At 40.5% G+C, this 144179-nt stretch overlaps 1 protein-coding gene across 2 annotated transcripts; it reads left to right on the top strand.

Moving 5' to 3' along the window:
- Positions 1 to 23759: 23759 nt before the first annotated feature.
- Positions 23760 to 108681, top strand: mpped2a (metallophosphoesterase domain containing 2a). Of its 2 annotated transcripts, XM_085146883.1 has the most exons (7): positions 23760 to 24193; positions 25536 to 26690; positions 47078 to 47259; positions 55172 to 55397; positions 103782 to 103897; positions 105305 to 105418; positions 106734 to 108681. In XM_085146883.1, the coding sequence occupies exons 2-7, from the start codon at positions 26578 to 26580 to the stop codon at positions 106850 to 106852; spliced, it is 870 nt and encodes a 289-aa protein (XP_085003009.1). In that variant the 5' UTR covers positions 23760 to 24193; positions 25536 to 26577; the 3' UTR covers positions 106853 to 108681. The 2 variants fall into 2 exon arrangements, with proteins under 2 accessions (XP_085003009.1, XP_085002921.1); XM_085146795.1 differs by having other exon boundaries at positions 23760 to 26690.
- Positions 108682 to 144179: the final 35498 nt, after the last annotated feature.

The raw sequence follows: 144179 nt of genomic DNA on the forward strand, positions 1-144179 counted from the left end.
AATGTCAAATTGATGCTGGATATAATATCTAATGCTGCGTAGGCTTCCGTTAAAATCATGTGAACTCTGAACTTAAACTATTTCCACAAATTGTTAAACAGAAAACATCACAAATTTTCTTTGTAGACTGTCTCCAGTATTAATCAAGAAAAAACAGGGGGGAAAGTACAAATTTTATAAAAAAGGAAAAATCTCAAAAGGGAATAGAGGATAAAAGTTATTTCTTCTCTTAGTCATGCAATTGCCTGGCAAATGGACCTTCTTTGATTCTCTGTAACATAGAAAACAATAGTTTTACTCTGGGAGTTGCAACGGTCATGGTCTTGAATCTTGAGGTTAATTGAATTTTTCATGTGTCCAATTTTTTAGTTTATATGTTTTCAGGTTTTAAAACAAATATATAACAAATTTCCTGTAACAGGTGTGGACTCAGAAAAGATTAAAGCAAATTTTAGACATGGAAAAATATAAGAACCTGATAGGAAGTTCTAAAAAAAATGTGGGGAAGGCAAGATAAGAAGATTTCATTGAAATTTAATTCATTGTTGAAAGGGAATCCAATGATGGTAAGAAGATGAAATAATGATAATAATAATAACTTTAAAATAACAGTTTTACTTATTAACCACAGTCTTTAGCCTAAATTAAAACCTGCAAGAAAACATATGTTTAAAGATTTTAGATATGAAGTATTCGAGAAATCATTGTGTTCATCCTGAGAGTGAACCTGATAAGGTGTTGGTCTGAGAGATTACGAACAGTATGTAAGTAAACAGAAATTTAAAATTATATTTCTCAAACAGTTAATTCAGTCTAGAAATTCTTTGCTATGTATTTAAATCGTGTATGAAAACACATATATGTATGTTCATTTATCATGTAATTATTTTGAGCTTCATTATATCGCTGTTTAAAGTGATATGGCAAAAACGGCTGTTCATAAACACCAAACAAACGAATGAGAAAAACATATATTTATTCTTCAACTTCTTTGCAGGTTACATATCCATATCCATATTCATTGTATGAGACAAAGTAATCAGTTACAGTCACTATTAACTATTAGCATCACTGTTTGATGAACACTTCTTTACAGAAATGGCAACACATTCCAGTGACCCCCAAAGTGCTACTGTGTGTGTACCCATAAATGTACATATAACTTGTATTGTGAAGTACACAGAATGTTCATAATGTTGTCAATTGTTTAGTGATCAACTACTACACATAATTTAATTAAGTTGTAAGGATTTCTTGTAAAAAGTTAGATAGATGTTGACCATCCTTGTACCCTAGTTAGTTTACATAGTAAGTATCAACCAGACTGACTGACACATCTTGGAGGAGTTAGGGAGTAGACATACACAAGAACATAAGCTGCTATCATTATAGTGAGAACCTGCAATTTTGCCTAACCAGGTTGTGCCCCACCTTTCAGCCAACTACCAAACCACCAACATCATAAATTGTAGAGAACCTTCTAGATCCTGAGTCAGCTTCAACAGTTTCTTGGAGCCACAGGAGAGTTGGGTAAGCGCTACATCTGCTATATGTGGCTGAAACAAAATTGCTATCCCAGCTGTTACACACCAGCACCTTGTTAGCAAATTAATTTGAAAAAAAAAAAAAAATACAAAATCTGAAACAAGGAAAATTCTGAGTAATTTCAGGTTTCTGAGGCCAACTCCTGCATGGTCAAACAAGTATGAGTTTGCATCGTGATTGTTCAAAAACGACAACGTTTTAATAAATACTGACATTTTTTTTCTTACCGGAGTCCCCAGACTCCTTGAAAATGGCCACCATGTTCTATTTTCAAAGGTTAATGGGATTAATAACCTAATAACCATATAAAAGAGTATAAGTGCTGAGTTGGGTACTTGGAGCCTTTTATGAAAGGTTCACCTGCAATGTTATCTGCACTGTTGATATAAGAGAGACAGAAAGAGACAGAGAATGCTGGTTCAGGATCTGTTGGAGTGCCTTAATAGAACAAGTGAAAAGTTAGAAACTGGATGAAAATTTGTATTGCAGTGTTTTCTGTTAGGAAGCAAATCTTAAACTCTATAGGGCCTTGAATTAGACCAAGAGTAATCAAAGTTTTTGATACTTCCTTGCCACCTGAGAGACAATGGGTGCCAGAACCAGTGAATAGGTGACTAATGTGGACATAACTTATACATCATAAAAGCTCACAGCTGAAAACCATTTCTAAGAGCCAAATGCTTTCTTCTAGCATCTCAGCACAGGAAGTGGGTTTAAACTACCCCAACCCCCAGCAAAACAGCAAAATAAACTGACAAAGGGGAGTCTGTTTCCATGTCGTACTCCATCAGACAGACAGAAGGAGACAGACTGACAGAGAATACTGTGTGTATGTAAGATGATAGCCTGGTATTCAGTCAGGGGAGATGGGCAGATGGGTCATCTATCTACACCCTAGCATTACAGACGGAGATACCAACAGAGGGGAAATGTTGGATTAGACAGCCAAACTCCATTTCATGAAATAAAAGTTTTTATCTGCAGGAATTTTTAGGAACAAGGTTGTCGGGGAGGATAATAATATCTCCCGAAAAAGGTGGATAAACTAATTTAACATGAAATTCACTGCACTTATACATGATCTAAAGCATCAAAATGGTCTAAGCTGAAGCATATCAGAGCAAGCCTTATCTCAATGGCCCTGAAACCCTATTTTCTCAGTCAGCACCTTACGATGAGCGATGAGTCCTGTTAGATCACAAATGTTTCTGCATAAGCAAAAACACTTATGTGTATTTTATGTGACAGATTCTGTATTTGTGGTTGGGCCTCGGTATCTCTAAGTGAGGGGAAAAATCTAGGGGAAAAAAAAGTGGCCACATATTTCTGTACACAAGTACAATTGTATCACCATTTGAATCATCACAATCAGCTGGAATTTAGGCTGAAACTGCAAATATTTATAAGTATGACAAATTTAATGTTTAATAAACCTCTTTTACCTTTAAGAAGGGGCTGTTCCTAATTAGCCAATAAACATTTAGTTTGAAAGAGAGCTATTTAAAAATTCAGACTCAGATTTCAGGGCTTGTAATATCTGATTTACTCACCTTACATATTTTAGCCTGCAGAGAAAATAACTCAAGGTTTCTCTAATCTGGACAAGGCCACTCTTAATTCAAACCACTTAACCGGTCTCTTTAAAATGAGCAGGATAAGGGGGGCTATTATTCTGTTTTTCTGCTCACATTCAACTGACAGAAGTCCCGGGGATAGGGCAACACCTTCTGGGGTTGTGCTACAATGACTGTGAATGCCCGAGGATCCCCCAGGAAAAGTTAGAGGAAGTACCTGAAGAGACAAACAGGGTTTTCTCTATAACCATTCAAGATTATTTGAATAGAATTCATGCTGATACAGACCCTCCACAGTTCACAGATGGAGAAGGAGTATTAAACTGGAAATATGAGCAACACTGGTGGCACAAGGAATGAGCTTTGTGTATGAAAAGAAAAGTAGGCAGCTTTTTGATGATTTATTGGAAAAGTTTAACCTGTTTTCTCATACTGTAAAAAAAAAAAAACTTTTGAATTGTGTGTAACATGCTATGTAAATGGTCCAGTGTGAACAGTACTCCTAAGAAATGTCTGTTCTGTTCATCAGTATGATTAATGCTGTGTTCAATTTACCTCGGAAGTTGGATGTCTGTTTACAGTTTTACTGATGATAAGTTAAATGCCACCATCTTGGATTGTTAAGTTGGGGTTGGTGGGGCTACTCTGATATTCCGAGTTGGAAATCTGCCCTGAGGCGGCATTCTTCTTGAACATTCTCATTGAGAACTTTCAACTTCAGCTGGAACACAGTATTAGGTAGAGAATGAAACTAGTTCTTGTGAGATTTAGCTCTTCTTAGTTTTTCAACTTTACAGTTTCTCCATGAAATTGAAGTCTGCATAGACAAGTGAAAGACGTTTGTCAATGGGATGCAGCACAGATTATCTCTGTGTGACTTGTATTTTAGTTTGAATCACATTAACTGTTCCCACAAAATCTTTTCATTTTCAAGTGTTGACAGACTGGGAGAGAACACAAGTTTGGCTGACGCTGCATGTCAGCATTTTCAAAATATTCTCTCCAGAGAGCATTTTTAAGATGCTTCCTTGCAGTTCACTTATAATTTAGTGAAAAAACATTCAGTAAAAGAAGTTTGGCTCTGTATTTCTGCCTTTACAGAAAGTGCGAACACAAGGTTGTGACTTGAAAACACATAGACAGTGCTACAGCACGGACATGCTGTTCTCCACTTTGGATATCCCCTGTGACCTGAAACCCTAATGGACAAGTGAACTTTGGGAAGTATATGTGAGCGTGTGCATGTGTCTGTGTATGTGTATGTGGGGTGAGGGTTAAGGGGCGTGCTGAGTTACACTGTCAGGGTCACCTCTGCACCCCCTGGTGAACACCCTCCACAATAGGCCACCTTGAGGTAACAATGACTCCATTGTTTGTCCAGACAATGCTGTCTGAAGGACAGGGTTAAAGGGGTGGATGGGAGAGGAGGGCTGACTGGGCCAAGGGGACAGTACGGGGGCTCAGCACCTGGTAAAGCTGTGTGGATGGGAGTTGGAATTGAAGGGGGGAGGCAGGGTGGTCACACTCCGTCAGTCAGCAATGGCAGTGTTCAGGAGCCTTGGGGGGAAATGTGGCACCGACAAGATTGCTGGATAGGAAATCATGAGGATAAACCCTCTCAGAGCTTCTGTAGGCTTAATACTGTGGGTCAGCTGTGGTTGGTTGTGAAGAAGATGCTACATTGATATTTTGAACAGCAAATTTTGCTTTCAAGAGTGAATGAAATTAGCTACAAGTATTAGAAACTGTAAAGGGTTTGTGCCAAAAGTATATTGAATTAACTTACCAACTTTTAAAGGGCACAGCATGGTCTCACAGGTGAACTCAGAAAATGGGAAAAGGAAAATTCTAGCTTTCTTTTACAACAGGTGTTGTGAATGAATCTGAGTTTACCACATGTCTTCATTCTTACAGTTGTTCCATGCTTTCATGGCTCTGAACAAAGCCCAAGTGAGTCTCTGATGCAATGTGGGGATCTTGCTAGGGATTTGTATTTAGAGTTAAATTACATTTATGTAAGATTCTGTAATCATTCCATCTATCCATCCATTTTCTTAAGCACTTATCAGTTGGCCAGTGGTGCCGGAGCCTGTCCCAGCTGACAATGGGCAAGACATTGGGCAGGTCCCCAATCTGTCACATAGCTAAAGCAGATAGCAGTGACTTTTACAGAAAGGCAAGCATGAACAATGATTGAAGCTTAGCTCAGTTTAAATACTTTAGATTCAGTTAAATTTCCCATAATAGTTTATATTTTGTAAAATGATGTTTGCCTTTGATGTCCTATGAGAATATAGCTTAAAAAATACATTTTTAATTACCTCAGAAAAACAGGCTTACACCTTGATTTAAAAAAATGTATTGAATATATAAATAACAAAAAGAAAATTTAGCTGAATTAAAGGGCCTAACCACTGTGTGATATGGTTAAGTGTCAACGTTGGTGACAGGATTAAAATTATTATATTTTATTTATTTATTTTACTACCCCATACAAACACTTTTCAGTGTATAATTAAGCCCAGGTGAGGTGAGTCAAACACACATTCAGCATAGCCTTCAGCTGACTGCATGATATATAGGAAGGTCTGAGGATGTTATGTACTGTATGTGACTCACACATACACATGTATACAAACTCACTAAAATCCCACACTCAGGGCTGGAAAATAAATATATCCCATTATTGTTTGGAAATAATAGGCCTATTTTTCTCCCACACCGTGGTCTTTATGAATAGTGTATAAACCCGGCCACGCGTTGGATCCTTGGGGGGGTTGACATTGCCACGGGAGGAGAAAAAACATTTCTGCTTTTTATCCCCACCCACCCCCTGATGAAGAACTCCCACTTATACAAACATATAGTAAGACACACAGGCGCAATCAACAAATACACTCAAACACACACATGCTGTTTGATTTCTCTTTTTTTCTTCTTCTTTTTGAAGTCAACACAAGACATCAGAGTGCTTAAAAGCTCTGTCTAAACATAGACCCAAGGCCAACAGTGAGTGCTGTGGTCCTGAATGGGGCTCCACCATTGGAGCACTCTGCTGCCTGCATGGCAGTAGAATTAGCCACAATAGCTTTCCCGTGTGCTGGGAGAAAAAGCACTTTCTTCCATTTCCTTTGAAATAACACTAATGGCTGAATATGCCTTGAAAGCAGACTCTTAGTTTTATGATATAAAAAAATGCCGAAATTCCATCACGTTTTATTGCTCCACTCCTGTTGGCAGTGGCATAGGAAGAGCATGTGGTGGTGAGTGTAAGGATTACTGAAGGTCTCGGTGTCTCTTGCTTTTTCTCTCCTCATCTTGTCCACTGTGTGTAAAAGAAAAAAGAAGAAAAAAAGCCCCTTGTTGTGCTCTGCACTATAAATCATTTACAGGCTTTGCATAAATTTGTGTAATCTCCTTCGTGGGGGCTGGGTAGCCTATCTGATTCACTTAAAACCAGGGAGGAAGAGTTCATGTTGTGTGCATCACAAATATGCTTTTGGTGTGGAAACTGAAACCTGAGTACAGTTAGTTACAGTTACACCATCATCCTGTTTCTGCGCAACATGTGTGAAGAGATGGTCAAATACCATTCCAGCAAATTAAAATACAATCATGAAATACATAAAGCATGTGAAGTGTTTGCTTCAGTGTTATATGCCACACTAAATATACCATATATCACAATGGTTTTTATAGATCATAGGCTGTATATGAATGTGAGTACATGCTGTGAAAAGTAAAGCCAGCATGGCTCAAAATTACATACTTTCTAATAGCCAGTAGGGGGAGATTTATGTGTTCACATTGCGTAGAAGTTCATGGGCAAAAATACCTCCTACAGCTTGCTTGATCTATGACCTCAATAAATTATTTCCTGACATCATTATTGTCTCAGTCACTTGTTTCAAGTCATACTGAATGAAACCTAATGTTTGTATTGTAAATTATGGTTATGTCATGTGAAGGCTGTGTGCAGGCAGGAAAAGGACCCAAAATGCAGACTCACAGAAACCAAAGGTGAACTTAAATACAGCTTTAACGCTGAACTGAAAAAGGAGCAAACATCCAAATAAACTTACGCAGACAGACAGAACACACAACATGAATGAGAGCAGATTGTGACATGGACACAGAGAAACACAGGGCCTAAATACACAGAGGGAAACTTAGCTGGGGCAAATCAGGGCTGATGAGACAAAGGAAGCAAAACCAGACACATTAACATGAGACACAGACTTTCAAAGTAAAACAGGAAACACAGACTCACAAGCAGGCACAAAAACAGAGATGTAGAAACAGGGCAGACACAGACACTGACTGGACACAGAACAGAGGGAGTATGGAAACCAAAACTTGAGAACTACATAATCAAACACCAAGAGGAATTGGGGAAAAAATAGAAATGCAAAACAGAAACCAAAACCTTCACAAAAATAAATTAAGAAGAGAACACAAATAAAGGGTACAAAACAGAAACCACTGGGTCAATGACCCAGGAACTCTAACAGGTACCCACTGGAATCAAACAGTGGGGCACAGTCGCTACTGTGTGAGTGTGCAATGTCCTTTGGTTTTTTCAGACTGACACCTTCTTGACCAACACGTTCTCATCCCAACGCTTAACGTACCAACAAATGTGACACATCGTCAGTATGTTATGCGTTTGGAGGCATAAGTGCTGGTTGGAATGAATCTATACATATAAATGTGTTTTACGTTCTGATCCTGAATCACTTTGGAAAACACAATGTGTTAGAGTTAAGGTTAGGGTTGGAGCTGGAATGGAGGGCTGGAGCCTCTGCTTGAAGCGTGCCTTACCACCAAGCAGCATTCTATTGAATTCAATTGGGAAGTCAGAGCATAAGGATGCGGGAGGGTACCTTTCACATTACTATGTGATGCCCAGGGGCGTGACAAATTGTCGGTATGTTATGTGTTCAAGACACCAAGGTGGTGATCACTAAAATGGTCAAGATGAAACTTCATGAAACAATTTGTGGTTAGTGTTTGGTTTAAAACTTGCTAGCCTTTGTCAGTGCAAATGTTACACTCGGTTTTTAAATTAATAAATGACAAATTCATAAATAAAAAAAGTAAACAGAGATATGCTTCGCTGAAAAGCACATTTCATGGCTAAATTTACAAAGTGCTCATCTGTTGAGCAGGATAGAAACCGATAAAAAAAAGACAAATGTTTTACATCCAGTAGATCACAGAGCAAAACAGCAAATACTTCAGCTTAAATAAGTATGAGAAAGTCATCTGTCTTCTCTAAAAAGGTTGACTTTTGTTTTATAATTGAAGGAGTTGTGTGTTTCTGAAATTATGCTGCCAGTGTAAGACTTGTGTATAGGCTTCATCCATGATGAGGTTCATTACCTGTACCTTTCAGTTCTGCAGGCATTTAGAAGGTAGTGGTGTTGTGGACATAAGAGGACAGTAATACCTAATCCTCCAGTAGCTGGATCACCGGGAACATTTCAAACATTGTAATATTTAAACTCTCAGTGAATAGGTTGTGAGGTATTCGCGGTCTGTTCACGAATTTATGTTTCTTAATGCAATTATATTATTGACCGGTTGCCAGTTACATTAATTCATTCATTCATTGTAAAATCATCCTTCTGCTGTTTCTTTTAGTACCATTTACCGTTCCATCCTTTTGTTGTCCCTTGCATTGTTTGTTGTTTTTTTTCATTTTACATAGAAAGCAAATACAAATATTTTATATTTTTAGTGATATGTAAGTAAATAGCTATTTTATATGAAACTGGTAAAAGAAGTGCTATGTAAGGTACATTCACATACATAAAAAAGACGTTAAAAGCAAATGCAGACAAAAAGTGGTGGGGCATTTATGTGATTTGTTGTGAAACGTTGGCAGTAGATCATATACCCTTTAATTTTCCATTTGCTTATTTTTAATTATGGATTGTGTGACATATAATTTTATACTGTAGCTTGTGTAAACCTTTTGAGGGGGGAAAAAAACTAATAATGAATGAATGAATTGAAGAGTGTTTGAGCTGTGAAAAAGTATTACTGTCTCTGGAAAAATTAAAGTGGGCCTTTACTCTCTGAACCCTGGCTGGTTGATACAGCTCTGCCCTTCCCTCTTTTCCCTTAGCCAATTTTATTTTATTTGAATGGAGGGGATATTCCAGTAGAACCACTATGGCTGCAGTCACAGTGTCCTTGTAATTGTTCCATTATTCACTGTCCACAGAGGAGCTCCTGGATTTTTGTCTCTGGGTGACATCATTGCTACAGCCTGTCCCTCCGTCCTTCAGTCTAATTTCAAATCCATTAATTATACAGTAACGTACAAGTTGTACTATATTATGGAAATGAGATGAGAATTTTTTGTTGGGGGCTGGGGGGATGCTTTTAATAGCATGAAATCAAATTAAATTCTAGGGCTGTATGAAGACCAGTTTACTTAATTTAGCGAAATAATGCTGTCAACATATAGATAGTTAATATCAAAAGATTTCAATTAAATTACATTTTTGAGACACTTTTTTTATTATGTTCTCACGTATGTGTTCTCGTACCGTCAGTTTCTTTTGGTGCTGGGAAATACACACTCAAAGAAATGCACACACTCCGTCAGTGCAGTGCCAGGGCTGCTGTACGACAGTAAATCACTGAAAGGCGGAGCGCAGCGCAGCGCAGCGCTGAAAGCTCAGTGACAGAAGATAAACCACGCACTCTCAGACTCTCCACAGTGAACTGTGAGCACCTCGACCAGCTCCCTCCCTCTCTCCTCCGGGAAACTCTGATGATATTTAACCAAGTAAAAACACCGCCATACTGTGTGACAATTTGAGTCACACATTATTTCCATCATATGTTAAAACAGAAAAGTGTTGACAAACGAATGCAGAATTATAAAATGTGTCCAATTAAGAGAGCCCTGTATTCAGATTAACCAACTCTCTTTAATACCATGAAAGTTCAGTGCATCCTCATCACTGTAAGAGAGAAAAAGGGAAGTTTTTCAAGTCGAGACAGAGAGTATAAGCATCAAAGTACTTACACAAGTGGCATAGCCTCCTGCTACTCTTTTTGACTGCTGTTGCTCTTGCTAATTGGCAGCTCATCACCCTGTTGCCAGTTCTGGTGCTCTCTCTATATTTGGGTCATTTGATATTGGGGGTAATTATCCTGTTGGTCTGTTTCAAGCTAGCTCTGTCCTCAGGTCACTTTCAGATGATGTTTGCATTGCTTTGCCCATTTTAATTAATTTATGCAGTTTGGGCAGGTTTTTCACAAGCCTGTTTTAAGAGCTTGCCCAAAAGTATGGAATAAAGACCTCAAGCCCAGATCAAATGAGATCACTACTGCAGGGTGGCTGAGGGAGCTAACTCAATTGTTTCTGCCTCTTCATGTAATCCCAGACTCCACAATGTAGAGAACTGGGCTCTGTGTCGTGCTAATACTGGGATCGTTCCTGTTGATGAAGACAGTTCTTGGAAACTCTGACTGTTTGCTGGACTTTATTTCATGATGACTTACGAATTCAGGACCAGTCAGATGCCTCTCTGGTGGTATCATGTGATAATTGGGAATCTGAACAAATAAAATGCCCTGAAGTTTTGCACAATACCTTATAACGCTGATAGAAAAACATGTACATGATGATAATATAAGCCAATAATATTTAATAAATTGACTTATTAACAAACTAACCACAGTCTAATCTCTCATCACTCACCCAGACTGACCTCACTTCGCTACTCCCTGTCTCTACTACCTGTACACCCACAACTGTACACCATTCCACGACACCAACATCGGCCAGTGCCTACAGCAGGGGTGTCAAACTCAAATACACAGTAGGCCAAAATTCAAAACTGGAACAAAGTCGCGGGCTAACATTAATATTTATTGAAATATATTTATTCCTCCAGATATAAGAATGAATCTTTTCTTATGGACTCAAACACATTTTGCTGAAAAACTGAATATGAAACAAGCAAAGCTTAATATTAGCTGTATAATACCACTAGGCCAGCTCTAATAGTAATTTGGTATGGCTTCGCGGGCCAAATGTAATTAGGCTGCGGGCCAAATTTGGCCCGCGGGCCAGAGTTTGACACCTATGCTGTAGGTGAAAGAGGGAGCTGTGCTGATCTCCAAAAGTTGATTCTCTTCATCTGGACGTAACGTTTACAGTGGGAGAAACGTTTCGTCACTCACCCAAGTGACTTCTTCAGTCTCAGCTGACTGCAGGTCAGAGCTGATTGTCACCTTCAGAGCTGATCGTCACCTTCAGGAGAAAATAAGAGCTGGCACAATATGCATACAGTAAGTGGAAACATTGCAGAGAGAGTAGCTAGCTTTAAATTCTGTGACACACACACATCTCCCAGGACCTGACCTGAACTCTGGTGAAGAAGACACAGAAGCAGTTCTGCTTCTTAACAGCAGCACACAGAGTCTACCTGTCCAAACAGCTGCTTGTGTCCTTCTACTGTTGGAGAGTGGAGAGTATACTTACCCATGGCATCTTGATGTTATATACCAGATGAACTGAGTGGGCAAAAAAGCTCTTCAGAGAGTTGTCAGAGGACCAAAAACACTCAGCTCTACAGGTCTACAGAACCTGTCCTCACACTGAGTCGCAAACATTGTCAAGAGCTGTTGTCATCCTGGCTGCCGTCTTTACACCCTGCTGCCCTCTGGAAGGTGCTACAGATCAGTAAGGCTCACACCTCCCAAAAAGTTCCTATCCAAACATCATCAGTGTTGGGGAGTAACGGAATACATGTACCACCGTTACGTATTTAAAATACAAAATATGAGTAACTGTATTCCGTTACAGTTACCGTTTAAAAAGGTGGTATTTAGAATACAGTTACTTTGTTGAAATAAATGGATTACACGGCGGTACTTCCCTGTTTCATATTGTGGCGGGTCAGGACTGTTTGGGTTTTGTTTGACAGCTACGTTCTGTTGTTCCAGGCGGCAGCATTACGGTTGCCATGGTTACAGGGTGACGCTCTCTCTGCGTGTTTCCTGGGTGAGAGAGGCCTTTTTGTTGTTGTTGTGCTAAGCTAATAAGCAGAATGCTACCGGTATAGCTCTGAAGAATGTAGCATCATAGCCAGTGTAGTCCGTGCTGCAGGGAGAATGGACTGCCATACACGTTATGTGTCTGTGAGCGAGGGAGGGAGAAAAAGGAAAAGTACGAGCTGTCATCGAGCAAAAACGGGAGCTGGAAGCATGTAAATATAATAATAACCACTGCAGCCAAGAAGAGTGCCTGACGAGCCCAGTTGTAAGTAAGCTATTAAGACTCGACTGTACACCGTGTTCGTGTTTTCCTCCAAAAACAATAAGTTCCGTTGGAGCAGCCTTTCAACGCCTCTCTCTGTCTCTCGCTAGCAAAGTTGACCCAGACAACAAGGTAAAGCTAGTTTTCGGCTACGAGCCCGACACAGAACCCACCGTATTAGCCAGATGTCCCTTTACTACGATTTGGCGCCGCGGACCTTCAGTAACAGTAATAAATCACAGCAATAGTACATTCACGTAGTTGTAAACAGCATGATAATATATTAAGTAATCCAAAGTATTCAAAATACATTACTCTCATTGAGTAACGTAACGGAATACGTTACAGAATACATTTTGGGGCATGTATTCTGTATTCTGTAATGGAATACAGAATACAGAACACACATATACACATACATATTTACATGTATGTGTATATTGAATGTATACACTGCTCAGAGAGATGCTGTAAATTTTGGTACATACATCAGTACAATGACAAATAAAGGCCTTCTATTCTATTATATTCTATTATATTCAATATATTCACAAAATCATAGAAATGGAACATTTAAACTGAAATAAATAAAGCACAAAGAACATTTTTCTTTCATTTGACTGGAATTTGCCCTTTTGCATCTTAGGTTGACGTGGCTGAGCTCTCTCAACCACCACATATAGCAGTCAGAGGAAGCACGTCTGACCAGAGGAAAAAGAGTTTAGAAAATTGACAGCCACTGAAACGAGTCACACAGCAACAATCAAATAGGTTTCCAAGCGGTTGTGAGGTAAAATGAGAGCTACAGCATGACACCTCATCGCCTGGGTTTTCAATCAGACTCACTTCCTATCTTACCTGTTCGCACATAATTGTAACACAGGCACACACACACACACACACACACACACGCAACACACAATGACTATCAGATGACACCATCAACCCTACCTGTCTTTCTCCCTTCCTTTCTCACACACACGGGCACAATTACACAGAAGCATGCGCAAATCACTTGCCGGGATCATTTTGCACGTCCTCAGTGGGAAACCCCATCAACTTTCACAGCAGGGAACAGCACAATGAAACACATCCCAGGCTGTCATGACTAGCTCTCTCTCACACACACACACGCGCGCACACGCACTGCAGATGCAGTTACTCAGAGAACTACTGGGAGCCCAACACTGTGGCCGCACTCATGCACATGCACACCACATAGAGATGTAGCATGCTGTGGGAGGCTCTTGTGAGGTCTGAAACAAGGAATGCCAAATGGCTCCCTCAGGTAACACTCATTCAGTCTGCCTCCAATAGAAATTACTGAACGCACATATGGCTTCAGTGTGCTGTAAAATAAAAATCAGACCTCAAAAATGTGCATGCACTGAGGAAACTTCTCATATGTGGTGTTGAGTTGATGCTGTTAAATACCGCTTTCTTTATAAGTAAGCATCTACTGATCAGATTATGACAGAGCCTAATCCCCTTCTAGTATCTTCCTAAAGTCTGAAATCATTATGTGGTGTTAACTGGAACTACACTTTTACCATAAAATGCTGCTTCTGTGCGCAGTTTTCCTACACTGTCAGACAAACTGGAAGCATATGTTCCCTTGATCTAGTGTGTAGTTCAGCATCCTCCAGGAACACATGGCTGTATTATAGAATAAATCAGTCTTGCGTCCACTCTGACACAGAAATGAACCTCAGTAATGCAAATGTAATATCTTCTACCATGTAGCACCATAACAACAACATCTATAACTCTGTACACTTTAAATGATATAAATGATTTCATCATTTATTTTGTTAAAGTTAACACATCATATGGCCCAAAATGCTCTTAGCAGCTGACACCCTAGTTGGACTCCTGGTCTGCTTGACCTGGATGTTTACTTGTGGCACATCGTTCTGACATAAAGAGCAATGAATGAACCATTCAGAGACAGCCATTTAAACAAAGTCTGCTTACAAAAATATGTTTACATACTTCTAAATTGGTTTATCTTATATATTTTGGATGAGATGGATTTGCTATAAGGATTGTATTCAATGTAAACAATATTTCTGCTCTGTATTCTTGTGGCACATTAAAGAGATCGGTGCCCAGCCTCAGAGAGAGGTTTGAACAACAGGTGCAACAACATGTTGGTTATTCCTACCCCATAAATTCAAGAGCACCATCTCTGACTTATCGCCTAAAACTGAAGCAGTAAATATAGCACATGCATTTTTCAAAGGTTTGGTTAAAAACTCAGACCTCATCTCTCCTTACATTCTGCTTACAAAGTATAGGGAATGTAACATTTAACCATAACGTGTGTGTGTGTGTGTGTGTGTGTGTGTGTGTGTGTGTGTGTGTGTGTGTGTGTGTGTGTGTGTGCGTGCATTGTATAATCTATGGTTAAAACACAGATATATTTAAAATCCAGGTATCAAGTCCCCAAAGACCTCATGTATGTGTGGCACTCAACTGTTACCTCTTAAATACCCCAAAAAGATGCTCAACTTTTTGGGGTATTTAAGAGGTATTTTTTACTGACATGTTCAATATTCAAAATTCTGACAACCTCATACAAGTTAATTAACAACATTTCCTCATTACATTAGTAGAAATCATGATCCAGGTGGTGTCCTTCAGCATCTATTCACTGCAGCAAATTAGTTCTATATAAACATAATTTTCAGGAAACGAAGCCGACTGTTGTGTCCATCATCCCCACATGCACATGTGTTTTTTGCCAAACTGCACAGAATAAAAGATGCATTTGCATGTGGATAAATAAATAATAAAATAAATAAATAAAAACCAGCCCTTCTTTCAGTACTATGGACCATATTATCTTAAGGAGATGCAGCTGGAGCTTTCAGGTGTGAGTGTATGACTGTGCAAGAGAGAACCGATTTCTTTAAATATGACTTTCCTGAAAAAAGGTTTGTTGCAGTTGATGAAATCCCTCTTCATTGGCGTGATCCACCTTAAATCCAGCTATTTTAGTTGAGTTCTTTGTGTGACACCTGTGACCCTCAGAAAAAGTTGACTCTGGAACATACATATTAGTTATTGCTCAAAATCCCACTAAATACTCCTTAACCCTTGTTAGAGTCATAGATACTGTCAGTTTGAAAATAGTTATGCGGTGCTACATCTGTTATTGATGATTCATAAGTGCCAGAAATCCTATTTTATTTACACACTGTAGAACAAACTGTTTTTAAATAAAAAATGAGTAACTAAGCATTGCTTTCAGACACAATGCACTTTTAATGATGCAGCCACAACAGAAACACAACTTGATGATCTCAAGACTCCATTACATTCTGCTCCATTCAACATGACCTATTATGCTTTTCCTTACTTGCAATGAATGGTGAGTGTTCATAATAAACATGGCCACAGATTCAAATAATTGAGGTATGTGCAAGAAAGCCCCGTGAGCCAAACTCTAAGGCTTCTGGCTGCTCTAAACACTCCGTTTCCTCCTCTTGGATGACATCAAAGTCATACAGCTCCAACTGTAAGCACAGAACATGAATAAGGATTATTGTCTTTGAATTGTGAATCATACAAAGCTACACCAGTGGAGTCCAAGAAAAGAAAAAACATGGAGCTGGAAACAGGCCTACAGGCATACCCTTAGGACTAGAGTCTCTGGAAAAGAAAGAAAAGTGGCAGCTGTAGAGAGAAGTCCTGTCTAATTGTGCTAATGTCAAAGTCTGCAGTGGCTCTAGAAAAATTTAATATACAGCCAACTGATTTTGACCAAGAAAACAACAAAGTAGACTGCAAGATATGCAGGGAAGACAAACTATTTGACTTAAAGCCCACTTGGGTGCCATGTGTGCGGAGTGATGAAATTTGTATTCCCTGGTTGTGTGTGGTTTCTGGAGGGTGCTGGCCGTTGATACTGTAGGTAAAAGAGGGAGCTGTGCTGAAAACTTCCCTGTGATTGCTTTGGCAATTAGCAGATTGCCACAGTTGCTGCACTTTGCATGGAAGACGCCAACTGGTCTGCAAACACTCACTATCTACTCATGAGCGGTAGTAAAACTTGAGGAAGTATGACGCACACCCAAAGCATCACATTCGTTTTCACAGCAAAACGCAGAAAGGTACCGTCAGATATTAGAATTGTCCAAAAAATTTTCTTGCCTCCTAGCTGCACACCAGCAGTCAATATGAATAAGCATTTCAACTCAGCAACATGTACCTCTTTGGCAACCATTTTAACCCAAACCTGTGCATCAGCACTGGTATGGCAATAGAAGAAGCTGAAACTAGAAGCAAAGAAAAGAAATGTGAGCATCTGGGTTTTTTTCTCCAGAAAGTTTAATTTTTTTAAGTTGATGCATCATTGAAACGAAGGCAGATGGAACACTGGAGTCTGCAACTCAGCCGTGCCCTCTGCATCAAGAGGTTAGCAAAGCTGAGAGGTGCAAAGCCAGCTGAAACAAAGCATGGTATGCTTCCAGGGGTAATTTTAACATTGTTTAAGTGTGCATATTTCCTTTAATCTTATGTTCACAGGAATCATCCTCCTCTCTCTGCTTCTCTCTCTCCCTCTCTCTGCTGTTTTTGAGTTCATTGGCTTTCATCTGCGGTCTCTGCCCTCTTTCTGTCGCTCTGTTTTCTGGGTGAGTCTCTGCATTTGGAAGATCAGCCCTCACTGTCTGACCAGCTGACCTGCTGACATGCTTTTATCCCGTTGTTATTTGCTCCTTTCCCTCTCACTCGTCTGATCCTTAGAAGCAAGTGTAATGGTGAACCTTTGCACCCACAAATACACACAAGCACACAGGGAAGTGCTGTGTTTTCAACCCTTTTACATACAGCAGGCAGAACACTGAAAACAGCATTTCAATATTAGCATTTTATTGTACAACAAGAGCAAAAACAAGTTAAAAGTCTAACCCCTTCCTGCCATTTATCTGCCCAACAAGAGGCTTAAAGTGAATTTCAAAAGAAGGAAGGATAAGTGGCTCTCATGCCAAATGACTGCTGAAAGACATCATAAATATTACTGGAATTTTTTTTTAAATCAGTTTGTTCAGGCCATTGAATACGTAATGCACTGTCTGGTTTCCACAATACTAAGTGCGCCACATGCATATACAGTACCACACACTGGAATACATCATGTGGACTTACAGGCTTTGACTCGTAAAACTGTGCATGGAGTTCTTGGAAAATGCAGTCAGAGGACGGAAAGAAAGTTATCACCGTGATAGAATAAATACTGGATTAATTGTGAATGTGCCTGCTCAGGTCATCACCTGAGGAGAACAGGAGCCACTTCAGCAGAGCAGCTGAGGACTGTGTGCAGCCCAGTGTTGTCCTCCTCTGAACTTCATCCAGTCAATTAACGTAATTTAATACACGCTCACTCCACGTGGATCACAACGTGCCTCAGAGTTCTCCTAATTTATACAGTATTGACCATTTTCACACACATGTGGGGAGAGATGGAGAGATGGAGCAGAGGCACGCTGATTGTGTTGAATGGTTGCGAGTAAAGCTGGATCTCAGGGGTGGTGGTGCGGGAAATGAAGTGATTGTTTTATTTTTGCAGTTTACCACTGCTAAAGTTGAAAGGGGCTTGGGAAGAAAGAGACGGAGAGGAGGCAAAAAGAGAGAGACTGACTCACAGAGTCCTCTTGAGTGAGCCTCCGTCTAGCCTTTGGCACAGAAAGTGAGCCTGCATATTACTCAGTCTATCACAACACAGCAGGAGAATGGGAGGGGAATTAATACACTTGGCTTTCATGCCAGTATGCTCTCTCTTTGCCTTTCTTCTGTCCTACACTTCTGCTCCTCGCTTTCTCTTCAAGCTCCACTGGACAAAAGCACTTTATGTGCTAATAAAATTAGCTGGTATGTAGATTTCAGTTCCTCTCCCCTACTTTTTTTTTTTATCAGTCCTATAACACCAGGCTGAGGAAAAGTGAGAAAAAGAAAACTTGAATCTTGAGATAGTATTCATTTTTGTGTGTTCATTTCTAAACACAAGGCTGGTGCCAGAAGAGTGCTGCTGCTGCTGCTGTGGCTCAGGGGCAAACATTTTTTTTGTCTGTGTGCATTTCAATGACATAAACAGTATCTAGCCTGCCATACCCTCAGCAACCATCTATCTGCCTCCCATAAATCTGAATGACATTAACATTTGAAAAACCCCAACTCCTGCCTATGTGTGAATGGGCCTCTCAGACAGACAGGCCTTTCGTTTTATTTATCTGCAAGGCGGGCAGTGAAGACAGACAGTGCCACAGACAGGCATAAATCTATGCAGGTTAGAGCTGGTGAACCGCCGCGGCCGGTAGGTTAAGTGAATATCACCCTGTGCCTCCCGCAAGAAGCTTGCACTCCTATTTCCTTCTCCCATTAAATATGTGTTCCATTTCTTTTTGCCTTATTTGGATGGAAAGTCATTTTACCCTCTTTTATAGAAGGTCATAAAATATATAGTGTGGGTTTTTTTTAGCACTCTGCATAACATTTACATTTTCTATTGTATAAATGTGATTGGCGCGGCACGGGGCTGAATAAAACATTCACAGCAAAAGCCATTTCTTTCTCTGACATTTGGTCCCGTATCTATCATCAGTTTTCTATATGCAGTCAGGAGAACAAACGCTGGTCAAATGTTTAAATGTGGCCTCTCCACATAAAATTTAAACCCTGCTTTCACATTAACACCCCCCGGCTAGTAGATGGAAATGCTTTTTTTTTCTTCTTTTTTTGCGCAGATAAGAGAAAAGTCAAATGGAAATGACTTGCAGGGCTGTTGTGGCAGTGGGGGGATGCGCTGATGGTCCTGGGAAATTGAAGCATGTCAGTAAAATTAGAAAAAAGCCAGCCCTGCCTCAACTGGCAGACATGTAAATGTGGTGGAGCCTCTCAGATGGGCCCATTATGGATAGTCCCACGCAGCCTTTTTTCATCAAAAATCCCATCGGTATATTAAAAGGTATAGCCTTGGCACTGACAAATTAATGCTTTATTATTATATATATATTTTTAGTCTTGAATGCTTTAAATTGCTGTTGAACTCAGTGATAGACAGCAATTGCAAAATAATAATTTCCCTTCATTTTGATTTGCTCTACCTTACGTATAATGATTTTCACCTCAAGATCCTCTGTGGTCACTGAGGTGAGGTGGAGACTGATTCAAAGATTCAGAGAAGGCTGCAAACATGGAGGTCAACCATAATATTTCAAAGAAAGGCTTTATGGGATCAAAGAATAAGCTGCAATAAGCAGTGAAGGAAAGAGGTGGCAGCATTTAAATTATCATCAATTATTTAAAGTTTGTCTGTAGGCAGTTTAACTCATGACCCACAACACACACTCTAATCTAATAAGGACCAAAGAAAAAATATATAGTGATTTATTGTTTCATCTTTTTAATGTTGCCTAAAGCTGAGACTTTTAATAGCCTTCAATTTGCTATGAAAATGTTCACTTTATCCTCAATACTCTCTTCTGCAGTTTTCTTACAGGCTGTGCAGGTAACTTTTCTGAGTAGATTACATAGTTTGCTGCAAGAGGTTTCCCTTCACAGACACATGATAACTCCGCACTAACAGTAGTTTAATGAGACTATAGCTGAATGACTATGAGTAACACCGAAGGTCTACAATAACAGCGAATTAAGTCAAGGTGAACGGCCAGAAAACGAGACGCGAAGAGAACGTGAACATCGCGTGGCAGCAGCACCCTTACAAACAACAGCTTTAACAATATAATTCAGAACTTTGGGGGGGGGGGGTTCATTCTGTGCATATGTGGTGCACATGTGGTACCGAGCTGTGAATATCCTGTAGATGTGATGCATCATTAACTATGATGGAAGTAGTTGGGCACCTCCATTTTTCAGAAGTGGACAATAACTTACAGCTGGCATGTTTACATTATTTGAAATTAGATTGATTGCAAGACAGAAAATGATTAATGCAGTTATCAGTTCACACTGAGTTACCAGTCAAAGCTACAGTCAAACTCAACAGCACAAACCCTTCGTCCACAAAGCTCTGTGCTGCTGCGCCCTGGAGACAGGGCCTCACCTGGAGGAGAAACTTGTAGTAAGGATTGCAAATGAACAATGAACACTTAGCAAACAGTGCAAAACACAGCACGCATTTCATTGTGCTTGAGCAGTGGATGTTTGTTGTAAACATACTATCAGTATGTGAAAGCTTGGATTCAACACCACGAATTGCAAAAGACTAAAGGTGCTTTAAGACACTGATGGATTACCACTGTAGAGCGTTCACTGTTTTCTGATTGGGGTGGTTTCAATTGGCAAAATCAGTTTTTCAAAGTTAGTATGGCTCATTATCTGGGGACAAAAAAATGCATTACCTTTCAAACCACTAAGGAAAGATTACAGAGTGATTATAAAATGTGGACCTCACATTGATTGATGTATTAAGCACTGTTTTTTTTTTGTTGTTTGTTTTGTTTTAAAGCAGGATATGACTAAAGGATACCCTGCAGTGTTGAACATTTTATCACTAAATGATGTCATGATTTAGAAACTTTACAGAATATTGTATGAAATAAGATTGATAATACAACTAAATAAGAGAAAAGATCAAATTACACAAGAACCCAACAAAAAATCGAAGCAACAGGTCTTCAGGAGAGATTAATCTAAATCGAGAGTACAATGCGTTTTTACAAAGAGTCATCTGTAACAACACGGTGGTGGCGCTGTCATGGTTTGGGACTACATTTTAGAGAGTGGTGTATGGGATTTTGTTAAATCTGACAGAATTAGAAAAATAGAAATGTACCATCAGATTTTAGAATTGTACAAAATCTGTTCTTGCCCTATCTACTGTATTTCCAAAAATACAATAGATAAAAATATAAAAAATGAGAGGTGGCTGAAGATTTTTGCACAGTATTATATGTTAGTTATATGATACAAGAGCAGGGGTGGACATAAGTGGTCCGCAGGTGCGCATGCGCTGTCAAAATAAAAAACACGCACCAGATAAGAAGTTGTCCGCTAGAGTGGGATTTTCACGGCATATTCTGTACCACATCTCCGTGCGTTCATCATTTGTTTGAAGCCAGCTCACCTCCTGCAACCACTTTTCCGAGAATACACGCTTGTTTTGCGGTTCGGACTCCTTCTGACATTTCTTTAGAGGTGGAGGAACACCAATTGCTTAAAGGAGCTTGCTTCTTCGACATCTTTAAGAGTTCTAAACAAATGTCTGTCTTCCTCCAGAAAATCTTATGTATGCAAACGCGCGTTGCAACTTCTTATCTGGTGCGGGTCTTTTATTTTGACAGCGCATGCGCACCTGCGGACCACTTATATGCACCCCTGTACAAGAGTATAGTTTGAATAATTGTGTTAAATCCCACTGAGCCAAACTTGATTTTTTAAAGATGGCAGATACCCTACTTTGCTCAGGTGATGACAATAGAGCCTGTACCATGCACTGAAAAAGAGTATAATTCAAAGCTGATGGCACCCAGACCTTGAGATTAGATTATTTCTCTACACGAATGTGGTATCTGATGCTTTATACCTTGAATACTGAAAATGTGACATCAGTTTCATGTGGAAATACATTTTAAACAAACAGATCATAGTAAAGGCTGCACACCATGAGAGAGAAACACAAAAAAATCAAGATCAATTAAAAAATTATGTGTTTGAAGAAAATCAAGACAAGCCTTTTTCCTAGACTTCACTTATACTTCAGAGAAGTGATAGTCGGTGAGTTAAACCCTGGTGATCAGGATGCTGCTTTTACAACCAGTCGGCCAAGTTTCAGGATTTTCCCAGTTTGGAAACTGTGCTGCCCCATTTCAGGTTGTGTGATGGACTCCCACAGGTACTCATTAGTATTGTTTACTTGTGTACCCAAAGGGGCCATGCTGTCTTCTAATCATTGATTTTACAACACCTTCTACACTCTGGCACCATTTCCCACACATCTGTGATCTTATGAAAAAAATATTCCAGGTCAACATTTCCACTGATCTATGTTTCAGTGTGAGAATGTGCATGCTAGCTGATGCTCAAATACAAGGAAAGAGTGAGGCATACAGGTATCCAGTTTACCCATAAAAGATAAAGTGCATTCCTATCAGTACTTTCCTGTCTGTCACTGCCAGGACAATCAGTTAGCTTCAGTATATATGCTTGTTACAAACAAGTTCAAGGTACAGCTACCAAAGTATTGATTACTGCATATTTCAAGGAATAAAATCAACAACCTTCTTATTAGACCATGGCGTAAAGCCTGATATCCAAAAGCAAACCTTCCAGTCCACAGCTTTTTTCATGGCCAACTGAAGACACAGAGGGAGAACAGTAAATTTCGGAACCTGGATGGATGCTTCTTAGTATTTCAAGGTTTAGGTTTTCATGTTATGAAATATTTCTGAGATGAGTGTTTGTCATGGTGTTACTCTGTAACTAAAGGCTGTTTGGTAATCTGCCAAGTCTATTGTTAATGTTCTCAAAAGACACTGAATGAACTATTATAGATATTTGGATTTGTCCTCTAGATAAAAAAAGACAAGGCATGATAATAGTGTAAGCTATATGTTAAGACAAGTACTTTGATCCAGCTTAATAATGCATTGCATTCTATGACTTATAAATCATTAATTAAGCCATTAGGTATACTTACAGACTCTTTGTAATGTTCTTTAAAAAACAAAAAAAGTTCTGTTGAATAATTTAGAATTTAGCTTTTTTCCAGGCAACAATCTTCTGTGCCACAAAAATGCAGTAATTTAGATTTTAAATATTAATACTATCAGTCAATACTTGGAAATATTTATTAAAAGCTAACTCACTTGACAACTCTTTATAAATAACGTATTTGCTACTACTTGTAATCCCTTTTAGAAAGATCACATCATTAGTAAGTTGTAGCATTTATACCAGACGTACTTGTTTTCTTCCCCACAGACATGTATTCCCAGCATCTTAGTGTTGCCACATAAACGACTGATCAGTCTTCAATAAATCAATTGAATATTACAACATATCACATTTTTGCAGTATAGGCTCTATATACTTATATATTTTGTAAATTAGCTGGCATTTTAGAAACATGGGCTTAAAATAATAATTATGTAAATGTGCATTGTGGTTTAATAAAGTATTATTTATTCCAAAGCAACGCTGTTGTTGTTACCACACACAAAAAATACTCATCCTGGCTAATCATCTTTACTCATTTCATTCATTTGACAAGACTTGCCATTTCCGAAAGTAAGTGAATGCAGCATAGAGCGGGACTGCGCGAACACCCTCCTCCTTCCCCGCCCTCCCCTCCACTTCTCCTGCCTCTTGCGTGTGCCCGCCGGTAAGGGCACGCGCACGGGAGGTGGCGGGGGGTTGTGCTTGCTCCTGCTCTCTGACCCCAGTGGCAGCTTCGACTCACTGCACTCCGGCTCCCCCTCCGTCAGACCGAAGCTGTTCTCGCGCTCTCTCTATCTCTCTCTCTCTCTTGTCTGTCAGTGTCTCTCGTCCTTCTCTCTGGCTTTTACCCCCTCCGCTCTCTTCTTGTCTGGTTTCTTTCCACAGGAGCCAGCAGAGGTCCCGCCGGGTCGAAGGTTCTGCCCTATCTGCCGCAACCCCGGACGGTCGCGTACGAACCTGCCCGCTCTACTGCTGCTGCTGCCGCATGGACCCGCGTCCCTCCGCCGCCGCCGCCGCCTCCTCCGCCGCCGCTGCGTAGAGGGCGACCCCGACCCGACACTATTTTCTCCGGCCACAAAAAACACGCACAAAAAAACCCCACACGACGAAGGTAGAACAACCTTTCCGCTTTTCTTTGAGAACCGAAAAGGGAAGGGAATGAGGGGGGAAAGAGAGGAGACTAGGAGGGGGAAAAAGAAACCCCTGACACAAAGCTGTCGGTTATAAGGTGGCTTGTCATTTACGAGGAAGAGCCAGAGGTTAGCGCGACGGTGTTGTGACACTGACCACCTTTGGGTGCTTTTAGTATCTCAGAAGCAGAGTTCAGGATTGCACGGACCTTTCTTTTTGTGTACGTTCCTGCAAGCGGCGGTGTTAATAGCGAGCGGCGCATAGAACGCATCGTTGTGTGTGCGTGTTATCAGAAAGGGTCAATTTATTCGCCTTCAACCCCTCCTCTGCTTACCGGAGTGATTTCTACTCGTGAAGTTAGCTATATGCTGGCGTACGAGCGCGCTACATATCCGAGGACTGCACCGACCATGTGTGCGCGCACCGACGTTACAGAAAAAAGCAGCTCAACGCGAAGCTACAGCGTGCATAATAATAATAAAAAAATCTATTGCCAGGGCAGGTTTAGCAGGCTAAGCTAGAGTGCTAGTTGCTACTACTGTAGCCATAAGGTAGAGACAGACAGGCGAGTTTCGGCAGCCCGACACACACATAGAAACACACACACAAAATCAGAAGACTGTGGAGCATGCTGCACACAGATTTTCGGCCTACATTTGCAGAGAAAAAGCAAATTTTCCGAGTAACTGCAGCAGTAGCACTAGTAGGTTGAGATTTTGCACTGATTGCAGAGGAGGTGAAGTGCAGGACATCCGATGGGGCAGTTTTGTACAGAAGTGAATTTTCTTTTCTTTTTTTTAAATTTAAGGCCCAGGAAGATCAATACACTTGTTTCATGTGTAACAAGGATTTTAATGTGACTCATTTTTTTCCACACTTTGAAATGTAAAGAGTTGGGTGTGCAGTGGAGCTGCTTAGATTTTGCTCATGCATTTTTAATTTTTATTTATTTGTTTTATTTTAAAAGTCTAGTTTAACCACCTTTTTCTCGGCTGGCATATATCTTTTTGACTTAAATTTATAGCGTGCATAATAGGAAGCAGGATGCAGCCGACCCAGAAAACATAAATCAATGCTTTAGTGAAAATAGGACATTTTCTTTTAAAAAAAAAACAAACAAAAAACAAAGTTTAAATTGGGGTCTTGTTTATCCAGCAGCTGCTTTTTTTTTGTTTTTATCTCACTTCTCCATCCAAGGATTTAACCATCATGTGAACTCTCGAGCTTTGTTGATTTCCCTCCAAAAGATATGACAGACTTGTTAAATTGAGGGCATTTTTTTCTCCCTCTTTCTTTTCTTCTCTTGCTCATGGCTGCATCAGGAGGTCTGGTATAAAACGGCTGTCAAAGCCCACAGTGGCCACTTTACTATCAGTTAGGGAGGTCAGACAGGAGGGAGGCTCAGGGTGCAAGGAGACTCACAGCGGATCTGGTGAGTGAGCTCCAGGGATGCATCATAGCAGCATTTTCTTTTTTAAGTCTTTGTTGTACAGTGGAGCAGAGATGCCATAGCATGTCATTAATTGCTAGTGGATCCTTTCAAAATTGGAGCATGGATATGTTTTTGTGCTTGGCTTACAGTCAGTGGGGAAGGAGACCTCTTTGATGCATGCATTGTGAAGAATTTCTCATTTTATAGAAGCAATTGCAGCAATTCCTCACCAGCAGAGATTCTGCCTGCAGCCTTTCTGTTTGTTTTTTGTTTTAATTTGCTTGTAGTGATTGAAATTTTAATTTAATCTTTTTACATTTAAATATGTTTTCATTGAAGCTTATAAAGTGCTTTCCAGAGTAGAAATTGTTGCTTAAAAAGTCAGAGAAGAGTTTTTTGTAAACTTCACTGTAAAGAAATTCCCTTGCTGCTTTTAAAGGTAGAGTACATCTGCTAATTGTGTTTAAATTGCCTCATTGTGTTTTTCTATTGAGGCTTTTATGAGGATGTGTTTGATGAGCTGTTTGAGGATTTTTTTTTTCTAGCAAATTTCAGGTGTTTTCTGTTCTCTGAAGCTGAATAAGACTGTACATGCCGTCACTGCATGCATGTGTGCTTTATCTTTAGTCTTTGCATTTGCATTCACTTTAAAATGTATAAGTTTAACCTGCGATATATTTTTATTTTCTTATGCGAAGCCCTTGCTCGTGAGTGTATTCAGAAAAAAGTGCACGCCTTGTTAAAGCAGCTGGTGTGTGTGTGTGTCTCCTGTCGGTGCAGTGTGTCGTGGTCGAGTCAGTCGGCTGGGTTGCTGCTGCTGCTGCAGGGAGGCTTCCTGGGCTTCTGGAGAGCAGCTCTGAAGGATGACCGCCGCACGGCTCGCTGCTGAATCTCGGTGAACGAACAGCATCTCATGTCCAAACTGTGGAAGGATGGCTCATGGCAAAGTGACCATCACTGTGGACGAGTACAGCTCCAACCCCACACAGGCCTTCACACACTACAACATCAACCAGAGCCGCTTCCAGCCCCCACACGTCCACATGTAAGTTCACGCTCACACACGCACACAAACACACACAGTTGTTATGAGCTGGCAAAGTTAAATCAGAAAGAAATATTTTCTCTCTCTCCAAATGAATTTTATTTGTGATCTTTATTCCAAACTGAGTTGGTCACGAGGAACATTTAAATGACACATTGCAGCAGTGTCATTTATAAACCTGCACTTTCTGTGACATTTTAAACTAATTTCAGAATCATGCATACGCTTTAAGAACAATACAGGAAGCCAGCAGGTTTAATGCAGTCTCTGTTTACACTCCTGATATCACTGGCCCTTGTTCACTGAGTGTATGGTGGTGCGTGATGTAACGCAGTACAAACCATTCTTTGTGAATAAAAGTTTTAGCGGCAGTGAAGCACTGAACAAAAGCGCAGCATCTGCAGACTAACACTGATTCTGTGCATCACACATACTTGCGCTGGTTTTTCTAACTTGTGGTGTTGTTTTATTTATTTATTTTTGTAATCTTTCTTGCGTGTGCTGTTGGTGCGTACTGTTCACCGGTGTGTGCTGCGGTCTCGCTGTGAGACGGTTATCATTTGTGCCATGTTGTCATTGCGGTATGTGGATGCTTTGTCTGCATTAAGGCGCTCTCCTTAGTTATTTATTAGACCAGTTACTTAGTGTTGCTCTTGTCTGATGTGGTTATGCTGCTCCTCTCATTAGTGGGTCAGAGCGCTGTGACCCATCAACCCTCGACACACACCCTCACACACAAACACACTTTACAACGCTGTGTTTTAGCTGTGACCAGATATTAACAGAGCTGCAGCTCACTTTGTGTCTTCTTCCAATTAGAGCAGTTGTGAGATTTTTCCAAAAGGTTGGTGACTGCTGGTTTTGTGTACACTGCGTGCTCATGACATTTATTCTCTGTGTATGTTGTGAAGTTAACCTGCAGCAGAGGAAGAGATTGAAGAGCCTGTTTGTAGTTTCCATCATCGCTGTAATGGAGTTGTTTGTCATTTCTTTCTTTTCTCCTGTTTTCTTTTTCATTTTTTTGCCTTTACGTGTGCATTTATTTATGGGGAAAAGCACAGCCCATCAATTTATTTTCTTTTTTCTACATCATGAGCGGAACACACAGGGATAAATGCAATTTATGGCCGAAATAAACATTGTAGAGCAGTGCCGATGGTGACGCTGCTTTGAATTTTTGAAAGTCAAAACACCAAAATGTACAATAATGTGAGAAAATCCAGCCCACGCCAAAACACAGAGCGCTAACCAAAGCATTCTAATCTTTGTTGTAGACAGCTTTCACAGTGAGGTCTGTACAAATGTGCTGTTCCCAAGTCCTCACATATAATTACGTTGTTGGGGGTAAAATCACAGCAAAGCTCAAGGCTTTTTTCCCCCTCACAGTTTTCCTTGTTAGCACAGAATATAGTAATTATAAAATTGTCAGTTTAGGCAATGTTATGGTAAAAAAAACAAAAAAAAAAACAACAACATATGATTGACTTGTGAGAATCCTTTCATTGCAGCACCTTCAAAATCACATCTTAGAGATCGCTGAGACGCTGTTCCAGAGAGCTGCAGAGCCACGATTAAAGATTTGTGCACACATGTTCGATCTTGTTGCGCAGTTACAGCGTTCTTAGATCACTCTGAAATCAAAGGTGAAGCTGAAAAATCGGCAAATCAACGTATTAAGTGGAGTAACCACGTCACCTTGGTGTGTATGAAGCCAAATAAGAGGCCGGGAGAAGTCTTTGCTTTGGGCTGCAGATGCGGTGGTGGCAGGGTGTTTGCACCGGGCTGAACCGAGATGGCAGCTGTTGGGATTGTCGTGTAGAACTGGAGTATTTTTTAAATTAATTTAATTATTTTGTATGTGAAGTGTGAGAGGCTGAGATAATGCAGATATGTAAACAATCATAAAGGAGATGTTTTTAGTCAGTCCAAGATCTTCAACAAACAGCTGCACTGTTTCACTTTAGGGAGCAGCAACATCTGGCAGACAAGTTTTTTTTATTTTTTAAAATATTGTTTGCCTGAAACACTCAGAGCCCCACAATCTTGTGTGTGTGTGTGTGTGTGCATAATAATCACATTCATGTAAGCAGGATTATTTATGGGAGATGGAGTATTGTAAACAGCTCAGTGGAGTTTTGCCTTCCTCTTGGTGTTGGCAGTGTTCTCACGATTGTGCCACTGTGTTGATTTGGGATTCCTCAGCTGCAACTGGGGCTGCCAAGTACAGCAAGTGCCCGTGCCTCCGAGTGTGGTGAAAAGGGAGGCGACCTCACCTATCAGCTTGCGTTACATCAGTCCTGTTTTAATGGATCGCAAAGACAACATTAAAAATCAGAACAAATGCGCTGTCGTGAGTCTGGGTTAACACATGTCAAGCAGCACAGGATTCACCAGAACAGAGTCTGGTTTGATGTTTGGTGAGGCTTCCGCAGTCTTTGAAAAGGCAAATAATAGAACATACACACAATATTTTTTCTGTCTTTATAAAAATTAAAAAAAAAAAAAAAACCCCAAGAAAAACAAGCACATCCTCTCTGAGGTAACATTTTTTCTGAAATACCATGGTTTATTTTTGGATTTATTATTTTTATGCTTCTTGAATTGACAGGGTTTGTTTTTGGTTCCCTGGGAAGCCTTACTATGGTTTCTCCCTGCCTTTTTATTTGCAGTGCTGCAGCAGTTGTGCATAAGTTGAGTTGTGAAAGCCCTACATAAAACATTTTTGGAAGAAAATGGAAAGAGGAGGAGGGGGAGAAAGCAAAGTAGGAAAAGGATGGATCTTCCTGATGTTTACAAGGAAACTCTTAAAAACATTTTCTAAAAGTGGATCATCATCTTCATTCGTCATCTGGAGACTGTTTTACTTTTATTCCAGACGATGACAAACGAGAACAGATGCGGCTGTAAGAAAGTCGTTATAAGGTGTATTTTTGGTGTTATTTTGTGAAAGAGGGTCTACGGCAGGAGTTTCAGTTCAGTGCAAGAGGAACACAGTGGTAAAAATGTAATAATACAGTGGTTGAAAACTTTGAGAATGTAATCTCAGTATTAATTCCTATAATCACTGTATTCAGGTTTTTTTTTTGTTGTTGTTGTATTTTTTGCTCATTGTGGGGTTGTTTTCTTTTGGGGGGGGAAGTCCAGTTTTCAGTGTGATTCTTTTTGGAGGTGAGCCCGTGTAGAAGGGGATGTGTTAAAGCCATGGGGCCTCTCAGCAGATATGTGTTTGGATAAATACATTAGGCTGTTTCCTGGCTTCCACAGAGCCTGCAGTGTTTTACCCTGTCATTCTTAAACTCGGTCTGGGAACCCTGAGATTACACGCGCTCACGCACACACACACAATCCTCCGAGCCCATCCCCCCCACCCCCACCCCTGCTATGTTTAAGTGCTTATAGAATACGAGCTCTGTTCGAGGAAAGTAAAGGCTTGTTTAGATTTGGGAGATAATAATCCGACTTGCTCGCCGTTCTCTCACTGCATCCGCAGTATTTGGACATAAATAAAGTTGTTGCTTCTCTGCAAGCAAAGAGAGGGGTGGAGGCTGGGGGTGGGGGGTTGCCCGCCTTTTGAAATATAATCCTCGCTCTAATGTTTTTTTCCCCTCCCGTCCTAGACAGAATATTTAGATTTCTCAGATGGAGTACAGCAGTGCCTTTTGTGTGGCGTGGAAGGTATCATTCCCTGACCCGCATATGAAAACATGAATGTAGAGAGTCACGCACGCACACAGTGGAGCTCATAAGCTGATGCTGTGGAACGTGACCCCCGAAGTCAAAGTGGACTTTCTTCGGAGCATGGGACGCCCCTGCCTCTGTGTGTGAGTGAGCGACAGGCTCAGTCTGGCCCAGTTTGCGTCTGGTTTATTTTTCTGTGCCGACTGTGTTTCTTTTTTTTTCTCCTTTTAACTCCCTCTCCTCAGCCCCCTCGTCATCGTCTTGTGAAATGAAATGCTCAGCAACTTGGAACATATGCTTCGAGTTGGGACACTAATGACTTCGTATCCAATTTGGGCAGGATCTGGGCAAGACTGTGGGAAGGCCTGACACACAGGCACACACAGACAGACAGGCAGAGCTGAAACTAAAAGGACTCCTGAAAAGCTCTTGAAAAACATTTACATTTCAGGATTTAATAAGACTTTAAATGATGTTACTGGACTTCAGGGGAAGGTTGGTGGCAAGTCATATCTCTTAACATTTTGACATAGACAGCTGAACTGCATCGCTCTTAATCTTTAATTTCTTCAGGTTCAAAGTGGAATTAAATCCTAGTTGTACTGCAAGTAATGATAATTTTTCCAATCAGTTACATGTTGATAGTTTTTTTAAATTGTTATTATTAATAACATGAAATTGTCAAAAATGTAAAAAGTGCCCAACAAAAAATCCTTACTTTTGCTTACTTTTATGCCTAAACCTAAGATTTCGTAATCACATTTTAAGCAGTGGAGTGTGCAGGTGAGACATGGAAAAAAAAAAACCCCACCCAGCATAAAACACTGGAGGGAGAAACGCGATCCAGGCCCGCAATAACGAGGAGTTAATCAAGTGCACCGGATTAGATTGGGCAGAGATGATGTTGTTGGTGGTTGATCTTGATCGCAGATGCGTTGGCATTTCTCGCTCGATGATTTAACTGCATTACGCCATTAACGCCTTTGGAGTGTTAATTTATTTAATTCCCACTGGATGTGCGTGCCATGCAAGCCAGCAAAACTGTGTCAGCGGAGAAAGCTTTCTCAATCACCACCAGGGTCGGTGATGGGAGACGTTGTTGTGTCATTAAAGATATAATCGGATTGAACAACATTATTTATCCATTCATGAGGAATAGCCGATTTAAATCTCGAATTTTATTCCTTGACTTGTGGTATCTTCTTTCAGACCCAACCTGTAAGCCCCGTTAAATCATGTTTGTCATTACGGAACGAGTTTCCCTGCATGGATTCAGCATCACTAACAAGAATCATGCTGGGATTTTTAATGAAGGCCCAATGGCAGCGCCTCAGGGAGAAGAACCTATGCTGCAAAGTTCTTGTCCACTTCTCACTCTGAGTTTTTTTTAATGGCACCTGAAAAGGGACTCTGCTGAGTTAAGAGCAGTCGGAGCATTTTTAAAACCTCTGTGAATATGGACAATGGTGTTTTTGCCTTTTCCTCTCTTTTTATTTTCACAGTGAGCCCGCTGTACCCCTCAGCTTTTCTTTGTGTTTCAGGTTTAAAGTGTTCAGTTTTAACTTTTGTAACAAGAACATGTAAAACAAGCAAATCATTTACCTTGCTATCCCATGGTTATTAAGTGGCAGATATAAACCTGACTTTCCCCATTACAGCTGGATAATTTTTAAAAATGTATTGTTATCAGCTGATGCACCTAAATAAATAATCAAATAGAAGCACTAGGAGCAGCCTGGAATTTATTCTTACATGTTATAATTTCTAGCATTTATTAGGATTTAAAGTGATGTGTGTGTGTGTGTGTGTGTGTGTGTGTGTGTGTGTGTGTGTGTGTGTGTGTGTGTGTGTGTGTGTGTGAGAGAGAGAGAGTGAGAGATTGGGGGGAAAAAAACAAATGTTGTTGCCGTCCAGAACCTTTAAGCAATGGAGAGAAAAGATTTTTATATTGCTTTGTAATTCCTCGTGTACTTATATTTATTCAATTTCATCTTAATACAAAGCAGTGGAAATTACCTATGTCGATACTACCAGAAAAAAATTATACTTTTAATCTGATAAATGAAACGCTTTTCCTAAATTAAGGAAAATAAAAATTGCATCCATCTATGTGTATGTTGTAAAATGTGGCAGGATTTTGAAGTGTTTTTCAAAATTTTGAGAAAGCCAAAATTTAAAAAAAGAATATAGCCAACCGGTACAGCATCACACCCAAAAATCACTGGTGAATACAGAGATGCTCCATCCTCAAACGATGGTGAGGTTGTAGAGAACAGAGAGTCTTAAAATGTTTTCTTTTCCCTTGTGATGCTGGTGCTTTATTACTGTTTACTGTCTGTTAAAATCAGTCACTGGAGACACCTGAGCTCATTATACATTGACTGCAATGCACAGAAATGGAATTTCCCCCGACCCCCCTACATGTGAAAAAATCTTCCACATTTAACAAAGTCCTTCTTCTCCACATGCCTCATTAATTATTCCTGCCCTGTGAATAATTGAGGAGATTGTAAGTATGAATCATTTACCGGTGCATCAATACACGTGGATATTCTGACACGAGCTGGTGAGGAAACGCCAAGAGAAGCACACGCACGGCTTTGACACTTTCATTTTCAGCACAGTCCTGGTTTTATTAATGAACTCCTGAAGGGATTTTTTTATGTGCCATATTTCCTTTTTCTAGTCTGTTAGAGGAGAGCTGTAAAAGCAGCAGAGGAAATGGCTTTTGGAACTGGATTTGTGCCATCCACGTTACACCACTGCCCGTACCCGTTTCTGAGCCAATGCTGTCGTGTTTGCGTTCGGTGAAATTCAGCTTTTTTTGTCAGTCTGGGTAAATGAGTTGGCTCATTGCAAAGAGGGAGGTTGCTCAGTATGTAGAGTCACGTGACAGAAGAATCCTTTCGAGGTGGCGGGATGATAATTCAACAGGACGTTTCCATCTCCGAGTCAGTAATAGTAGCTTTTCCACTCATGTGACTCCACTTTCAACATGAAATGGACTGTGTCTCCATCCAGGAGATCCTGCTTTTCTTCGATCACGTTGTGGATAAACAAGTTAAACCTTGTTTACGCGAACCCTTCAGCAGGGGGGTTGCTTTGAAGATGAAAAGGCTCACATAATTGGTGATATAATTGTTGAATAAATGTGTGATTTGTAAATAGAAAAGTTTTAAAGCTCCCTCCTTTTGTCTGATTTGTCAGTGAGCACAGCACAGAAAGCCATGGGGCTTTCTCCTCAGAGCTTCAGTTGGTCATTGCCGACCAAAAGTAAAAACAGGAGAAAACAGAATGTTTCTGCTTTTGATTCATGTTTGTTTGAGTTCTTGAGGCGAACCAGCCATTTAGAACAACAAGGCTCTGTAGTGTCACCACCATACCAGCACATTAACCTAATATTATAGTCAGGGTGCAGCTTGCAAAAATGTTGGAATGGATAACTGTTTACTATATATGATGTATGTACATAAAGATTTGACAGTATATATGTATATAGATATGCAAAACGAATCAAAAATGTATATACAGCACACTTTAGTTCAGCTGTAGGTACGGTGGATGTTTTAAGTGTTGGGTGGCACGGTATAGTTGTTAAGGAGACCTAATATGCTTTTCCATCCTTTGTCGTATGTTGTTGCAGTGGTGAATTTTCACATTAAATACATTATGCAGTCATCTTATGTACAAATAACCTGCTGCTCAGTTTCAGGGTTTTTTCTACTCTCACCTCTCTTACGTCACAGAGCATGGATAGTCGTAATTGGACCAAATGTGTTTAATTGTAGTGTTTCTTAAAGCAGCAGCTACACAGTCTGCTTTTCACTGGTGACTATTTCACTGCTGTTGTTGTAATGCTGTTATTTTTTTATTAGTTTGTGGTTCACCTACACCCTGAAGGTAAACCTCTTTCCAGAGTCTGTTCCTGCTTGTGGTTGTCTGGTTTAAAAACCAAAAGTGTCTCCAGATGACAGATGATGATCCACTTTCAGGAACTAAAATATGTTCAAGATTTTGTTTTGTCTGATGTGAGGCGCTTGGTGTGAGGTTTCCCTGCTGCTTCTTCACCTTTGTTTATTTGGGTCACATGGTTGTGATTTAGATCGGTTGTAATGGCAATGCTAGCCCAGATTTAGATCTCTTTAGATCTCTACCCACACCTTCGATTTATTCATTGATTAGAAAAAACAGCAAAGAGATTCAGATGTTTGGGTGGTGCAGTCATCTTTCTGATGCACTGGTCCCTTTCTACTTTACTCTAACAAGGAATGGTGACAAGTGCAAATGAGATGGACGTAGCTGTACAGGTTGGTGTCCTCCATCTCCCCTATTCAGTCAGTTTGACCTAGCAGTCTCTGCAGACTAGACTAAAAAAAACTGTTACCGAAATTATACATCAGACCCTACTGAGAACAAATGGCTAAAATGAATGCATCAGCCTGAATAATAAGAAAGTGAAGAGCAATTCACTTGCATTATGAGACTATTGATTCGCCATAATTAGACTTTCCCAGAATTGAAAACGCCTCAGTAGCCTGTGTTCACGAGCCAGTGGCATATAAAGAGCTCCCAGCCTCATGTTTACCCCTGACCTCGGCATCCCTTCTTCTGTTTTAACCTCAAACAGTTTGTGGAGGAGCAGCAGTCACAGTCACAGCTCTCCTGAGAACAAAGCGCTAGTCGCGTTCGGTTGCCTTTTGTTTCTGTTGGCCTGCCACTGCTTGCCAGCAGGAGTGGAGGGGCTTTTGTAACAGGAGAACCCTCTGATTAAGTTCCCTCTCTACCCCTGACCTGCTTCTGGGGCCTGGCGGGATGGTGGTGGTGAGGGTTAAGTGACAGTTGACATTGGACAGGTCTCCTTTTCTCTCTTTCTTTTTTTTTTTCTTTTCTTTTTGATGTCTTTGAGATTTTGGGCTATTCTTGCATGCTGGACCTGGCATCGCAGGGCACAATCGCTTGATAATGTCACGTCATCTTTAACATGAAGCACGCTCAGCCTGCAGCTTCTCAATGTGACAAGTCGTCCGTTTATGCAGTTTAAAGAGTGTTTAGCTTGACTTTAGCGATGACTCATTTGTCTAGTCGTTTTATGTCTTTTCGTAACACTTTGTGGAAGTTGATTTTTATGGAAGATGTTCTTTTTCTTTTCACAGAGGTTTTCGTGAATCTGTGGGTGCATCCTACTGTTTTTAAGGAAGATAAATAACACATTTCTCTGAAAAATGAGGAAGACAGAAGAATGTTGTTTTTAAAAAGTGATGTTGTGTGTGTGTGTGTGTGCGCGCGCGCGTTATGGCATTTTTCATCTGAACGAAGCTGTAAAAATTCTTAAGGAAGGAAATGATATATGGCTTTTAACTGGGTAAGATTATGAAGCCAATCAGATCTGCATGGCTAGGCTGTAGTTTTTAATAGTTCTGGTTGGTACCACAGTTGTTTCAGAGATCAAACTCTATCCTCTAAATCCTAAAGAATTCTTGGCGGTTTAAATACATACATATGTATTCTAAATGGGACCTTAAAACCAGCTCTGCTCTTAGCCTTTGGAATAATCTTGTCTTTTCTAGTGTTATATTAAAAGTCACTTTTTAATACAGACTTGGTCCCATGTTGTCTGTCCAGGTGAACACGCAGCTCCACTAGTTTATTCTCCCCGCAGTCCGCTGGTTGGTGTTTGGCCCCGGGCACCACGTCATGACCGTCTCCTCAGCCTTTTCTCCCATCAGCCCTGCAGCCAGGCAGACTGTCAGCAGCACAATTAAGGGCTGTGCCATAATGAAAGGGGCATTAGCAGAAGCAATTTATTTCTCAGCGCAGTGCCGGAAGGTTTCTCCAGCGCTGATATTCCAGTGCAGGCTTTGTGTGCTCTACTCAGCCATTAAGGGAGGGATAAGGAGGACACACACTAGCTGAACAAATGAAGTAGGGGGGGAGCATCAAGGCATAAGGCCACATTTCACCATTCTTGAAAATCAATTCTGATTTGAATATTTTTACTAATATACTTGTGTGTTTTCATTTTTTTTTCTTTACTATTTCATAAATGCACGTTCTGTTTGTGCTTTGGCCCCTCTTGGATTTTTCCCGTTTTCTCGTCTCCTACCTTTGCCTCTCTTCTCTGCTCAGTTGTGCACCCCCACCACCAGCGCCCTTTCTCCGTTATTCCTGTGTTCATTTTGTTCCTCTGAAGTTTATTGAATTAACGCAGACAGCTGAAACGCAGAAGATAAGAGAGGCGCTCAGTGCTCCTCTCAGAGAAATGGTATTGCAGCGTGGATGAGTGAGCGGTGTGTTTGTGTGCGACTCTTACAGCAGGGGGAGGGGAGCTGATGCAGAGGTTATAGACAGAGGAAATGGGGAGCATTGTGTGTTGATGTTTCTCCTGAAAGGGCGATAAAGGGAGTTTGAGAGTGGTGAAAAAGTAGTGTTGTTGTCTCCAGTTTCATTGTTTGCCTGATCTTTCCATTTCTTTTTGCAAAGTTGACACACAATCAAATTTCTCTTTACATTCTAAAAAAAATGAAGTGCATTATCATTTGTCAGCTGCTATGATTTTTTTTTTTCTTATCTCATGCTACCGCACACTGCTCAGTTTACAATCAAAACAACTTTTGTGACCAACGGCATGAATACTCACTAATAAACCAGTGTAAACATTGCGTTGTTTTCAGTTGGTTCTTCTTCTTGGAAAGCGTTATGGGCTGCAGCAGAAAAAAATTATTAAAAAAAAAAAAAAGGTAAAAATGTTTTCTTCAAATGACAAATTAATGTTTGAGAAACTGAACCCAATCAGAGCTTTAGCCTTTTTCTTGAGTGGTTATTATAAATTGCTGATACCTTTTCAAATTAACAGCTAATTGATTATTGGAAACATCTTTTTAGTAGTACCAGAATCGGACATAACATTTTCAGACAGTAATTCAATCCTGCAGTTTCCCCTTTAATGTGGTTCTGTACCGCAAACCTCTCCCCTCTTCCTGTTTCCTACAGATTTCCCCAGCACTTGAAGCAAGATGTCCTGAAAAGTCTGTTTGCTTATTTTAATTTTGATGTCACATGGGAACATTTTAGCATTGAGTATACTGAGTATTAGGGGTGGCTGTAGCTCAGGTGGCAGAGCGGATCAGCCACTAACCAGAAGGTCGGTGGTTCAATCCCAGGCTGCTCCAGTCTGCATGCCAAATATCCTTGGGCAAGATACTAACCCCATGTTGCTCTCCGATGCATCCATCGGAGTGTGAATGTGTATGAATGTTAGCTACTTAGCACTTAAGTTTAGAAGTGCTTGTGTGAATGGGTGTGATTGGGTGAATGAATTAGCTGTATAAAGCGCTTTGAGTGCTCGGACAGAGTAGAAAAGCGCTATATAAGAACCAGTCCATTTACCATTTACACACGTTTAATCAGTTAAAACAAATATTAAAATAAATATTTTAGAGTCAAGTGGACATGAGATGCGTCTTTCAGCTGGTCAGTGAATCACTGAGTATACAAGTCGTGATCCTCTGTATCATGTATAGATAGGCTGACAGGTTTCGGTTAATTTGCAGACTATTTCCACATTTTCCTTTTGACCCTGGAGGTTTTAGGTAACTCCACTCCACTGGTGGTCTCCATTGATTAATGGGACAACTCCATTAACAACTAAGAAACAGGAAGAGGCTAATCCTTTGGTAACAGGTGGTAGCAGGTATAAAATATATGGGCAGCTGAGATGGAAACAAGGGAACAGCTCAGATGTCATTAGCTTTGCTGGTGTGGACCAGATCCCAAATCAAAGCCTATTGCACCATATTGATATCTGTGGTTTTCAGATTTCAGGCATGCTCATTCTTTGCTAGACTAACTTTCTAAGTAAAGTTCATCCATTTATTTATCCATCTTCTTAACCGCTTATCCAACTAAGGGTCACAGTGGAGCTGGAGAATGTCCCAGGAGTCACTGGGTGAGCAGCAGGGTACACCAAGGATAGGTCACCAGTACATTAAGTTCATACATAATGTATTGTATGCATAATGTTTATTCTTGTATACAAGTACAAAATCATAAAATCTCAGTAGATTAAAACTGATTAGTCACAACAGTCGCCGATGGTGTTAAAAATACGTTAAAAAGGTTGAAAAGACTGACAAAATCCCCTGCAGTGCTTCTGTCTACTCGCGTCTTTCTGTAGCTGCGCCTGCGTAGTGGCATCTGGGAGACTGCTGCTAACTTCGGTGGAGCTTGGCGAGCGATTACCATGACTTATTAGAAGCGTGACAGTCAAACATGGTTTTAATGATGATTAAAATTCGAAACAGTAACGCCTAGCAATTGGGAATTTAACTACGGTAACCATGGTAACTGTGTTAACCGGTAAGTGTGTGACAAAGAAAAACAGAAGCTCAGTTATGATTTTGAATATCTTGCACAATTGTTGTTCTTCTTTCTAGCGAGAAATCAGCTTAATTCTGTGTATTTATGTTTAATCACATTGCATTATCCCTAAAAATGGCATAAAGTTTATTTCAAATGTCGGAGCACTCCTATTGGAAGAGGACAATTACAAATTTTCTAAACTGCTAAAACACTCTCTTCTATTCTCCGAAGCCCATTATCAGTGTCCACAGCCAGTTTATTGAATCAGTCACTCTTTTGGCAAAATCTTTAACAGTTTTCACCACGTTAGAAATAATTTGCAGAATTTATTTGGCCTTTTTTTTCTTTTTTAAAACAATAACAGTGAGAAAGAAGTTAAAAACAACTAAAGCACAGATGTCATTTCCAAAGCACACTTTGTTCACTCTTGCTGTTAATGATGTCAGTTGACCATTATACACCAGTGAGGGTGAGCTGAAGGTCAACAGCAACAATAGGTGGGAGCAATCTGAGAAGCAGAGGAGGAAGATGAGGAAGAGCTAGATCAAGAACAGTAATTACAGATGAAATTTGAGCAGCTGTGATAGACCATGTTTTTGTATATGAATGATGAGCCACATGAAAAGAAAGAGGGGAGAAATATATTCTGGGAGACTTGGACGTTGAGTGCCTCCTTTCACATTTTTCACCTACAACATAATGTTTACTTGATTTATACTAAAAGTAAGGACGGTAAATAGTCCTACTTCATGTTTCATAAGTCTTGTGGGATATACAGTATGTATTAAATATAAACATTTACTGTGTGCTTTATTGTGATTGTTCTGTAAATAAAGGAAGTAGAGCAAAGTGAACAACCTGGCCTACACAGGTCATCTGTTGCGTCCATAATAGTCTTTACTGTATTCTGATGTTTCAATGCAACACTTATAATAATAATAAAAAGCAAAATTTGAGATGGGGGTGGCAGTGGTGGGTCCTGTTTCTGTTTTTGCATCACATTTTTGTAGCTTTTGCAGAATTACACAAGAGCCATATGTGGTTGGAAAGATCTGGGTTTTGTGTTCTGAACACTGTGTTTTCATTTGTTTTCATGTAGACTGTAAATGAATGCCTTGTACTGTTATTATTTTGACTGGCTCTGTGTGATCTAAAACACTACTGTGTGGTTTTGAGCATGGATAGCACTGTTTTCATGCCATTCGTGTGGTTTTTGCCAGAAGGGTCACGGGTTTTTTTCAAACCCAAATTGGAAGTTGGACTTTGTGATTAGGAATTTTGAAGAAAAGGGTCTAAGGTTTCAAAAACATGAACATTTGTGACAAACTGTAACTAAATGGCTTATAAAGCCAACCGCAAAAACATTTGGACAAACTTTTAAAACTTTGCCATTTACAAATGAAATTCGACTAGGCTACAAAAAAACATTTACAAGCAGATCAGTCCGAGCGCAAATGATTTCTCAGACTTCACCCATCTTTGAACTCTGACTTCATATTAATGTCATTCTTACTCAGAACTGCCTTTGTGTCACTTGCTATAGTAGGTGTATCCTATTAGGAACACATTTTGTCATCATGACGAACACACACAGATTTCCAGAGTAAAACAATACAATCACTGCTGTCAGAGCTCAGACATTTGAGAAAGAGGCAATAAACTCTCAGACTATGGTGTCTCTAAGAGTCTTGGGATCTTCAGGCTCACCTGTCTCTCTTTGGGCTTTGTGCTCTATAGTTTCTTTGATAAAATAATGACTTTCATGGTTGCAATATTTGGGAGGTTACAGTTCTGCAGTGACTCCTCTGGTCTTTTTGTTTTCTACATTAGGTTGTATACATGAAGTCATCTGTTTGTGTTGGACAGCAGGATTTAAATGTAACCGGCTCTTCGTGCTGTGCAGCACACACTAGAGATCTGTGGGTTTTTGGTCTTGTTTAGGTTTTTTTTTTCCCCACTAAGAAAACGGAAGAAATGCAATCAATCATAATGATTATGTGGAATCCTTAAAGAGCTCAGCGAGCCAGGAGAGTGACAGAGATGGCGACCTTCTTATCTCCACCGAGTTAAGAGGAGCGAGCTCAGGCAGCACTTTGACCCCGTTTGCTTGTGTGTTTTTTCAAAAGGCCACGGAGCCAAGTGTGCTCAGTCAAACGAATGTCCTCCTACAGACATCAGAGAGCACTTCTCCTTTCCTCCTTTGCTCTCTCCCACACAGTTGTTTTTCCTCACAGTTGCACTCTTCTGCAATGACACATGTGAGCAAGAACTGTATAAGGTCCACGCTTTAGCTGCGCTTCACATTTACTTTGTTCAGTTTTCCTCTCTGCAAAGCACCTCCAACTTGTGACTTTAATGCTGCTATTGTGAGCGCGGTATTTATGTGAGGGTCTTATATTACTCCAGACTCTAATGTTAATAATCACATCATGATATTGAAGTGATTAATTTACAAAGTCCTTGTCAAATTTCAATCTGCTGCATTGTGTGACAAATAAATGACTTTAGAAGAGATACTTCACTTTTTTTTTTTTTTTAAATAAAGCAGGGAAGAAAGAAAGAACAAGCTGTTGTTTTGTTAGAGAGAAGAGCTTTTCAGTTCCAAAATGTAGATTATTTATAGTCATCTGCAAATTTTGTAATTAAAGACACAATAAGGGCATGACAGTAAGAATAAAAACCGTTGCAGCAGTATAGTTGGATTTTTTTAAATTGACATTAGTAATGTGTTGCAGCCATAGGTGAACAGAGTTAATGCCCTTCGGTTTCCCAGCTGAAGGATCACAGGCATTTCTTCATCGCAGAGATATTTCTGCAGCCGCAAAGCTCGGTTTTGTGTCAGCTCCAGTGTCATGGCGGATTTCAAAGTGTGCTCCTGCCCTCCCCAAGCGCATTAGCCTTTCTCCTCTCCCCCCACCACTCTTTTTTTCTTTTTCTTCCCCCCCTGCACAGTCTTCCCTCTGATGTCACACCGAAGCTCAGACATGTTAACACAAACCTTCATGCTAACACAGTTCAGTCTGTCACTGGAGAATATTCTTTTACCTGCTTCTGGAGCACAGGAAGACTTTTTCATTTTCGCTGTCTCCGTTTACAATAGATCAGAGGCCTCTGCTGCACCGCTGAACTCCTGAACTCCTGTATACATTACTAATGAACCTCTGGATTGTTATACAGTCATATGTTAACAGGAAAGACAGGGGCGCACTCTCTCTCTCTTTTGGTCTGCGTGTGTATGTGAGACCAATGCATTACTGTCATGAAGGTTTCTTGGCCTGGGCCTGCTCTAATTGATAGGGGCTGCTGGTATTTACTTACATTCTCTGGGCGGATTAAATCTCAAAGGAAAGGGGAGGTTGTTTTTCTTCTGGCTTTGTTTTAATATCAATGCTTTTGTGTGTGTGTGTGTGTGTGTGTGTGTGTGTGTGTGTGTGTGTGTGTTTTTGTCATCCCATGTGGTTCTGCATTTGTCCTTTCTCCATGACGAGAACTGTCCAATCCTGTAAAGCTGCATGCCGCCCAGGTACCACAGAGCACCAAATCTAATCAGCTGCTACAGTCAAATGTACACACTACTTTGCTGGCTTCGTTTGTTTTTTGTTTGTGTGTGTGTGTGTGCGTGCGTGTGTGTGTGCGCGTGTGTGTGTTAGGAGTAGAGAGACTCATTTACTGCACACAGTCAATAGTAAATATCATTAACTCTGTGGCTACTTTTTGATTTGTTCAGTGTGTTTAATATGTAGTCGAGGTCTCCCTGGATAACTGAGACACTTCATATGCTACAGTGTATCAGAGCAAAGCTGAGGTCTCCCAACTGAGGCAGTGGAAGAAGGGACAGAAGCAACAAATAGCAAATGCTGACTGAGTGCAAGGGACATGCAAGAAAATGTAAGTCAAAGGCTAGATTCAGATTTCTGGTTGAATACTGCGGACACAAGCAACTGGTCAGACTGTAGTCAGTAGACCACAATCAGGCCCTGGGATAGGACTGACAGGACTCGATATTTTTTAGCTGGACGGCGATATACGATATATACATCTGGATATATTTTTTTTAAAGCCATAAAGTAAGAACAAAAAGAGAGTTCTTAGTCAAAGTTGTGTCCCAGATGTCACACAGGCACTTTTATTAACATACAGTATAGATGTACCTGAAAACATTACTCAAAAATAAATTATCAGCATTTATTAAATAATAATGCTCCATAAATAAAAGAAAACAATGTTGTTTTTGTGCATAAAAAAAAGCTCACAATTGTGCAGTCAAAATGTAAACAAAAAGACGCTGAGCAGAATAACAAAGAGACAGATTTTTACAGCTGCTCTGTTCACAAGTTCTACTGCGTCATTGACGGCCTGGAGTTTGAAATCCTCTTTGTAACCACGTCGCTGAACAGGTGCCATTTATGGTTCTTATACACACACACAGTGCGGTAATATTACGTTTAAGCACAGTACGTACTACTCCGCGAGGCTCCTCGGCAGCCGTAATGCTCCGACAATCCATCAAGCGGTGCAGCTCCGTAGCTTTCCAAAGTCGTATTAAAACATTTTTGACAGATTTCTGAGCGCCGTGTACCACATAAAATCGGTTCGCGGTCATCAAGCACAACCAGAATTCATACATAAGGCGCGCTGTCGATTTTTGAGAAAATGAAAGGATTTTTGAGAAAATGAAAGGATTTCGGGCCGTGCATGGCGTTAGCGTGGTTAGCTCGTTAACACGTTGACGCCAGTGTTGCCAACTCCTCAGTAAGAAAAATCGCTATTGGCTGTCCTAAAAGTCGCTAGAAGTCGCTAAATGACGTCATTGCCTAATTTGCATAATTGGTCATGCTAATATAATTGTAACCTACGTTGTTGGAGAGAGAAATAACATCGTGGAAGAGACATAAAGTGAGTAAAAAACGTCCTAAATGCAGTTAGAGTTTATTTAGAACTACAAATTAAATTTATTTTAGCAATAATTGTTTTTTGTAATGTCACAATTCCAACCCTGCTCCTTTATCCGGGCTTGGACCGGCAAAAGTGACCCGAAATTGGCACTCTGGTGGAGTTACTTGTGTGTGTGTGTTTATAAGTAGTTTTAAACCTGATCCACCACACAGCATAACAGTAAAAGAAGAATTGACTGCGTTACAGTCAGTGCGGGAGCAGCGGCTTCGCTCATGCGCGATTCATTTGCAATTCGGATGCACAGGTGTGAACATCTCCTGCCCTGATAGCAGCTGGGGGAGGACTATCCTCCGCCCGTGAGCGCTTTGGCACGGGCGAGGTGCCCACGGCAGCACCCGCTGCTTGTTGAGAGTAAGAGCAACATGCCCTTTCACGTCAAAAAGTCGTCATAAATAAGTCTCCAATAACACCAGAAAAAGTCGCCAGATTTGTCGCTAGTCGCTTTTTAGAAAAAAAGTCGCTAAGGGGGTCTGAAAACTCGCTAAATATAGCGACAAAGTCGCTAAGTTGGCAACACTGGTTGACGCCGTCCAGCCCCACGCACGGGGCGATGCGCAGTAACTCGTTAACGGAGATTTGCCGTGTCCATCTTGTCGTTGCCTGCAAGTGAAGCTATGGGGGAGGGGGAGGCGAGGCCGAGTAACGTTGCGTAGAAACAAAAGTGGACGAAAGAGAGGCAAACTTGCGGCTCCACAAGTATAATTACGTAACTTATACTATATCGATATAAACGATATTGTCACAATTCATATCTCGTATAAAAATATATAGACCTTTTTTTTTTATTTATTTTTTTTAACTCGATATATCGCTCAGCCCCACACTGGGATGTACGTTAAAGATCTTAAAATTAAAAAAGAACAATATAATAACTGAAGAGGTCTTTTTTCAATCAAAGTTGCTCTTAGATTATTGGTATTGGGTGTGAATGGCATAGCTCTGCCTGCGTATTTAAGAACAAAAGAGAAGGTAAGTGACGGTAAAGTTTGTTTCAGGTATTGCTAATGTTTTGTAAGAGTCACAGATCCATGATTTTAGAGCTTTATCAGATGAAATACTGCACAGTAGTTTACTTGTAAAAGTATTTATTATTCTGCTAAAGTATGCGTGCCTTCATTTATCTAACACGTTCAAACAACGCAGTGCCATGGTTACCAGTGTCGTCTTGGATTTCAGGACCCATTTCATTTTCTGCTTTTTCTGTTAGTTTTGTTTGTTTGTTTTGGGGGCTGGGGGTTGCCCCTCCCCCCCATCCTGTTGGCTGGGGTCTGCAAACCTCGCAACCTGTAAACAGCTGATAAATGGTGGGAATCTGTAAGCTTTCCTGTCTGAAAATCGAGGGGGTTTTTATGTAGTGCACAGCGACGTTGGCATGTCAGTCAGTGTTTAAGCATATTTTTTGCAGTACATTGAGTTCATGTAGTTTTGTAGAGTCAACAACAACAAACAGTTGTTCTACATGGAGATGCAGACATGTTGAGATGATAAAAGTTTGTCAGCTGGATTTAACTTTTCTGTTTCTACCAAAGCATTTCTGAATGTGCGAGGCCTTTTATGGTCAGTGCTACAAAGCAATGAATATGACTTTTGAACTATTTTTGCTATTCAGTGAGTTAGTCATTCTTTCATGTATTGATTTTTTTAAATCATATTGGTGAAAATATATTTGCACCTTTTTTTTCTCCTTTTTTTGGCTTTTGATTTAAAAAAAATTATACTCTAAATCACAACATAGCACTTCTATGTAGGGGTCACTGATGGGTATGATCAAGCCACTAATTGAAGTCGCGTCTTTTTGAAGAGTGGTATTCGTAATGTTTTGGAGGTTGAATGCTGTGCATAAGTAGGGTTTTCCTTTGAGGGTGAGAATTGACATTGACGGAGGCTAAGAGAGGGTTTCTGGAATCAGGCCGACAGCAGACTGCACACTAGAGATGTTTGTCACAGACAGTGACCAGCTTGTTCACCGTTGTCTTACCATTAACACAATCCTGCAACATTTTAACTCAACAAAAAGTGTTTTAAAAAGGGAGCAGCACTAGTATCCAGGCTGTCTGTTGGCTGGCTACGTCTAATATTCTGGTCTGTGTGGCACAGGAAAAAAAAACGTGAAAACACACAAGTACAGCCGCACACACACAGACCAGATAAGATGTTTTTTTGTGCAAAAGTGCCTATTTTCTCCATCTCCTTTAATGGCGTTTCCTCCAGTCTGAAACCTTTTTGATTTCATCTGCTTCTCTGGCTGTTTCCACGCCACGTTTGTGCACACATGCAACTTTAACTCTGTGTGTGTGTGTGCGCGCACGCGCGTGCATACTTGTCAGGTTGGAGATTGCAGTGTTGATTATGTGTCTGATGTTGTCGACGGAGTGACATCCCTTCTAATGAAATAATGGTCTAGTGCCAGAGTGGTGGAGGATTGCACATTGTAGACCTCAATTATAGACAAGATTTTTTTCCCTCCTGTCAGAAAAAAAATACAGGTTTTTCTTTCCTTTTAACACAAGTGCTTACAACAAACAAAAGGCTAAATAAAGGAGTTACTTTTCAGCCAGACTTGGGTCTAAGTGATTTTTCTTTAGATAATGGATAGAAAGGACACCGAATGCCTTAATTCACCATCTCTTTAGCCAATCTGATGCCACAAAACAGCTATTGCCCTCACCATGTGCAGAAATCAGCCACAGCAAACTGGTTGTTTTCCAGTCCACACTACACTTTTTTTTTTTTTTTTTTTTTTTTTTTTTTTCGGCGCTCTTGTAATGTCCCCTCTTTTCTTTGAGATGGATTTTACTCTGCTACATGCATTATCCTGTGAACCGTGTAATTTATTTTGCACAACAAATGATCTTTTTAAGCGTCCTATTTTCTCCTGTGTCCCTTCTAAAAGCTGCTGTGAAATTAGTATATATTTTCTTCTTTTAAAAAAAATAAAAAGTCTTGTTTTGAGGATACTTTATATTTTATCACAAACAGGGAGAAGATTTTCAGATGGTCATTTTCAAAATTGGAAATTGAATAAATAAAAATCAGGTTTGACTACTTTCAATTTCATTATTATTATTATTTTTTTTAAAAAGGTAAATAGAAATTTCTTGAGAAAGTCAAAGCTCAGGTCCTACAGACAATTCAATTTTATTTATTTTTTTAATAGATGGTGAATTGTCTTCAAACAATCTCAGTATGTAGCTATTGTATAGTATATTGCTATCAAATCACCATTTGTGACAACAGCCACACACTGAGATTGTACTGCGATCAATATACTGAGTCTAATTAATCACTAAATAGTCTTTGGTAATTAATTCAGTTACTGAAAAAGAGCTAGTCAGGTCCCAGTCAGTCATGTAATGCAGCTTTAGTGACGACAACTTTCTCTCTGTCTTTTTCAGGGTGGACCCTATTCCGTATGACACTCCCAAGCCAGCGGGACACACCAGGTTTGTGTGTGTTTCAGACACACACTCGCGTACAGATGGCATCCAGATGCCCTATGGTGATGTGCTGTTGCACATGGGTGACTTCACTGAGCTGGGCCTGCCCTCTGAAGTTAAGAAGTTCAACGACTGGCTAGGTACTGAACTACTTAACCCACATGCTCAATACAGCTGTTCTAGATTCATGCATTGTTTTTCTCTCACACACAAACACACACACGCACAAATGCAAAGTCTCTAAAGAGCAGGGGGCAGGGCCTGAAGCATGTTTAACTGTTAACCAGACAACACAATGAACCCCTCCGCCTCCCCTCTGTTTAGCCCCAACTGCTGTGCTAAAGTGTCCAGTTTAACCCCTTTGACCTAACACCCTGGATCAGTTAACCTTTCACCTCTCCCTCTGGCCCCATGCTGTAGGTAAATCTTTAGCTTTCATATGTGTATGTGTGTTCCAAGTTGTGTGGTTTCAGAACCGTTAGCCAGTGCTTGGTTTGTGGACCCATGAAACCATTTTTGGCCCCATGTTATAGACATGTTTCACTAAGTAGAAGCACACACGCTCCATGCCTGTGCCTCTCACACTCTAAATCAGTAGGTACCGCTAACTAGACTGGACTATAGTACTTCAATTGAATTATTTTTTCTTTAGTTTTAACTGTTTGCATTTGTCTGTTGATCAGCCAGAACAGTGTCCTGAAATTACATTTAACCTTTAAGCTTTAGGACTGTGTGGCTTACACGTTCACACTGGTTCAAGACCAGGAGGAGACTCAAGCTGAGCAGCTGAAAGAATCTTTAAACTTTGATTGCAGTCTCTGAGCACGTAAACTGAAGACTGCTGAAGGAAATTGTTTGACAAATTGGAGTCCCTCACAAGCTCTTATGTTCTGAACTGTCGCACAGACTCACAGAGACGATTCACGATGTTGTCAAGCCCTACATAATATTTCTGGCCGGAGGGGTTTAATAAACATGGCCTGCAAAAACAGTTCATCAGCAAAAAAAAAAAAAAAACAACTCACTGTGTGTTCAATCAGCGCATATTGTTGATTTCCGTAGTTTGATCTGTGTGCTGAAAAGTGGACGGAAAATGGAAAATGTTGAACATGTGGCATTGGTGGTGGTGTTATTTAACTGTAACGAAAACAACGTTTAATTTTAGAGAATAAACATTGAATTTTTTTTAAGTTGATTTATGAACCTGTCACGACTTATTTTCATATTTTCAGAGTGGAAACCTTTAGCTTGTAAACCTTTTGAAGTAGTACTCCTCAAAATCTGTATTGAGTATCAAACACTTTGCCCCCCTGTAGAGTTGAAAGGTGGTTGTCAAAGTTGTGCCTCTCCAAAGATGACAGGGGCTGCAGTCAGTCTGCTTTCACTGCATTTACAGTGGATTCTAGCACTGACCCAATTTTCACAGCCAAATAAAAATCTAGTTTACAGAAACTTCTCAACCCTTTCCTGCAGCATGATCCACTTTTCCAACACTCTGTATCCATTTTTAATTCATTTTTAATAGAATTTGGCTGAAAATGCATTTTCATTTCACTCCTAATACACAGTCCTGTTGAGTTCACAGCCTACTGCTCTTATACTCCATGTAACACATGACTGCAGATACATTGCAAATATTTTTTATCATATATTCATATATATATATATATATATATATATATATATATATATATATATATATAATATTGCTAAACATGATGAAGAGTAGAGGAGAGAGGACTTTCTACACTGAGACGCATCTTAAACAGTTCAAACTAAAATGTGAAAGGCTGAATGTGAGTGTTGAAAGTTCAAAACCTGCTGCAAACGTTAAAAGTTGTTCAGAGCTGATAGAACACATTTAAACCTTTTAAAGTCTGCATTTTCAGCTTTATGAATTCTGAATGTGATTGGTTGTCAGTCACAGTAGTACGCCCACTTTGCCAGCTTGACTCTTTAAAGTACTCTCAGGTGCTTTGCCCTTAATTACCCTGAAACACACATGCACACATCATACATGCACTCATACCAAAAAAAGAACAGACACTCATGCTGGCTTTTACACGTCCCTTTTCTTCCCCCCTTAAATAGCACCTGGCCCCACCAGGAGGTTGTCCATCAACGCAGACAGTCAGTGCGTGTGTGTCTGCGTGTGTGTCTGCGTGTGCAGACGTGGTTGTGCGCTTTGTTCATCCAGAGTGAAAACAGAGATATTGGCCATAATGGGGAATCGATGCAGAGCAAAGTGGAAAATGACTTTGTGTAGTTGGGAGCACCCTGCCTGCTAATGCCTCATAGAAGACTGTGTGTCTACAGACTATACACCTGGTCCTCCAACTCAAATGACTGACGTAGAGTGGAAGAGGTAGAAAATGGCAGTGGGGTAGTCTAGCTGCTTGTTGGAAACAAACCTTTAAATAAATGAATTTAGTTTTCGGCATCGTTACACTTTTACATAATTAAATTTAAAATGGAAACTATTTGATTGTGCTGTATTTTTTTCTTTTTTTTTTAATCATATTTATCATTTACTCTTCAGATGATACACAGGTCTCTGCAGCCTCCACAATGAGAGAAATGTAGTTTATTTATCTTGTGGCTCTTTCATTTCTGCTGTTAGCTCTACATGCAAGATGGCTTCAAATGAATGTGAAGCAAGTACTTGTCAAAGGTTTGATATTGGCTTAAAGGTCACTTTTGGACCTTGTTGATGTAGGAGAGTTTCAGAGAGTGAAAGTGAGACCAGGAGACTAGACCGTCTTTTACATTTGTCAGGCACAGCAGTTCAGTAATTGTTTTCAGTGTTTCTCAGGGTGAAAGATCCAGATCAAAATGTATAGGTCAGTGGTTGCGTAACACAGTTTAATTATTGGGCAGAAGCGGCGTCCTGCAGGTGGGCATCTTAATGGTACAAAGCATTATTGAAGCTGAAACTGGGGAAAAACAGAGGTCTCATCAGATAAATCTGAACAGATTTTGTGGGACGGAGGAGGAATTTGTTGTAGGTGTGCAGCTTTTTTTTGAAAAGTCTGTGCTGCCTCATCTATCTGCTCCTCTCACACTACAGAGGAGACAGCAGTTTGTCCGGGCCATCGACTGCTGTTTGGCCTCTTGGAGGAGATCATTGGAGATCGATGCTGAGAAGCGAGATCTCCCTGACCCGGACTGTCTGATGGCTGAGCATTGACTCTGATCTCCTACTTTAAGCTGCTCCCAAGCTGCTCTGTAGTGTGTGTGTGTGTGTGCGCGCATTTTTGTGGGTAAAGAATAAATCATTTGGCCCAACTTCAAAACGTACAATCACCTCAATTACCTAATCAAGCTGCAAAAAAACAAACAAAAAAACCCAAACATCTCCAGTTTTTTTCAGTTGTGTTTTTTTCCTGCTAAACAGCATTTGAGGTCATCATCTTAGAGATGTAAAATATCCACATTTTACTCCTCCAGCACACACATAGCATCATTAGCATTCATTAATGTTTTTTTCCCCTCCAACGATCACAGGATAAATGCTTTCATTTGTTTGTTTTTTTGTGTTTGGTTTTTTGCTCTGTTTTGTTCTCTACCAATGGTGGAGATTCAAAGAGAACCCAGTGAAAATCAATAAGGAATCGAATTGATAAGTCATATTGCTAATGCAATTTAAATGACTAAATTCTTCTTCATTCCCATCCCTACTTATGCACCTCTTTATTTTATTTTATAATTATTATTATTATTTTTAAAATGTGTAGGAATTTCAAAGACACTTCTTTCACTTTGTCATTATAGGATATTGTGTGTAGGATTTTGTGGTGAAAACTGAATTTAATCCATTTTGGAATAAGGTTGTAACATGACGCTGTGTGGAACGAGTGAACCACAGTGAATTCTTTCCATATAGACTGTATCTACGAGTAGGTCAGCGAGGCTATAGTTAGGACAAGCTCCACTGCAATCAGACACTGGGGTTCAATGATGTCAGTCCATTGTTTGTTTTCTGGTAATTAACAGTTGCCGGGAAGCTTTTGATGCTGGATTGTCATCATCTCGATTCACTATTTTCTCTTCTCCCTGTCTTACCTCACTGACTACACACTGCTCTACCCTCCAGCTCACACACACACACACACACACACACACACACACGGTGACAGTTGAAGAGACAAACTATGAAAGGGACTAGCATGATCAAAAATGACTAAATTCATCTCAAAATATATGGAAGTAAGTAGGTAAATAATGTTAATGAATGGGTTTTATAGATCTTTTTCCTTTGGCTTCTTAGTAGGAAGGCAGAACACTGGAGTGTATTATTGCCGGTCATGTTTACTGACATAGGCCAACTCTGAGCTGAAACCCTGATTATTTAAATATCTAGAGACTGACTAATGAGTGAACATTTGTTTTGTTAAATAGGGGTATATTTTTTGTTTCAGCTCTAATTAAAATAGATTTTTAAATACAATTGCAAAGCTTGATTACTCTGCATGTCTTAAGGAATGAATTTATAGAAACAGACAAAAGGATGATTTATTAAACTCCTATTCAACCCCGGCAAAGTGTGTATTTTTAGCGTTGCACTGTGGAAAACACTTTCTAAATGAAATGTTTTTAATGTGCAGATGTCGTCTTAAATGTCTCGTCTGCCTCTTTGAGAGGTATGACAAAACATTTCAGTGCGTAGTTTTCTTCAGAGTTTTGTTTTGATCTTTGTACTCTCCTTCATACCTCTGGCTGTCGGTGAAAAATGAAAAATAAATCCAGGTGTATCACAGCATCAGGATGTTAGATGTATCACGGTAGCAATAAAAAGCAGTAGAAATTCCCAGTGGAGTAATGGAGACGGAGTTGTTTGATGGTAATTATGTTTTCCCCAGATTTTCCCTGCCTGGTGTCGGATGATTCGCTTTGGGTTGTGTGTGAGCGTGCAAATGGATGCGTGATCCAGTTAGAGTGCTGGGGGACTGAGAGACGGCGCTCTCATTTAAGTTTACACTGGAATTTATGATCCCGAGATGCAACGAGAGCTAATTTAGAGCAGCGGGAATGAAACCTATAGACCGGGGAGCCATGATTCTTTCATTTCCAGTATTAGAGAACACACACACTCTTTTCCAGACATTCGCACACACACACACACACGAGCTGGATGTGGCAGACTTTTTGTTTGTCTTGAGCTGATGTCTTTTGATTGAATTTTTATTCTCTTGCATTCACTTTCTATTAGTTTTAGTTCCAGTTTTGGTCTTGGCCACGGCAGAAATTGAGCAATATGCTCAATTTTTTTTTCTACCACTTTCCGTTATGAATCCAAACCAATTTTAGTCAATAAATACTTTTTATTGGACTTTTTATTCAGCATTTTATTCAATTTATCCTCTTCGCTTGCATCACAGCATTCCTCTATAAATGGCAACACTTAAAACAAAGCACAGAAAAGCATTTTACACAAAACCGGGATCACCTGCCTTCCTGTCAAACTCCATTTTATAGATGGATATAGACATCTCACTTATAAAACTGTAATAGCACTGTAGTGTTACACACACTGAATTTCTACCATTTTTGTAATTGAGCATGTTTAGCAGATCTCCTAAAGTCAGCTTAAACCTGCTTGAATACAAATCTCTGTCTTCATCTGGACGACCAAGGGATGCTGGCTGCACAATCATCCGTTTAGTGTCATTTTTGTGTGTGTTTCATCTCATATTTAGACTGTGTAACGTCTGCAATTACGCAACTCCTTTTCTTTTGAAGTTCCATATATTAACGTTCACAGCTTGTGAAATTGTGTATGCATTATGAAACAAAAACCAGACGCATACCTTGTTGCAGAAGGCCACTACAGTACGAGGTATGAACAGTCACTCTTTGACAGAACTATATGGCATCGTGTGTTAAGAAATGTACTTAAGTAATCAGGATGAATTCATTAGCATAGCAACAAGTCAGTATTCATTTTATCCAAACCTTCCCACTACAGTAGATCCAATACCTGACAGAATGTGCTTGGAAATGATTGAAAATTAATCTGGAAGGATGTTAATAATTGATTTATAATTTGTGTAATTTGTTAAGCAGAAATGCCAAACATGCATTAGCTTAGACTCGCACGTCTGCTTTTTTTAATTGATACTGAGCATAAAATGTTTGGATTCTGGAGGTTGGTGTAACTAAACAATGAAACTTGTTGAAAGACTTTTTGGCTAAAGAAACATTGTCTAACATTTTGTAGACCAAACAGTTTTTAGATAATTCAAGAAAACCCCAGAAGGTTAATCCGTTATTTTAAAACAAAAATCATTAGCTGTGGTCAGATTGTCTGTTTTAACAGTTGTGTTTGGGGCCGGCAGAGTACTACCGCTCCCTCAGAGCTCATTCTTCTCATGGCTTTTTCTCAACTGACTATACAAAATGAGCCTGTATATTAGTCTATACATATTCCGCAGGGCATTCAAGAAGACAAAGGAAGGAGGACTGGAGCAAGAGCACCAGGAAGCCTAAAACACAGAATCCAGGAGGGGGGGGAAAGAGAAATATAGAGAGTGAGTCGAAGGGTGATGAAGGCCAGGCCCTTTTCGTTGAGTGCTCAGTCGGCTGGAATAAAGTAGTAAGTCAGTTTCTTGATGGCAAAGGGGTACCAGGACAAATCACCTCGACAGAGGAGAGCGAAAAGGGCACAGCAGAAGTTGAAAGATGAGGGGATGAGAATTGTAATAGATGTTCTTCGCTATTTAGTTCAGGTTCATGCCTTTTCCAGCTGCCTGGCATCTACAGAGATAGACGGTGGTCTGTTGGGGTCAAACTGAGCCGTCAGCTGTGGTTGTAACCTCTTTGACTGTCTGAATTGAGGGTATTTTTCCCTCCAATTATCTGAGTTTCTTTCCAGCCCTGATCTGTACTCAGGGTTAGGTATACAGGGAGCGATTGAGGGAGTGTATTCTTTATATACAAACTATTGGGATAAACTGCTGTTTCTGTAGAGAGAGAGTAGGTGGAAAATACATACAGCTACTGTGTGATTTTATAAAATGCTGTTCAGCCTTAAACTGCTCGATATAGATAAATTAACAGCCTTTAAAAAAACTGCCAAATCTGATTTGACTCAGAACACCTTATTCGATCTAGGGACTAGAGGGCAACCTCTAAGGCAGGGTACACAATTAACGTGCCAAGCCTTGGTATATGCCATGTTTGTATAACTCCCATGAATTAAAAAAAAAAATTGGGTCAAAAGAAAAAAGGTTTAAACTTTTCTCAGTTTAAGTGAACTTTTTTAATGTTTCTTTCATTTCTCATTGATTTAATATTGCAGAGGGGCACTAGGAGAGCAGCAAAGCTAGTTTTAAAGAAAGTGATCCAGATCAGCATCAAAAGTTAATGAGTTCTCACTTTGTTTGGCCTCCACCTCTCCTGCAAGTTTCTCGAAACTTGGTTTAGTGGGTTGTGTATAAACCTTGATGCTTCTCAGCCTCTGCTTTGGCAGAAGAATAATATTAAGGCTGAATCACGTATTGTGCTCATAACAGAAATCTGCAACTGAAGGACACAGGATATTAAAGCCTTTGACAAAGATCTGTACAGAAACGCACAACAAATCAATTTCAAAGGATCAGATCAATTTAAATGTTAGCCATACTCTGACCTTTAGGTCTCTTTAAGTTTTTACTTTTGACACTATAGTGCTGTCGACCAGTGATGTGAGAGGATGAGAGGTTCTCTTTAGATTGCATCTACAGGAATAAAAAGACTAAGGTCATTATTAGAGTTTTAGCTCTAACGTGCAACTTGCTATAATAAGCAAAACTCTGAGGGATCTATCTCAATATTTCTTAATTTTTTGGTCAAAAATATACCACAAAGGTCCCATATCACTACACTCACCTTGCAAATAAGGTGTATATGCTCGTTTGTTTCAGGTAAGGTCGGAAGTGCTAAAAATGTCTGAGGAAGGCAGTCTTGCCTATCGAGCCCGAAAACAATTCCAACCAGAGCTTAGTGTGTAGATTTATGTGTGGATTTGGGACTTCGGCTCACCATTCTCTTCCTGGCTTCTCTTCTATCTTCTAGGTGGCCTACCGTATGAGTTTAAGGTAGTAATCGCGGGGAACCATGAGCTGACCTTCGATAAGGACTTTATGGCTGAGCTGGTCAAGCAGGATTACTACCGATTCCCCTCAGTGTCCAAGCTCAAACCAGAGGACTTTGACAATGTCCAGTCGCTGCTCACAAACTGTGTGTACCTGCAGGACTCAGACGTCACCATAAAGGGATTCCGGATATACGGGACACCATGGTAAGAGTGCCACCTGTTTACTTGCTTTTTGTTAATGACTAAAACTGCTCTCCTCACTGTCTGCCCAGCATAACCGCTGAGTCACGTTTCTGTCTCATCGTGTTGTGGATCCCTGAGATGACAGTATGCCTTCTCCAAGTCTGTCAGTTTCTGGCTGTTTTCCAGCTACTCGCTGCAGTAACTCTTTAGTCTGCGGCACGCTCACAGCGAGGGGCCTCTCGTACATGCAGAGCGTTATTCCCAGAACGCACATTCCTTTATGAGCTCAGGACCTTTGCCTGCTCCTCGTGCTTATGTTACACCTGTGTTTTGACACAGGGTTAAGTGATACGTGTGGTACCAGGACGCTGTGAATAGCCTCTCAGGTGTGGAAGTAATGCTGGAAGGGGAGCACGTTGGGTACGGAGATGGTGTGAGAGGCGTTCATTCAGCAGACGACTGCAGAGGGGAGTTCTTCTTACAGTGAGAAGTGTGTGTGCAAAGAATTGAGGATGAAGAAAACTCTCCTGAGATTACTGCTGAATCGACTGTTGTACATAGTAGTAGCATTACACTGTCCCGTATTTTTTTATAAATATTCATATAGAGCATGGATTTTTGCACCATGGAAGTAGAAATCCACGCCAGATAAGGATTTGATATGTGCGTGTTTTATTTTAATACGTATATTTCATATTTTTAAAGAATCCTATCATCCATTCGCTAATTGATTTTAAGAATTTATAGTTTTCTGGAGGAGATCTTTTAGGAAGGTGAAACTTAAAACACACACACCATACATAAAACCTGATTAAGCTGAATGGTAAAGCAAATATATTTAATATATGCTATATTAAATGTACATGTATATGAAAGCAGCGCCATAACGTACAACCTGCAGTAAATCTAACCATCGGTCATCTCTGCTTAAAACATCGCCACACTCATCCACCCATGAGTTATTTTTTCAGTGATTCACTCCATAGAAATGTCCATATGTGTCTGTATCTGTTAATCTGATAATTAACTAATTATTTTAGTCTTAAAGCATTATCAAATTAAATCTAATGAATCCCAGAAGCTGCAGTTTTGTCCTGGTGATCTTGGACAACTGCTCCTTCTTTGCCAGTATCCTGTGCCTTAAGGTTCTTTTTATTGAGGTATCTGATCCATTTGCCTTTGCTTGATAAGCCAAATAGAAAGAAACCTCTGTAGCTCAGTGTGAGCTGCTGTCATCTCCCAGTATCTGAACAGTCTTGCAGTCTGACCTTGGCTCGCCTGCACTGCAGCTGTGTGTCTTGCTGTGTGACAGTTTAGGCTGGAGCTTTCCCCGTCCTGCTGTGACTGTCTCTGCTCTCTTTGCACAGCAGACCTAAAATAACTATTGAGGTCACACGTTCATCCTTTAGCGGCTATAATTAGCAGGTTTGCAGCCTGGCTTCAGAAGTAGCAGAGGAGAGTGGCAGGGAAGAGGCGGGGGCAAAACGCAGCATTCCTCAGACATCACAGGAGCAGGAAGATGAGATTACACTCTTTTTTTTTTCCCTCCGTCCTTCCTCTATTCCATCCCTCTGTTTGAAAGGGGAAGGATGCTACCCCTCCCCTTCTCCCTGGTGGGTGTTTAGTGTGAGGCCTGGTAAATGTCTGTTGTGACAGCTGGGGGTCTCGTGAGAGGCCGAGTGGACAGCTTGGCCTCCCCCCCCCCACCTACTCCTGCTCAGCTTCCTCAACTCCTTCACACCCATATGCCACCGTGGCCTGAGGTCTGGACTCCTTGTCCAGTGTGAGGTCTCACTTAGCCCTGCAGTGACCCCTCACTTCATCAACAGCTCGCCATCTCGCCGCCTGGGTGGCCGAGCCCCTCCGAGCCTTCAGCGGTCTGCTGCTACAGGCCGGGACCCGACAGCATCACTCAGGAAATGTAGCGTGTAACAACCACCTGATAAATGTGGCTCGGGGTTCAGTCGTCCTCTAAGCTGCTGCTGCTGCTACTGCTTTAAAAGCAAGTTGCTTATGTTTACATGAGTGAAAACCTGACGTGAAATGAATATTCAAACCTGAGCATCCATCAAAGCAGTCAGAGTAAGACAATAAAGTCTTAGCAAAGATCACAATAAAGATCTTTGCTAAGAAAATGTTTTTTTTTCTAAATGTCCTGTTCAGGTTGTTACAGAGTAAAAAGCTGAAGGTGCACAAGCAATTTGAAAGTACTCACTGTAAAGAAATTGACACTGTGCTTCTGGCTCTCTTCCGCAACCTTCCTTCACACCCAACCATTTTCAGCAGCTAGCTGCCCTCCCTAAACCTCCTCCTGCTTTAACGGGTTTCTTCCTGTTAAAAGGGAGTTTTTCCTTCCCACTGTTGCCAAGTGGGTTGTCTCGATTGTTGGTTTTTCTCTGTATTACTCTAATCTTTAATTTGCCATTAAAAAGGTCCTTTAGGCAACTGTTGTTGTAATTTGGCCCTATACAAATAAAACAGAATTGAATTGAAGTGCTATTTATGAATGTTTATTGGTCACAATTTTCCAGATTTTAGATAATTACATGCCTGAGCAGTGAACATTTTCTACCACTGCAGGTTGTCCTTGTATTGTCTGAACTAACCTCTCCAGTTTTGGGTGGTTTAACCAGAGAAATTGTTTTAATGAGCATCTGTTTTCATTTGTTTTCTTAAATGGCCTTAGAAAAATTACCGAAAGCCTGAAAATACAGTTTGTGGTGCTTACCTCCGTGTGTGTGTGTGTGTGTGTGTGTGTGTGTGTGTGTGTGTGTGTGTATAGCAACTTTTAGTCTCATGATAAATGCCACTGGCCTTTTTCAGAAAATCATGCCTTTTAGATATTGCAGTTTTCCCATATATGTTAATAAATAGGCATTTGTTCATATCCCCAGTGACCTATTTTAAAAACGCGTGAAATGTCGCAGCCTTAATGATAATAATAATAATTATTGCTGCAGCCTTGTCTAGTTAGAACATATGTATTGTTAACGACAGGTACAAAAAATGATCGAAAGGCAGTCTGGATGTTTCTTGTGATTTGATCTGTTTTCAAAAGCTTGTTTGCTCCGAGAAGAAAAACCTGATTTTTAGTTTTTGAGTCCACTTACCTCTCTCTGCATGTAAGATGAAAGAGCTGATTGTTTTCACTTTGAAGGAAAACACACTTTTCATGTGAAGTGTCTCCACACACCACAATACAGATATTTAGATTATCTCCAGCACAGAGGGATACAGGACTTCAAATATTCTTCTCAAAGTAGCACTGTTGTGTTACACGAAATCCACGGAAGTAATTTTGTATTCACAAAACAGATCAGCTACTGAATCAGTTACTCAGGTTTATACTAGAGATGGCACGATACCACTGTTTTATGTCCGATACCGATATCATAAATTAGGATATCTGTCGATACCGATATGAATTCGATATAGTGTATTTTTTTAATCAATAAAACTTTTTGGGTTTTTTTTATATTTTGCTGCATTTTGTATAAGTTCATACTCAAGTTTAAAAAAAAAAAAACAAAAACCAAAAAAAACCACTAAAGCTATTCTGTTATACCTATATGCAAAAAAAAATTTTAAAAATAGGGAACCACCCCCCACCCTCCACCTCGTTATGCTTAATTGACATAATCAACTTTAATTGAATGCATGTGTAAAAAAAATTTTTTTTAATATTTATATTATTTTTCTACAATAATTAAATAGATTCAACATCTTTCTTCAACAGAATTGCAGACTGCACAGATGGTATCTTCCCAAAGGAAAAAGTACTGTAGCTTACTAGGGTATATATTAGACTTAATAGTAGGGATGGGTGTTGATAAGATTTTCACAATTCCGATTCCATTTTCGATTCTGTTTAACGATTCGATTCTTTATCGATTCTCTTATTGATTCTTTTTAAATAAAAGGAGAACACTAAGGTCGAATAGCTTAGAACTTTGTTTCATATCTTCTCTTTGAACAAGATAGAAATTTAGGAGTAACATGGCCTTACAAACCCAACAGTGAGATCTTAAGAGATCCAGCCTATTGCTCTTCAATGGGGTGTCACGGGGTTCCCAGGAAAAAAAATTGTAAATGTAAAATAATAAAATAAATATTCTTCTGTAGCAATAACAAAGTATAACATAAATTATTCTGTAGCAATTACACCAGAATATCCAGTAATGTCCCTGCCTGCAATTAAACGCATTCACTTACCGAAAATCGAGGGCATCTGCTGTGGCAAATGGGTGCAAATCTTTGACCACAAACTTAGTCACTGCTCGGTGACATTCGTCTATCCTGGCCTGAAAGGAGACGCTACCGGTAGACTGCAGCGAGAACTGCCAGCGAGTGCCAGCCAGACTCTGTCTGTCTCTCTCATCATGGTCACCTAAATGCACAGTAATGGCAGGTTTTGTAATAAGGCAGATCGCGCTAACATAATCTGCACTGTTAGTTGATTATTTACCTGCCGCATTAACGGGAGAGGACGTGCAAACATTACCGCTGCTGCTGGGTTGAGATTCACGAGTCCGGAGCGGAATTAAAAACACGACATTCGTTTAGGGTCATCGCGTGTTTTGTGAGCAAATGCTTTTGTATATTCGTAGTGTTTCCTCCCTTAAATGAAATATCTACTTTGCAAGTATTGCAAGTTGCCCTGTCGTCATCCGTTCTCGTAAAGTATAACCAAACTTTTGAGCATTTGAGCCGCCATGTTTCCTGCCAGGTAAATGACGCTCCGCAACATGGTGACGTCATTCGGGGCGACTGGAATTGATAAGGGAATCGTTTGCAAAAATGGCAAACAATTCCAAGGAATTGAAACAGTGGGAACCGGTTCTCAACAAGAACCGGGTTTCGATACCCATCCCTACTTAATAGTTACTATATACAGTAATGGACTTCTATACATTTTACATCAGATTAAAACTTTTGATGTAAGATTCAGATAATTATTTATTAAAAGCTAGACATTTTAAATGAGAATAAGAAAGAAAAGTATGTCTTTGTACCCCCTTTTCCTGTTAATGCCCTATCGGCCCCCCTGGCTAAACTTTGCTAGACACAGTTACCAGACATCCGCTACGTAGAAAAGGATCCTGGTGTAGAAAGTAATATTAAATAAATTCTAACAACAGCTTGTCAAGCTTAAACGTTCTGCTGTTGTTTAGCCGCTGGTTTCCTCTTTCTGGTGCAAAGTGGGCGATAAACAAGAGAGACGGAGTCGCGACAGAAAAGCCGATCAGCCGATTATTGATCAGTTTCATGACTGAAGTAGCAACAGGAGAGGGAGGGAGAGGGACGAGGCAGTCGCTCCATATATCGGTTGTTAAGCTTAACGTGGGAATGCTTTACAAACATTCAGAGATGAATTACACACTTGCTTTATTTCTCTGTGGGATAACTTTCTCGGAGATGAAATGCTGGTTTGGTAGTGAGGCTCCAACTGCTCAACCAGACCAGCAACAGGTCTCGCACACCACAGCCGCTCTATCACGTGACGCATACTGGTCCGACGTGCTATGGTTATGAGCTGAGTTACGCCATGTTGCAAGTTTTGTGAGGTGCTTTTGTGATATTTAATAGATCGGATTGCATTTTTTATTTCTCTCCGAAATACGATCCAGTAATTTAGGTCAGTATCAGACCGATACGTAATATCGTATTGGTACATCTCTATACTGCAAAGGCAAACAGGAAGTATGCTAAGATTTTTATCTGTATTTTACACTAACATAAATTTGTCACAATAACTCTTCCCACCATCACCATTACTTTTTAAAAAAAAAATCAGTCCTTCATTTGATTGTTTGTTTTTAAAGGTCTTATTCATGAAAATGAGATTCTACGACAGCATAATCCGTTTTCTATTTGTCTGCAGCAGGTCATTAGGTTTCCATTTGCAGTGAAAATATTTGGATCAACGACTGAAGAGCAGCTATCTGTTTTTTAATTAAGTAATATTCCCACACAAATGGATTCAAGTTTCTAATCTCCTTAAACTGAGAAATAAAGTTTGTTCTGAACTCAGCTCTTCAGGGATAAAGGTGGATTTGAACAAGGTCGAGCTTCACCACTGACATAGCTTTGTGGTTGCTTAAATATGGGGTAAATTTTTGCTGGCAACTTGGATCGGTCAATTAATTCCGTTAGAGTATCTGAAAACCAGCTATGAAGGAAAAAATGCCCCAGATTTTTGATGCGTCTCCCGAGCTGCTCGTTTTATTAGTGAGGGGAAAAAATGTATTGAGAGATGAGCAGAGAGGCAAACTTCTCGCTATCATGCAGCTCCAAAGAGAAGTGAACTCTCTGTGAACTGTTATTTTTCCCACCGATATTCTGAGAAGATCACCCCCCTCACTCTGCCTCTGATTGACTCTGACATCAAGTTTTGTTTTGTTTTTTTACTTTTACCATCTCACGTACTCCTCCTAACCCCTACAGGTGAAAATCATTATTAATAGTTATAGTTGATGTGTGTTGGTTAACTAGCTGTAGGAGTTTGGGAGGTAAATTTGTAACATAAGTCTGTGTTCTACTGAGAGGCTATAACATGTTGGCCTTCTGCAAGCTCTGTGATTTTTAGAACCACTGTACAGGTTTTATGTACTTCGTTGTATTTACAATTCAGCATGTAAAGCAGAGGTCTTTAAATTCTGCCCTTAGACCCTGCCTCTTTGTGTCGGCCGTTTTCTAGCCACAAACCTTTCTTATCTTTTCTTCCTCACTTCGGTTACTTTACCAGACTTATTTTAAAATGAAAGATTTAAAGATTGAGCTATGAATTATAATTCATTCAATCCTTTTATTTCATTTTATCAGTATTCAGTTATAAAATTAAGTTTCTCTTCCCTTCTTGATACCATTTCAGTAAAGTCAAAAGAAACTGGCTGGCCTTCATAAAGTTGAATTGATCCTTAATCTAAGAACTCCCTCCTGCCATTCTCCTCCCCTAAACAAAACTCTGTAGTATTTGCTGCACATGTCTTTTATGCGAGAGAGAAAAAAAAGTTGACCTGAAAAATCTGCAAAATAAATTCTTTGTGGTTTTTTGCTGTTCTGTGGGTTGAACTATTTCCACTTGTGGCTGAATTAAGGGTTTGAATTACAGTAACCTCCTTGAGAACAACGAAATGCAGCTCCTGAAACATGAAAAGGAAGATGGTGAATAAATGTTGTACAAATGTCTTCTATAAGAAAAGATCCTTGAACTTTCAATGGCAAAGAAAAAGGAGGTGATGTATGGAAGCGATTAGCAAGAGGTTACACAAAACATTTCTTGTGAAAGTGCTCTTTCTTTGTCGTTTGAGCTCCTGATTATTATTTTGTAAATTGGCCTTTAAAATGATAACACCTGCGCTTTCTGAGGTGACATCTACTTGCTGATTGTTCGGTTCAGCTGGAAATCAAAGTAGCAGCTCCTCGCAGTGGAGAAGCTGAAACCAGGAACAGTTTGAATTGTTTGATTAAAAGATTAGCTTTGGTGATTCTTTAGTCGTCAACGTCTTTTCTGTTATTTTTTGTCAACCATTTGCATTTGATATCAGCTCTATGAATGCAACTTCTGTGTTACGAAGGACAAAATGTTGTCAGCGGATGTCCACGTGTCCGTTACAGTGTGTTCTAAAACAAACATGTTCCACCTCTTTTCCGTCGTTATCAGAAGCTAATTTTATTTGACTTGGTAAACACTCTAATGCCTCGTGGCTGCCGGTGCTGCGTTCGGAACATTTTGAGTAAAGCCGTGCTCAGGCCCGGTTCACTCCTGTTTGGAAAAGAGAGGGGATTGGAGTGAAAGCAGTGTACTGTGAAAGACACACAACTCGCACTGTTTAATGACAGATGCTTAACAGACCGAATAGCTAAGCCTCCCCTCCTCGTATGTGCACACTGTGGAAGGATGAGCGGGCTTCTGCACCTTGTCAATCAAACCTCTTTAAGAGCAGCTGAAGGTCTCGTGGAGCTGGACAGTTTGGGATTTTCTTCAGATGAGGTGTTTATGCTCCGGAAAAAAAATATTTTAACTAAACAGAAAGTTGTTGAGTTACAGAATTTGCTTTTTATTAATCTACTTTTTTAATACCAACATCATTTCCATTTTTCTGGCCTCTCTAAACGAAAAAGTAAAGTTCCGTTCCTGCAGTCTTGCTGATTTTGCTTTAGGTTTAAAAACTTAAAATGCTTAAAAAGATCTGTGCTGAGACACTGAAGAGCAAAGACTTTGATTCTGCCTTTTACCAACTACAGATCAGGCGTTATATTTGAACAGCTTTTAAAATATGAACAGGGTCTTTTCTCTGTGTGAGATATAATTGAATAATTTAGCGCCATTAAAATATGTGGCTCTAAAATCTTGGCGACATTGTAGCTACTTACAAACTAAGCCTTCTTGTCAGACGCTCTGTTCTTTCAGAGGTCAGCACTGTCGTCAAATGGTGATTTTAAAATGGCTTTTCAGCTGCTATAAAATTTCCTCGCTCACTCTGAAATATTCCGAGTGACTTGTTTTTTCCAGTTTTTATATGACTGTTTGCTGTATTGTTTTGGGTTCTGTCAGTGTTTGTCAGTCTAAACAAGCTGTTTAAACATAATGTTGTAGCGGTAGTTGTTGTTTTAAATTAGAAATGGATCGTCTTCATGCACCGCATGCTCAGCTCACACATTGGTAGAGGGGTGGGTCGTGCATTCAGACTCTGATAAGCTCTGCTCGCTGTAGAGACGGTTTTGTGATTCTGGACTTGACCACAACTTAACTCTTTGGCTGAAGGTTAAACTGTTACTGATCCTTGTGTTCTCTCTCCTTTATCCTCCCAGCCCTCCTCCTTCTGCCATCCACTTTAGAGTGACTAGGTTTCTCCTACTTTTCAAATCCGTTCCTTTTTTCATTTCTCCTCTGTTCTATTTCATTTTCCCTTTTCTTCATTCTCCCATTGTCGGTCTTCTCAGTACTTATTCTGTTAACCAGCGAAATCGCAATCAAGGTTTGCTTGGTATGTTCAGTAGCAAATCAGTGTGTGTGTGTGTGTCTCAGTGTGTGCCTCCCAGAGGTGGCAGATTAAATCCGACTGCCCTCATTTGACTCTCTGATGCACACCTCAGGGGAAACCTGGAGGGCCAAATGCAAATTTGTCATTTGGAGATTTTAGCTGTATTCATGTATTCATTTTTCACTGTAAAGGTCAGCCGTGTGTGTGCGCGCGCTCGCGGGTGTTCCTCTGAAGTCATTTTTGCCTCCTCTCCCCATCTCCCCAGATAGATACTTAATACAAACACCCTGACCACATACTTTTGTCTGCATTTGATCCAAAGCTTTTTACTTTTTACTGCAAATCGTTATGCTACAGATTACATGTTAAACAATATTGTGTTACTTGACTTTGTTTTAAGAGAGAGCCTTTCTAACAACAGTTTGGTTTCTATCCACCTCTTTTTATGCACACCTTGATGCGTCCTCATCTGCTTATCTAATGCAAGGCCACAGAGGGGCTGGAGCCTGTCCCAGCTGTCGTAGGGCAAGAGGCAGGGTATTACAATCTTTAATTGGTCCTTAAACCAAAAAGAAGGCTGAAAATCTGAAAATAAAAATGCATGTTAGCTTAATATGGTGATTCTAAATTGGCTGTAGTTGTGATTGTGTGCACATGGGTTGTCTGTCTCTCTGTGTTAGCCCTGAGATAGATTAGCGACCTGTGCAGGATGTGCTTGGTAGCTAGGATAGGTTACAGCCCTGCCAGGTTACAGTATAGCAAAACTGCACAGTGGATTTATTATATCAACTAATTAACTACAGCACATCAACAGAAATGTGTCAGCAGTATCAACTTTACTTTGGACTTTGATCCTAAAGTCCTACATATACCACAGTTCCCTCGCAGTGTGACGCTGAATTCTCCATTTAACTTTTATGTCTTCTTTTTGTCGAACTAGCTTTTCCTTCTTAGGCCCAAATCCATCCTTATCGGTGGGGGAGGTCGTTATGGGCCAAATATGCAATGTTAAGGATTTCATCATTTCTATTAACAGCATATACTAATTGGCACTTAAGAAACTAGAGTCATGTTTCTCTTTTCTCTCTTTACAACAATTTCCTCACAGTTATGCAGTTATTTCCAAACTTTAGTAAGGTGAGTGGAGGTAGTTTTAACTTGCGCTATTTTCATTTGTCCACGTCAACAAGATCTGGCATTTGTGTTGGCTGCTTTTAGCTTAATCACCCCTAAGTCACCTCTCTGTTGGCGCCAGCCTCTGTTAGTTTTTGTTGGCCGTCTGCCCACCACATACACACAAAAACACGCACGCACACACATGTGGTGACACACTATTTTACCTGTCAGAGTGAGAACACATGGCAGCTTCACCTCCAATGAGGCAATGGGCCCTGATAAATGTCCGTCACCAAAAAGTCAAGGGCTTCACAGCCGTTCTGCCCTCTTTCTTTCACTCTGCAGAGACCTCACTCAGTGAAACTTTCTGAACCTGACGCGTCACATTATGCTCAAACCACGCAGTGGTAACAGCACTTGCACTTAGAAAATTTAAACACTTCATCTCTGTGTAAATGCATTTCAATGGCTTAGTTAATTTTTTATCCAGAAACTCTTGTAATAGCATAGAAAACAAATGGATGGAAGCAATATGTCTTAGAAAATTAATGTACAGCTGTTTGATAAACTACCTTATAAATTAAAATGAAAATCATTCTCTTCTCAGATTTCCATGAAAAAAAAATAACTTAGCTACTAATCTCAGTAGCTAACCCCTCTCACGATGGGTTAAAACAAGTAATGTGAATATAGAATAAGACTTTGGGAACCTGCAACCTATGAACATAAACTCACGGTAACAGTCTAATACTTACCAGGGTTTAAAGACATTTTATCTTTAATTTTAAAGAGTTTAACCCATTTAACCCCTGTTGCAAAAGCCCTCTTTGTCTTTTTAGCATCTAAAGCAATTCATCAGATTTGACTTCAGTCTCAAGACTCTGATTCTTATAGTCATGCTCTTAGTTTCCCTTTTACTGAAGTGGAGCGATTCATTTATTCTTTTTTTTTTATTATTATAATATTAAAGCCTACACACTCTGTTAGTACTAAATTCCTTCTGAAGTTTGCATTTAGTGTAGTGCAAAAAGTTTACATAGAGTTAAAAATTAGGTGACCATCTGAAACTGAACTATACCGACAACTTTTATATCTAAGGATCTAAAAATCATACATTTTTACCCAGACTACAGACTTCCAAGTGTCCCATTAATTACTGCAATATTTCAGCTCATTAATGAGCTAATAATTTATTGATGTTCAAATGGTGCCACCTTAGCTTAATGGCGCATAAAACAGAAATCATCAAGCATCTGTTAGCTGGGCTCTATTGTTGTGGATGCGACTGCTGTATGTGCGCACCCATGGGTGCTACTACAGCTGCAGAGTTACAGAGATGCAGACTGTGTGGAGCCTCCTGCAGCTGGTGTTGGAGGCAGGGTGGGGGCATCCAGGTTAGCAGCTGTGTAAAGTGTTTCCAGTGTGTGCGTCAGAAGAGTGAGTGAGAGGGTCACTCTCCACATTATAATGGCTTCCAGTGTTTCCTTCTAAATCACTCACAATATACACACACATGCAGGCACGTATATTTGTCAAATGGGCATTATGCAAAAAGAACATCAAAATGAAAATGTGTAGTATACTAGGGGGAAAAAGTACAACTGTAGTGCACATCCTCACAGCGGTGCGTTAATGCAGGCCGACTAAGTGTTTTACATCTCCCTGACTGCTTCTGGTTGCACCTCCCATCCCCAGCCCAAGGTGAGCCCCCAATATGTCAGAAGGAGAGTGATGGGTCTTTGCAGTCGTTTAATAAAGCTCTCCTCTATGGCCTCATGCGCATCAGTCACCGGCTGGGCAGGCAGAGGTCTTCCACGCAGCGGCCGGCCGCTCCATCATACACTCGCAGGCCTGGATAAAGGCTGACACAGCCAAAATCCTGCTCTGGATCTCTGGGCTAAAGTGCAAGATTCACTTGGAAAAAGAAAAGATAATCCATTTACTCTGGCTTTCAATCTTGTCAGCTTGTTAAGTTTCAAGTTTGCAGAAATAAGATCAAGTTTTTGTTTGCAGTGAAATCACAATGAATTTCATTCCAGGTGACAGCTGTTTTACTTTAACATGGCATAACTTAAATCTGCTCCATGAAAACGCTTGCACGGCTGCCAGATTTGGTGTAGAGGTTTACAGTTTTTCAAGAAGAAACACTTGGACATTTATCTAGTGTCATATCAGAATCTCCCAACGGAGACAACAAAAACCCCTGCTGCGTCCTTCTGCTTTGATCCAGCCCATTTCGTATCCAGACGCTGTGGGAATTGTGGTGACGTTTTCTTGACACTTGTGGTGGATCCAATAAAAGACAGATTAGTCATTTAGTTTGGTATCGATTTAGAAGCCTCTCCGGACGTCAGGTTTTGGTTTGTATTGACTGATTGTTTTTGTTGTTTTGGATTGAAGCTGTTCTGTGTGTCTCTGGTTGTAGGATTTCTCAGTTTTCATCAGAGAATCAGTTCTGTTAGAAATGAAAAAATATAAAGTTAATGCATAATAAACCAAAGTTGCCCTTGATTTTGATATTTAGTGTCACATTTTCCCTCCTTTTCTCCAAGGACGATGAATAATTTCAATCGTTTGCTCTGTTTATGTTAGCGGTACAGTCATGAGTTAGCTGTAATGCGGGCAAAAAAAAAGTGTTCTGTGTATGAAAGTAATAATTTTATATTTTGCTGAGCCAAAGCTGTGTTTTGTCTCTCATGGTGTAGCAGACTGTTGGTGCTGCTGAGGTCAGGTTGCTGTTGGTAGTGTGGACAGGCTCTGGTTACAGAATGCGCAGAGCCTGTGGCTGGAAGGTAATTGTTTCTGACGGTTTGCTGGTGTGTGTGTTTTTTCAGAAAGCGTGATAGCTCGGTCCACACTATCCAAGATGGCAGTGACCTCATCCCTGGGATAGAAACTTCCTCCTCTTCTTAAATTTGTGAAGCCAAACTTAAGGAAAATAATGCATCTAAAATGTACCTGAAATATAGAGCACAGTCTCTACATAAAAAAATGACATCAATCCGCAGCACTGCCTGCTATGAGTCACCTGGCTCTTTTCACCTAATATCGTTTCCATCTTTTATGTGGAAGCCCTTGATTTTTTGCACAAGGGTGAGAAATGCCATCCATCTGTGGCTGTGAGACATTTAACAGGAGGTGAAGAGGAGATGCATCTCATCTTAAGCTAAATTTGGTTGCGTTGACAGAGATTGATGTGTTTCTTGGACTCATTTTCATTTTGTCTGTCTTTCTGATCTTTAATAAAAATATAACCTACCAAAAGAAAAGTTTGCATCCTATATAAATATAAATATATCCATTTTTTGAGAACGTGTTTTTCTGGCTTTCTGTGTCTCTCATTGTGAAAGAGTAGTAACCTGGTCAAGATGTGCCCAATATTCCACCATATGACATCTGTGATCTTAAGTGGGATAAATGATTGAGAAAATGGAAGACTGGATCATGTTCACTTATTTCTTCTGTTCCACAAATATTTATTTGCTATAAATTTAATTAAAAAATGCATAATAATCTGATATATTATCTGGATTCATGCTGATAAATATGTCCCATTATGGGCGATGGGTGGTAACTGTAACATCTGATGCAATACATTGTAATTTTGCATTCAGGTTGTCAGTGTGTTTGCATGTGTCTCCATATCAGATAAACCACAAAACTAGACGAGACTAGAATAGGATTGAACATGTAAATTCACGTAAAAGAAAACTACATTTAAAAAAGAAAACAAAGAAAACAACCCAATAGTTTCTGGGTAGGAAAGTGTTAAGCTGGATGTTAACAACCAGCAGCTGATCTTGGTTTGGAAAGCTAAAAGGCAAAAAGAAGTAGCAGTGATTACTCCTGTGCAGCCTGTCGTGTCTGACCTCCAGGGTTGGCCTGTTGCTACAACTCTGACCAGTAAACAAGAGATCTCGGAGTCCGTGCGACTTGTGTTTACAGCTCAGATTAGTTTTTGCTGGACCGAATTCATCAAGGAACTTTCACGCTGCATTTGAAGCGGTTACTGTTTTCTGTCCTCCCTCCCTCACTCTTTTTTTGCATATGCATATATATATATATATATACAGTGGGGCAAAAAAGTATTTAGTCAGCCACCGATTGTGCAAGTTCCCCCACTTAAAATGATGACAGAGGTCAGTAATTTGCACCAGAGGTCCACTTCAACTGTGAGAGACAGAATGTGAAAAAAAAATCCATGAATTCACATGGTAGGATTTGTAAAGAATTTATTCGTAAATCAGGGTGGAAAATAAGTATTTGGTCAATAACAAAAATACAACTCAATACTTTGTAACATAACCTTTGTTGGCAATAACAGAGGTCAAACGTTTACTATAGGTCTTTACCAGGTTTGCACACACAGTAGCTGGTATTTTGGCCCATTCCTCCATGCAGATCTTCTCAAGAGCAGTGATGTTTTGGGGCTGTCGCCGAGCAACACGGACTTTCAACTCCCGCCACAGATTTTCTATGGGGTTGAGGTCTGGAGACTGGCTAGGCCACTCCAGGACTTTCAAATGCTTCTTACGGAGCCACTCCTTAGTTGCCCGGGCAGTGTGTTTTGGATCATTGTCATGTTGGAAGACCCAGCCTCGTTTCATCTTCAAAGTTCTCACTGATGGAAGGAGGTTTTGGCTCAAAATCTCACGATACTTGGCCCCATTCATTCTGTCCTTAACACGGATCAGTCGTCCTGTCCCCTTGGCAGAAAAACAGCCCCATAGCATGATGTTTCCACCCCCATGCTTCACAGTAGGTATGGTGTTCTTGGGATGCAACTCAGTATTCTTCTTCCTCCAAACACGACGAGTTGAGTTTATACCAAAAAGTTCTACTTTGGTTTCATCTGACCACATGACATTCTCCCAATCCTCTGCTGTATCATCCATGTGCTCTCTGGCAAACTTCAGACGGGCCTGGACATGCACTGGCTTCAGCAGCGGAACACGTCTGGCACTGCGGGATTTGATTCCCTGCCGTTGTAGTGTTACTGATGGTGACCTTTGTTACTTTGGTCCCAGCTCTCTGCAGGTCATTCACCAGGTCCCCCCGTGTGGTTCTGGGATCTTTGCTCACCGTTCTCATGATCATTTTGACCCCACGGGATGAGATCTTGCGTGGAGCCCCAGATCGAGGGAGATTATCAGTGGTCTTGTATGTCTTCCATTTTCTGATGATTGCTCCCACAGTTGATTTTTTCACACCAAGCTGCTTGCCTATTGTAGATTCACTCTTCCCAGTCTGGTGCAGGTCTACAATTCTTTTCCTGGTGTCCTTCGAAAGCTCTTTGGTCTTGGCCATGGCGGAGTTTGGAGTCTGACTGGTTGAGGCTGTGGACAGGTGTCTTTTATACAGATGATGAGGTCAAACAGGTGCCATTCATACAGGTAACGAGTGGGGGACAGAAAAGCTTCTTACAGAAGACGTTACAGGTCTGTGAGAGCCAGGGATTTTCCTTGTTTGAGGTGACCAAATACTTATTTTCCACCCTGATTTACGAATAAATTCTTTACAAATCCTACCATGTGAATTCATGGATTTTTTTTTCACATTCTGTCTCTCACATTTGAAGTGTACCTCTGGTGCAAATTACTGACCTCTGTCATCATTTTGAGTGGGGGAACTTGCACAATCGGTGGCTGACTAAATACTTTTTTGCCCCACTGTGTATATATATATATATATATATATATATATTATTGTGATTAAATGGACCTCTTTGGTGCAGTTGTTCTCCTTAGCTCAGCATCCCCAAATAATTTTTCACTTTATTTCAAGAAGGGCCTGTTCCACTTGTCTCTTACAGATCAGATATGTAGAGGTCAACATTGTTCCTTTGTTCTGATGAACACACTGGATCATTCACATGAGAGGAGCGTGCAGCAGCAACTGCTTCACCTACAGTATATTTATTTTTCTTCAGACATGTTTAGCCCTCTGCTGATGGCCTTCAGAGTGATGGTTCCCACACGTTCATACCTAAAAGGCCTCTGAAGTGCGAGTTTCCTATAGATGTTCAGTCATTGTTTAAAAGCTCTTCCGCTTCCTCCCCTTGCTCTTTTCCTTTTCTCCTTTCTACTCCTTCTTCTATGTCAGGACGAGATAAATGCATGAAGGCGGGCTTCCCACCCCCCCACCCCCACCCTTTTTTTAAGACAAAACTCTGAGAAGCAGTAGAGGTAATTGAAGGAAAAGCAAAGGAGAAGCAAGGACCAGGGAAAGTGTCGAGCTAAACAAATGGGGGAAGGGAGACTGTTGGCGGGGGTTGCCTTTCAGCCTGTTTCACAGTGGCTGAGTACCTGCTTGTATCAGGGGTTGGGTGGTGACCTTTGACCCTGGGATTGGCAGGCTTCAGTTGGAGCGTCAGGTTTAATTAGAAAGGCACACCATGCAATGCTCTGCAGAGCCTCTGATCCTAGACTGGCTAACCCTCAGATTCAGGCCTGATCGGGCAGAAGGGACAACAGATGCATGTAATGAGTAAAAGATACACACAGAGCACGTGAGGTCATCTGCTATCAAAGGCCCAAGAGAACAATTGGGCAGCAATTACATTTTATCAATATTTAATCAAAATATATCTGGTTCTCATTCTTGAAACCAGTATATGTAGAACAATATAACCACTACATCATAGAAAAAAATTATCTTGTTATATTCCTGTTATTGTCTTTCCATATTTTTAGCCTTTACAGTGAACAGTGCTTTCTGCACATGCTTTATGCAAAGCACACTCTGCTAAATATATTCATTTTACTTACTCATTTTTTCTTTAGGGTTTCGCTTGTTTAGCAGCATGGCTTCTTCACCTGTCCCTTACGCAGTTTCCCACTCAGTGTGTCAGATGTTCAGCTCCTCCTCGGCCTTCTATAGTAATTACAATACTTGTAAGAAATGTAGCCCGTTTACAGCTCTGGAAGCCATGCTTGGTGAATTGGAGACCCAGCTCTGCATGCACGCTTGAATATCTAGCAGTGGTTGCTCAAAGGAGGTCATCTGATGGTTGTGGTTTTGTCTGTATTATTATAAAAGCTTTACCTCACAATATAAAGCACCATAAGGCAGCTGTTATTGTGAGTTGGCACTATATAAATAAAACTAAACTGAATTGAACTGAGATGGAAAGAAAATGCAGAAGGGAAAAGGGTTGATGGAAAAACGGTGGCGGTTGAGAACAGACAGTATAGTATTCTTATGGTGCTAGCAGAAAGCCCTATTATGACCTGTTATGTCCAGCAAGCTAAAGTGTTGAATTGTCTTCTGTATGCTCCACTTGGCTGGGGTCACAAGGACTTGGCTCTTGCTTTTAGCACTGAGTTCCTCTAACCTGAAGCCAAAGAGTGTCAGTTCTGATTTAATGTTCGTACATGATTGCTGGTTTGTGAGCTGTAACATAACGACTGTTCACATTCTCCACTCTTTACTTAATGATGATGGAGTAGGGATGAGTAGACCGTGTTTTTATTGTCTTGCTGCATTTCAGCTTAGGTCCAGCATGCAGCTGCAGATCGCCGGTCCTGTTTGCATCAGGAATTGGTTTGTGCTTGTAACAAAAAGTCCTTGGTTGTTCTCAGGGCCATGCAGGCCCACGGCACAAGTACCAGCAGTAAATGCACTCAGGCTTACTACAAAGCTGTTTGCCTTCATTATTAGGTAATTCTTTTGTTTTGTGACCGCAAATGTTCAAACATTCATTCAAAATGGATGACACATAAGCAAACCCCTTAAAATGTACTTCTCCACCCTTCCTGTGTGTTTTTGTTTTGTGTTTCATGAAAAATTGTACTTTATTGTGCATCTGCGTCATTCTTAGGTTTGTGATCTGTATCTGCCTCAGCTGTTAAGTGACTGTCGCTGTTACTGGTGTCTGACCCACAAACTTTTCCTTTTTCCTCCAGCAGCTGTATGGTGCACTGAATTTCCAAGAGGATTATTTCAATTAAACAGGCTGTTTGCTGTGTTTGTTTTCTCCTGCAGGAAAGTGTGGCAGTGTTTTGGGTTTTTGTTTTGTTTTCTTGTCTTTTCCTAGAGAGAATAGTGAGAATCAGCCACATTAAGGAATAATGAATGGGTTGGTTGGCGGTTTGGAGCCTATGGAACAAGATGGTTGTTTGTGGCTCCAGCATGCAATCATGCAGTGTTGATTTACAGAGTGTGCACGCATGTTAAACGTGCACCCACCTAGTCAATCTATTAGATGATTTGTTTTTGTTTGTTTGTTTGCTCTAGAAGCACCTTAAAAGAGAAGAGGACTGTACCCCAGTGCAAGTAGAATATAGAGGTACAAGACACAGAAGAGAAGCTTACTGAATTAACAAACTAAAAAAACCCAAGACATTTGTCATATCTAGCCTCATTCGTCATTTTGCAACTCAGGTATGGTACATTAAAGTGCCCAGGTCACTCTAAAATACATGAAAAGCTGTTGAGAGCTTGTGTGTTTAACCAGCTTTTGCAGTACTTGCATCTGCCACGACAAAGTCTGGCTTGCACACAGGTTTACTGGGAGGGATGGCCAAGTCGGAATGTCTCAATACTTTTCCCGCCATGCCTTATGCACCATCTGCAATATCAGCACGTAATATTAAACAAGTAGTTATATCCATTGTCAGAACATTGTTTGCAGTGCAAGTGTTGTTAGGGAAAAGAATATAAAAGGCTCCAAAAATGGTGATACTAGCTATAAACTAGAATCAGAATCTTGCCGAGAATCTTCATTGTCATTGTCACAGGTACAATGAAATTAAAAATGGTCCCCGATCATTGCATCATCCCTAACGATATCAAAATATAAATAAAACAATAAAATTCAATAATAAAATAAATAGAATACTTAAAGTGCTAATAGGAGGTATCAACAAACATTCACATACATCCCCACATACATGCTTCAGTTAGCGCATAGATTAATACAAGAGTGGCGTGATTGGCATTTTTTTTGTTGCAGTATTCAGACGTGTTATTGCAGCTGGATAAAAGCTGTGTTTGAGGCTGTTAGTCGTTAATTGCTCTGTACTGTCTGCCTGAGGGCAAGAGTTCAAACAGGGAGTGGCCAGGATGTGAGGTATCTTTTATGATGTTTTGGGCCTTTTTAAGACAGCGGGTGTTGTGTAGATCTTCCAGTGTGGGGAGAGGGCAGCCGGTGATCTTTTGGGCGGTGTTAGTGATCCCTTGGAGTGCTTTCCTCTGAGCCACTGTGCAGCTAGTGTACCAGATGCATATGCAATAGGTTGGAACACTCTCAGTGGTGGCTTTGTAGAAGGACTAAACACGTATGTTAACAAACGATGTGGGAGATGTGATATGTTAATTGTTATATTTTGACAGTAGGAATATGAGAGTAATGAGCAAAAACATAAGAATAAATTATTTGGCTGAAGGAGGGAAAAAAAGTAATTTCTTCATGTTTTTGTGTTAGTTACTAAAAATTCCCATCTTTTCCCAGTTCCATCATGTCTGTTAGTCCCTAATGACTTTTCACAATGTGTGTTGGATTTTGTCTTTCATTTTGACCTCCAGTCTCAGCTAGCTTGCTACACAGTGACTTTGGCTTGTTCACAGTGGAAGTGGAATTAGCAGCAGTTAAGCATGAGCAGGGCTCACCTTCTTCTTGCCAGTTTTGGCTACCAAGGTGAAACTGGCACAGTTCACAGCAGCACAGGTAGAAGAATTGCTTCACTGTAGGGTGCAGTTTTTCTAAAACATAAACCTTTATTCCACACTAAAATATTTGTTGAGGCATTTATTTAAAATTGTTCTTTTAGCCCTGCAGTCAGAGGTTTAAAGATACGGTCAGAATAAGAAAGAAAGACAGGAAACCTGGAAGCATTGGCAGTGTCTTTTTAATTAAACCAGGGAAAGATTGTTGTCAAGCAAATGCAGCGAGAAGGGGTGAGGGATGAAAAGAGAGCCAGTGTTGGGGATACAGCGGGGGATTAAAGACAGTGAGCGAGTGTTACAGACCCCTGGCCAGCTTGCTGCTGTAATGAACATTAGGGCTGCGGCATAAATTTAATGACCTGTGAAACAAACAGCGTGGCTGAGACCAGTGCCTCTGAATGCTAAGTGGCTCTATTATTAATACCAGCTCAGAGATGCCACTGTGTAAACACACTGTTAGTCTGTTTCCCCTGTGAGGCCCGTTAACCACACGGCGGTCATGTGATGGCACCGCACCCGGCTCACCACGGCTTTCTGAAACGGGGTCACGTCTCTTTGTACCTGCAGAATTAATGGCACGTCGCCCATTAACAGCATACCTTCACTAACTAACAGGATATGAATAGCACTGCAGCTAATGGCTGTGCAGGTTAGTCACCTTGATAATAAATAGCTTAGCGATGGGGCAGGTGAGGATGCGGTAATAAATGGGTTCCATGTGGCTCACAGTTTAACAGGTTAGAAAATGCAAATGAATAACACAATTTGTCTCACAGTGTGTTAAAAGATAAGTGATTCCCCCAGCAAGCAGTCTGCCAAAGTTGAGTTTTTTCTTTTTTTTTAGGGGGGGGGGGGGGGGGGTGTTAAAATAAAAAAATAAAAACTTGACAGATGTTTTGCAGTAAAAAAGAGAAATAGCTCAAGAAGTGTTAATTCATTACTTCTTGCTTGCTATAAAAAAATATCAATAATGTGGAATTTATGTATGATAAAAGACATAAAAAAATCAGAAACGTTTTATGCATTCTGAAGGAGGACAGTGTAAAGAGCAAAAGGCTTTCCATTACATGTTCACACTGACAAAATAACCAGATCAATATCTTCCTTTTTTTGTAACCTGTAAATAAGATTAACATTTGAACAGAAATATTAGATTTAAAGAATTTCTATCTGATACACTAGACACAAAACATGTTGGGGATAAAAAGTCATGGAGGCAGTTTTCTTAGATATCGAACCTCTAACCTCTCAGACTAGAAGGGACCTGCTGCAGTGGTTTCATTTATTATTCCTTTTGTTGGGGTCAGGAAGTTGGGAAGCAGGTCTGGAGACATGGGGTAGAGGTTGGAAGAAGTTCTGAGTCTGATTACAGGCGATGCAGGCTTAATCAAACGATCCAGCACAGCAGGGAGCATAGAAGTGACTAGAAGAGCCCAGAGCTACCCAGATGTCTAATACATGATGAGGGATACATAACATGAGGAGGCTGCTCAAGGCTATAAAATGCAATCAGAATTGCCTGGATGGAAGCCCGAGATGGCTCAACAACCGGCCAGGGAATAAAGGCAATCTGTCAGCAGACGGTCCTCTGGTCACCCCCTGAACGCGACCTCGGGCTACCTCATACGACAGAACTGGCTGCTGCTTCATAGCAGCTGCCATCATTATCGGCACTGTAATCCTGGTTAAAAACTGGGTGCATGTATGTGTCCGGATCTGCCCATCTGTTTGTTTTTTCGCTGCCGTGTTTGTCCTGGTGTATATGTGTGTGTACAGTGGCAGTTCCTGGGCCCAGCAGGACTCCATCTTGTTTTCTGTCCCATGCTGTGCCTCGCGCTATGAGGGGATAAATATTTGAAAAGCAGAGGAAGCCCTGTGTCCCCAGCTGCCGAGGCCCGAGGAGTGGCAGACCTGCATTAGCTGCACTTTTTACCACAGTGTCTTATTTTTTTATTTTTTTCCCACCTGAGCATAGACTTCAGCTCAAAGTGTACCTTACTGTCCTTGCCATTATTGTCTGCAGAGCTTGGTGTGAAAGGTCACAAATCTAAGTGGCAGCGCAGCTGAATTCAACAGCCATAAAAAGCTCAAATAAATAATAAATACCATCAATGACAACAAGTCTGGACACGGCCCTGCAGATGCTAAGTGCTGCAAGGTTTTTGATAGAGTGAAATAAGGTGCAAGCTCCACTGAGTTTTCTTGCAAGTTGTAAAGGAAAGAAAACATGAATCATTTAAGATGGAGCGAAATGTGAAAGGATGAAGCAAAGGCTCAGCCAGTATGTTACTTTTTCACAGTAGCTAGTCTCTAAAAGTACACCACCACCTTTCAGGTTCGGTCCTTTGTATGAAAGTTCACATTAGTGTGTGAAGATTACACCTCAGTCTTCTCACTAAAGATAATTAAGCTAAGTTCTGGTGTCTGGACAAAAATCTACTCACTTTTTGATACGGAGTTGGTTTTAATTTGTTTGTTTTTCTTAGTGCTAAAGAAACGACTTTCAGTAACTTATTTATGCACAAGGGGGCGCCATAGTGGGCGACTCTGAAAGTGCTTTTTTGTGTGTGTAGTTCCAGTTGAGGGAAAATTTCCGCTTACATGAACAACGATATTTTAGACAATAGTGCTTCCATTTTTGTTGAGGCTGTTTTTTAAAGCCTCTTTCGTGTTTGAACACAAAGCTAGGCCCATAAATAAAAAATGCCATAAAAATAAAACAGTTTACTGGCTTGCACAGATACTGACCTGAACCACATCAAACACATTTGGGATGAACTTCCCCCTGATCTCCCACCATCAGAAACATGCTAGGTTAATTCTCCTATTCCTATGGCCTTGACCTAAGGAACTGGCTTTAATCTATAGTTAGCCCCTGAGCTTTTTATGGTGACTTCCTACTTCCTCTAATTCTTATTAGATGAAATTAATATTCCACTGTCCATATAATTATAGCCATCTAATTTTTTGGATTACTGTGTAAACATTTTTATGTATTTTTTTTATTTATTTTTAAAAGTTTAGGATTCAATTGGAAATTATTCTTAAAGTGATATATAGATAATTAAAGCTGGCCTCACTAGACACGCAAATGAAATATCGTTAACTAATTTTAACATCCAGAAAAATGAAAGAATAAAATTCATCAAATTTGTTATTTCACTCTTTCACACACTTTGGCTTTTCCCATTTGGTCTCCCACCGTGTGGCCCATGAGGGCGATGTGGATTGTCTGTAGTGAGCCATCAATCACAGCAGTAACGACAGCTCTGTAAACAGAAGGGCAGTCTACCGACTGGTCTCTGCTCGGCCGTGATAGCATTCACGTTGTCCCGCAGCACTTCCCTTCCTTCCTGCTGACCTCTGCACAGCTTCAATAGCAAGGACAGGACTCTGCTTATCTCCACTTGCTGAATTTAGACCCCCAATGGTGGTGGTAGGAACACACAGGTGTCAACAAGGATGTGATGTCGTAAATAAAAAGGTGAGAAAAGTGTGACCTCTGTTCAGTTATCAGGGTCAGGCAAACACGTAATAATGGAAGGAGAAGTTAAATTAAGATGGAGTATTTGCTAAATTAGTGCCAGAATTTAGGCTGCATCCACACAATAGATTTGAAAACGGCGTTTTCATGTGAAAACGCTCCGCATTCACGCTATCGTTTTCAGTCATTTTCACAGAGTTGTGCGTCCACATTGAAACAGCCAAAAACGCTTACGTTCCAGTACTGCACATGTGTAAAATGCACGACGATTTGACCTGCCTCATTTCTGTCTGCTGTCTATTCACTTTCCGGCTCTTTAAAACGTCGCAGCAAAAGGTCGAGGAAAAGCACAGAGTTTTTTAAATGGACTAACAATGAAGTGGAGTTGTTGCTGTGAGTAACACAAAAGTACAAAGTTGCAAAAGCGAGTGAGAATTAAAGAATTTGAAGAAAAGCTATCTGAAGCATGTACAAACTGATATTAATCTTTAATAGGGCTGTCAAAATTGAGAGCAAACAAAACAACTGCTGTATAATGCCGTCGGCTATCTTAGTTTAATTGGTCACTTGACTGCATCACATGACTAAAATGTGTCATCATTTTCAAAAAGTCTCAGTTTTCACTGTCCACACTGCGACGCAAAAGCACCGTTTTCAAATGTATGCGTTTACAAAACACTGCTTTTTCCTTGAGCGAAAACGCCGTCTCAGTGTAGACGGGAGGCCAAAACGGAGAGAAAACAATGCCTTTTTGAAACAAAAATCCATTAGTGTGGACGTAGCCTTAGTTGCTCTGAGGTCAGTGGGCTGCCTATAGAGTTGTAACCAGTAATTTTTAAGTTTAAAGCAGAAAATCTTCCCAGTTTTGCTTGATAGGTTACATATTAATCAAATATCAAAATGTTTTCCAAGGAAGTTTACCTGCTCCCTGTACTTCTAGCTATCTAATAAATAGGATTTGTCCCCCAAAAAGTCTGTATTTACACCAACTTGCTATTTTGTGGTTTATATTTTATGGGTGCATCTGCATAACTCCTACGCTCTGTTGCACTGGCTGCCCTTTTCAGCCTTGTGTTTTATTTTGTCTCTGTTCTGGCTCTCTGTATACAAACCCATGAGAGTAACAATGCCAGTTTGTGTGCTTTCCGGTGCCTATTGTTGCCGCTATGTTTCTGTGCCCTTGGTAACATCCACTCGTTGTAAGGTCGAGACAATAGCTGCAGACAGAGTGCCATGTATCTGCACCGGCTTGACCTCGTGCCCCTTCCTGTTGCCTTTAACACCATCCCTCGTCCTCCTCCCTTGGCCTTTAACTTCTGCAGCAAATACTGGTCAGCCTGTCATGTCACGACAAGGCAGGTTTTGCTCCAGGCCTTTTGACAGGACTGTGTGAAAATGTGCTTCCTTCTTTCCCATTAGTCTCTGAGTCTCATTCTACCCTATGGGACAAACAAATAGCAATATAATCAAAGCGGGTAATTTGATCATAAACTAGATTATTATCATCATGTTAAATGAAGATTTAAAAAAAAGAATTAATTAGCGTCCACCCCCTTGGCATTTCTCCATTTACAAGATTTTTAACCGTAGCATATTTGATAAAGGTGATCTGAAATGTTTAAAGTTTAACTGACTGCTGTGTGGAACTGACCTATATATGTTACTTATCCTTTTCTGTTTTGTTAGTGGGTCCAAATTACATCATTTACCCATTTTTGGCCAAGCAAGCAATTTCATGTAATATTCCGAGTTTCTAGTAGCGGCCTTCGATGGCTTACCACACTCCAATGGACCAATATAATGAAACAATTTTGACATAGGTTTGATCTTAAGGATCTAATAGTTTGTGTTTGTGCATGACTTTGCAGCACAAACATGTATTTGCAAGATAGACTGGAATAAATAATGACGCATCAAACATTACATAGGCTGCAGTGAATTTCTGTGGATGCAGGCTATTGAGCTTTGAGGTTCCCAGTCAAATTTAGCTTTGAAGCACATGTTAAAAGCACTTTTGTTCTTGTATTTTTCATAAAAAGATACCACAACCAAAATATTAACTCTAGAAACAAAAACAAAACAAAAGCCCAATCACAGGACATTTTGCAGAGTTCAAACCTGCAGCTGCAGCGCAAACAACAACAAACACTGTTTGTAAACGTGTCCTGGAGCAGGTGCAGACAGTGCTACTGCTGTAAGTAAGCCTAACAGCTTCCAGATCATTTATTCTGGCGATATGGCAAGAAGGTCATCACTGCTTCAAGCACTGTCTATATGATCTGGTCAGAGAGCAAGGACAGCAAGCAGTCCTCTGCCCTTGAAGAAAAGACATCTGCCCAAGATGAAGAAACTTCCTCTCCAGAAAATGAGGGGACAATCTCCAAAGAGGCTGACTGCATCACCACTGATGATGAGTAATAGCCAGTGCCTGAATCCTGAGGTGGAGGCCGAGCAGCTGATGGAAAAGAACATAGGAGCATTTTCTGAGACCGAGGAGCCGGTGACTGAGTGGATACCTCATGAAAGGAAAACTATGTGGGTCCCACTACTGTAGAGACTGCTCTACAATCCAGTACCCACTGGTATCAAACCAGGGGTCACCCTGTATGCAGTTCCCTGCATTAGCAGCCTGAGATCCACTTTTGACTTTTTTTATAACAAATAGATCTTTTAGCTGCTGTGCACCCTTACAAACCTGCACGGGAGGCGAAGGTGTGAGGATTGGAGGATTGTAGATGAAGTGGAGATGTGAGCCTAAACCAGAATAAAGCAATACATAGCATGTTGGATGACAACACTGGAAGTTCTCAGGAAGTAAAAAAGGGAACGGGGTTCAGATTCCAACTGGCGGAGGAGCTCCGAGGACAACGTCTTTCCTTCGGTCACCTTGGCAGAGGAACCCCTCAGATGAAAACTGGCACAGGGGAAACAACCCAGAGCTTCCTCCCCAGCTCCTCCAGTTGCAACAGAGGAAGATTTTGTTGTCTGTCTTTGGCTTCACCAAAACTACCACAGCGATATCCCACATGCCAAAGCAACAGAGGAATGTGCTTCTTTTGACAGCAACACACAAGGAACCAGTCAGTGATGGAGAATAAAGGATGCGTGAAAGCCAGAAACAATCCTGGACTACAATAGGCACAAATATTGCTTGGATAACTTAGAGGGTGTTGGCACCTCGAGTTGTAGGAGGAAAACTAACTGATGGCTGCTGGCTCTTTTCTCCAATCTCCTGGATGTCTTGGGATACGATGCCTTTGTCCCGCCGGAAACAAGTTCACTGAAGTGGGGGAGTCCTCTACAACCTACAAATGAAGAGTGATCCTGGGAGAGCTGGGACACATGCTGGTGACCTCAACAACTGCAAGACACCCTTCCCCCTTATTCTCAGCCACTTCTGCCATTGATCTTAAGATACAGTAGTCTGAACCAGAGTGTGACCCACACCTCACCAACAAAATGAGAAAAAGGTGCAAAAGGCACACCTCCAGGATTGGAACAGCAGCCCCTTGCACCAGGTGTAGAAAGTGTGCCTACAAAAACCACTCTACTGTGGTTAGCACATCTTGCTGCTAATGAGGATGCACAGAGAAGCACACACTGGAATATAAATTTTGATCATTTTATTGGTCATTTCAGTGGTTATATGGTCATTAAATTGCATTTCTGGCCACTTACACACCATTTGTGATTTTCTTTGTGGCCATTCATTCACACACACCCCTCCCCCCTAAAAAAAAAAAAAAAGTAAAAATAAATCATTGTTACTGTTACTGTTACTGACCTGCAATAATGATAAAAAGAAATATTAGGTTTCATCATTCATATGCTAAAAAATGTGAACTTTATTACTATTTTTACTATAATAATATATAATCTTACTGGTATTCAAAGGGTATAATAATTAGAATTCTAATTCTAATTCTAACCATGATGGCATGGTTAGAAAATAAATCAGTTTGCATGTATTATTTAGGAAAAAAATGGGGATTTTATGCTTTTATCCCTATGTAAATAATTACAATTATGTCATTTAACTGGTATTTAAAGATGGCATGTTTTATTTGGAAAAAAAATTGGGGTTTTGATTTTTTTTTCCATTTATGAGTTCCTAGGATTATGTGATCTAACTGGTATTTAAAGGGTTAAAATTCTAAATTTGAATGAAATTTTGATTTTCATGAACAGCACTGATGCTAATCTAAAAAATCAAGTCAAAAAAGTGGAATTTTTTCTTAATATATATGAATTTTATAGCATTTTGTAAACGTAAACAAGGGGTGGCCATTTTTAGCCACGAACAAGCTGAGATGGAGTTTTTATGTTTTTGCTCTCCCTGCACAAAAATAACAATGCATTATAATCAATGTTGATGTGAATCAATTACATGCCCCAGACTCTACTATTAACCCTTGTGTACCCTAAAAAATTTACACCCTCCTATGTCCCTCGTTACCCAAAATGGTCCCCATCCAAAAGGTGATATAGCAATATCATTTATGATTTTTTTTTTTCATTTTTTTTTACATCAGATCTTTTAAACAACTTCAGACCTAACCACACACATAAAGGTTTTCATCATTTTTTTAATATTTTTTAGGTTTTTATGGCTTTATTGTCATAGAAAACCCTGTTTTTTTGGGGGGAAAAAACCATAATATGCAATATTTTCAAAAAATTAGTTGCAAATGGAAATATTTGGCATGAGGTTATTACAGCCTTGAATGGGTAAATAATTCATAACAGCATTGATTTGGATGCATTATTATTTTTGGAGCAATAAGAGTTTTTACAATTTACACCCTCCTATGTCCCTCGTTACCCAAAATGGTCCCCATCCAAAAGGTGATATAGCAGTATCATTTATGAATTTTTTTTTCATTTTTTTTTACATCAGATCTTTTAAACAACTTCAGACCTAACCACACACATAAAGGTTTTCATAATTTTTTTAATATTTTTTAGGTTTTTATGGCCTTATTGTCATAGAAAACCCTGTTTTTTTGGGGGGAAAAAACCATAATATGCAATATTTTCAAAAAATTAGTTGCAAATGGAAATATTTGGCATGAGGTTATTACAGCCTTGAATGGGTAAATAATTCATAACAGCATTGATTTGGATGCATTATTATTTTTGGAGCAATAAGAGTTTTTACAATTTACACCCTCCTATGTCCCTCGGGACCCAAAATGGTCCCCATCCAAAAGGTGATATAGCAATATCATTTATGAATTTTTTTTTCATTTTTTTTTACATCAGATCTTTTAAACAACTTCAGACCTAACCACACACATAAAGGTTTTCATCATTTTTTTAATATTTTTTAGGTTTTTATGGCTTTATTGTCATAGAAAACCCTGTTTTTTGGGGTTGAAAAAACCATAATATGCAATATTTTCAAAAAATTAGTTGCAAATGGAAATATTTGGCATGAGGTTATTACAGCCTTGAATGGGTAAATAATTCATAACAGCATTGATTTGGATGCATTATTATTTTTGGAGCAATAAGAGTTTTTACAATTTACACCCTCCTATGTCCCTCGGGACCCAAAATGGTCCCCATCCAAAAGGTGATATAGCAATATCATTTATGATTTTTTTTTTTCATTTTTTTTCACATCAGATCTTTTAAACAACTTCAGACCTAACCACAGATATAAAGTTTTTCATAATTTTTTTAATATTTTTTAGGTTTTTATGGCTTTATTGACATAAAAAACCCTGTTTTTTTGGGGTTGAAAAAACCATAATATGCAATATTTTCAAAAAATTAGTTGCAAATGGAAATATTTGGCATGAGGTTATTACCGTCTTGAATAGGTAAATAATTCATAACAACATTGATTTGGATGCATTATTATTTTTGGAGCAATAAGAGTTTTTACAATTTACACCCTCCTATGTCCCTCGGGACCCAAAATGGTCCCCATCCAAAAGGTGATATAGCAATATCATTTATGAAATTTTTTTTCATTTTTTTTCACATCAGATCTTTTAAACAACTTCAGACCTAACCACAGATATAAAGTTTTTCATATTTTTTTTCATATTTTTTTAGGTTTTTATGGCTTTATTGTCATAAAAAACCCTGTTTTTTGGGGTTGAAAAAACCATAATATGCAATATTTTCAAAAAATTAGTTGCAAATGGAAATATTTGGCATGAGGTTATTACAGCCTTGAATGGGTAAATAATTCATAACAACATTGATTTGGATGCATTATTATTTTTGGAGCAATAAGAGTTTTTACAATTTACACCCTTCTAGGTTCCCATCCAAAAGGTGATATAGCAATATCATTTATGAAATTTTTTTTCATTTTTTTTCACATCAGATCTTTTAAACAACTTCAGACCTAACCACAGATATAAAGTTTTTCATATTTTTTTTCATATTTTTTAGGTTTTTATGGCTTTATTGTCATAAAAAACCCTGTTTTTTGGGGTTGAAAAAACCATAATATGCAATATTTTCAAAAAATTAGTTGCAAATGGAAATATTTGGCATGAGGTTATTACAGCCTTGAATGGGTAAATAATTCATAACAACATTGATTTGGATGCATTATTATTTTTGGAGCAATAAGAGTTTTTGCAATTTACATCCATTGGTATCCCTCGGGACCCAAACGGGTCCCCATCCAAAAGGTGATATAGCAATATCATATATGAATTTTCTTTTCATTTTTTTTTCACATCAGATCTTTTAAACAACTTCAGACCTAACCACAGATATAAAGTTTTTCATAATTTTTGAAATAATTTTTAGGTTTCTATGGCTTTATTGTCATAAAAAACCCTGTTGTTTTTTTTTGGGGAAAAAAACCATAATATGCAATATTTTCAAAAATTAGTTGCAAATGGAAATATTTGGCATGAGGTTATTACAGCCTTGAATGGGTAAATAATTCATAACAACATTGATTTGGATGCATTATTGTTTTTGGAACAATAACACTTTATTGCAAAAAAAAACCTGAACTGACCTGAACAAACTCAACAACAAACTAAACAAAGATGTAATTTACATTATCATACATAGCATGAACCACAAGATGGTTAGATTTTGCAGACAGGACATATCTTATATATATCTTTGCAGCACTTACGATAATAATGTGCTGTTTGCACGATGAGCACTGCTTCCGCTTTTTGGAACGCTGCTCTTTCTCAGCAAAAGCCTCCCCTAAATTGACTGTGCGCTTTGTGTTGTGCGTACGCCCGTCTGTGCATTTCGTGGCGTCTGTGCAGAAATCACTAGTAAGACAAGGCTGCAAACTATTCTCACAGACTTCAAAGATGCACCTAAATTTTAAAAAAAAAGATCATCCTCTATCTTATTGTACAGACGATTATCTTTTTCTGTCTCTCCCTGTTCTGTGTTCCTGTGCCACTAAGGAAACTGAACTGACCTGAACAAACTCAACAACAAACTGAACAAAGATGTAATTTACATTTTATAGCACGAACCTCTAGATGGGTGGATTTTGCAGACAGAACATATCCTACCATTTGCAGCAGTTATGATAATAACGCGCTGTTTGCACATGAGCACAGCTTCCAAGCCTCCCCTAAATTGACCGTGCGCTTCGTGTTGTGCATGCGCGTCTCAGTGCATTTCGTGTCGTCTGTGCAAACTATTCTCACAGACTTCAAATGTGCACTTATCCAATAATATGTGAAAGGATCTCTCTCTGTCTCTCCCCTCCCTCTCCTCTCCCCCCTCCTCCCGGCTCTGTTGTGTCACTGGCACAAAGACTGCCCTTCCCCGTCTGCCCTTTCCCAGCCAGGTGGCTGTTTTCACACCCCTCCCCCCTCTGCTCAACAAAGACTGCCTGCTCTTGCACCCCATCCCCCCCTCACTGCTCAGAGCAAACAAGGCTCATTCAGAGTGAAGAGATTCACACATTTAGAGAGATTTAGAGGAAGAGAAGAAAGTTGCAGGCTGCCGTTGTTCACTTCAAGGAGGCGGCTCTATGGGCTGTTTTGTTTGCGACCGACACACACACACACACACACAGTATATATATATTCTCAATCACATTCACACCACTCTCTTATATCAGTTCCACCACATCAAGACTATTTTATGGTGGTCAGCTGTTTTATTGCCATGTAATTTGCATAATAAGATAACCATGACCTGCATTCAAAACCACTGAAAATGTCTATGGGAGTGCTGTACCTAATATTGTGCTCATTGGATCCAAAACCTATTTTTCCTTTATTTTGAAGGCTGAGGCTTAGATCCATTAGGTATTCACGGGAAAATAATTATCACATGTCAGAATTACAGTATATCGAAAATATGTGATTATAATGGGAGTCAATGGTACCCAAAATGGAAATTAGAACCTAGGAGTTAAGCCTTATATTTATCTCCTTTACTATACACCACACAATAGAGGGGATCATTGAATTTTAAAAATAATGCTAAAATGCACATCCTGGCCAAGTTTCATGCAACTAGTCTTTAAAATGCCTGATATATTGAGAATCAAAAATCCAAAGTTACCCAAAAGGGTAACTTTTTTCACCTAGAGTACAGGAGGGTTAATAACACAAGAAATTTCAGTAGCAATGCAATTATATAAAATTGAGAGATTTGAGGTTGTCTTCCAGCTAGTGCAGTGGACAAACAAACTGGTGTTTAAAGTGTTAAAAATTAAAAAATTAATAACTATTTTATATTTATGAAAAGAACTAAAGTTAGCTAAAAGCTTTATGCAGAAAAAATGGCAAAAAAACCCCCATAAAAATAATAAAAATTACAGACCTAATCCTTTGGTGGCCACTTTTGGCCACGAACAAGCTGAAAGGGTAGTGATTTTGAACAAGCCCAGAGGGTTAAACAAGCAGCTGTTTTTATGTGCATTAAAGCTATATAAAAATGTAAAAGTGCAAATGCAAATTTCTTGCTGACAGTTTAACCAAAAGACATTTCCAGTATGAATGGGCTGACATATCCTGAGCATAACCATGTATAATATCCACTAAAGTTAAAAAGAGGTGCTTTGCAACATTAAACTGCAGTGTGCCAAATAAAAAAGTCAAATACATATTTTTCGGACCATAAGGTGCACGGGATTATAAGGCACATTAAGCGAAACAAAGCAGTCAGATAAATCAAACTTTATTCAACTCATTCTTCTTGCTTCCTCCACTTCTGTACCATTGATTCATTAATGCTATATTCTATCACAGCTTCTCTATTCCCATGTTGTTGCAGTGTATTAATGACTAACCTGGTAATGTAGATGAATTATCTCAGTTGTTCTCCTGACTGAAGTTTGGTCCGTTTACAGCATCCTGCCATGCGATTGTATTTGTCTCTAACCATCAGGAACTCTCGTGTTAACTTTTATTGAGTGGAAAAGTTTTAGCGTTCATTCTTATGTTATGCTAACATAGCTGTGTCGCTAGCGATCACGTAGCACATCATTACATACCAGCTAGCCCAACTTCAGTAACCCTACAAACGTCACTGCTATTTAGTTTTCAGAACATGAGAACAGAACATGGTTTATCATGCTTAGGTAACTAGCGAAACTAGCGAGCTAACTTCTTCCTAACTTCTTGCTAACTTCTTGCTAACTTCTTGCTAACTTCTAACTCTGTTAAATGTAATAAATTCTGTTTTCATGGATGCCTGGATGTTAAACTTAATTGTTACACCTGGTAAAGCGGCAACGCTGAGCATTTCATTAAAGATGAAAGAATTTAGACAGTTTTTAGCTCTCAGTGATGCCGCAGTGTTCGTTTGACTTTGGGACCTGAAGCGGATGGAGTTTTGGACCCAGATTACTCCCATTTTACGAGCACCTTAGTCCAAAAAATGAGGCAATAATGACAGCCCGCTTGCATGTTCTACAAAAAAATGTGCTTTGGTGGGTATCTGACGGACAAACACCAAACCAGTTCCACATCACTGAAGTGGCCGCATTTTTACAAACCAATTCTGGTTCACTTTGAAGTGGCACTTGATGTCAGTCACCAGAATCTGACATTACCCTGACCGTGAAGTTTCTGTAAAAGTAGAGGCCATTCAGAAAAGTGTCCTTAAATGCAGGGCATTAAAACTAGCATTGCAAAGTGCCTTGTAAAAGAATGCACAGGGACCTGGGCAGATAATACTTGACCTGATATTTTGAAAAGTGATTTATTTTGAACACCGTGTGTCTTTTTCATAAAGAAACAAGGATTTGAAGTCCAAATTCTTCTTAAGTTATAACTTTTCCATGTCAGACAACTCAATTTATTTTTCATTATTCTTTGACTCTGTTTAAATTCTGTTCATGTCTGATGTGCAGCAGACCTTCAGCTTTGGGCCTGAATTGGTACAACAACTGGCAGAGGCCAAAACGCACAATGACGGTCTTTAATAATTTCCTTTCATGTCTTATCTGCTGTCAGTATTGTATGTCAGAAATGAAAGTTCAACTGTTCAAAACAGCTTTTTCAGTTCTTTTTTTTCAATTAACTTGTAGACCCGGAGCAGTCGTCTTTGTGCCGAGGAAGAAAAGCAGTAAGACGGAAGAGCTTTGTAATTGTCTGAAAGACACACCTGTGCGACTGCGTGCGTTCATTCCATTTTCACCTTGTCCCGTTTTGAAATGCGTAGAAAAAACGCTGCAGCCATGGTCCTTGGAGCAGAGCTGGGTAATGAAACCTTGCCTGTCAGTTATTGTCACAGAAGAAAACTCACTAATTTCCCAGAGATATTATCCTCTCCCCTTACTCCTTTCCCTCCCGCCGCCCCTCCCCCCCTTCATACATTGTTCTCCAGGATCAAGTTCGGTGAGGCCGGGGCTGGAAGAGGGTAATGGACCCTTGTCCCTGTGTCTCAGGGAAGGTTGAATGGGTCTTGGCCCCTGCCCCCAGCTCCCATACAGCCTCTGAATAGGACCCAGATTCCCTCTCTTTATTAGTCTGGGCTCCAGTTTCTCAGACCAGCCTTCCTTCCTGGCGGATCCATATTTCAAAGTGTTTGGACTCCGTGTTCCATGTAGTCGTGTCTATGTTCCCATAACACCTCACTGCTCACTCCAACCCCACCTGAGCTGTCCGCAAGCAGCTCTTACAGTGGGGCAAAAAAGTATTTAGTCAGCCACCGATTGTGCAAGTTCCCCCACTTAAAATGATGACAGAGGTCAGTAATTTGCACCAGAGGTACACTTCAACTGTGAGAGACAGAATGTGAAAAAAAAAATCCATGAATTCACATGGTAGGATTTGTAAAGAATTTATTCGTAAATCAGGGTGGAAAATAAGTATTTGGTCAATAACACAAATACAACTCAATACTTTGTAACATAACCTTTGTTGGCAATAACAGAGGTCAAACGTTTACTATAGGTCTTTACCAGGTTTGCACACACAGTAGCTGGTATTTTGGCCCATTCCTCCATGCAGATCTTCTCAAGAGCAGTGATGTTTTGGGGCTGTCGCCGAGCAACACGGACTTTCAACTCCCGCCACAGATTTTCTATGGGGTTGAGGTCTGGAGACTGGCTAGGCCACTCCAGGACTTTCAAATGCTTCTTACGGAGCCACTCCTTTGTTGCCCGGGCGGTGTGTTTTGGATCATTGTCATGTTGGAAGACCCAGCCTCGTTTCATCTTCAAAGTTCTCACTGATGGAAGGAGGTTTTGGCTCAAAATCTCACGATACTTGGCCCCATTCATTCTGTCCTTAACACGGATCAGTCGTCCTGTCCCCTTGGCAGAAAAACAGCCCCATAGCATGATGTTTCCACCCCCATGCTTCACAGTAGGTATGGTGTTCTTGGGATGCAACTCAGTATTCTTCTTCCTCCAAACACGACGAGTTGAGTTTATACCAAAAAGTTCTACTTTGGTTTCATCTGACCACATGACATTCTCCCAATCCTCTGCTGTATCATCCATGTGCTCTCTGGCAAACTTCAGACGGGCCTGGACATGCACTGGCTTCAGCAGCGGAACACGTCTGGCGCTGCGGGATTTGATTCCCTGCCGTTGTAGTGTGTTACTGATGGTGACCTTTGTTACTTTGGTCCCAGCTCTCTGCAGGTCATTCACCAGGTCCCCCCGTGTGGTTCTGGGATCTTTGCTCACCGTTCTCATGATCATTTTGACCCCACGGGATGAGATCTTGCGTGGAGCCCCAGATCGAGGGAGATTATCAGTGGTCTTGTATGTCTTCCATTTTCTGATGATTGCTCCCACAGTTGATTTTTTCACACCAAGCTGCTTGCCTATTGTAGATTCACTCTTCCCAGTCTGGTGCAGGTCTACAATTCTTTTCCTGGTGTCCTTCGAAAGCTCTTTGGTCTTGGCCATGGCGGAGTTTGGAGTCTGACTGGTTGAGGCTGTGGACAGGTGTCTTTTATACAGATGATGAGGTCAAACAGGCCATTCATACAGGTAACGAGTGGGGGACAGAAAAGCTTCTTACAGAAGACGTTACAGGTCTGTGAGAGCCAGGGATTTTCCTTGTTTGAGGTGACCAAATACTTATTTTCCACCCTGATTTACGAATAAATTCTTTACAAATCCTACCATGTGAATTCATGGATTTTTTTTTCACATTCTGTCTCTCACAGTTGAAGTGTACCTCTGGTGCAAATTACTGACCTCTGTCATCATTTTAAGTGGGGGAACTTGCACAATCGGTGGCTGACTAAATACTTTTTTGCCCCACTGTATACCTTTTCTCATCTTGCTACTACAGTTGCTTCACACAAAGCCTTGTAAAAAGCATTTCACAGGCACCAAAACAGATTTAAGTTGAGATCTGTTGGAAATGTAACTTTACTGCATTGTAAAGTTACATTAAACTTCAGTGTGACCAATGAAGGCAAATGATGGTCTAGAAAACAAAGTCACTACAACTAACAAACATGTTTGCATTCATGCCTCAGAACAGTAACGCTAAGTAGAAACTGGTCCTGTGAACTGGACTTGAAAGGAAATTGGTAAGATTAATAAAATATGAAAATAAATGTAGAATATGTTAAAACTGAAGCAAAAATGATTATTAAGTTATTTTACAACAGTTTAACAATCAGTTAATAAGCATTTTTAAGGCATAATTAAAAATTGTTTTTGCCATTTTTCATTTTATTTTGATTATCAGTCTGAAAATCAAGTAAACTATGGTGGACATTTTCTCTGTTTTTGAGATAAAACAAAAAAAGAGAGAGAGAGATGTGTCTGTTTCACCCCTAATATTACATTGGGGCAGAATTATCACCCGGTGCTACACCAGTTAATACTGACACTGAGGTCGATCTATGGTTAGAGTGGGACAAAAAAATGATTGGTTAATTTACCATAATGCAGTGTAATGCATTATTGATACAATTGTCCCACAGCGTATTGTTTGTGCAGAATTGGTGTTTTTGGGGAGGGGAGTTATACTTCTTACATTGTAATCAAAATACAGAAGTCAGAAGTGTCCGAGGCGTTTATACCAGCAAAAAAAAAGGCAAATTGTGTTTTGATTTTGTTTTTCTATTTTTGTTGAATAGTTGTAAGTAGGGATGGGTACCGGTATCCGGTGCCATGATGGCACCGGTTCTGACATAAACGGTAGTAACCAGACCGAAAAGCAGCGCACATTTCGGTGCTTTATTTCGGTGCTTTTTTTTCCTGAGCTGTGGTACACTTTCTTCTTCCTTACATTTATATTGGCGGTTGGCAAACAACTGAAAGGTGCATTACCGCCACCAACTGGTATGGAATGATACACTTTAGATTCTAGCCAATCATTTTACGTTTCCGGATAGTAGGCGGGTCCATGTACGTACGTTCTTTTAGAGCAGAGCTACAGATTAAAAATGCCCAAGGCGAAGCGGTCAAAAGTCTGGCTGTACTTCACAGCAAAATATGCAAACTCAGCAGCTGCAACAAGTGCTTCAAGCTGATACTGTCAAAGAAGGTAACACCTCAAATCCGATGAAACACCTGGCGACGGATAGCGTTTTTTTTAAAAGCCGAAAAATGCGCCGTATTTGATAGCTTGCTGCAAGACCTCACACCAGCGCATCGACTGCGGGTGGGTTGCCTGTTATCGGACCCGGAGTTAGCAACATCCCCCAAAAACCCGAAGAGGAGAGTCCTGGCCCCTAGCCCTGCCAGTGTAGCAGAAATGATGACGGATGATGATGATGCAGCAGCAGCCGTTCTTCTCTGCGTGAGTAGCTTAGTAGGCTAACCACGTTATTAAATTAATGCATGTAAGGAGAACTAGCAAACACCGTCATAGTTACATGCAGCTGTCTTCTTGTTTGATGGCAGATACTCCCTTCATCCTGGCCAAAAAGGCTAAAATGACCAAAGAAAAAGTGGAAAACAGCTAAACATGAGAGGTTTTTGGACAAAGTTTGTGTTTTTTCCATTGATTTAGCACTGCTTCCAGCCAAGAGTGATACCATAAATCCCGTATAGCTGCAGAAAAGGCTAACATTGTTATCTTTTTACAAAAAAACAGCTGAACATAAGATGTTTTTGGACCAATTTTGTGTTCTCCATTCTTTAAGCACCGGTTTGAGCACCGTTTAAGCACCAGCACCGTTTCAAAAGTACCGGTTTGGCACCGGTATCGGATAAAACCTAAACGATACCCATCCCTAGTTGTAAGTCACCATTTTTCTGTGGGTTGGATGTAAATCGTTTTAGCATTCTTGGTTCCATTATATTAAAAACTTAATGACTAGTTCCTACATAAAAGCCACAGCTTTCCACATTCTACATTCAGTTCTTGGCAAAACAGACAACATATATACACTCACACACAGATGCATTGCATGTATTTTCATAGACGGGCACTTTCAGGTTCAGTTAGTGGAGTCTGTGGAGTCTTTGATGTCTGTGCTAATCCATTGTACCTACGGCTGCTGTTAGGCTGTGAGTTTGTGCTACAGAGCGAGGCGGGGGGGTGTTAGGTGTTTATTGAGGAAGTCTCTTAGATGTAATAATGGCAGGGGATACACTCTGACCCTCTCTACTCTTATTTGATTTCCTGTTACATCGTTGGGCACTGGCCCTTTGCCGTTTCTTTTCCTCTGTTTCTCGCGCTGGGAGCTGCCGGGTCGTCGAGAGCAGCTGTGTTTGCTGTGAGGTGTCTGCAGTGCTTGTTTTACATTAGCAGCCCGCAGGTCAAACTGCAGCTGGCTGCATCTCGGTGTGGAGACGAACCCCTGGGAGACAGTGTGTGTGTGTGAGTGTGTGTGTGTGTCCTCGTGTGTCCTCGTGTGTGTGTGTATAAAACAGCCAGTCCCCATGGTTATAGCCTTTCCTAAGTGAGCTAAGTCTGGTGGCTAACCCTTAGCGCCTCTGTGTTTGGCAGCATGACTGCAGCAAGATTAATCCATTCCACACTCCATCAGTCACCAGGCACAGGTTATTAGTGCTGGAGCAGAGCTCAAACACGCACACACTCTCCCACTCTCTCTCTCACACACACACACACACACACAAACACACACACACAACAACATGGCCCCTTCACCCTTGTGACTTCGCCTTCTACCTTGTCCCCAAAGTTTGCAAAGGTGGCCTTGGTGTTGAGAGGCCATTTGTCAAAACCCAGCCAGTCTCCACTTGGCTCCTTTTAATAAGGCTACCTGGGCTCTGGGATACACACACACACACACACACACACACACACACACACACACACACACACACACACACACACACACACACAGGGAATGAACTCTGCTTTGCACATACTCATACGGCTTTCAGTGTCAGGTGGTGCGTCCCGCGGGGCTTATAAAAGTCCCATTAACATGGCCCTCCTCATTGGTTCTGACAGGTTGATCAATTAGACCCCTCCCCCTGCTGACCCCAGTGCTGCTCTGACTCAGAGGTCAGACACGATGGATCGCTGGACTTGCACACACACTCTTAACTCTCCCTCCTTGTTTCTGCTGTTATCTCTGAGCTGGTCACAGGCACCTTGTTGGTCCCTGTTTTGTGTTCAGCACCCAGCTGATATCCCAGTGTGCAGCTGTGCTCCTGCTTTTAGCCAGAGTATCATACTTTACCTGTGACATGTTTCGAGCTTATCTCTGCTCTCAACATGACCAAAACACGCACATGTGTATGCACAATTTTTCATCCTGCTGGAACATTCTTTAGGGGTCTAGTTGAGTGTCAAGCCCTTATTAAGCATGGAAAAGAAGCAGAAATCCTCTAAATGAAACACACTTTTGGTTACTGGGTAACATGGGTACAGTCACACACTGACCTGATTTTAGAAAAGGAGACAATACTGTTCGATACATTGAGAGTTTGCAGTATTTTCACCTGTGATTTTGGCAGTGTGGCTCAGAAAGAGTGTGATAACAGGCAATAACTTAATCTGAGCCCCTTAAACTTGATTTTGTTTGCAGCTGCATTGCATGCTGGTCAGTTTCCTACTTCTCTGCTTTCACAAATGATTGTCTATTTCTGCTTGTGAGACTGTCTTTCTGTGATTGCTGAATGCAAATGTCAACTAAAAAGAAGCATGTCCTTTGCTTCTGACATCAGAAGTCTCTTTATGTCAGTGGATGCTCATGTATATGAGATGGCAGCCATTGATCGGTCTACCTAGCAATACATACTGGCCAGATTTCCTTATAATTAGGTAAAGAAACGTAGAATCAGGTTAGAATTTTTGCGGTCTCAAAGTGACCAGTTTTTAATGTTGTTTATGGCGGCTGGCTGCCCTTCTCGGGCATAAATCCATTGGTGTGTTGGCTTGTCTTGTACACAGGAAATATATAAAAACGAGTGCTTATCATCATTTGTTGTCCTTAGATTACAAATGAACACTTGGTATGAACTTAAAACAAGTGCACCAAAGCCTTTTAAGGCCTGATGCAGTGTGTGAGGAGCCAGCCTTTGTTCGGTCTTTGAGCTCGAAGAATACACGAGGTGTAGTGATACAGTAGCACAGTGTCAGTGTTTGCCTAATGTTTCAAGCTTCATCATGTTTGTTGTTAGGTCTGTAGCGCCGACTCAGATGTACGTCGAGTGAGATATGACAAGAAGTGGCTGTGAGTCTGTACTGTGTTTGGTAAACAGTCTCTTTGCACAGGGTGTGTGTGTGTGTGTGTGTGTGTGTGTGTGAGAGAGAGAGAGAGATTTAGGAACATAATGAAAGAGTTTGACCTTAGTTTAGACTGGGTGGATTTACAGTCATCTTACTGCAGTATTCTTTGTGATCTATATTATGAATATGTTAGACTCTACTAAACAAAGAAGCTCATCCATAAGAAATGAAACTGGTGTCGAGCAACAGTGTCAGTTAGTCAACATGCTGGTATAAGATAAGATTGTAAGATTAAAAACCTGAGTAGATGTCTTTGGTTAAAACAGAAGGTGCACATTCAAATATGGACTAGCAGCGATTGGTTCTTTAGGTACAGTTTTTGTCTGATATGAAAACCGAACGATTGAGACTTCTTTTGGCTCCCCTTACTGTGACTTGTTCTCTCCTTCAATCGAGTCTTTTTTTTCTTCTTCTTCTTGCTGTCTGTACATTTTTTGTCATGGAAGCAGATTAGAAACCAGGTTATGTGTAAACACGGCACAGAAATCAACAAGAGGGTGTCGTGTAGAGCAGGGCGATATGACCAAAAATATTTATCATGATATATTTGAAAATTTGCGATAACGATATATAGAATAATTGACACTAGACAAAATACTTTACAACTCCACAACTTTGATGGGTTTTTTTGCACTAATAATGTATTTTCACTTAAACAAGCAGCTGTTTTTTATGTGCATTAAAGTTATATAAAAAATGTAACAGTGCAAATTCCTTGCTGACAGTTTAACCAAAAGGCATTTCCAGTGGAAATTGGCCGACATATCCTCAGCATAACCATGTATAATATCCACAAAGCTTAAAAAGAGGTTATACACACACAATACGGTAATATTATGTTGAAGCACAGTACGTATCACTCCGCGAGGCTCCTGCCTACGATTGTTGTAATGCTCCGACAATCCATCAAGCGGTGCGGCTTCGTAGCTTAGCAAAGTCATACTAAAACATTTGACAGATTTTCGAGCGCTGTGTACCACATAAAATTGTTTTGAGGTCAGTAAACACAACCAGAATTCATACATAAGGCACACGGGATTATAAGGGGCACTGTCGACTTTCAGAAAAATCAAAGGATTGATTTTAAGTGTGCCGTATTTTCCAAACAACACGGTAATAACGACGGCCCGCTAGCATGCTCTACCAAAAATAGTGCTTTGTTGTGTATCTGACGGATGAAAGCCAAACCAGTTCCACACCACCGAAGTTGCAGCATTTTTACAAACCAATTCTGGTTCATCCGTTTCATTTAACAATCCGCTTTCGCCCTTCTCATTCTGCGTCGCCGCCATGTGCATATGTAAACATAGGCACTGCGCATGTGCGTTTTACCCATATTCTATCGCGATATTTCATTTTCCTATCGTTGCCCAAAATTACACCAGTATTACCGTAAACGGTATGATATAGCCCAGCCCTAGTGTCGTGTTTCTCTAATCTCCTCCCCTGAGTGCATGATGTTTCTTGTTTACAGGACGCTAACAAATAAGCTTACCGCACTAACCTGATTACTTATCTGTTAATTAATACTTTTTTGTAATGGTGATAATCACTGAAAGTCTGATATCAGCTGTACTGTCACAAAATCACAATTTATTTCAAACTATTAACATAAACACCAACAACACATGTTGGCTCATCATGATGTTACTGAATAATGTGGACCTTTACCATTACCTCTGTCAGTGCGCCCCAGGGCGGCTGTGGCTACACTGTAGCTTGCCATCACCAGTGTGTGAATGGGTGGATGATTGTGTATAGTGTAAAGCGCTTTGGGGTCCTTAGGACCAAGTAAAGCGCTATACAAATACAGACCATTGACCATTAAAAATAGCTGATCCGGTGAGATGTGGTGGGAAAGAAAATGCTTAAAATGATCCATTTAGGAAGGGAGGAGTCAGAATAAAAGATGTAATGAGAAGAATCAAGCATTGTGTTTTTGTGTGTGTGTGTGTGTGTGTGTGTGATGGGAGGGGGTGGGGGTCCTGTAGCTTATCACAGGACCCAGAAAGAACAGCTCGGGGGAGTACAGGGGGTTAAGAGTGGTGTCACGCCCAGAGAGGCTCCGTGCTGCCGTCCTAATGATGTCCACCGGCCTAATTGAATATTGGCGTTCTGCACACGAGGGCTAAATGGCTTCTGTCTGGTTTACCTCTTACTGCCAGCTAAGGCTGCAGATTTTTAACCCATTGGCACTGTTTGATTCCCTTGGGGGTTGGGGGGGTCGTTTAATGTTCCTGTTACTATGGTTACCCATTTCTTGTGCATTTAATGCAGCGTTTCTTTTTGTTTTGCGTGTTGGTATTTGAAGCCAGTGGTGTTCGAGTTAAAGACGGTTCACCTTTCCTGATGATTGCGTGATGTTTGATTATCCTCCCGCTGAACTTAAACACTCGCTTTTCCCAAGTTTGCACAAAAGCAACCTGACAACATCTGACAGGTGAACTTTTTCATTCCACGTTATCTGCACAACTACTCCTCTTCTTTCTCTCCCATCTTTGCGGTGTTTGCGCATCCTTCCTCACTTCCTTCTCCTTTTCTCTTACTTCTGCTTCTATTTCTGTGGATGTGTTTTACTTCCCACTGCGCTTGCCTCCAGACGCTTCTCCTTTGTTGCCACGGTGACGCTCTCCAGATGGCGAGTGTCAAGGCAAGACTGGGCTCAGAATGTACACACATACACATGCATTGGCCTGCATATATGCAGTCAGGGAGGAGACTGGTAGCAGTACATTTTGTTTGCTCACATCCTACTCGGAAGCTTCTTGGATGCGCACTCTGCCCACTACACACGCACACACACACACATACACTCAACAGTACAGTATAATAAAACCTGTGTCACAGCCACGCAGGAAACAGTCTCTCCTTTATGCGACTGGGATGTCATTAATCTTGGCAGAGGTTAACAAATGCACTTGCATAGAAGGTATATTTCATAGGCAGACAGCCGACAATGGGGGCATTGTGGTGTCGATCTGTAGCAGCCAGTACTGCATTCAGTCAGGACCTTTCAGTTTGGCTCTGGATCCACAGCTCATGTCGGGAGTTATGTTTCATCTCTCAGATTAATGTGTTTATGTGAGAGAAAACATGTGAAACACAGAGCAAAATCAAGGGTCCAGATGTTTATTTATTTCTGCTGCAAGAAACCACGATTTATTTTACTGGAGGGGGGAGGGGGGGACCAATGTGTCTGGCTATTTTTCAAAGTTTGGCCTTGTCGCTATTAGTCAAAACCTGAGGCAGACAAATGCTCTGCTGGTGCGTTCTGTGTGCAGCAAGCCGACCAGGCCAGCTCTGCTCTGATTCACCAGCTTTCTAAGTTTGTCCACACCGCAGCGGCAGCACTCTTTCCATCGGAGAAGTGGCGAGTCTTCCCAGTAATCCATTAGACTTCCATTAGCTCCGATTTGTGTGATTAGTTCTAATTAATCAGTTCAGTCTGTGGCCTTCACTCCCCTGCGCGCTCCTCACATTTCATTTTTAACCTCATTTCTCAGCTCTCCACTGAGCGAGTGAACGAGGCAACGATTGAGTGAGCAAATCAAAGAGCAAGCTTCTGCCGCCGCCACTGGCTTTTCTTTTTTTTCTTTTTTTTTTCCAAGCACATAAGAACACTCGATACTCCAAACAGGTTGAGCTGGAGCTTAGACTGCATTATAATGCTTGTTTCTCTCACCACAGTGAATTAATAGGATTTTTTTTTAAGGCTCTTATTTTCAGCAGTGTAGTTTTGTTGCTCAGTTGTGTTTTAGAATGAACCGGGGGGATTGTGATCTTATGTTTTACACATCTCAAGTCTGTGCTAGCTCTGTTTAGCCCCTCTTGGCCCTCCTCTGGAACAGTAGGTATTGATCTGCACTGGAGCGTCCATCTTTCACTGTAACAAAGCCTATTGATGTTTGTGGAGCCCTGATTTCCCCTCGGTCAAATGCCATACCCAGCACCACTGCTAAGTGACAGGAAGCTGGTCTAAACTCTGCAGTCTGTCCCAAAGTAACCTGGGAATGGGGTCATCTTTTCATCAGTGACTCTGCTGCACTGAACTAAAACCCTAAAATTAAAATCAAAAGATTTTTTCTTTCTTTCTGGGTTTCTAGCAGTAGGTCAGCTTATATACTGAGGTATTATGTGATGATAATCTATCTTCCTTTCCTGTGTTGTCAGCCTTCTTCAGCTATTACCACTATTGTGATAAATGAAGGCTCAATTTATCAACCAGCCTCTCCTCAATTTCTGTTTCTCCCTTTGGTTTCTACAGCTCTGCTTCTATATCTAACCCCTGTGCAGTTCACTTTATTTCTTCATCTGTTTCTACCCCCTCCATCCATCCATCCATCCAATCCATCCATCTATTCCTCATTCCCACTCAGCCAGATCGAGGCTCTTTGTGTCTGCTGGGGAAGGCTGAGATGCTGCCTGTCACCCCAGAGATGCAGACTCCCATCCAGGCTGCTGGAGGTGGCCCGGCTGCTGTCAATCAATCTGTAGAAAGGAAGCGGAGGGAGTGGGGGTTGACATGTGATGTGGATCCCTGCTGTTTAGAAATTCACTTTTTTTTCTTCCTCCTACCAGGCCTGCACAGTCAGTCATTTATTTTGGCTTCTAACATGAACGAATCAACGATTGTGACCCTTTGAATTTAAAGCTTCTCCAGTCCTCCAAACTAAGCACTCCCATGTTCACGAGTAAACAGTCGCCCCAATTAGTAGTTAGTTGTAAGCAGTGTTGGGTAAGTTACTTTAAAATAGTAACTTAGTTACATTACTAGTTACTTCTATCAAAAGTAACTCAGTTACTTCAAGTTACTCGTTACTTTCAAAGTAACTAGTTACTAGGGAAAGTAACTTTGGTTTTACTCAGAATTCTCTTGTTAATGTGTTGCTTCCACAACTTTGCCAGTCTTCTAGTTTGCTTACTTGCCACAAGTGCACTGTGCCACCTACCAATAGAAAGGAAAAGATAATGTGCATATTTCCACGAGAGAAATCCCACGCCTGGACCATCATTGACTGCTGCCATGATTCTAGCCTACGTCACAGCATCATGTGTGCCTTTCACATCCAACACAAAAACTGCAGTCGTGGTGCTTTGATTGTACTCAGAACTCGGAAATTCTGCCTTCTGACTAGGAAGATGTAGGTAACACCAGACTGCAGATGAGCTGCATACAGGGCTGGACTGGGACAAAAAATCGGCCTGGGCATTTTGACTAGAGACTGGCCCGCCATTATAGGAAAACTCATAAAGCCTTTGAATGAAAACAAACGCTGTTGTGACAGTGATGTATACTGTTTTGATGGTATATATGCATCAATCTATCAATCCTTTGTTGTAAGATTCAGATAATTATTTTTTAAAAGCCAGACAATTTAAATGAGAATAAGAAAGAAAATTATTTCTTTGTGCCCACCTCTCCCTGTTAATGCCCTACTTGGCCCCCCTGGCAAAACTTTGCTAGATCCGCACCTGCACAGTTACCAGCTGTCAGCTACCTAAAAAAGGATCCTGGGGTTATCTGTCTCTCAGAAACAGTTCATAACTTCCCTTCAACTCATTCATGTCACCTAAAAGGTAAACCTGTTTCTCCATCACCTGTTCAGCTGTGATGATTCTGTAAGGACATCTCCTGGTTTCATCTTCATGTTTCCCTCTCACCAGATAACCAAACCGATATCATGACCAGCAGCTTTTTTGCAGCTGTGGCTCCAGCAAACATCAGCTGATACTAGAAATTAATATTAAATAAATTCTAACAACAGCTGATCAAGCTTAAACGTGCTGCTGTTGTTTAAGGTGACATCGGCTGGTTTCCTCTTTATGGCGCAAAGTGGGCGATAAACAAGAGAGCCGATCAGCTGATCATTGATCAGTTTTCATGATTGAAGTAGAAACGGGAGAGGGAGGGGGGAGAATGAAAGAAGAAGAGGCAGCTGTGCAGCGTAAAGACAGAATAACTCCAGCTTTGTGTCTTTTTCATTGTAGCTGAAGTCCGGGACAAACTGTTCCTTTTCACCTCAATAAGAAACGCGTAATATTTTCTCTGAATACCAGACGGGACGGTTGGCAACTCTAATAACTTATGAACAAAATAAAGTTCAACATGATTAACTTCATAGCACCCACCCAGCTGTATAGAAACTCCGTCATGCTAGCTAGTACGCAGTACGGAAAAAGTCAGAATAACTAAAATAAACTCCACCTAAACTTGGTTTATATCTGACCCAGATAGACTGCAGGTCATAACGTCTTACCTGAAGTTCAGTTCACACTTGGACCGGCGACTGCCTCGGGTCTCTTTTCCTTCTGCATTAACCTTTTGCTAATGTTACAGAATCTGTGGAAGTTCCACGATAGCCACCACACGAAGTAACGAGTAACGACCCTATCTAAATCCCAGTAACGACTAACGCGTTCCTGATTTTGGCATAATAACTAGTTACCGTGCTCGTTACCACAATAATAACGTAGTTACTGTAACGCGTTACTTAATAACGCGTTAGTCCCAACACTGGTTGTAAGTATGTTGTGTATTTGACTGAAGGTAACCTGGACTTGTACAGTAATATATTGTGGTTTGGTTATCTTGTTCATTTTGGTGTAGCAATGTCAGTATTACTAAAAAATGTGTTGTGATTTTTTTTTTCTTTGATGAAGACGGATGAATATGATTTTGTTCAATGTAAAATGATTCTGCAGCCATAAAATAGTTACAGTTATTAAGGATGAGAGGAAATTGCTGCCTTCTTGCAATATGTCACACTACTTACAGATATTTTAAAAACATTTTTCAAAAAACATCAGGCATTGCAAACTAATTCCACTAACAGACTCTGACTCTACTAGTTTTGCACAGCAACTTTAAGATTTTCCATTCAGCCACTGTCAGTCCAAAATCCCCCGACTGACTGATTGATGCAGTTTGAAATGAAGTAAGCAGAGCATAAAATAAGCTAAATGAAATGACAAAAATCATCCCAAAAAACCAACAGGCCGTGGACTAATGGCCAGAAAGACAACATATTCATCCAGTCACCCAAGTGTAGGGGCTAATCCGTGACTCCTTGTGGTGGCGTAAAGTAAAGAAGGAAAAAGTCACATGAACAAAAAGGCAAACGTACATTAGACTTGTTTTAAGTTGTTTGCTGCCAAATCTGTAACTTTGTGAGCTCTCAGTATGCCAACAAAAAAAAGACCCACTTACAGAAAGAACTTGATACCACTTCTGCTGCATGAGGCACGCAGTACATGGTTAACCAATTGGTGGTTGCTGGGGAAAAATGAGTATTACGTAAACTTTTTGAAGTTGGGGGCTGGCTGTTGCTGGCAGTCATAGTGAAATTGATTGCTAAAGCCCCGGTCACTCGAGCCTAAAGCTCATCCAGAGACTCTGATAATCACCAGTTGCATGGGAGAAATGTGGATTCCCTGACAGGCTGGCGACGGGTTGAGGGAAGTGAAGTTGCTCGCTATCGCCTTCAAAGCAAAACTGGTGTCTCACTGCTGAAACCACCACATTTCAAAAGGGGAAACGTTTACTTTGAAGGCAAATGGTCTCACTCTTTGGACTCTTCAGTTTTTGCCTAGCGACCAGTCATTGCTAGGGGCGCCGACCAGTCTATAGGCCTATGTGACTGAGGCCTTAATGGGACAAATTGAACTGTAGTTATGTGTTGCACAACTTCCAGGAGAAAAACCCTATCCTGTTCTGTAGTTTGGAAACATTTTACACTTAAGTTTGCATTATCGTTGTATGAGCCTTTTTGCCAGTTGTTATTACTACTATGTTACCTTTTTCTAATCTTTGGTTTGGTTTTTAACTGGTTAAAATGTAGCATTTACATAATATATTAGTGAGTGGAATAAACCGGGACACAAGATGAGATGTGCTTTTATTAAACAGCCATTTATCTGCTACACTGACTTGGTAATGTTGCACAGAGGTGCATACATTTTGTGGTATTTATTGCCTTCTGATATCATCTTTGCTTTGCGTAATCATGGTGCAGTTGCTCTCCCGAGTGATGTTAATATGATCTCTTCCCCTCTGCCTCTGCAGGACTCCGTGGTTTAACGGATGGGGGTTCAACCTGCCTCGAGGACAGTCTCTGCTGGATAAATGGAACCTCATCCCTGAGGGCATCGATATCCTGATGACCCACGGACCTCCACTCGGTGAGTCCAATTAACCAATCACAGCCCCTGCATTGCAGTTTCTAATGAAGTCTGGGCTCTTTCTTCAAAATGTATGTGAAGTCACTGGTGGCTTGACAGTAGGTTGTGTTTGAGCAGATCTCCGCATGTCTTACATTATAATCAATGTTGTTTCCATCTAAATCCAACAGTAACTAAAGTGAACACTCCGACATGCTTCATAATTCAATGTTTGTGTTTGACTTCATGAAAAACAAAGTGAATATATATATTTTTTCCCCTCACTACTGGCTGTATTAGTTTTCCCTCTGGCTGTTTGGGTCCTGTTTTTGTTTTTTGTTGTTTTTTGCTATGTGTTTGTGTTGTTTTTTGTGTTTTTCCTCCTTGTGCTTTCCATCTGGCTTTATTGAGTGATTTCCTTTCCTCTCGCCTACGGAGGGTTGCTGCTGCTGCTGTTGTTGCGGCAGCCGCTGTGGCTGTTTGATTGCATGGAAACTCGATTTCACAGCAGTGTGACAGATGCTGCGAACAACTGGAGAGAGACCGTAGGATAGGAAAGCAGTACTGGAGGAAGAGGGCAGCTTAAGATGAAAATTTAGGATGATTCTCCAAAGATGGAAGATCCAAAACAATGAGATGGGAAAAGAGGGGTGTTCCACAAGTGTGGAGAAAAAATATGGATTTATCAGACACATTTTAAAGCTGTGAAATTCAGATATGAACCCAGTAAATGAACAGTTGTTTTATTTCTGCTATTACGTAATTCTTCTGAAATAAATAAGAATTCTCTATTGTGGTCAAACGGTGCCAAAAGTGGGCCTCAAATGGTAGTTTGAGTTAATAAAAGCTGTGCGTGAATTGGTAGTGATTCACCGAAATTTTAATGTCTGCTGAAAAAGTTTTGGGGGAAAAAAGGTCCACTCCCGATTTGACCTGTAGTAGTCCTAATGCTCTGAACTGCTGACTCAAGTAATTCAAACTGTAAGGGAAAGTTTATTTGACCTTGTGCATGGAGACTATCTCAGCACTCGTGATAAATGGCTGCTAATGTCAGCATGAATCTGCTCAACATAAAAACCCATTGTATGTTCAGAACATGATAGATGGAGATATACGTATATTCACAGATATTTTTACTGTAGAGCTTAGTGTTGGCCATATGGAGTCGTCCAGTTAATAGTACAGAGTGATATGTGTGTGCGCACATGTATGTTGGTGGTGATTGTGTTTTTTGTTTGTTTCCACATTTACATTCACGCTTGAGACATTTTGTTTTCATTTTGTTGGGTTTCACGTCATTAATGCTAACTTACATCTTTCTGCTGCTTATTTTAAGGTGATGTGTTACAGGTCACAGTTGTTCTGATCAAATGGAAGCAAAGACAGTAACACCAGGACTGGTTTGACAGCTGTGAAATCTTTCTGCAGGTTTCCGAGACTGGGTTCCTAAGGAGCTACAGCGGGTTGGCTGTGTAGAGCTGCTCAACACGGTCCAGAAAAGGGTGCGACCCAAGCTTCATGCCTTTGGAGGCATACACGAAGGTACTGGGAATAAAACCTAAACTGTTAATTCTCTTTGACTCTGGGGACCTCAGAGGAGAATACGTTCTGATTGCATGATGGGGAGGTGGCCTTTGGCAAGTGGAAGTGTAGAAAAAGGATCTTTTACACATGTGCACATGCTCACAATCAACAAATTGTGCTCTGTTGATTTTAAAACATGTGTCAAGACAAAGGAAGATGAATCTAATGTTTCTTACCTTTCTAGGGATGCACAGATTCAGGGCCCATGAATTTCAGGGAAAAAAATAATAATTTGGACAGTAATCATTTACTTATTTAATAACCACTATTTTTTTTTTGTTGGTCTATTTTCTTGGTGGTGATGTTGAGTGTGTCCATTTTGGTGCCAGGGAACACACAATACAAACACATGTGCATTAGTGCTTTTTGCAGACCATAGTCTACAAGGTGAAGCTTTTCAGGGTGAAGACCTGCAGCCAGTTGGCTGTTGTGCTGTTGTTTTGTGGAGAACTGCGCACACATGCAGCTGTGTTGGTTGAATAGCCAAAGTCCTTCATTGTGTGAAGACAAATACCTACACAAACAAGCACAAATGAGCTACTGTGATTTCCGCTTGACCAGAAAACAAACAGAACTAATCACATAACTTCCTTGGCAATGCGAATGATCAGTTAACTGAGAACACAATAAGTAATGTTGATTGACTCATACCAACCCCACGGGCCAAGTGCTGTGACATATTAAACAATCACTTACTGCAGTCTAGGTTTTGGTTGCAGGAGCAGTGGGTCACAGAACTTCATCTCCCAAACACTGATGCTTGTGTGTTGCTCTCCCACAGCATTAGTGAGCACGAGCTGCCTGTGGTCCAAGGAAGTAACACAGCAAAAAAGCAGGCATAGCTGGAGGGATGTGCTTGAACAAGCCTGATCCACTGCCGGTCTCACTCGCAGCTTATAGGACTTAAAGGATCTGCTGCTAACGTCTTGCTGTTTGATGCAACATGCAAAGAACCTGCAGCGTATTCTGACCACGTGTGTATGTGTGTGGTCTAAAGTGTTTAACCGCTGCATATTAACTGTACCCAAATCAAACAGTTCACAGCAATTAGTGGCAAGATGAGAAAGTAGAATAAAGCTGAAAAATGAACCTTGTGAATTCATGGAAACACTCAAAGTAAATTCAAGCATACAAATTGCTAAACTGAGTGTGTGAAATTGGTATATTGAGTGAACAAAGGAGTGATTTGGTAAAAACAGTGTATTACAAACTCTGTTACATGATTGAATGTTACCTATTTCTGGCACTCATTTTCCCCTTCCCGCCTCCCCAGGGTACGGGATCATGACAGACGGCTACACGACATTCATCAACGCGTCGACTTGCACCGTCAGCTTCCAGCCCACCAACCCCCCTATCGTGTTCGACCTGCCCAACCCTTCCAGCTCCTGAGATCAGAGGATGGGGGGGCGGGGAGGGTCAAGGGCTGGATAAACAACTTCTTTTCAAAAAATATGTCAAGTTTAAAAAAAATAAAAAATAAAAAAATAAAGTTATAAGTGGTTCTTTGGCAACTTTGAATCTTCTCCAACCTGTTGTGAGACGGAGAAGATTTAAAGACAGGGTGGGGGTGGGAGCGTGTGTGGGAGTGTTAAAGGAGAATACCATTGCTTTTTATTTAGGTTTTAATTTTCTGGGTTTTTTTAAGCTTGTGCCAGCAGTCCCGGTCTGGTTTTTTTTTTTATTATTGTTGTTGTTCATCTGCACACAGTCAGAACAGTTGCAGATATCAGGGCCCGTTTTCCTCCAGAATGCTTTCCAGCTTTGTTCAATATGAGAAACGGCTTTGACAAAGCAAAGATAATCCCTGAAGAAACTTTCTTTTGTCCTGATTTTGACTGTGTAGGGTCGAGTGTTTATTATGTCGGCGCAGCTTCATTTCACACTCCGCTTCCTGTCAGCCACAGGAAGAATTAATCCCTCAAAAAGATGTTGCCTTAGTGCAGAACGGCAGATGAGAACAATGCTTTCAACTTGCACGCTCTTAAAACACTACTTGGCCACAGGGAAGAAATCTGTGATCTCAAATTGAATTTTTTCTTCTTCTTTTTTTTAAAAACTAAATTAAATGTACGGAATATTCTCTTTCAAGGCTTTCATACCACCACATTGTTTGTTACAGCAGAAATTTGGAATGTTTGAATTAAAAATATAAAAATGTTTTAAAGTCTAAATGTGTGCAGATTTGGAGGGACTGCTGAGCTATGAGCCTGGCTGATACTGGTATTCTCCTTTTTAGGGGGATTTTTGTGATTAAACAATCTTGCTCTTGATAAATAATGGTCAGATCTGTAAGATAAATGATGCTATGTGAATTTGTATAATTTTTTTTTTTAACGTTTGGTTTGTGTTAGCCAGACAATGCATACCATGGATGTGTCATCACGATATTTCATATTTGGGTTCTTCTTGTTTGTTTCGAACCTCTCGTCAGTTCCTCTTTTTTCTTATTGGCTGACAGGGACGCTGCCTTAAACTAGCTTTAATGTTCTCATCTAGAGCCCCCCTTCTCTGCGAGCTCAGAGAAAAAAGTCCTTATTTATTACCCATCATCCCCGCAAAACAACACCTAACCAACGCAGGGACAGAAGACTATCCAGTTACAGCCGGAAAAATTCCCTTTGTATTGCCCCATTATGGATTTCTGATCTGATTTGGAAAATGTAATGTATAAAAATATATATATTATATATTCATGTTGTAAAACATCTGTACTAAAAGTTGTGTTTGACAAAAAAAGTGCATTTTTTCTGTATGCACCTGTATGTTTGCCATGTTTCTTTAATTCTCTCGTTAAAAATCTCTTGAGACGTTTCTTTAATGATTTTTGTATCAATTCTCCCAGTAGGGTAGATGTTTATTTTGGATGAGAGAGGAAAAATTTGTCACAATCCAACAGGTGCTGATTGTTCCCAACAACACACCTGCCTAAACATGGTTAAGTTGTCCTTTAAAGTGTAAATTTGATAGTATTTGTGTTTTATTGCTTTTTTTCTAATTTTGCACTGTGTGTAAATGCAATCTTGCTAGCACAAAAAAAAGTTGCCAATAGTTGTCTCAACTTTGCCGCTGTAAATGCTCTTTTCGTGCTCTGTTCCTCTCTCGCTCTTTCTCTGATTGTATCCCTCTTCATGGAAATGTTAGTTCTCTCTTTCAGTTCATTGTGATATATTTAGCTGCCTTTATATGCAAATAAAATTGCAAGATTTTTACTTATGAAACTCAATCTTTGTTTTTATTCCAAAAATGGTTAGCCACCACCAGTTTGTCCGTCTGTATCTGGAGGTCCAACAGGCTCGACCATTCTCCACCCCATTGGTGTCTCCCATTTTGACCTGGGGACTTCCAGGCCATACTCAGCACAGATGCTTCTGTATATTATGGCACTTTGTTATGGCGTTCCATGTATTCCCTGCCTGCTACCATCTTGCACCCTGATGTTATGTGCCATATGTATATCCACTTTTACTGTGGCAACAATCCACTTTATGCAAAACCAACCAAGAGTTTTGGGGGGTTTTTTTTAAAAAAAGGAAGCTGAAGTTGTATGAAAAACGATCTTGGTTTGTATCAGCCAGTCAACACAGCTGCGAGCAGGCTTGGCCTACTTTCTAATACTTATTTGAATACTTATTTACAAAGTAAATGTATGCTTATCTGTACAGCCTAACCTCACAGCAGGTGTTTTGCCTCAACAGGCAGCACACCTGCCAGCCCTCTCTGTGGTGAGGCCAGAACAAAACACTTAGAAGTCTTGACCCCACAGTTGTAAATAAAGTGAAGCGGATTTTTATTCCTGCTGTGACTGTTTAGATTAAAAAAAACTGCTAAAGCGAAAATATCAATCTGTTTGCACCCTGAACTCATCAGCTTGCTATTTGAAAATGACTTCATGACTACAGGTAAAATATTGGATTAGTGTTACGGTTTATTAGTGAAAGGTAAGATCTGTTACTGACGGTTATATGCTTTGAATATCCACAGCACTCAATCAATATGCTGACATTTCAGGTGCCAGATTTTAAAAGAATACATACATTTAAAAAGAAAAAAAATACTTTTTTTAGTTGTATCACAAACGATGCTTGGTAAAAACAGAGATCAACAGTTGACTCTAGATGCCACAGTAAAGTGACAGAGAATTCAAATATGGCTCGCGTTTCTCCCACACTCATCTGAATATTCACAGTGTTTCAGCTGCAGATCTGCACATTGGTTTCATCAGGTTTCATTCCTTTTTACCACTCGCCAGCACAGATCCCTCATAGGCCAAAAATAAAATGGGCTCGAGTTGTAGAGCGCCTTTGCCAGCCTTTCCCACCAACCCCATTCTCTCATCACCACAACATCAAAGCAGCCCAACCAATTAACTATTCCCCGAAACGAGAGCAGCAAGGCATCGCCCCACACCCACCAGATCCCCCAGCACATTACCATAATCCAGTCTAATCATATTAACATAGGCCACAGATGAGCAGGAGGAGACATGGCTGCTCTGGCTCTGCTGTTCGGTCTCTTAGAGCGGGTGTGAATGCATGTGAGCACTTTTATTCAAATCGTGTGTAGGCACATGTTGTGGTTCTGCAGTGTTCTGTCCTTTGATCCAGACCCTCATATAGTGTCAGTATATATGAAGGCAATATGATTGTTACAGAGCAGTACAATTTGAATTAGCTTTAACATGTTGCCTGTTATCTAGCCAACTGCACCTGTGTTAATATGTTGGAACTCCAGTGTTAATGTTAAACAGTGTTGGGGAGTAACGGAATACATGTACCGCCGTTACGTATTTAAAATACAAAATAGTAACTGTATTCCGTTACAGTTACCGTTTAAAAAGGTGGTATTTAGAATACAGTTACTGTGTTGAAATAAATGGATTACACGGCGGTACTTCCCTGTTTCATATTGTGGCGGGTCAGGCCTGTTTGGGTTTTGTTTGACAGCTACGTTCTGTTGTTCAAGGTGGCAGCGTTACGGTTGCCATGGTTACAGGGTGACGCTCTCGCTCTGCGTGTTTCCTGGGTGAGAGAGGCCTTTTTGTTGTTGTTGTGCTAAGCTAATAGGCAGAATGCTACTGGTATAGCTCTGAAGAATGTAGCTTCATAGGCAGTGTAGTCCGTGCTGCAGGGAGAATGGACTGCCATACACGTTATGTGTCTGTGAGCGAGGGAGGGAGAAAAAGGAAAAGTACGAGCTGTCATCGAGCAAAAACTGGAGCTGGAAGCATGTAAATATAATAATAACCACTGCAGCCAAGAAGAGTGCCTGACGAGCCCAGTTGTAAGTAAGCTATTAAGACTCGACTGTACACCGTGTTCGTGTTTTCCTCCGAAAACAATAAATTCCGTTGGAGCAGCCTTTCAACGCCTCTCTCTGTCTCTCGCTAGCAAGGTTGACCCAGACAACAAAGTAAAGCTAGTTTTCGGCTACGAGCCTGACACAGAACCCACCATATTAGTCAGAGGTCCCTTTACTACGGTTCGGAGCCGCGGACCTTCAGTAACAGTAATAAATCACAGCAATAGTACATTCATGTAGTTGTAAACAGCATGATAATATATTAAGTAATCCAAAGTATTCAGAATACGTTACTCTCATTGAGTAACGTAACGAATACGTTACAGAATACATTTTGGGGCATGTATTCTGTATTCTGTAATGGAATACATTTTAAAAGTAACCTTCCCAACACTGATGTTGGGACATTTGCACATTTATAACATCAGTTTTAAGTCATCCACACATAAAGCAATGAGCTTGTCATGCACCACTTTGTAACACAGTCAGTGGTAATGTACAGTGGGGGAAATGTTTTTTTGATCACTTGAAAAGTTAAAAATTGATTTGCATGTCATTGAGTGAAATAAATATTTGATCGCCAAGCGAAGCATAGCTGAGTAGTTACTCAAACTTGTAGTTGGTCACCAGATTTCAGGAGGGATTCTGGCCCACTCATCTTCACAGAATCTCTGTAAATCCTTTAGGTTTACTGGCGGCTGCTTGGCAACTTAAAGCTTCAGCTCCTTCAACAGTTTTTCAGTAGATTTGAGGTCTAAAGAATGGTTAGCCTGACTCATGATCTTAATGTTCTTCTTTTTTAGCCACTCCTTTGTAACTTTGGTGGTATGTTTGTGCTCTTCAGTGTTCTGGCTGAGGGATGAAGATCCATTGAAGATCCATTGGCCCCTCAATGCAGTGAAGTCATCCTGTACCCTTACCAGAAAAACAACCCCAAAGCATAATGTTTTCACCACCGTGCTTGACTGTGTGTTTGTTGTTCTTTGGTTGATTCAAACTTAAGAGGGGCTTATAAAAGTGCCCTCTTGAGCAGGGGGATCGTGCAGGCGCTGCAGGATTCCAATCCATTACGCTGTTCTGTGGTCGTTCCACCACCTTTGTTATGATCATCCTCACCCCATGAGTCAAGATCTTGTATGAGTGCGATTTATGATCAGATTTATATTTCTTCAATCATACCAACAGTTGTCACCTTCTCACTAAGCTTCTTGCTGGTGTTTTCTGTGTGTGCAGCTCTACAATCTTGTCCCTGCTGTCCTTTGACATTTTTGGTTACTTCCCATGGTGGTGGAGAGGCTGGAATGAAATGAAATGGTTCTATGGACGTGTGCTTTATACACAAAATGAGTTGAGATCTATAATTGATTGATTGATTGTAATCTGTGGCAGGCACACAATATGTGGGAATTCTGGGTGGTTGATACTTTTTCACTCCATGGCGTCAGTCAGCTTATATGGTTTTTGTTTTGTTTTTGGCTGATAGTCTTTCTGTATTTAAATTAAACAAACATGAAGATTATTACTTGTTTATTACTTTGTAAATGAGCAAACTTACAAATTCAGCGTGGAATCAAATAATTATTTAAGCCACTGTAAACTCCATGTTCTGGCTGGGGAGGTAAGACCTCCCATTCTGGTATTAATTTCAATTGTACACCTCTAAGTTTAGATAAATTCAACCTGTTACCCACCCAGCATTGGAGCCATATGCCACACAACCACATCTCTACTACTGGTATTTGCTATAATAGACCGTCTAAATTGCCAGCTGTTAGTTTGCCTGGCATTTCTGCAAGTCTGTGAATTTCATTTCCATTCCACTTATCTCTGTGTCTCTTCCTGGCAGTCCTACGTAGGCAACACTCATTAGCTCCATTACCATGAAGAAAATGCCATTCAGGCAGCGTATGTGAAGAGAATTATTACTAAAATTACATTTAGGAGTCTGTACTTTAGACTTTTTTTTAAAATTAAAACCAAATTGTGCTGCTGAATTTACCTGATTTTATTTTATTTATTTCCTTGGTAAAGTTACTCAGCATGAAGAGTTTACATATATCAGCCTTGGAAGTGCTCCAAACATTCAGTCAGCTAACATCAACTATGCAGGAAATGAACAAAGGATTGTCTTTAAAGTGGATTTATCCTTTGACAGTGATAATTACGTTTGGTTTTCTTAGTGTGTCGCAGACAGATCTGTTCTGTTTCCTGGATTATCGTTGCTTCTCCCTCTTCCTTTCTTTGTCTTCCTCCTGCCCTCTCTGTTAATGATAGTTTCTCTGTCAGTCAGCCCTTGATGTCTCAGCGTCAGGACATTTATAGCTCCGCCAAATTGCCGGCTGTATTAATTATCCTTGCCTAGGCAGCTGCTGGTAATATTGGATGTTTGTCAGGTTAGCCTTCATCTGCTCCTGACGGATTCGAAGGAAGACAGGGTGAAGGCTCCGAGCGCCCACATCAACCTGTGGGAACGTGTGTGGCTTATCCTGGTGCCAGCGCTCTGCATGCACTGTTTATATGGACTTAATTGCCCGCTGGTGGTATTATTGTAATCTGGAGCTCATTTGGCGTGAGTGGGGTTGCTGTGAAATAATTCTCTAAATCAGAGGCATGCAGGCTCATGCTTTCCATTTGCTCATCTTTCCCACGTGGTCTTACTTAACATCTTTCATACCAAATGTTTTATTATAACAGTTTACATTATTTGGGGTTTATTTGAAGAAGCTAATTGAAAATGGGGATTAAAAAGAGAAAAAAAAGAGTTTCGTGATGTTTAAAAGAGAACAGAAAAGCCAGAATTTAGCATTTCCTAAGCGAAAAGTGAAAAATGGCGTGCATTTAAAATGTCACCCACAGCTTTGTGCAAACCAGACACAGGCACTGCTTCAATTTTAATTTAGCCAGTTCCAAGTGTAAAACTTGATTGAATTAAATCAAATTGAAAGTTCACTGGGTGATTATTTTCCCAAGTTAATTATTTCCCCCGTAGGACTGGATTTGTGCAGCTATTTCTCTTCGCACTCAGAGTTTCAAAAGAATCTCTGAGAGCTGATTGAACTGGAAGAGAATTGACCCCCCGCGACCCTGATACAATGCGTGATTATCACAAGTGGATCTGCTGACTGACTGGAGATGATTAGCGCCTCCACAGTTTCTTTACATCGCCGCAGAGACAAAGGCTAGATTTGTCTAATGGTATATAATTTACCTCCTTCTTGATTTTCGCCGTCTTGCTCGTGTTCTCCTTTCTTGCTGCCATTTTGTAGGCGCCTCGTTGAATAATTGTGTGGGGTTTAGTGAATTACCGTAATTACAGTTATTGGCCACCGTTGTCCCATTACTCACTAATCAAGAACATTGCAAATGGACAATCAGAATTCGTGACAGTCAAATGCATCAGTGTAGCTTTCCCATCTGACGGTAAATGTTTTGATTTTGCCAAACAAGTAATTAGATGTAAACAGACAAATTGTTGCCAGCAGCAACAGTGAAGCTGTTTTCACTTGGTGAGCTTGTGTATGCATGTGTGCGTGTCATCATAGGAAATGGCAGTACTTGTAACACATGCTATAGGATGGATGACCAGAAATTACTCTGAGAAAAATCTTCAGGTGCTGAGCATGTGTTTTCAGTGGCCACCCCTGTGGGAGGTTGGTGCAAAGCATCACTTGCAGTGATGTAAAGCACGCTACCACTAGTAATGAGTCTGGGTTTGCCGGTTGCCACGAGAACGGTACTTGTCTCGATCACATTGTGCAAAGTGTAATGTTTGTTGAGGGAGGATTACCTACCCCCTGGAGTCTACCCCCTTAGTCCCCACCAAAAAAACATTTGCAAGGACTGTATAATAAAGTTCAATACACAAACACTGAAATGCAAGAGTAGAAGCAAAGACAGGAAAAAATACATAAAGACATCCGGTGTGCGCTTCACAATCTGCAGAGGAGACATCAAGAGTTACTCGCCATCCATGACAAAGTACAACAAACAACAATAACATGCACAAGGAAAAGAAAGTTCAAGAAGAAAAATATAAAGAACTGCAGGAGAAAAACAAAGAACTCCAAGAAAAGCATAAAGAAAAGCAACCAAAATTAGAAGAACTGGAGAAACTTTGTAAGAAACTTGAGCTGCAGCATGACGAGCTTTTCAGTGACATGACAAACCTCATAGCACAGAACAAAGATCTGCAACAACTGCACCTGAAAATGAAGAAAAAAACACTTCAGGTTTTTTGGAAGAAGAACTCTGCTGCTTCTTCAGCTAAGCCTGGATAAGAGAAGCCCCATATTCCTCCAACAGGGGCAAATTATACAATAAATTTACTGTGCTTTAGACTCTTATTCAGTGTTAATGTTGTTTAGAAACATTACTGATGGTACTTAAGAAAATCTGAATAACTTAAACAGGGGTGGCCCAGGAAGTAATAACGAAGAGAGTGGACCGCCCACTGGATGGCCAGGCACTCCTTCTCCACCATACCACCTGGCCTCCCACTCACACAGTTTCCTGCTGATGTACACAATTGGGCGGTCAACCTCCCCACTTACCTGCTGGGACAAAACTGCCTCCAGCCCTCTGTTCAAGGCGTCAGTCTGCAGAATAAAAGGAAGGGAAAAGTTTAGAGCAAAGATTCCCCACAGAGAGACTTCCTCACCTGCACGAACGCCACCTGGCACTGTTCTGTCCACCGAACCAGATCTGGGGCACCCTTTTCGGTGAAATTAGTCAAAGGGCTTGTCAGCTCTGCAAAGCTAGGTACGGACCAGCGGTAGTAACCCACCAGCCCCAAGAATTGTCTCACCTCTTTTTTGGTCTTGGGACATGGGCAGGATGCAATGGCTGCTCTTTTATCCATCTGAGGGCACACATGCAACCTCCCAAGTGGTACCGCAAATACTGTACCTCCCTCCATTCAGCCGCACACTTCTTTGGGTTGGCCGTGAAGCCCTGCCTGCACTTGCTCCTTTTAGGTGGCACTGTGGATGATGACGTCATCCAAATAGGCGACAGCATATGCAGCTTGTGGACCTGGTCCATGAGGCACTGGAAAGTGGCCGGAGCTCCGAAGAAGCAGGACAGAAGTGTGACAAATTGGTACAACCCGTATGGAGTGGAGAAGAACGGTTTTTAGTAGCCCTTGAATCCTTAAATCCAATGTGGTAAAAAAAAAAAAGCAAGCAGTGCCTAACCAGTCTAGGAGCTCGTCGACATCCTCTGCATGGGATAACCGTCAAACTGTGACACTTCATTCATTTTACCTTGCGATAGTCGACACAGACCCATATAGACCAATCTTTCTTCACTACAAGAACTATGGGGCTACACCACATGCTGTGTAACTCTTCTATTACTCCTATTTTCAGCATGTTAGCCAATTCTCTCTGAACAATTTGCCTCTTATGATCAGGTAACCTCTAGAGCCGTGAACACACCGTCATGCCAGGCTGCGTTTTGAAATGGTGGTCTATGAAATTGGTACAACCAGGCAAGGAGGAAAACACATCTGCAAACCCCTGTTGCAATGCAGCAACATCTGCTCCCTGGGCCTGTGTGAGATGGAGGCGGGAATGGTGAAATTTGGCACCTCAAGTCATCTATTTCCTTAACCAGAGAAGTGGTTTCACCCTCTTTCCATACTTTAAAGAGGTTGAGGTGATATATCTATGCGGCTCCTTCCCTGTCCAACTGTCAGCGTCACCCCTTATTACATCTTTGTATCTGTGACACCAAAACTCAACTGTTTCCTTTTTCCAGTGGAAACTTTCCAGCTTTTCAATACATTTCAAATGCAATCATATTAAAAAAATATAATATGAGGAAAAATATGAGTTCAGATGACAAAATAATGTTGTTTTTCATACTACTACACCAACGGCCATGACTAAACCACACCACCACACCACACCTGCTGCACCACATTTCCATTTTATTAAAAAATGAAAAATGTCTTTTCCATTGTGGATGATGTGGATAATTTATTTTGCCTTATCAAATACGAAACTTAGCCACAGAGTCAGCTTTCATGTCAGCACCCTAAAAAGCAGATCTTGAACTATCAGCCTTCCAAGGAACAGAGCAGCAGGTCGATGTGAGCGGAGATGTAAACAGGCAGGCAGACACCGCGAACAGCAGTGCAGTGCAGAGGTTAATACTTCATTAATGTCTGATTAATGTCTTCAAGCTGATTAATTCAATTGAGCCCTTTATTACAGTGTGTGTATTAATAGAAATCAAGGAGTCCCTCAGCAGGAGATGTTGTCTGCCATATGGAGAGCATTATGGCTGTGCTGGCTGATGAGGGTGCCAACCACAGCACTGGGAGGGTCAAGAGGGCACTCTGGGAAAGGCTGGTGCCTTGGCAAAAACTTGATTTAAAAAAACAAAAAACAAAATTGTTTTCAAACCTGCACCACGAACTGGCTGAGGAGCCAAAACTGGAAGATGCAAGCTCACACTAAATAAAGCAAGGAGTCAGACATAATACAAAGAAATCTATTCTTTTCTGTTTTGGATTGAGGGTAATTTCAGGGTAAAACTGCCTCTTAAAGCCTCACAATGTCATAAGACAAATGACAAGACTTTTAAATCCTGGAAAGTAATGGGAGAATTTTCTTTTAGTTGTAACACTTACTTTAATACTTACATGTCTAACTCAAGCATAATGATAAAAATCATTATAAGACTACAACTGTGATTAAAATTAAATAAGCTATGATGTTCATTTGTTATTTGTCTTGGTTCTGTGTGTTCTGTCTGTAGATTCCATATTAACACTTACTTGCTTGTGGGTGCTAGCTCAGTGCATTGAGCGGGCAACCATATGCCTTATGGCTGAGAGAGGCCGGCCCTTTGTCGCATGTCTTCCCCTCTCTCCCTGCCCCTGCTTTCCTGTCCTCTCTTCACTGTGTCTATTGAATGAAGTTGAAAAAAGGCCAAAAAAACACTTGCTTAGATGAAGATTATGCACCAGTGTGAAACAACATTAAACACCAAGTTTTGATTTCAGTCTTTAGGAATTGAAGATCAGAATGTCTCCAGCTGCCAGTTAAAGGTTAGATAGACATGAAGAAAGAAATCTATTCAGTCAGATGTTCACATTCACAGACGAAGAAAAGGCACCACAACAAATTGTAACATTGGTGGCTTGCTTGAACTTTTTTAATTTAAACTTTCAGAGTTTAAATTAAACAATGACAGTAAAGCAGACATATAGGGGTCTGCTTGTGCCTCTTACAAAAGAGCAAGTTTCAAACCAGTCTTCTCAGTTAGTTAAAATTGATAAATCTGAAAATTTGAAATTTTGCAAACCTGATTACACATTTAGTCTCTCAGAACTCTACCTGATACCACATCCCTAATGTTCAGTACTGGAGCAGTACTCCACCGGTGGTTGTGGAGGACATTTTAACACAGTGACCCCATTGTTCAAGAAACCAGTTTGAGACGATCTGAACTTTATGATATGGTGAATTATCCTTTTAAAAGCAGTTGTCAGAAGATGGGTACACTGTGGTCATAAAGAGATGGTCAGCAACTTAATCAAGTATGCTGTGGTGTTTAAAAGACCATTACAGCAACAGCAGCACCCTGAACCACTGATACAACGTTTTGATGAATCCAAGGTCCACTACTGACGATGTGTCCAAAATTTTAATATGATCATCTAGATCAGATCTCTAATCCTTAAACCTAACCAAGGAAGGAAAACTGGCAGAGTAGCTTGGGTAAAAGACCGAAAGTTGAGGCACACAACGATGTGTGCCGCTAGTAAAGTTTCTGGGCTGCCTTTCCTCATAATAGCCGTCCCTCAAAATTTTCTCCATTTAAAGCAATGCATTATCAGGGATTGTAACATCTATTTCTTTTAATGAATCAGAATTCATGCTTTCATGTTGTTTATGTCAAATCCTGATTTTAACCATCTGAAAGTTGCAGCAGACACGGAGACTCATCGGACCAGGCAACGTTTTTCCAGTCTTCTGTTGTCCAGTGTTGGTAAGCCTCTGTGAATTGTAGCTTCAGTTTATAAGCTTGGATGAATTGTGTGATTAAAGATGCTCTTCTACATAACTTTGTAGAACCAAGCAGTTATTTGACTTACTGTTGTCTTCCTATCAGTTTGAAGCAGTCTTCTAGGCCATTCTCCTGTGACATCAATAAGGCATTTTTGTCCAGAGAACTGGAGCCTATTGGATATGTTCCTTTTGTACCATTCTCTGTAAACCACCAGTGATGGAAAATCTTGCTAGAGCAGCATTTTCTCAAATACTCAGAACAGCCTGTTTGGCATCAGCAACTATGCAACATTCAAGTCACTTAAATTGCCTTTCTTCCCCATTCACCATGTCTGCATTCACAAATGCTTTGAGTATGCTGCCATATGACCAGCTGATTATGTACTAAGGATCTGAGAACGTCTTGTATTACTTTGCATGCTGTAAATATAATTAACAGTGATGGTTTCATTTTCATTCATATAGTTCTTTTACGAAACAAGGTGTGGGGAAAAAAGGTCAAATAAGCAAAGTGACCACACCAAAAGAGAAGTAGGCGTCATTTGTGATGACACAAAACATTTGAAGACTTTCCTTGTTGTCTTTTAAAATATAGTGAGTCATTTAATCGTTTATGAATGTCAGAACCATGCTGAGAAACAAGAAAGAAACAAAAGAGAAAAGCTCCCAAGGACTTCCAAGACATTTAGCATTAACGAAACATTTCCATTTCTGCTGCAGCAGTTCAGTCACATACAAACAGCAAACAGAATTAGAGACTGATGAAGATGGTCAGAGAATCTGAAGAGGATTTTTCTTCTGGTAATCCTGAAGAATTTCTCCTTCTGTCCTGTGAAACCCTCCGTTGGCGCCAGAGATTCTTCTTTTTCCCTGATGACGCAAATCTCTGGCACACTCTCTCTCACACACACAGACACACACACTGAGACTCACTCAGACGCACTACAGCTGTTATAGTTGGCACACAGTGTCAATTGTGTTTGCCCTGAGAGTTAACAGCAGCCACTCGACATGAGACACCGCCTCGCCCTCGGCCCCTCTGCCTTCTCATGACAAAAGATCTGTTTCTCAGCTATGGCGGCTTAATTGAGTATGATAACCTCGGTGTCACAGTTGTTTATCCAGCAGCTCTCCTTTCTGCACTGCCACGCAGTGAAATTCAAAAGGATTCGGCAGAGAATGTGAAAGCATTTGATGTGTTTTGTTAGATGAATTAAACACTGTTTCTTTGGCAAATGCTGCATAAATACAAACAAGGTCTTTAAGGGTACATGGCACATAATTAAGGCAACATTTGCACTTCATTAAAACTAAACCCTTAATAGAAAACACGCCTCATTTTTGACTGAGAGCAAGTTCAATGAATTCTGCAGCAACAAACACCATGAAGTTCTAATTATTTCTTTGAAATTTCCTCAGACTTTCTTTTGAAAGTGAAAGCTAAAATGACTTCAGTTTAATTCAATATATATATTGAATTAAACTGAATTCCTATAGCACTCCATATTGTAAGATAAGCTTTTGTAAGGTAAGGTATTGTAAGCCTATAGCGTCTTACTTATTGATGTATTGTTAAAACGCATAAAACATGTTTCTCTGTCCCAAGTTGTCACTTATGATCACTTCTTGCTGATGCATAATATTTTTTCTTACAAATAAAAAACATCAACGTTTTCGGTAACCTATTACTATTTAGTACAAGCAAACATCTTCCCACTTGGAAATATCTGACTTAAGCCCTTTACACACCGGACACATGAAATTCATGCAAATATATTGTGACTTGAAAAATCATTTTCAGACTCATCTATTCTTAATGAATCCTTTCACACCGACCATGTAATTCTGCATGTAAATAAACAAATCTGACCAATCACGCCACTTATTTTGAGCCATTTTTTCAGTGATGAAAATAGCATGGCAACTGCTTTTTAACCAGAAAAAATCTGGTTGTTCGGTGATTCCACTGGTGACCACGTCTGTCTGGCCACCCAGAGGTTGACTCTGCAACACCCTCAACCTTGCAGTCACCATGATCAATTGCAAGGTGATTGCCTGCCTGGCTAGAGGCAACCAGTCCCAAACAATTACAAATAATTGCTGTCTAACGATTGAGAGCTAGTTGTATTGTGGTTATATTGCTATATAAAAGCAAGGCTGTTGAGTGCTTATTTCCAGTTAAATTGCCATCCTTAAGTAGTTAATATAACTTTTTGTTTAATATTAATTCCTGTGTATGTAGATGGCACCAGATTTGGAATCTTCGCTGATTTATCACAGCTTCTAATTGTATAATCGCAAACAGATTGCAAGTAATTGCTTTGATCCAATGCAACTGCAAACTGGTAGCAGACTAATTGCAGACTGAGTCTGTCTTTTATTGGTATCTTGAGGAAGTTGCTTTGAAGCCACCAACTGACTGCAATTGGCCACAGATGTGATCTTCAAAAAACAAAAAGAAAGTGAGGAAGGAAAGATTATAGAAGGAAGGCAAACAGTTATTCACAAAACTTCCTTTCCCAATCCCGACCGATCATGCTCATGGAGGGGAAAAAAAGGACAAAGCTCCTTTCCCTTGGTTTGTCCATGCCACTCGCACATAGTTTAAACATGCTATGTGCGCCAACTATGTAACGTGTTCTTTATGCGGTTAAGTTCATTTAATACATTTCTGTCAGACAAAGTGGATAAAATTCCAAAAGCAAGTGTTTCAAGAAAGGTAACTTGAGTTACTTTACATTGTTTTCTATTACTGTCACGAGGAAACATTGTTTGCTCCAAGTCTCTCCAGTCTTGCAGTACAGATATGCCCTTGCAGTGAGAAGAGCATCATTGTACTTTTTATGTTTGTCGGCTCTTTGCGGTGTATGGTTAGAGTTCAGGAAAGACCATTGTCCGCTATACGGTAACAATATTGACTTTTCCCTTTAAAATAGCACCTTTAAAATCATTTGGAACATATGAATAGTGTGGAATGCATTTTTTTTTTCTTCCTTTCATTTAAAATGTATTTTTTTAGTTGATTAAACAGAACCTTAAGCAAATATCAGAAAATCTCTTGCCAGCAGAAACTTATTAATGCTTTTTTCCCTTTATTTATTCACTTATTTTGACTGTTGTGTCCCTCCGGTGTTGATCAGAGGATTCAGCCGAGGGACGTCTCTCATCTCTCTTTTTCGGCCGGTCTCAGTGCGGTGGCCTTGAGTCAAGGTTTAAATCATTTAATTAACGATTCTGCTTTCTTTTTCTTTTTTTCGTAACTAGCCGTGTAGGTGCATGGCCTCCTTTAATTGAATGGCCTTTTGTGTAATTACTGTCTTTGTGAGCGCTGGGTAGATAACAAGGATATCCTTCTCTCTCTCTCCTGTGGAACTCAGTGAAGATGAGCAAACCTGTGGCACCCAGAAACACACAATGTCATTTTATCGATGTCATCTCGGTAAACAAGCTGGATGTGAGTTTCCATCAAGGTGTCTGTGTGTTAGGAATCAAAAACCGAGTGTATTTAAAGAAAAACACCAGCCTGAGGAAAATAGGAAGTGTGTGCTCACCATGTGACACACAAATATTTTGAACCTGCAGAGAGAAGGTCAAGCTGTCTTTGTTCTCTGACTAATTAAATCCCCAATTACTGCGTTTGAGAGGACGTCACAGGAAAGCAGATGAAGAAAAAACATTTGTGAGGAACATAGATCTACAGCATCTGCAGACAACGTTCATCAGGTTTTATTACAGAGCCGTTGTTATGACCGTCATCACGGCTGCAATTTGATCCAGGGTTTTTTTTCCAGCTCATTTACAAAGCTCAGCTGTGGGGTTCACTAGCAACAGAGAGAACAGGAGCTCAAAGGGCTGAAGGAGCATTCATTATTGTTCTTGTTGCTATGCAACTCACTAATTAGCCTTAGCTAGCTAACCTGAAGCAACAAAGGGGACCAGGTAGATAAAAATAAAAATGGAAGTGGTAATAAAATAATTGCCCTTCTTGCTCCTGACATGGAGGTTAAAGAGCTCCCCCTGGTTCGAGATTATTATTGGGTTTTTACAGCATCTGCATGAAATTCTACTTTTATTATTCCCTCTTATATGTGTTATTTCCCAACAATGTGATTTTGAATTAAAGCATTTTTTTCTGGTTTAGCACTCTTGTTTGAGCTTTTGTTAGTTTACCTGGTTGAAATCGTTCAAATTTCCTTGTCAAACTAAACCTGTTCAGTAGAGACAATTGTTTTATGCCCTAGCTTTTTTGTTAGTGAGCCTAATATTTGTAGGACTAAAAGAAAGATCACAGTATATTATTTTGGGGGAAAAAGCTCAAACCAAATGTTACACAATCGATTGGAAAAGGCATCTCTGTAAATTACTTTCAGTGCAATTGGTTGCAATTTCATCTCCAGTGGCAGTCAGGGAAGAAGGACAGCTCCACAAAAATCTCTCTCTCATGTGGATACATCAGTGAACTCCACCTACTCTGCATTTACAGCACCCGGAAGCCTCCCTGCACACTCCCTGGCCTACTTCCATCTATAAAACATCCAAGATCTCCCTCCCATCAGCAGTGGCATTCACTCTCTGTTCCACTACATCAGTGTAATCGCAATGACACTCTCACAGACAGCCGCATCTATTGCACCAGAGACTCTCCTAAATCTGCATGCATAAAATTTCTGTCCCCTTGTTCTGTCCCAGAATTCGTCATCTTTACATAACAAGCCATAAACCCAGAGTGTGGGCTCTGGAGTTCGAAACAGTTAAAATCATCAAAAACTTCAGTCATTTGCATTGACATTGTTTCCTTCAAATTTTGTGTCCCACAAGAAGTAGACAAAGGGAGTCATCTTTGTCAAAGTTAATGATGAACACATGCAGAAAACCAAAGGCCAGCTTGTGTGTGTTACAGGTGTTAAATCAGTCAAGATAGATGTGGTATGATATTGTGGAATGATTTTCAGCCTCCCAAGCTGAAAAAAATGAAGCCAACTTGGAATTAACAGAAACTGCAGTTCCTCTTATGTCCACTTGAGGCTGTCTCCAAAAGCGAGTCAGTCTCCATACATTCCCATGTTAAAATGGTAAACTTTACAGCATTCAAAATCAGGTTTACAGCCTGGTAGAAATGATGGTTTTGAACTTTGAGGATAGTTTATCCCTTCATAACAACCCTGAGTAGGGGCAATTTTTTAGAACTCTTCCTCGATAATGGAGCTATGTGCAAACACGTGTCCCAACACAGACAGCTGTAGTTGATTGGAGTTTAACTGGACCTTGTTGCTCTAGTATTTTATTAGACCATTACTTCACACTAGTTCAAAAACAGTGGGTGATGTCACCTACTTGATATTTTGAAACTTTGAAAGGCTTTCAAAGATTTTCCTCAACAACTTTCTCAAGACTTTAAAAATATTGGAAGCAAAACATTTGCACATTATTATATATCTAAATACAGTTTAAAGCTAAAACCAGTAGCCCTTCATAACATAGCCTTCGGCCAGGCTAAATGTTTCCTCTGTTTTTGGTCTTTATGCTAAAAGATTTTTGTGAATGAATCTTTGGTCATAAAGTGATTGGGTAAACTTTTAGACAGTCAGTACTTGGATGTATTCTTGGTGTTTCAATGTCTTACTGTGAGAGCTCACACATATTGATGTGCAGCCCAGTGTGATGTTTAATGCCAGCCCATCAAAGACATTAACTCTTCTCCTGTGTGCAATGCTTTATTCATCAGGGTGGTGACACACTGTTCAAATCATCCTTACTTTCTCACCGCTACATATGTGGCATGAAGTTTGAAACACGAGAATTTTTTGACAAACACAACAACAAGCTATCAAAAATAACCAAAGTTGTTCCCATGGTGATGTGAAAGCAGTGTAATCTGTTAAAATCCACTGGAAAACAATCTCTGTATTTTAACTTTTTTGCAGACACAGGTTGTTGTTGCTTCATTTTTGTGTTTTGAACAGAACATTGTCTCAGAAAAGCATTTGTTTCAATCTTTGCCTTAGTATTTTGGGATAAACACTTTATTTAAAACAAAATTGTTGGTCAAACTGAGCTCAGTTCTTTTTACTTTCTTGCCATTTAAAAGTACCTAACTAAAGGGATGAATCTAAGTTTTGACAACATATGACATTCTTTTTGGTTGGAAATGCCAAATATGACATCATTTGACAGGCATTAAATAGCCTTTTTATACAATAAGGTGATTCCCAACGAGTTTGTAGCCAGAAACTTGCCATATCTTGGTGTGGTTGTCATAGATGCCAGGTAGGACTTCAAATCTTACAATTAGAAGTGTATTTATTTACAGTCCAGTCACCAGGTGCTATATACAACATTGCTGGGGAAACGGGACTCCAGAAATCCAGGGAAAAGTATCACACGTCTAGACTCCACACTCTTCACCGACAGCCACTCACCGCGGGAGGGGAAAGACATGTTAGAACACAGAAGCATGACAATGGAAGCAAGAGTAGGTGCGAGGGCATTTCAGCTTTGCTTCCAAGCAACCTGTATTTCCATCTTTGTTTCCATGTTTTAATAATGCACTTATTTCCAAGTTTTCTTGCAAACTGTAAAAGAAAATAGGGCTGACTCAAGACTTTTGCACCGTACTATAAATTATAGTTTTGATTAAGCTCTCGGAAAGTAAGCAAGAGTATTTGAGAAAATGTTAAACTACTCCTTTAATCCTCTAGCAAAGGTTTTGTTGTGTTCGTAAATTCATGACATTACAAAAAGGCTGTGAGAGATTGTGAGAGAAACATTTTTTTGAGACCATGATTTGTAAAAATAACAAGTTGCTAGTTAGGGCAGGGGCACAGTAAACTCAGAGTTGGAAGTGATCACGTGTCCGCATGCGTGTTAGGAGTTAGCAGCAGCAATCCCAAAATTTGGCTTTCCTATCATTAAGAATGAGACTCACATACCCAAGGCCAGTTGGACCAATCTGTGATTGGTTGGCAGTCTTTGTTACCCACAGCAGTCCTTTCCAAAGGCACAAAAGGTCAGGCTTGAAAGCTCTTATTGGAAGGGAAAAAAACTCAGAAATGATGAAAGATGGGCAACAGGGAGAAGCTACAGATTGATGGTCTCCAGTACAGAGCGGAGAAGAGGAATCGTGTCCTGGAGAAAGAGACAAATGTTGAAAGAGTTGTTTGTTGCACTGATTGAAAGGACGGTGGAGTTGACAGAACATTTGGTGCACAAGGCCTCCTTGCTGCTTTTCTGCCTCCTGCAACTGGTTTGCTGCTTTAATGTCTCCTTCCTGTGTGTATTGATTCAAATTATGTGCAAACACAAGAATATGCACGCACGCTGGAAAACACGGGCACGCGGACATACACAGCAGCTCTTCTCCCTGAATTTGACATGTGTTTTTATTAAAGTAAGCAGCTGCTCGATAGTGCTAAGGAGTAATGGGGATTGACTCTGGCATAATTATACAAACCCCTGCATGAATTTGGTCCTAATGGAAGCTGAACACTTAACCCAGACTAAATGCAGAAGGGCAGATCAATGCTGAGGGTTTTTTTTTTCCTCCTCTACTCGCTTGAACAACTGCCAGCTCGCTCCAAAACAGGACATTTACATATGCAATGCATCTCCTTTAAGATAATCACAGCGAGGCGGAATCCCTGGTGCCTCGGGACCCGTCAGGTGGTGATACCTTACAGGGCTTAGGAAATGAAGATGCATGTCTGAAAAACCTGCTTATGAGAGAAATATACTCAGGCACAAAAACATTCCAATGTGTTCATGCATGAATAAACTGACTGCATTCTGGGTAGACTCTATATCAAACACACTATGGAATCAATTGAAGTCGCATTACTCCAAGAGTGCAGAAACCCTTCTTGTGTTTAAGGTTCAGGGACAACTCACGCCCCTGCTTATATTCAACCAGCAATCAATATCTCTAATCCCTGTCTTGTCCCACATAACCCATATGGTGCCCCCAGCAAAAAAAAAAGAAAGAAAGAAAAAAAAAGAAAAAATGGTTTTTTTTCTTTTATTTGTTTTTCTTATGCAATATCAGGTTTTACACGCTGCAGACAAACACAGTCAAACATTGTCTACAATGTGCTTTATTTTATTGCCTCGCGTGCTTAAATAACATACTGACAGCTGTGTTCAGTATTGGAAAAGTAAATACAGCTTTATCCAAGTTATCCAGGTTTCTGCAGAAGTATACAAACCCAATACCGAAATGTTGGGACACTGTGTAGAATGTAAATATAAACAGAAGGCAATGATCTGTAAAACTTGGAAACAGAGGAGCATAGAAAATGTTAAACTGAGTAAATGTAAATTTAAAAAAAAATATATATTAGCATATTTTGAATTTTATGACAGCAACAAGTCCAATGTTTACCACTGTGTAGCATCTCCTTGTCTTTTAACAATAGCCTGTGCATGCCTGGGAGACTGAGGGAGACCAGCTGATATAGATGATATTCTAGCTGCTGCACAGTCCTCGGTCTTCATTGTCATACTTTTAGTTTCATTAAAGAGTGGAGCTACAGCAAGATGGAGGAAAAAGTGATCACTATCACTAACTGATAGTGATCAGAATCTGGCTGACGATCCAAACAGGATTTTTTTTCTACAGATTTGACAGTCGCACACCACCCCAGCAACACAAGGAACCTTTTTCGGCCCCATTGCTGTTCACCATCTATATGGCAGCTTGCCAGCACAACACTGACAGCTGCTTCCTTCCAAATTTTCCTGACGATACAGCAGTTGTCGGCTTAATCAAAGGAGGTGAAGATGTGGAATACAGAGGAGAAATTAAGGACTTTCTAGATTGGAGTGCAATCATCTCCATCTTACCATTGCAAAAACCCTCTCGGGTTGTGGAATTCAAGAGGGGTAGGAGAAAGATACAACAAACACCAATAAACCATCTGGGGCACTGAGAAGGAAGTGGTCTTTAACCACTGGTGTCTTGGTCTGCAACTCGATAGTAAGTTGGACTGGAAGAGCCATATGTAGCAAGTGGGACAAAGACGAATTTATTTATTCCCTGATGAATATCTGCTACCCTTTCTTTTTAGGGTCTACCATACAGTGGTGGCTAGTGTGCTGCTTTTTTGTTGTTTGCTGTTAGAAGAAGGTGGCATAGCAGACAGGAAGAGGAAGTAGAAAAACTTATCAAGAAGGCTGTGTCGTCAGGTCTGAACTTGAGACAGTCCAGCAAGTGGCAGAGAGAAAAATCTGTGTGTGCACTGCTAATAATAATTTGACTTAATCCACATGTTTGCATATGTTTCTTATTGGCTGTAATTAGGAGTTAATATTGTTTTCCTGTTTTGTTTCCTTCATCCATTTTAAATGAGCTTTGGCTCAGAGTAGATAGCAATGTTTCTGGATCATGTTTGTGTATGGGTCTTTTGCATGAACGAGCTTTAACTTGCATTTGTGGATGACACGGTGAACTGTGTGACAATGTCTTTTAGTGTTCTTGAGTGCATGCATTTCTATGACAAAATCATGGTTGTTTTTAATGCAATGCCACCTTAGGGTCGCGAGCATCCGGTATTGATTTTAAGTCTCATCCCTCGCACGCAGAGATTTCTCCAGGTTTTTTTTAAATCTTTTGATTAAATTATGTACTGTAGGTGACGAATGAGTCTTCACAACTGATGAACATTGAAGAACAGTCTTCTGAAATAGTTTTTTTATTTTTTATTTATTTAGTTCTTTTTTATACCCAGTCTTGTTCCTCCAGCTGATTTTTGTCCAAATTTTTTCAGATGTGTTGCTGCAATCAAATTCAAAACGAAACATTATTTTTCATGAAATAGTAAAATACATTCTAGTGTGAATAAAATATGGCTTTATGAGATTTGCAAATTATTTTCAGATCACCTTTTTCAGAATTGGTTTTGGAACTTGTGAGTTGTTCACTTTGTGCACAACCTGATGCAACACTGCAGATTACATGTTAGAAGTATTAAAAGCGTATGTGCAATTTTTAATAGAGGTTTCTATCAACCGAGTTGTTTGTCATCTTTTGTTTTTTAATTCTACATGGCTTCCTAATTTTTTTTGTCCACTTGAACTAACCAATGGCATCTGAGAAAGCTCTGGTTGCATGCAGGTAATCATGTGGAGAGCAATAGAAATAAGGGATTTTCTGAAATTCACTGAATAAACACCCTTTGTGACGGCCATGTTCATGAAATCTTTTTTTATTTATACACATTTGCAAACATTGACTGGTGGCTTGTGGACATAAATGGCCTGGACATTTTCTGGCTACATGGGGGGGATTGGCAGACTCGCTGATCGGTTCACAGATTGAAGATCAACTGTCTGATCTGAATGTATCCAGGATTTTGCCTCACAGATCAGAGGGGGTTGTGGCACATTTTGTAAAGCCACAAGAAAATGCTGATGATACCTTATCCTTGGCAGAGAGTTTCTTTATATATTAATAATCCATTTTAAATATCCAGAGGGGCCCAGCACACAAAGCCTCTTCGTCACCACAAATTCAGTGTTACAGCCACTGTCTTCAGGACGGGAGCAGGCACACTCTGACTCCTTTTTTTGTCTGGCCCATTGACATGTAAATGTCCTCCTGCTATAAGGCATCAGCAGAGAGCAGTAGGAGAAAAAAACCCCACTGAATTGAAATGTCAATAGTAATTTTTGGCATGCGAGGGACATCTGAGAGTCAGGGGCTGCCTCCCAGGAGAAATGTAAAAAAGGAAGACAGTGAGGGACGTACTGAGAATGTAGAGGGAGGATGGTGTGTGTGGTGTGTGTGGTGTGTGTGTGTACCGGAGAGAGTGAGAGATGGAGAATTGGAGAGGGATGGAAGATGTAATAGAGGGGGCAGATAAAGTGGAAGTCGAGGTGATGGAGGAGAGGAAGAAGGGGGAGTAATAGTAGTCAGAAGGTGAGCCGTCAGAGGAGAAGCAGAGTGGGAACAGCCGAGGGGGAGGGGGGGGTATGGGTGAGTGGGTGAGGCAGCCGAGCACTGGTCCTCCTTTGGGAATCTCTCCCCATCCTCCTCTTCCTCCACTGATGGACAGCCTGAAATACCGCAGGAGCCACCTCCCGTAATGACTTGATGAATGAGCTTCTCCAACCAAACCCCGCACCCCCATCCCAGTAACACCTTTGCACCTCCTCTCAGCGTTCACATGCCCTCTCTCTCTCTTTCTCTCTCTCTGTCTCCCATTATAATATCACACTAGGATGCAGCAGTGTCTGCATTTACTCTAAAACATATTTACATACAGCCCTCAGTATGAAGTGCTGCACCTGTAATTCTGTCCCCCGGTTTAATTCAGTACTATCTAAGTGATACCATGAGTAAACTAGTGGAGTGAGATTTTATTATTTTCATATGCATATTAGATTGTATTGATACTGAAAGTAATTCAAAGCAAACAGTGTTTACTTTGGTCTGATTTGATTCCTCGGGTGATTCTGCTGCAATAACACTGTGTACTGTGCTGAGCAAAGTCATTAATACTGGATTTTCTAATCAATTGCTCTGGCTAGGTCTTGTTTGTCAAATCAATGTTGTATGTACTTTGATGCTGCTTTTATTTTATCTGGTGTCCCTGTGTGTCCCCTTCTGTTCGTTTCTCCTCACACAAAGCAAAGAGAAAATGTTTCTGAACACCTCTGTTCATCTACTAGTATCATACTATAATGATGTATGCGTTTATGTATGTTCCCTGTCTCCTTGTAAACAAGTGGACCCTATAGGAAACTGTGAGCGCCAATATGTATCATGTATCAGGCATCGTGTATTTCAAACATTTATGTATTTATTTATGCAATGCGTATTACATAAATATATGTGCACTTTTTGACAGGATTAGGTGACGACACCTGATGTTAAGATTTTTAAACTAAAAATTGTGTCACATTTTTAATGATCCACTGCAGGCCTGGCCAAAACTTGCCTGTATGAAACATAATTCTATTTTATTTTATTTATACACCACGAAATCACAACAGCAGTCACCTGAAGGTGCTTTACATTATAAGGTAAAGACCCTACAATAAGACAGAGAAATACCCAACAATCAGACAGCCCCCTATAAGCAAGCACTGGGCGACAGTGGGAAGGAAAAACTCCCTTTTAAGAGGAAGAAACCGCCAGCCTCCAGCAGAACCAGGCTTGGGAAGATAGACAGAATATATATAAATACACTGACATAAAATGAAAATTTGTGATATCTTTAATGTAATGACAATATAAAAAAATTAATCATGATTTTCTTGATAGTTATTGTTGGCCAAGCTAGCACCAAAGCAAAAATAACATTAGTTAAGAACATTAATTCCATTATATAAATATGGAAGCGTGAAACATATAAAAATGGACATCACATCACAAGCAGAAGAGGCCAACCTAAAGTGTAAATGGTTATGAAATGAATATAAAAAAATATTGTCCGTAGCATCTGTCCAATCCATATGTCCATCACAGCATACATTTTATAGCTTTTTGCTCAGTGTCCAAAAATCCTCCCAGTATCAATACAAAAATGTTTGCAACTGGAAAAACACTGAGTTCAAAAGTCAAACATTTACCATTGTCTCTGTCCTTCTCCACAACAAAGGTTACATTTCTAAAGGCCAAAAAACTTTAAAGGTAATTGAAATGAAATGAAACGCTGAGAATCAACTCTAAAACAGTGCAGCATGAGACAAATCCAGGAAACAGCTTATTGATTTCTCCTCTTTAATCTATATTGAAACCACAGGAGGCGGAGGAGGAGAAGCGGGGAGAGAGTTGTAGTCTTGAGAGAACAGATTGCATAGATGCCACAAGAAGTTCCTGACAGTAAATGCTCTTTAGTAAATATCCTGCAGTGTTGCTCAGGTGCTTGGCTATGTTCAGTTATGTTTGTGTATGCTACGTTTAAATAACCTTTTACACTGACTGGCCACTTTATTAGGTACACCATCAGTCTGTTCTTCCACTCATTGATGTGAAATATCCAATCAGCCAATCACATGAAGGCAAATGAATCCATTTAGGCATGCAGACATGGTCAAGATGTTTAAACCAAACTCCAGAATTGCAAATAAAGGTAGAAAGGTGATTTAATGGACTTTAAGCATGGCATAGTTGTACTTGTGTGATGCTATCATGTACCAGACAAGGACCAAAATCTCCAAAGAATGTTTTTAGTTTCTTGTTGAATCTATGCCACAAAGGATTACGACAGTTCTGAAGGCAAAAGGGTCCAACTCAATTAGCTAGCACAGTACTAGCAAGGTGTAGCTAATAAAGCACTTTATTAGCTACACCTTGCTAACTAATAAAGGCTGATGCAACAGAGCAGAAGTTGCATCAGCTTCATTCACGTTCGACATTTCCAACACATTCTCACTCCCAAAGCGTAACATTTTAGGCTAGGTGACAAATTGTCAACATATTACGTTTTCGGCTACCCACCACGTTCCTAAATGACGACCTCGGAAAAATGAGGAAATATGAGAACCGTCTGGACTCAATCTACACATGTGCGCTCTTTTTCTTCAAATCGCTTAGAAACACGCTATTTAACGTCATTAAAGTCCTGGTTAAGGTCACGAATAAGGTTATGGTTAGGGCTAGGGATAAGGTTCGGTTTAGGGCTGGAATACAGGGCTGGAACGTCTATTACCGCGGGAGCGTCATTGCACTGGATTTCAGCCATAACCCGCCGCGTACCATAAGAACGCCGAAGGTCTCCTTTTGCGTTCCACAGGAACGCAGCGGGACGTGACAAAACGTCGGCATGTTACGCCTCGGGAGTGAGAACGGGCTGACATTTCACACAAGGATGCCGTCTAGGACAGAACACAGGATGACCACTCACTCACAGAGAATTCATGCATGCATCTAACTCTGGTAAATGACTACAAAAGTTCAGGGCTGCAGTCTAATGTGTGATTAATGCCTGAATTGTACTTAGCAGGAAATCAATGTAGTTACTTACAATGTTACCAGAAACCCCTCTTAACCCTACACCGTAATCTTCCACAGATCAGACTTGTTGTGGGCTAAATCAACGTGATATGTAGCTTCATTTCTCAGTAGGTGCATGTCAGGTTACATGGAAGGTGATGACAAAGGGTTAATACTAGAGGGGTAAGTCTTGCTTTTCTCTTTTGCTACTGCGTTAGAGTTACAGAAGCTTCTTGGCCAAAGTTATCCAGCTTCTGCCTACAAGAGTTACACAGTAATGGTGGAACTGTAGTGTATGGATAACCCTGCAGTACATCAGCTGGTGTGGGTTCGTGTGAAGAGAACTGGTGCTGGTATGTGTTTTCATAGCACTGTTTTCTTTAGCCTGCTATTGATATGCCAGTTTCATCCATTATCATGCAAGCACAGGGAAGATTGGAAATGTTGCTTGGGATAAAATCAGAAACAGATGATTAAAGGTGAAAAAAAAAAAATTGGAAATGATTTTTTTTCTTAGTTGTTGATGGCAAAAAAAGACACATAGTGAGCCACAGATTCATTATTAGCGGCCTAGAAATAATTATTTTTCATTCCACAATCTGAACAGCAGCAGGTTGCTCCCTTTGAGGCATTTGTCTCATTCCCTTCGAGCAAAAAGAAAACACACACACGCACACACACGGCCCATGGGGTTAGCAATCTAATCCTAAAGGCTGCGACCTGACAGAGGGCAAGGTAATCTCCAGGACAGGCCACTTCAGGGCATTATAACAGAGTGCACTGTGTCTGTATGGAGCAGCTGGTGCTTGGGCAGATTGGGAAAAGACTGAAGATGAGTGTGGAGAAGAGATGAGGGGGAGAAGGGAAAAGAAGAAGAAAATGAGAGCGAGCAAGGAAAATATGCAGTGGAGGGAGTGTTTTAGCGGGAGGGAATTACAAAAATAGATATGAATGAAGAGGAGAGGAGTGGAGGGAAAGTGGAAGAAAAGGTGAACGTGAGAGTGAGCAGGGCTGTGTGAGCGTATGCATGGTGTTATCTCCTGCAGAAGCAGATGTGCTTTATCTGCCAGGAAACAGGAGGCAGCTTCTACAAAAGCCTCTTTTTCACAGGTGAAACCCCCGTCTTTACTTACAAGACTCTTATTGCCAGTTTGGCCTTTTTGAGATTGAACCTGAAACAGAGATTTTGCACACATACATACACACACGTGCACGCATGCACATCAGCTATAAGGCATGCCAGTGAAAGGGACACTCGTCCACCTGACAGACATTGTGTCCACTCTGGTTATATTTGCACACCATCCCTGCAGGCGGGAGCAGCTGAAAGTGGAGATGCATTCTCTGTGATACACGGGTGGAAATTTGTCATTTTAAAGTGTGGGTCAAACGGCCTCTCAGGCTATTGATTGGGTTGTCCTCCTCTATTACCCCTGTGTTATGTATTGCACCCTTTGTCAGAGCTGCGACAGCCACAAACACATTAAAGTCAAGCAGCTTCGATCCGCCATAAAGTGCCACAGCCTACCGGCCGGTGAGCAGCTCTCTGTGGAGATGAGCTACCAATCAAGGACGTGGTTGTAATGTTCTCTGCTCTTTTCTGCTTTCTCGAGTTATGATCCCAAGTCACAGAGGCTTTGGCAGAGAGAGAATCTACTGCTCCCCTGGCTCCACATGGCATCATGGCATCAAGGTCACTCACTGCTCAAGAGAAACCGCCTGCACATGAGAAAGACAACCTGTGTTAGGTGCTGTGTAGAGCATCCAAATACTGGGCAGGAAGGTACCACAACCCTTTAGTCAGAGGGAAAAAGGTTATATGTGATTATGGAAGCAGGTACAGAGCTTATGGTTTCTGGATTTTTCCACTTTTTTCCAAACGTTCCTTTGGAAAAGAAGCAATAAAACACCAAAAACACCTCACTACACATAAAACTGTATTATTGGAAAATTGTGGATAAAGTATCAAAAGTAAAAAGAATTATTCTGCAGAAAAATGTTCCCCATCAATATTATCAGGATTAACATTACTGATATTATGACCTCATTTTAAATACTTTATATTTTGTCATCATATGTTTGCAGTGGCTGTCCTGTGAGGACGCAGACCTACATCTCAACTTTTTTGACATGGTTAGTCGTCAATATCTTTGGGGGGATTAAAAATGTGAATGAAAAATAAATAAATGTGGACTGTTGGCAAAGCAGCTGGTTAAACATATTACATCCCAACATTCTCATAGATGCTAATCTGAACTTTGTCAACTTCCTGGTCTGTTTTATAAGAATAGACATAGAACTGCTGCCCCCTCTAAATCATGGTCTGAGCTGTCCTTAGTAATGTACTAGAGAAGTCATTAACAACTTTTTGTGTACATCACACATGTTGGCTAAGACGGTTAGCAAGAGGAACCTCCTCTCTTACGATGATAAATCGGTGAAGGTTGTTTAACTTGTAACTGCTGATATCAGAGCAGTGAAAGCTGAGCCAGCAACCGCTTCGCACGCTGGTCTGATCAGTTTACCATGAAAGACCAGAGGTTTATCCATAATCTACCAGAAAAAGCTTCCAGCGTCGTAGCTTGCTCAGCTACAGTCATTGTTAGTCTCTGTCTCTGTATTACAAACACTTTGTAAAGTATGAAACAAGCGCATCTTTCAATGGCTGACTACGGCCACAGGATGGCAGTAATATAAAGGCTGGATACACATATTAATTATCATTAATATGCCAGCACTGTCTGAGATGCTTGTCCTGACCATATTCCATAGACTGAATAAAAAGGCTGTGCCATCAATTTGTCTATAGACTAGCGTTTTGGGTTTTTGCAATGCTTCTGTCACCATCCTGGTGACCATCTTGGGATGAGAGGGTGGAATCCTAAGCTATCCAGTTAAACTAAGTAACTATGTCATCGAGGTGCTTTCATATACTGTGTCGCTATATCACATAAAGACAGATGCCTACAATTCAAAAGTAAAACAGAAAATACTGCGTACAAAAACCTACACAATTAACCGCTCAGCGTATTATTTGTCAGGAAATTTCAGTAACAATGCTCCAGAAGGCAACAGCTAACATGGTAGACAGGGCCAATTCGGTGGTGTGAAATAGCTGAGGTGTGCCTAACAGAATGCTAGCAGCTATAGCCACCCACCTGTCACTTAAAACAGACAATCAAAAATATGGATGTTTATGCATAACTTTAGGTCGTAACACTTAATTAATTTACATTAAATGTAAGAAATGTGATTTTTACAACTTTAAGTAATCTATGGATCTTGCGGATCTTCCACTCTAGCTAATGTAAAAACACAATGCCATTAGATCAACCTTCTCATTAATGAGTTTTTAAAAAACACTTGCTCTGAGAATTATTTTCATTGGCAGATGGCTTTCCTCTGGGATTTGAGATAGAACTGTTTTTTACAGCCCCATATGATAAAATTAATCTATTTAGAATTATTTTAAACATGTTTCTCATGTCACAAAAAAACTCTGACAGAAGAATAATGGAGGGTCTTACAGTGACATGTCAGGGTGAAATGAAAAACCCAATTCACCGCAATTGAATAAGCACAGGGATGCCATAAAGACAGAAGACAATCCAAATGAACTTGTATGCTGTGAAATTACCTGTGTTGATGAGAAAGATGTAAATAATTTACAGAATGGCAATGGTGTGCTGCTTTTGTAGCTGGGAGCAGATGGGCACGGCAGCAGAGTTCACATGAGCAGATTAAGCGCAACTTGAACACTGTCCAGCGAAGACTGTTGCCAACCCTTCACTCAGATCCCTTAGCTCAAAATTCCTTTATCTCACACAAGGCGTTTAAAACCCTTGAGCTAAGCTCACCTCATTTGTCAGCTCGCTGCGCTGCAGCTAATTTACATATCCACCAAAATGTGTTTTTATTAAAGCAGATGAGCCAGCAATGTGACAACAATCCCATGTTGTGAAGTGGTTTTAATAAAGGTTACCTGTGAAGTTCATCTCTGACTGCTTCATGTGCTAATGGGAATCATTACTATGCTGAGAGAGTTCATGTCCTCTGGGCTTAATATGAGCAGTTTATCAACACGTACATGTAACAATTGTCAGATTTTTTAAAAGGGTGAAATTTACTTTAAAATTCTGTCTGGCACTGTCAGTTTGTTGTCTGGTAGATCATTTGGAAGCTGTTTCGCTTACACTGGTACCTTCATTTCCAAGAATGTCCTTTAATAATTATTTAAATTGACTGGAGCTGATTGGATTCATTAGGTGATTCTGGACATCTAATTAGGCTGCCTCCTGGTGAGGTTTTTCCAGGCAAGCCGGGCTGAAAGAAGACCTAGGGCAGACTCAGGATTTGCTGAAAAGATGATTTCAATTATCTGGGTTGGAATGGGAAAATGTTGCTGGGGAAAAGGACATCTAGGATATCCTTCTTATCCTATTGCAATCACCACCCAAATACAATGCTCAAAAAATGAAAGGAACACTTTGAAAACACATCAAATCTCAATGGGAAAAAATCATGCTGAATGTCTATACTAATATGGGCTGAGTAATGTGTTAGAAATAAAAGGATACTACATCATTCAGTGGAAATGAAAATTATCAACTTACAGAGGGCTGAGTTTAAAGACAACCTTATAAATTTATTTTTATTTTGAATTTAGGTCAGGTGAGCACGAGGACCAGTCAGTAGTATCAATTTCCTTATTCTCCAGGAGCTGCCTGCATACTCTCACCACATGAGACCAGGCATTGTTGTGCACCAGGAGAAACTCGAGATCCACTGCACCAGTGGGCTCTGACAATGTGTCCAAGGGTTTCATCCCAATACCCAACGGGATATGAAAGGTGCTTCTCCAGACCCTTTCACCCTGAGCACGCGTGACACATGCTCAGGGTGAACCTACTCTCATCTCTGAAAAGCAAAGGGTGCCATGGGTGGACCTGCTAGTTCTCTTATCCTATGGCAAATGCCATTCGGGCTCCACGGTGGCAGGCAGTGAGCACAGGTCCCAGAGAGGCCTCAGGCCATCCTCATGAAATCTGTTTCTGATTGCTTGGTCAGAGACATTCACACCAGTGGTGTGCTGGAGGTCATTTGTAAGGCTCTAGTGGTGCTCATCCTGTTCCTCCTTGCACAAAGAATCACATACCCTCCTGCTGAAGGATTAAAGAGTAACTGCCTGTCTCCTGGAGTCTCTTCTGTTCTTCGGACTGTGCTGGGAGACACAGCAAACCTTATGGAAATGACACGTACTAATGTGCCGTGCAGGAGGAGTTGGACTGCCTGTGCAACTTCTGTAATTTTTTTGAGCACTGCAAATGTGAAAAAGAATTGAAAACTCTTCCTTTCTTGTAGTGTTTACATAAGAGTAGGAAGCCTGGAGTGCTGAGCAGAATTGCATTTTGGACAGAATGTTTTTTCAACCTAAGGGATCAATGATTCTGAACATTGGGCTACGCTTTCACTCCAGCCTCATCCCTGCCTGACCCCACTGTCGTGTCAAAGAGCATCCCAGTCTGTGAACGTCCTGTTCAGCCAGCGCAGGGCTTGTTACATAAATCATGACCAGAGACGACACGGCAGTCCGAACTCTGCTGAATCAGCAGCCGCTTCTACTTCTGCTGCTGCTCCGAATGAACCAGGGCCCACAGCGTCTGCTGAAGACAGCCGGACTGAGCTGCCCCCCACCCCCACCCCTGAGAAGAGCACTTGATCACCAAAGTAACCTTTTGCATGAGTGCACTCAATCTGCCACTCACCAGAGAGCCACTGCAGACTTGGGGCAGACAGCGGGCATTAGGTGGGATTATCGCCCCCGCTGCCCTTTGTTGTTTGGATGTCCCCCTCTGCCCAGTTCACCCTCCCCTCCTCAGAAATCCCCACCATCCCCCTGACCACACCCCCATACCAATCCTGCTCTGGCACTGCTACAGACAGTTCAATGGCAAGCCGAAAGCAGGAAAAAAAAACTCTTAGTAGCCCTCTTTCTGTGCAACACGCAAACACGCTCTCAGACAAATGAAACCAAACACAAACACACACTGTGGATGTACAAGCTACTTTGGGAGCTTTCTCTTTTTAATGAAGGACATAATGGAGTGAATCCAGGGTAAAAACCATCATTGCTCATCGATTCCCTTTATTTTATCAAAACTGGGTGAGATGACGAGAAAAAGACGGACGGGTTTTCAACAGAAGGAAAAGATAGTGAGTCTGCATGTCTAGCTAAAACTTAATAGAAACCTTATAGTTGTTGTTGCAAAGCAGATTTTTTTAGCAGGCAGACTGGCCTGCTGTAGTCAGAATATTAAAGACATTGAAATCATTGCAGACCCTTCATTTTCACACCGGACTTTATGAGCGAGTCGATTACTCGAATCTACAAACATCGTTGTCAAGATTCACAGCCAAATCTGTTTAATGTTGCTTTCACCATTGTGGCAGAAATAACAGGTGCACAATCAAATTAGCTGTTTGCTGGCAGGAGGCCAACCTGCCTGCAAAAATATCCTGGAAATCTGAGCTGTTTGAGCTAATCTCTGTTTCCAGAGACGAACGTGTACGGCAACATCATTAGTGGAGAGAAAAGTAAAGAACTTCAAGACGGATTCGCAAATTTTCTTATGTCTTCTCACAGATGGCGTGGCGATCGCCGTGTAGCTTTCAGAATGCAAACATTTGGAAAGAAGTGAAAATACAACTAATGAACTAGACAAACAAGCTCAGGTCTGTTTAGCAGCTGCTCTTGGGCTTCAGTCGCGTCACGTGATCTTCGTTGGCAGATGGAGTCTAACGTGAACAAGACGCTCTTCAGATGCTCGCAAAAAATTCTCTACAATTCATGACAACTGAGCAAACAATATTAATATCCTCGTAAAGAGCAATATTGGTGAAAGTTCTACAAAGCCCTGCTTTGTATGACTTTTAAGGTCAAGCTAAGCCAGAGTTCAGTCTAAAGAATACAGGTACATGCACTGTGAATTTTCCAAACTCTCCTCACATCTGTGTTCCTGCCTTGCTTAAACCAATCAGATTTTTCCACAATCTCTTAATCTGAGACAGGCATTTGACTGTTTTTAAAATTGTCTACCTCATATACCCCCAAGAGTCCATTGATCTCATCCATACCAGACCGGCCACCTCACTCCTGTGGGCCATCTCGTCCCCTCCAGTGCTGTGACCGATCACTGTAGTGTCATCTGCGAACTTCAGTATGATGTTGTCTTTGTTGGAGGCGACACAGTCGTGTAAATATTTTATTTGTCCTTCTGTACAAGCCCATATTTACGTTGCACGGTGTCTTTCATTTTACCTTTTATTTGCATTTCATAGGTTTTAGTGGGTCCCCTTAGTTGTGTTTTGGTGAGGCAACGCTAAAGATCAAGAACCCATTAAACAAGATCACAGCATGTACTTTTATTTGTCGTTGCATATGAACCTCTGCGTATTTGCTAGCATTTGTATTATTTAACGCTGATTCGGTCCCCAAACTCTGAGGGCAAAAACAAATGGCAAAACAAAGCTCACGCAGGCCCTGACTGAATCTCGGCGGGCAGCCTCAGTGTCTTTCATTCACTGTCATTCTTAAGTGTCTCTGTATTTTAGCTTCATTTATGAGTTCCAGCCTTGTAAATGCCCCACTCCACGCAGACACAACTGCGCGTCGTCAAACTGGTTTACATCTGCGTGTGTCTGTAAGTCTTTTAAAACAGTCTTTCCCACTCTCTCCTGCTTGCTATCAGTATTAACATGCAACATGCTAAAAAAAAAAAAAAAAAAGAAGAAAAAAAAAGGTCACACAGGGTTTTAGTTAAAGACCTTTGTTCTTTTGGTCAGCAGTGTATGAGGCCGACCTTTGACCCCTAACGCCTTTGGGCCTCGAGTTCAAATGCAGACCGTAACCTTGCCATTGAACTCCCAAATAGGGGAATGGCAGTGAGGAGGAGGATCAGCATGACAGGAACATCCTACAATATCTACTGCTTCTGGGGCTTTTTTCCCCCCTCGTGTTTTTTGGACTCGGAGAGTCAGACTCAGTCCGATCATTTGGATATAATGGTCTTGATTTTTTTTTCTCTTTTGACAGGATAGCCGGGAATAAAGTGGAGTTGCTTTGTTGCAGAGAAGAAGACTTCTCCAGCACAGTCAGTATTCTTTTTAGTGTCTGACATTTAAATGAAAATCTCCTGCTTTTAATGGCTGCAAAACATTTTTCAGACTATTCTGTTCAATTTATTTCAGGTGTCTCTTGTAAAACAGGTCACTTGTTATATTTATCTATGAATTCCTTCCCATCTGCTTCAGTCTACGGAGCCCTACATTTCCCAGAATCCCCTGAGAAGGACTGGGTATTGGTTACTCTCATCAGAGGCAATGAAAAGACACATTCATAAACACTTACACAGCAAGGTACTTTTATTCTTATGTTTTTTATTCTTTCCCGCAAACCAAATTCATAATAGACAGCACAGTCATGATGCAACTTCCTGTCTGACCTTGGTCATTAAGCATTTGCTACAGTCTTCCTGAAAAGGTTTCCTGACATTTATTGTATGTATTCTTAGACAAATAATCATCTAATATGGCCTTTATAAATTATTACATTTAAATTATAAAGCATGCTAACCACACCTCTGACGAAGGTTGTATCCCATGGTTATGATTACATACTTACAAATGTCATTGGGCTTTTAAATGGAGTCTTCTTACATATAGAGGAAAACAAAGAAGTTCTAGCTTTACTTTTTCCCTGTCTTTTGTCATTTTTATTTTTAAATTTTTTTAATCATGTTACTCCCTGTAAAAGTTGCTGTCTGAAATTAGCAATCACCCAGTGTTATCTGTGCCACTGTAATGATGTTATTAGATCAAGGACGAGACAGTAAGAGTTTGGCCTAGTTTCAGAACCTGCCAAGCCTACATCTTATTATGGGAATTATCTGAGTCAGCAACACAGGCATCAGAAAAAATTCATTGACAGGAACAGGAAGGAGACTTCTTTAACCTAAATTCGACCGACAAAATAATTAAACCTCAAGTGCCACCCTCTTGTAACCTTAATGACAGAGCCCAATGCACTCTTTTTTAGTTTTGTGAAACAGCAATAAAAAGCAAGACAGTTGGTAGGGCTGGGAAACTGCAAACAAGATGCAAAAATCAAACTTTGTTTCAATTTAGTTTTAGAGTTACAGTGCATTTGTCTCTTTTCTGGGGCAAAGAACAGCCTCACTCTGAACTGTATGCAACAGAAACATCTTTTATGTATTAGTGAATGTGTTTTGGCAAACTCTCCAAATCTTATTAGTAGCAACCAACACAGTTAACCATTTTGGATTAATCACTCACAAAAGATTCTGTTTTTATTTAAATATGCACAGTAAATTTTGCATCATCCGTTTCTTCCCAGCTCATCGTAATGCAGTGGATGTGTTGTGTTGCTCACGCCCTACCTATTTTCAAGTTCCTTGATGATCTTCTAAATTAATATTTTTCATACCGACCTATATCTGTTATAAAGTAATCGTAGCAATTGCATTACTTTTTGTTCTTCCCAGGGTTGAGGAGACGCCAGTGCTGATGGTGCGTGCTGTAGCGGGCTAGATTCGAGCAGCGATCCCCCATCAAAAGTAATAAATCAGTATATATTAGCTGTTGGTCCTCGTTCAGACTAAAATAAAAAACATCCTCTTGCTTAAAGGAATCCTGTCTTCTAGACTCCTCGTTATTGCTGAATTAGTTTGAATTCAGCTTACTAATTGCATAACCAAGCTTATTTAACACTGCGAGTCTGTCAGGGCAGTTTGGGCCAACGTTGACATTTGAAATCAATTAGTTGATACACGGTGGCATTGCACAGTATTAGATGTTGCTCAAAGTGATGCAGAAAAACATGAAGTTTTAAATTGCTGACACATTTGCTGCTGCTATGGGGCTCCATCTGGATGCTTCAAATATCTCCCTTCATTTACAGCCAATGGCTGTTTTTAGCTGCTATTCTCAAGTGGGTTCCCTTTAGGATAAGATGAGTAAGGATAAAGTTTATTGACTCATTTCAGAGACGGAGATATGCATAGAGTAAAATTATCCTGATTTCCCAGTGTTCAGTTTATCTCTGATTATCATATTGTTCAAGATAAAGCATTTACATCACAGCACTTCTTTTGTTTTATGAAACGGCCAGCAGAGAGTACAACAATCGCAGCAGACTCAGACGTGGCGTTCAGTCCCACACGCCACCGCTCACTTTATTACCGTAATTAACTTCTACCAGTCGGGGTCTTCTCACTTCCATATCTGCGAGTGTCTCTGGAGAGCAGCTCTCACTGAAAACACGGCAGGGTTCTCAGCATATTACTCACTTATTCATTCTCAGTGCGACTGCGCTGAGATGCGTTGTGGGGATTAAATGTGTTTTCAGGTAATCGTGATAGTTCTTGAATACTTGCAAATCCTTTTAATGTTTGTCTCATAAGAGTTGACTCTCACTGAACTAATTCAAAGCGTCAGAGTCACAGAGATTTATCGCTAACTCTCCTGCCCCCCTTAGCTTTACCGAGCATTGTTCAGGGTACTTTTCATTACATTAAAAAGAGTTAAAGCCAGAGCTGTGATTCAGGCAAGGGCTTGCATTTTTCAGCAAGACAATCTCAAAATTAAAACTACACTTCTTACATTAGCATGGCTCTGCACAGCAGGAGTCTGGCCTGCTTGCAATCCAGCGCTGTCATCCACCGAAATGTTTTGACTTACTCTGAAATAAAAATATGACAAAAGCAGGCACTGAAATTTGCTCTCAAGCTCCACTAGTGAAATACTAAGATTTCAAAACTACAGTGAGTTACCAAAGACTTAAAGACTCGTGTGGAAAGATGAGGTAGTTTGACAAAATAAAAAAGGGAAACACAATCATGTCCTATTCTCAGAAACATTCCCTTTGGATACACGGAGAACAGGTAGTGGTAAATGGGCTGATTCTTATAAAGTGCTTTTCTACTCTACCGGCAATTCACAACATTCACCCATTCATGCAGATGCAGCAGCCACGAATCAAACCACCAATCTTATGCTTAATAGGTCACCTGTGCTACCTCCTGAGCTACAGCCTTCCCCTTTGTACTACTTCCAATTAAACACGGGTTTCATCTGATTTTCAAATCAATGAGTGTTTTTTTTATATATATATTTCAGGGAGTTTCCCAGCTTTTTGGAACCGTAGTTGTGTGTTATATGTTTGTGATAGACTAATGAAACAGTAAAGAAGTTCCTTTAGCAAAGCAGCCTTAAACAAAAACATCTGTTAGTAGCAAGGTGGCTGTAGTGCATTGTTGATATGAAACTGAAGCCAATCTTTAACTCTGATGAGCTGATTTTCCCATGACAATGAAAACTGAACAAAATCAAACAATCAGTTTGATTGCTGATATAGAAAGCCCTATCCCAAATCAAGGCTTCCTTAAATATATCA

This window comes from Neolamprologus multifasciatus, chromosome 1 (assembly GCF_963576455.1).
Source record: "Neolamprologus multifasciatus chromosome 1, fNeoMul1.2, whole genome shotgun sequence".
NCBI lineage: Eukaryota > Metazoa > Chordata > Actinopteri > Cichliformes > Cichlidae > Neolamprologus > Neolamprologus multifasciatus.

Coding starts and splice junctions, on each gene's coding strand:
- mpped2a (XM_085146795.1), top strand. CDS start 26,578: ATGGCTCATGGCAAAGTGACCATCACTGTGGACGAGTACAGCTCCAAC. Junction 26,691..47,077: donor CAGCCCCCACACGTCCACAT/GTAAGTTCACGC, acceptor TGTCTTTTTCAG/GGTGGACCCTATTCCGTATG. Junction 55,398..103,781: donor CGGATATACGGGACACCATG/GTAAGAGTGCCA, acceptor CTGCCTCTGCAG/GACTCCGTGGTTTAACGGAT.